General features: G+C 46.5%; 3 protein-coding genes across 6 annotated transcripts; all 3 read right to left on the bottom strand.

The window, feature by feature from the left end:
- Positions 1-6404: 6404 nt before the first annotated feature.
- MLKL (mixed lineage kinase domain like pseudokinase) lies at positions 6405-25613 on the bottom strand. 3 transcript variants are annotated; one of them, XM_057713627.1, is made up of 11 exons: positions 25372-25613; positions 20754-21222; positions 17592-17666; positions 16573-16768; positions 15504-15601; positions 14279-14414; positions 12280-12364; positions 10026-10177; positions 9616-9665; positions 9218-9358; positions 6405-6685 (listed from the first exon to the last, which is right to left on the bottom strand). In XM_057713627.1, the coding sequence occupies exons 2-11, from the start codon at positions 21208-21210 to the stop codon at positions 6654-6656; spliced, it is 1422 nt and encodes a 473-aa protein (XP_057569610.1). In that variant the 5' UTR covers positions 21211-21222; positions 25372-25613; the 3' UTR covers positions 6405-6653. The 3 variants fall into 3 exon arrangements, with proteins under 3 accessions (XP_057569610.1, XP_057569612.1, XP_057569613.1); XM_057713629.1 differs by having other exon boundaries at positions 20754-21212; XM_057713630.1 differs by lacking the exons at positions 6405-6685; positions 9616-9665 and having other exon boundaries at positions 9228-9358.
- Positions 25614-32840: 7227 nt separating this feature from the next.
- LOC130839065 (60S ribosomal protein L6-like) lies at positions 32841-33575 on the bottom strand. The gene has a single exon (XM_057712894.1). It carries the CDS (start codon positions 33573-33575, stop codon positions 32841-32843), a length of 735 nt encoding a protein of 244 aa, XP_057568877.1.
- Positions 33576-36949: 3374 nt separating this feature from the next.
- Positions 36950-87537, bottom strand: FA2H (fatty acid 2-hydroxylase). 2 transcript variants are annotated; one of them, XM_057712229.1, is made up of 7 exons: positions 87209-87537; positions 59428-59520; positions 50325-50467; positions 49609-49715; positions 41377-41549; positions 39795-40047; positions 36950-38441 (listed from the first exon to the last, which is right to left on the bottom strand). In XM_057712229.1, exons 1-7 carry the CDS (start codon positions 87476-87478, stop codon positions 38362-38364), a joined length of 1119 nt encoding a protein of 372 aa, XP_057568212.1. In that variant the 5' UTR covers positions 87479-87537; the 3' UTR covers positions 36950-38361. The 2 variants fall into 2 exon arrangements, with proteins under 2 accessions (XP_057568212.1, XP_057568211.1); XM_057712228.1 differs by lacking the exon at positions 59428-59520 and having other exon boundaries at positions 87209-87514.
- Positions 87538-105556: the final 18019 nt, after the last annotated feature.

The following is a 105556-nucleotide window of genomic DNA, read 5'->3' as shown; positions in this document are numbered from 1 at the left end:
CTGACCCGGGATCGAACCCTCACCCCCTGCAGTAGAAGGGTGGAGTCTTAATCACTGGACTCCCAGGGAAGTCCCTGGACAAAATATTTTTTAAAAAAACAACAAAACACAGCTACCTGGAGGCACCGAAAGCATCTTAAGGCAGGCAGAAACTAGAGGAGGAATCAATATGAAAGAGATGGCACTAGGTGAGTCTCCCCCCCCACCCCCTTTTTTTAATGGCTTTTAGCCTGAGGGTAGGACCCCATCAACACCATTTGCAGTGGCTAAAACTTGGAGAGAAACTCTCAGTCTAATTCCATTTAAAATCAGAGGATAAAGTTTGGAGCGACCATAGTAGTTAGAAAGTGAGAGGGAAAATCCAAGAAAGGAGAAAGCCAGAGAGGAGTAGCCCCAATCCTGTATATAATCTCTGCCCAAATCTCTATCTTACCTGCGAGTTAAGCATGTGTGGAGCCGACTTCAAGCAGCCGGCTAAGCCTAAAAGATTGAAAGAGATTTCAGATATAGCCAAGTAAAGGGGAGATGGTCTGGAGTTTAGTCCAGCCAAATTAATTGCCTGTTAAAAAAAATACTCTCTGAAGAACTATGATAGAGTCTGTACTCTCTACAACTATCAATAAAGGGGACTTCCTTGGTGGCGCAGTGGTTAAGAATCTGCCTGCCAGTGTGGGGGACATGGGTTCGACCCCTGCGCCAGGAAGATCCCACATGCCACGGAGCAACTAAAGCCCCTGTGCCACAACTGCTGAGCCTCTGCTCTAGAGCCCACGAGCCACAACTACTGAGCCCTTGTGCCACAATTAATGAAGCTGGAGCGTCTACAGCCTGTGCTCCACAACAAGAGAAGCCACTGCACTGAGAAGCCCGTGCACGGCAATGAAGAGTAGCCCCTGCTTGCCACAACTAGAGAAAGCCCACTTGTAGCAATGAAGACCCAACACAGCATAGCCAAAACAAACAAACAAACAAAAACCCAAAAAGCAGAACTTGTTAAAAAAAAAAAATCAATGAAATTATGAATTAAAATGTCCAAGAAAAATCCCAAATTGCTGGAGATATGAAGAAACATGAAACATGATCCATAATCAAGAGAAAAGTCAATCAGTGGGGACTAAAGGTTGGATTTAGCAGACAAGGGTTTTAAAGCAGCAATTGCAACCACTGTCAAGGATATAAAAGAAAATATGCTTATAACAAAGGAACACAAATGAAATCTCAGCAGAGAAATAGAAATAATAAAAATAGGGCCTAATGGAAATTCCAGAACTTGAAAATACATCTCATTTGAAAATTCACTGGATGAGCTTAATGGAAAGTTGGAGAGAAAGAAGAAAGAGTTGATTAACCTGAAGATACTACAACAGAAGTTACTCAGTCTGAAGAACAGAGATGAAAAAAGCAAAAGAAAGAACAGACCCTCAGGGATCTGTGTGACAACATCTAAAAATCTAACATTTATGTAATTGGTATCAAAGAAGGAGAGGAGACAGAATAGGGAAGAAAAAATAATTGAAGACATAATAATCCACACCTTGCCCCCAATACAAAAATTAACTCAAAATTGATCACAGACTTAAGTGTAAATTGTAAAACTATAAAACGTATAGAAGAAAGCAGGAGAAAACCTTCATGACCTTGAGTTAGGCAGAGATTCATTAGATAACTCCCAAAGCATGATTCACTAAACAAAAATTGACAAGTTGGGCTTCAAAATTAAAAATGTATGCTCTTCAAAATATGCTGTTAAAGTGAACTGAATCCTGATAGAAAATATTTGCAGGTCTTCCCTGGCGGCCCAGTGGTTAAGACTCTGCACTTCCACTGCAGGGAGCTGCAGGGTTCATTCCCTGGTCAGGGAACTAAGATCCTGCATGCCTTGCAGCATGCCCCCACCCCTCCCCCCCCAATAAAAAGAAGAAAATATTTGCAAATCATTTATCTGATAAAAGGCTTATATCCAGGATACTGTATACAGAGAACTCTCAAAACTCAATAATTAGTAAAACAAAATAACAGCCCAACTATAGGCAAAAGATTTGAAAAGGCACTTCACCAAAGAAGATATATAGATGGCAAATTAAATGAAAGGTGATCAACAAATGAAAGGATGGTCAATATCATTAGTCACTAAGGAAAGGCAAACTAAAGACTCATTATATACCTATTAGGATCACCAAAATTAAAAAGGCTAACCATACCAAATGTTAGCAAGGATACAGAGGAACTCTATATACTACTAGTGGAATTGAAAATAGCACAACCACTCTGGAAAAGTTTGACAGTTTCTTAAAAAGTTAAAGGTACACCTACCATATGATCTAGCTGTTCATTTCTAGGTATTTACTCAAGAGAAATAAAAGCTTCCTGAAGATTTCAAACAGACTTGTAGATGAAAATCCACACAGCCTTATTTGTAATAGCCAAAAATTATAAACAGCTCAAGTGTTCATCAACAGATAAATGGATAAATATACGATTATACTCATACATTGCAGTAGTTTTCAATAGTAAAAAAGGAGAGAATAAGTGAAGTTTGTGTTTGCTATTACCTGGCTTTTCCTACTCTTTTCCGGCTTCTTTAGCATTCTTCTTTTCTCTTATGTTACTCCCATTTCTCCCATTATGTAAGAAAATGGCCTCATGAAAGTACATTTCCTCTTGAGTATTCACATTTTAAAAAAGAATCCTAGAGATAGGATCAAGATGGTGGAGTAGGAGGACGTGCGCTCACTCCCTCTTGCAAGAGCACCAGAATTACAACTAACTGCTGAACAATCATTCACAGAAAGACACTGGAACTCACCAAAAAAGACACCTCACATCCAGAGACAAAGGAGAAGCTGCAATGAGATGGTAGGAGGGGCGCAATTGCGTTAAAATCAAATCCCATAAATGCTGGGTGGGTGACTCACAAACTGGAAAACAGTTATACTGCAGAAGTCCACCCACTACAGTGAGGGTTCTGAGCCCCACGTTAGGCTTCCCAACCTGGGAGTCCAGCAATGGGAGGAGGAATCCCCAGAGAATCAGACTTTGAAAGCCAGCGGGATTTGATTGCAGGACCTCCACAGGACTGGGGGAAACAGAGACTCCACTCTTGGAGGGCACACAAAAAGTGTGCTCACCAGGACCCAGGGGGAAGGAACAGTGACCCCATAGGAGACTGAACCAGACCTACCTGCTGGTGTTGGGGGGTTGCCTGTGGAGGTGGGGGGTGACTGTGGCTCACCAAGAAGAAGGGGGCACTGGAAGCAGGGGTTCTGGGAAGTGCTCATTGGCGTGAGCCCTCCCAGAGTCCACTATTAGCCCCACCAAAGAGCCTGCGGGCTCCAGTGCTAGGTGGCCTCAGGCCAAACGATCAACAAGGTGGAAACACAGCCCCACCCATTGGCAGACAAGCAGATTAAAGTGTCACTGAGCTATGCCCACCAAATTGGATTAAAGTTTTACTGAGCTCCACCCACCCAGCCCTACCCACCATCAGTCCCTCCCATCAGGAAGCACCCACCAACCTCCTAGATAGCTTCCTCCACAAGAGGGCAGACAACAGTATCAAGCAGTATCAGCAGTATTTCATCTTGTGGAACTGAAAACCACAGCCACAGAAAGACACAGAAAATGAAAAAGCAGAGAACTTTGTACCAGATGAAGGGACAGGATAAAACCCCAGAAAAACAACTAAATGAAGAGGAGATAGGCACCCTCCCAGAAAAAGAATTCAGAATGATGATGGTGAAGATGATCCAGGACTTTGAAAAAAGACTGGATGCATAGATCAAAAAGTTTACCAAAGACCTAGGAGAATTAAAAAGCAAACAAACAGAGATATGCAACACAATAACGGAAATGAAAAATACACTAGAAGGAACCAATAGCAGATTACCTGAGGCAGAAGACGAATAAGTGACCTGGAAGACAGAATGGTGATCATCACTGATGCAGAAAAGAACAAGGAAAAAAGAATGAAAAGAACTGAAGACAGCCTAAGAGACCTCTGGGGCAATGTTAAACGCAACAACATTCGCATTATAGGGGTCCCAGAAGGAGAAGAGAGAGACAAAGGACCCGAGAAAATACTGGAAGAGATTGTAGTTGAAAACTTCCCTAACATGGGAAAGGAAACAGCTACCCATGTCCAGGAAGCGCAGAGAGTCCCAGGCAGGAGAAACCCAAGGAGAAACACACCAAGACATATGGTAGTCAAATGGACAAAAATTAAAGACAGAGAAAAGCTATTAAAAGCAACAAGGGAAAAACGACAAACAACATACAAGGGAACTCCCATCAGGTTAACAGCTGATTTCTCAGCAGAAACTCTGCAAGCCAGAAGGGAGTGGCATGATATATTTCAAGTGATGACAGGGAAGAACCTACAACCAAGAATACTCTACCCAGCAAGGATCTCATTCAGATTCCATGGAGAAATCAAAAGCTTTACAGACAAGCAACAGCTGAGAGAATTCAGCACCACCAAACCAGCCCTACAACAAATGCTAAAGGAACGTTTCTAAGTAGGAAACAGAAGCGAAGAAAAGGACCTACAAAAACAACAACAAAACAATTAAGAAAATCGTAACAGGAACATACACCTCGAGAATTACCTTGAATGTTAATGGACTAAAGGCACCAACCAAAAGACACAGACTGGCTGAATGGATACAAAAACAAGACCCATATATATGCTGTCTACAAGAGACTCACTTCAGACCTAGGGACACATACAGACTGAAAGTGAGGGGATGGAAAAAGATATTCCATGCAAATGGAAATCAAAAGAAAGCTGGAGTAGCAATACTCATATCAGATCAAATAGACTTTAAAATAAAAAATGTTACAAGAGACAAGAAAGGACATTACATAAAGATCAAGGGATCCATCCAAGAAGAGGAGATAACAGTTATAAATATATATGCACCCAACATAGGAGCCCCTCAATATATAAGGCAAATGCTAACAACTATGAAAGAGGAAATGCAAGGCAGAAACAGAGACACAGATGTAGAGAACAAACATATGGACACCAAGTGGGGAAAGTGGGGAGGGTTGGGGGGGGAATGAACTGGGAGATTGGGATAACAAATTGTATACTCTAAATATATGCTGTTTATTGTCTGTTAACTGTATCTCAATAAAAGTTCTTAAAAAAAAAAAAAAAGAATCCTAGGGACTTCCTAGGTGGCACAGTGGTTAAGAATCCACCTGCCAATGCAGGGGACACGGGTTCAATCCCTGCTCCAGGAAGATATCACATGACAAAAAAAAATAGTGAAAAAGGAATAAATTATCAATACGTGCAATTACATGGATGAATCTCAAAATAATTATACTGAGAGAAAGAAGGCAAACGTATCACACACCATGTGATTTCATTTACATAAAACTTTAAAATGCAAACTAATCTATGGTGACAGAAAACAAATCAATGGTTGCCAAGGCAAACAGTGGGGGGATCATGGAAGGGAGTGATTATAAAGAAGCATGAAGAAGCTTTAGGAGTTGATGGGCATGTTCATTATCTCGATTGTGGTGGTGTATACATATGTCAAAACATCAAACTGCACATGTTAAATATGTGTAGTTTATTGCATGACAATTATACCTCAAAAATGCTGTTTAAATCAGAACTGTGGGGCAGGAGTGAGGAGAGGGATTGATTGTATGGGCATAATGGAACTTTCTGGCATGACAGTAATGTTCATCATCTTGATGAGGTTTGGATCAATCATGCGTATGAATTTCTCAAACTCAACGAATGGTATATTTAGGATTTGTGCATTTCACAATATGGAAGTACCCCCCCCCAAAAAAACCCTGTAAACAAATATTGAACTGCAGTTAATTCTATAAATGCTGAAGTGTTTAGGAATGAACTGTGTTGATGTCTGAAATTTTCTTCTAAATGTATAAAAAATAAAGATGGTTCAATGGATGGGAAGAGGAATAGGTGGACTGATACACATGTGATAAAATATAGTGAATTGTTAGGTATAGAATCTAGGTGGTGACTATACAGATGTTCAGAGTATAATTCTATTGGACTTTTCTGTGTGTTTGAAAATATTTATATTTATAAATGTTGAGGCAAAAATTAGGTACCAGACTTTGGAAGATGTCTTGTGTGAGTGAGGAGCCCTGAAGATTAAGCTTTACCAGTTTCACAGTAAATCCACCTCTGGGTCTGCTAGAGCATGTATAATTAATCTGTAAGGGAGCATGTTCACTGCAGCTCCTACAGCAAAGAGAACAAAAGATTTTAAAGACAAAGATAATATTACCTGAAGATAAGCTCCAGAAAAGACTCAGTTTCAATGTTCAACCTGTCCACGTTTATTCTTGTACCCTTTTTTTTTATTATTTAAAAAATGTTCTAGGTTAAAAAAATCAAGAATTGCCAAGAGGTGTGGATCCAGAGAGAGATACATTTTTGTAAAACATCTATCAGAGTTACTATCAGAGGTGTATTTTTGACAATATCATTTGGAGTAGGATGGGCTCTGTATTACTGGAGTTGTCTTTTGTTTGTAACAGAGAAGTGCTGCCTCCCTGCTCCCACAAATAATTCCATGCTGAAGTATATGAGGGAGAAAGATGCCCAGCTGTGCTCTTCCAGCTTCTTCTTCAGGGACTCAGTTTCAGTTTCAATACTTGGCTTAACAAAAGGTAGACAGTCTCTCTAAGATTTCTGTGAATGAATGAACAGAGAGTCAGACACGGGCAGGAACTGAGGGCCACATCAGAAACACAAAGACATTTTCCACAGTGCACAATAGTGTAGAAACTGCACTCCCCTTGGCCTGGCTGGAACCTAAGCCACCACTGGCATTCACACCTTTGTGATATGATGATCCCTCTTCCTTGGTCAACTTTTAAAATACAACTAGCTTGTGGGTGGGGTAAGCTCACATCTTAGTGTGAATTAGTCTCAGGTATTAGATTCTCTAATACCAGGAGGACCCACGGTTTAAGGGAGCCTGGAAAGAGGAAGAAGAAGACAAAGAAGAAGCTGAAGAAAAGGAAGGTGCTATAGAAAATACTGTCAGCTTCTCATCCACCCTGAAGGCTAATTCTTAAGGAAGTACCACTGAGTCTGTTCTTCTGCGCTACAGTGGCAAAGAGAAAGTTTCAGGTAGAAGCTAGGCCATGGTTTTGATTTTTCACCCCAAAAGGTAGGGACGGGGATGAAGGAAGGGGAGGGATGAGAAACCCTGTAACATGACTGTTAGCGTGGGTCCAGATGGACTACAAATGAGAAGGCCTTAAAGGATAGTTCTTGTGCCAGAAACTCCTGTAATTCTCGGCTCTGTCCTTGGGGGACTGCTTCCAAAGCCTGGATGTCTGTCTCTTTAGTTCTTCTCTCAAGGCATTTCATCTTCAATTATCCATGCACTCAACCTCCAGGTCTCTAACTCAAGATAACTTTCACATGTGTGCCTCAGGAAACATGCACAAGAATGTTTAAGGGCGTGGTTCCTAAGGACAACTAAAACATCCATCATTAGTGGAAAGGGTAAGTAAGGTGTATGGTTATCTAGTAGCCTACTGTACAGTACAGTGAAATCGAATGAGTTGAAACCATCACATTAGCATGGATGAATTTCAAATCATTTGCTCATACTAACTGACCAAATAAGCAAGTTATGGTAGGATACAGCATGATATCCTTTTTTAAAAAAAAAAAAATGTATTTATTTATTGGCTGAGTTGGGTCTTCGATGCTGTGCTCGGGCTCTCTCTAGTTTTGGTGCTCAGGCTTCTCATTGCAGCGGCTTCTCTTGTTGCAGAGCATGGGCTCTAGGTGCTCGAGCTTCAGTACTTGTGGCTCTCGGGCTCTAGAGCTCAGGCTCAGTAGTTGTGGCGCACGAGCTTAGTTGCTCTGTGGCATGTGGAATCTTCCCGGACCGGGGCTCAAATCCCTGCCCCCTGCATTGGCAGGCGGATTCTTAACCACTGCGCCACCAGGGAAGTCCCCAGCATGATATCCTTTACAAAAAGTCCTCATACATAAGAAACCATATAATGTAGTGTACCTAGGTTGTAAAACTATACACAAATTTTTACCAAAAAGGACAGTGGCTACTCCTGGAGGAGGGGAGAGGAACGTGAAAACAAGGGACTCATAGGTGGTTTCTGAGTTAGTGGCAATGTTCTAGTCTTTACCCAGGGTGGATATGTGATGTTCTTTTCCTCTGACTTAAAAAAATGCACATATATGTTTTATACACTGCTGTACTATGACACATAACACAATAAAGATAAGAAAAACATTTTGTATCTTTGAACTCTGCAGCAACTTCAGTGGAAACACTTCCCCAATCCAGGGATACTGCATGTGAATCATATTCTCTTGTGTCTGGAGCTTTGTGGAAAGTCTGAGAGATTTGGATCTAGAGTGGGAGAGGGAGACATTTCCAGGGAGGGAGATGGTGTAAGAAAACTATGGAGGAGCAGCTGATAACATGGTGAAATAAAAGTCTGAGTAGAGGGACTTCCCTGGTGGCACAGTGGTTAAGAATCCACCTGCCAATGCAGAGGACATGGGTTTGATCCCTGGTCCGGGAAGATCCCACATGCCGTGGAGCAACTAAGCCCATGCACCACAAGCACTGAGCCTGCGCTCTAGAGCCTGTAAGCCACAACTACTGAGCCTACGCACCTCAACGACTGAAGCCTAGAGCCTGTGATCCACAACAAGAGAAGCCACTGCACTAAGAAGTCCACACACCACAACGAAGTAGCCCCTGCTCGCCGCAACAAGAGAAAGCCCGTGTGTAGCACCAAAGACCCAACGCAGCCAAAAAAAAAAAAGTCTGCGTAGAGGAAATTACCCCCAGGATCTTGATAAAAGAAAAGGAAGGAAGGAAGGGAGAGAAAAAATAGAGGCTGGAGTAATCTGTCTTCCCAACCCACTTTAGACTAAACAATGCCCTGAGGGCAGGGTTTCTGAACGCCTGTGCTATTGCTATCCGGGCTGGATAATCTTTGCTGTAGGGGGTTGTCCTGTGCATCGTAGGATGTTGAGTAGCTTCTATCCACTAGATGCCAGTGGCATGTCCACCCCACTCACCTCCCCTGAGTTGTGACAGCAAAAATGTCTTTAGACATTGTTAAATGGCCCCTGAAGGGCAAAACCAGCCCTGGTTGTGATACATAAGGAAAATCTTTCACAAATGTTAAGTAATGTGGCCCATGCTTTTTAGACCAGAAAGAGCCCTGCCTTTAACAGAGGGCCTCCTGGAGGGCTCATATGCACGGCAATCATCAATGATCTCCTGCAACTCTGAAGGGCAGTCTTCATCCACTGGCTCCTGGTGCCGGTCCACAGCTACCAGCTCGCAGATCTTCTTGGAATCACAGCCTGGCATGGAAATGATAAGAAGGGAGGCTTAAAAATTGCTCTGGCACCCACACATCTCTCTGGATTCTGATGGCTGGCATCAGAACTAGAGACGTTGAGAAGTGAAGAGACAGGAGCTTCCAATGACCCCACTGACCAGCGCAGGCAGTGCCTACACTGAAGAACAAAGCGCCCAGGACAGCACTGATGGGAATCTCTAGTCTCTTGGAAGGCGACCCAATCCCAGCACCATCTGAGCCAACTTTCACACTGGTTACCTTCAAATGGGCTTTTCCCAGTGGCGATTTCCCAGAGGACGATTCCAAAGCTAAAAGAGAACCAAGAAACTGAATAACTGTAACAAGTTTCCCTGTTCCCATGCTCCTCTAGCTATTTCCAGAAAACACAGTGAATTTTCTTTTTCTTTCTCTCTCTCTTTTTTGTTTTCTCCAGCCGAGCTGCACAGCTTTTGGGATCTCAGTTCCCCAACCAGGGACTGAAACCGGGCCACGGCAGTGAAAGCGTGGAGTCCTAACCACTGGACCACAGGGGACTCCCCACAGTGAATTTTCTGATTTCCACCCAATTCCATTCAACAGAGTTAAGATGCTCCTCCCCAGGGGCATTTGACGTGGACTTTCTTGTCCTGTTCATTTGAGTTAGAATCTGCACGAGAACACAAACATACCTGTATATTTCAGCTTTTATGTCATATTTATTATACACATTTTCCAGTCTCTGAGGTGAGATGTATGCGGCAGAACCAAGTCTCTCTGCTTCTTTCCCTTTAGTTGGTCGGCTGATGGAAGTCTGTGTTTTGCTCAACTCAAATCCTGCAAGCTAGACAGAGAGGTGACTGAGGCAGAAAGAAACAGCACCATCTCGGTTGGGGGATAGAGGGTAGGGGTTGGTGCTAGTCAGGGGATGGTCTTTTTCCTTTGGGATCTATTTCCAGTGGTGTCATCTGGCTGTGTAGCTACTCTCCTGGCTGGCATCCTGGGTTCAATTTATTATGGTGTATCAACCAAGAGAAACACAAAGTGGTTTCTTCTCTATAAAATGGGGCAATGAGGATTGCTTGAGACCATGGTTAAGACCTGGTATGTTGCAGTTGTTCTAGTATTACTATGACAGGGGTGCCTGGAGCCACCAATGGCTCATTTTCTCTCAGAAACAGACAAAAAACAAACAAAAAACACAGCAGTATCCTCTCTGTTGTGTCTGACCCTATAGGCAGTCTGTTACCCCACTGACCCTGCTTGGCCAATGCCATGTGCTTAAAGAAGCCGCAGCACAAGTCATGGGAGTGTGTGTTCTCCTGGGTCCATGCACACCTGTCATCAGCACCATCCGTGTGCAGAGGGCTGCCAGCCCCAAACGCAGCCAGGGTCCAAGTCAAGGGGCAAGGTCAGGAAAAGGATTAGATGCTTAGGTGGCTCCTCCCCCTTTCATTCAAAGGTTCAGTGAGCACTGACATCCTCTGACATCTGGCTCCACGCTAGCCACCAGGGGTGAAAGGCTGAGTAGCACGTTACAGTCAGGTGTGAGGAGGACCAGGAGAGCGGTGTATACACCGTGCTTTGGGAGCACTTATATTACACCAATGACGGGGAAAGACATCTGAAAGGCATAAAAGACCCGTCTTCTGTTATTCAGAGAAGGCTATCTACAGGTGACAAAGAAACTATTCTTTTAGCACCGGGGAACTGTGGACATCGAGTTAACAAAACCCTTTCCTCTTCCAGAGGAGAATCTGGATTTCAGTGAATTTTTTAGCTCTATTCCCCTGGGAACCTGACAAAAGCCAACTGTTACCTATGCTCTTAAGTAATGTCGCTGCTGACTAAAAAATGACCGGTGATTAGTAAATCATTTATGGACAAGAGGTCAGGGGGATGGGGACTATAAAGAGCTTGGGGATGCTGGGCTTCGTGGTGACTCTTATAGCTGGCATGCCCCTTGTGGGGATACTTGAAGGCATGCCTTCAGGGTTGTTATAAAAGAATATTGTGACTTCCCTGGTGGTGCAGTGGTTAAGAATTCACCTGCCAATGCAGGGGACACAGGTTCAATCCCTGGTCCAGGAAGATCCCACATGTCACGGAGCAACTAAGCCCGTGCGCCACAACTACTGAGCCTGAGTTCTAGAGCCCGTGAGCCACACCTATTGAGCCCATGTGCCACAACTAGCGAAGCCCTTGCGCCTAGAGCCTGTGCTCTGCAACAAGAGAAGCCACTGCACTGCAACGGAGAGTAGCCCCCACTTGCCGCAACTAGAGACAGCCCGTGCAGCAACAAAAGACCCAATAGAGTCAGTAAATAAATAACAATAATAAATAAATGATCTTTTGAAAAAGAGAGAATATTGATTCCTGTGAGTCCTGAGGCTTCTTAGCCTAGATGGCCTCGCACCCACTGGAGACGAGCCTCTTTCTGTCACCCCTGGGTTGAGGGCAAGGAGAATATCTCCTGGAGGATTGTGGGGACAGGCATGGGGGCTCCCACTGGAGAGAAGGATTTGCTGCTGCCCTGCTGGCAAGCTGGGTTGCCTGCATGATACTCTTCTAATTGCCTCCAGGTGCCAAGTGCGGGCTGTGGCCAGCCTGTGAGTCCGAATGCCTAGTTAGATCTAAGACGATCCCCTCATGGGTGCTGCAGGGACACAGAAGTAGTGTCCAGGCATCTAAGGGGAAATGCCTCTTAGCCCGTCCCTGCTGAGTGGGCAGTGGGGGAAGACGGGCATCAGAAGAGCAGGCAGGACTGAGTCTGTCCTGTGGCGGGCACATGGGAAGCTGTCCAGGCAGGGGAAGAGTTGAGCTCAGTTCTAAGGTGAAGGCAGAGAAACGAGCAGGCATAGGCTTTCTGGGAAACGTGCGTCCCTCTCCCAGCACCAAACAGTCACACAGCTCGAACTCAAAGGGCCCCTGGAGGGCCACGCTCACCTTCACGTTGTAGTCTTTAGTTACCAGGAAGCTTGTGCTGCTGATGTTTCTGTGGAGTTTTGCCGGTGTTTCCGAATGATGCAGCCTGACATGACCAAAGGCAGGGAACATTAGTGACCTTCGCACAGACTTTCTTGAAAGGTGTGACAGTCATTACCGGGATAACGAGGTGGTCAGTACCAAGCCTTCCTCTTGGGTAGGTATCCATGGGTAGGTGGGAAAACCAGGATGCAGAGGTGAGATTTGACAATGGTGCGCTGTACACCTCTGTGGTGTTCTGCCCGGGAAGTGCTGAGCAAAGCGAAGGGCTCAGAGACATGGCTGGATGGTTGGAAGTAAGCCTGCGTGCCACAACTACTGAACCCTGTGCACTTAGAGCCCATGCTCCACAACAAGAGAAGCCACCGCAATGAGAAGCCTGCACACTGCAATGAAGAGTAGCCCCTGCTCACCACAACTAGAGAAAGACCACGTGCAGCAATGAAGACCCAACGTAGCCAAAAACAGAACAAAACAAAACAAAACAAAACAAACAAACAAAAAACCGAAAACCCACTAGAGTGGGGAGTTAAAAAGGAATAAACTTTATGATTTCCAAGAAAGAGCTAAGGCAATATTTCCAAAAGTATGGGATAAGTTGGTGTGATAACATAGTGAGACAATTATTCTTTTAATTCCAGTCTTTCTGATTATGTCAAGAAGAAAGTCTCAGTTTGGTGTTGGACGTCCTAACACCTCTCTAAATCTGCTGACATCTCCTTTGCACAAAGAGAATGCCGGTCTGACTTGCAGACCTTTTGGCAGGCGGCATCATCTAGCCGGAATTTAATAACATTGTTTTGGTTTTATTTGTGGTCACCTATTTGTGGTAAGTGATTCTGGTCTCCAATTTATGGAAGTAATAGAAAGTATCCCTTTTTTTTTTTTAATTTATTTAGGTTTTTTTAAAGCGAGCTAATTGAAATGAAAATATAAAGTAAATAATACTGGCATTATTGTGAATACGGTAATAACCAGGTAAGTGGTCTGTGAGTGACTGACCTTTGGGCTAAAGGAACTGTAGACTACATTTGAGAGTAGGTAGAGCTTCCAGATAAAATACCAGATACCCAGCTGATTTTTAATTTTGGAAAATCAAAACATTAAAGAAAAAAACTACTAGTGAAGTTATGGCTTATATGAAATTCTGTATATCTGAAATTTTAGTAAAAATATGCCTCATGTAATATTTGGGACGTACTTATACTAAAAAATTGTTTGTTACACTACTTACACGTATAAGCACTATGTACCGATACTAAAAACTTGGATTTCATAACTGAAATTCAAATTTAACTGGACATCTTGTATTTTTATTTGCTAAATCTGGTAACCTTAAGACTGAGGCCTGTCCAACTCCACAAGAGCATCCTGGATGTTAAATTCAGCCCTCAGTTCTGGGAGCTGGTACTCACCGGATTAAGCTGCATTTTCCTCTTCTGTCTAAGGTGCTATAGTTAGGGTAAGTAGTAAAACAACTTATGGAAGGGAAGGCTACCTGGGACTTCCGGCCTCTTCTCTCCTTCTCTCTGGGGCTATCAGTAAGGAAGACAGACTTGGGACTTCCTTGGTGGCACAGTGGTTAAGAATCCACCTGCCAATGCAGGGGACACAGGTTTGAGCCCTGGTCCAGGAAGATCCCACATGCCACGGAGCAACGAAGCCCATGGGCCACAACTACTGAGCCCGCATGCTGCAACTACTGAAGCCTGTGTGCCCTAGAGCCCACGCTCTGTAACAAGAGAAGCCACCACAATGAGAAGCCCACGCACCACAACAAAGAGTAGCCCCCACTTGCCCCAACTAGAGAAAGCCTGCATCCAGCAATGAAGACCTAACACAGCCAGAATAAATAAATAAATAAATAAATATTTTTTTTAAAGCTTATTAACAAAAAGAGAAAAAAAAAGGAAGACAGACTCACTCCGTTCTTTCTGGTGCCCTCTCCCCCACCTGGTACCTGTACAAGCCTCTGGCTGCCCCCAGGACCAGGATGATGCGCTTGGCGAGGGTGAGGTCCTTTTGCTGATCCAGCAGTTCCCTCAGGGTCCCAAACTCACAGTACTCCATGACGATGGATAACTGAGCTGGGTTCACTGATGGAAAGGAGCCAAACACTGTGAAGATCCAGCCCTGCTCAGAGGGCCTACTCTCTGCAGCCCACTCCCATCTCTCTACAGAGACACTCGGCTCTGCTGTGTTTCTCCATCCCCATCTCGTGCAGTTTGACTCCTTGAATGGGTCCAATACCCACAGAGTCCCTGTACCTCTTCTCTGAGGTGTTTGGCATATCAGAATCCTACACGTCCCTTAGTTATCTGAGTAATGTGCCCCCAACTCAACCGTACATCCCAGGAGGGCAGGGTCTGCTTTGTCCATACAGTGCTCACGGGGAACTGAATAAACACGTGTGGAAGGAAGAAATGAGGCTGGGACTGCAGGGGCTGGTGAGGGGAGCTCAGACAGGAAGTCAAGGCCTCAGGGCAGGGGCCTGAGATGCAAGAACCGACACACACAGAGTGAGTCAGTCACCTTGGCCATCACCCAGGAAGATACACATCACTGGAAGTTTTCCTTTAGACTGGGATTCTATGCTCCAAAGTCAGGTCACTTGAGGCTGTGGAGAAACTTCCAGAGGGGATAAGACGAGAGTTGCTCTGTCCTCTCTGTAGGCAAAGAGCAGCAAAACATAACCAGTGGGAGAGGCCATGCTGTGTGGGAAAATGTAGCTACATTAAAAACATTAAAATTAAAATGAACCTGAAGAGTGAGGTTCTTGGTAAAGGGGCAGGTTAATTTAGCTTTTAGATTCGCTCTATACTAGTGAACAAGGTTAGGTTCCTAGGTAGGGTCAGTCAGCTTTATAACGTTTTCTTGCAACAAAACACACCCATCGTCCAGGTCAGCATCTGAACAAGCATCTCCTTGGTTCCCAGTGAACCAGCAGGAGGAGATATGGTTGCATTAGCGCAAACCAGCCCTCTGGCTGAAGCCAACTTCAAGCCCTCTTCTCCTGAAAGAAGATGGGGATCTGCATCTTGGGATGTGAAAAAATTAATGTTGATAATAAAAGCACTGTGTAGATGCCACCCTCTGAGCTGTTCTTTAAAAATGCAATGCAGTAAAACACAGAAGATATATGCCAGACCACGAAAAGCATACCCAATCCTAGAAGCAGCCCTTACCTGATTCATCAATGCAAATCCCAAACATACGCAGGATGTTGGGGGAATCAAATTTCTTCATGGTTCTGATTTCATTATTGAAAGTATGCCTCACTATTCTATGAGAATAAAAGGGGAAATTAGGATTTCAGGATTGGGAGGTCCTTCAGAGACCATTCAGTGCAGTGACCATCTGTGTATATGAGGGGTGTGAGGAATCCTCAGCATCTCCCAGGGGTGAGCATAGGCATATACAACCTGTTCTGGAGAGTTACCTGGTAATTCTTAGTCGACTTCATATACGCATACCCTATGATCTATCAATTCCTCTCCTGGCAATATAGCCCAAAGAAATTCCCATACAGGTCCATAAGGGGATATTGATGGCAGCATTATTTTTGATGGGGGAAAGTTAGAAACAGGTTGTGTTCCATCACTGGAAAAAGAGGCAAAACGTGCACCTCCACCATGGACATCAGTCAGAAGGCAAGGACTGCAACTACAGTGCAAGTTCCAGGATGCTGAGTGAGAATGGTAAGAAAAGTAGGCAGCAGACAAATAACACTACCATTTGTGAACATTTAAAATGCAAAAACACATATAGTGACAACATATGTGTTCTTCCAACATATTTTGCAAGAGCACATATAAACAAAACACTTCATTGTCTGTGGAAGGAATGGAAAACTAAGAAACAAGAATAAAAGGGAATACACCTTGTTTTTTTTTTCCTTCCTGGCTGAGCCTTGCGGCTTTTGGAATCTTATCAGTTCTTTGACCAGGGATTGAATACGGGTCCCAGAAGTGAACGTGCCAAGTCCTAACCACTGGACCACCAGGGAATTCCCCAGAATACATCTTTTAAAATATCTAAATACATTGAATAAATAAGAGAAGTTTCCAGAGTTGATGTTGGAAAACATGCCTTTAAGTCTTGACTCTGCTTCTTAATAAGAGAGTCAGTCATTTAACCCTTTGGGGCCTGGGTTCCCCATATCTAAAAATGGAGACAATATGCCTCTCTCCTTGGGGAGTTATAGAGAGGAAGTAACTTAGGGAGTTACAGAGTGAATGATACAAAACAACTTACCCAACATCTCTGCCCCGGGGGTTGTTGAATACTTTTACGGCCACTGGAGATTTGTGATATCTTCCTTCATAAAGTGTGCTGAATTCATTTTTCTTCAGCAGCATCCAATCAGCTTTTGGAAGCTCCTCCTGCTTAATCTCCTTGATTTGATCTTCTGGGAGCAGCTTCGTGGGTTTCTGTGAGACTGACCTCATCCCTAGGAGAGAAGATAATAAAGAGTCAATAAGCTGAGGAGCGTGTGGTAAGGGAAGAGGCATCTTAGCAACATGTGAGTGGGAAGCCCTACACCATGAACCAAAGCTAGCCCTGCCTGGAGCTTCTGATTGACTCATCCCGGGAGCGAGGTCCCAGCACCTCTGAGGGACTGCTAGAGACACAGCTGGATGGTTAACAGAAATGTCTCGTACTTCCTCTCCCTCCTCTTCAGATTCTGCCCATCTCCAGCCTACACCCCCATCTCAACCCACCTCTCTCATCTACTCCCAGGCACCTGAGCATCTGGCATCTTGTCTAGTGATTTTAGTTCTAATAAGTAGATACATGGCTCAAGCTCAGTAACCCCACTGCATGTCTCTCTTTCCTCTCCCTTCCTCTATGCCATAGCTGGGAGATCCTGGAAGGCAGTGTCTTTCTCTGCATCTTAGTTTCCTCTGTGCACAGGCTCTGGCATAAAGCAGAGAGTCACAGATGTGTAGCATGGATGAGCATTTTAAATTTGATTTGAATTTCTTCTTGGAAACTCAGCAAATGTATTGCAGCTTTGAGGCTATCTAGAGGAAGTTGTTAGCACTTGGACAGGTGCTAGAAGATGTCTTGCTGGTCAAGAAATTCCCTTCAAACACTACTCCAGGGACAGAAGCCTGGGCCAGCCATGAGCACATCCCCAAACCTGTGGACTGCGTCCAGCCATTCAGCCCAGAAAATGGACCAGGGTTGGGGAGGGTGAGGCTGGAGTTCCTAGCAAACTAATGACTTGTAGTTTGGGGCAGTCAGAAGCAGCAGGGCACGCGATAACTCACAGCTCCTCACGGTTTCAATGGTTGCCTTCGTGTTGTTTTCCCATTGCCTCAATAAAACTTCTATAAATTCATTTTCTGCAAGAAAAAGAGCAGCAAATACTCAAAAACAGAAATGCTCCTTAAAAGCTCATCAAGATACCCCTTTGCATCTATCACAGTCATTGCAGTAGGAATACCGCTCACGAATATTCCGCTCTCCACTTCTGAGCACACAGGAAGTGCCCTGAGGCATGGCTGTGTGCTTTAGCAAAGAAGTGAAGTGAAAGAGATTTCAAGGAAGTTTGTGTCCATGTGGAAGTGCCACAATATTGAATCATCCCGGAAGGAGGACAGCTACTTTGGAGAGTCTCCTGGAAGCTCCCTGAATGAGAAATAGACATTTCTTTCTTTAAGACACTGAGTTGCTGTTTTTTTGAACCATACTATAATCTAACCTATCCTGATGTATATATTCAGAAATTTGTTAAAAAAAAATTGATCATACACTACATACGGTGGCCAACCTTCCCAGTTTTCTCAGGACTGAGGATTTCTGAGGAAATGGGACCTTCAGTGCTCAAATCAGGAAAATCTCAACAGACAACCTCATACATGGTATGCAGGAGTGATATCTCTATAACCTGCGTGGAGGGTAACCTGCCAACCTGTACCAAAATTTAAAATGTCCATACTCTTTGACCCAGCAGTTAGACCCAGTAACTCTACTTCTAGGAATTTTCCCTAAAGATATCCTGAAATGTATACAAAAATGCTCACTGCAGGACTATTTACAATAGTGAAAAACTGGACACACATGTCCAACAACAGGGAGATGCTTAAATACATCTGGTCCATGTTTACCAAGGAATATGAGACAACTCTGTGGGCATATATACGGAAGAATATTCAAGGTTATTTAATGAGAACAGCAAGAAGAACAGTGTGTTTAGCATGCTACTGATTGTACCACAGCAACAACATAAAACAAAATAGAAACTTAAATCTCCAGAAGGCTATTCAAGAAACTGGTAGGAAGGAGAGCGTGTGTCTGGGGCTGGAACCTTGCTGTTACCGGTGAGAGGCAGATTTATATCTCATGCTGGGTCCTTTATGTACCTTTTGAATTTTGTATTACCTAATAAAAAATGTTTTTTACAGAATTGCACGAAGTAAATCCTTTCCTCCAAGTTGATGACACCAATGTGCCTCCTTCCACCAGAAAGTGGACCAATGAACACTGAAGATTAGGAAGGCCAGGGACAAGTCCTGCCCTTAGGCTGGATCAGCCTCTCTTTTTCCCTTGGTGGAAGGTTCTTGGTTGGGGAATTAGAAAAGCCTCACTTTTCGTAATCCAGAAAAGAACCTGTTTTGCCCACAGGTCTCTTCCATATCTGGTTTGTCCTGTTTGAGTGTCTCCTGCTGACCTGATTGGGGATGGACCACCCACCACATCAGGGTGGCAGAACAGTTATCTCTCTGAGTTCCAGTGCCTGGAAGTTTCATCCGAATGTCCTCCACCCTCCCCTTAATTCCTCTCCATCCACCCACAATCCTAACAAGAGGGGAGGATTTCAAATTCATAACACCAGGATCTGCACATGTAAAGCGGTCACATTTGTTTCCATCCTTCCCTCGCTTCCCTCTCCTAGTGGTCCCTGGCTCCACTGTCATCCCCCATCCTAACCTACCCCGTATCTCATCCCCTTAGAGCCTTGTCCTCCGTGGAGTCCAATTCAGGCCACTCGAATTCAAGCCACTGTCATCTCTTAAGTAGCCTCTAAAGTGGTCTCCTAACTGGGCTCATATTTCCACCCTTGCCCCCCGGGGTTTACTGAATTATTGGTCCCAATTCTTCACTCCCACGTAGTAGAATTAGACACCCACTCTCTGGCCATCACTTCACAGTGGGCACCCCACCCCCCCTGTCCCTTCATGTTGGGCTTGGCCGTATGACTCGCTTTGGATGTTAATGGATGTGATACAAATAGAGTCTTGAAATGTGCTGGCACAGTTGAGCTTGCCTACTTGTAATTCTGCCTTGGAAAGGACATTCTCCAAGTACTCACTGCTGCTTCAGCCCTGGCTCCAGAATGAGACACATGGAACAGACCCAAATTGGACCTGGTGCCTAGAGCCCAGCCTGGCCATGCCTACACGAAATCAGGAGAACCCCTGCAGATCCACAGATCTGTGGGCAAGAGAATTAATGACTGTTGTTTTAAGCCTCTGAGTTCTGGTATGGTTTGTTACACAGCATTAGTGCAGCAGTGATTGACTAATACACATCCATTGGCCACATGGCAGCCTGGGTGATTTTCTTCTCATACAAATCAAATCATGACAGACCCACATGTAAGGATCTCCCTTCACTGACTTCTTAAGATTCTTAGGATAAAATCTAAAATTCTTATCATGCCTACAAGGCCCTGTATGACCTTGCTCCTGTACCTTCTGGCCTACCTCCCCATTTTAATCTAGTACCTCCCCCTCTCCTACCACACTAAAGCCATCCTGGCTTCTGGCTCTTCCTTACACATGCTGTATTTATTCATACCTCAGGGCCTTTGCATTCACTGTTTTCTCTGCCTTGAATGCACCTCTCCCTCACCTTCACATTGTCAAGGTGTCCACTGAAATGTCACCCTGACCACTCTCTTGGCACCACTGTCACTTTCCATCTCATTACCATGCGCATGATTTTCACAGCCTTTAGACAAAATAATTTACTTAGCCCTCTGTCTGCAGACTTTATGTTCCATGAAGGCAAAGATCTTGTGTATTTTGCTCTGTGCTGAATCTCCAACACTTAAAACAGTGCCTGGCACACAGTACTCAATTCACGTTTGTTTAGTTAATTAGTGAAGTTTTCTTCCTGGATGATTTACATATTAATTGAAGATCCTGGAAAAACTAAGGCTGGGAGGAATTAGCTTCTGGATTCACATCAAAGAGAATGGAAAGGCAAACATGACTCCTCAGTATCACCCCCCCGCCCCTGCCACTGGTGGCACACCCAAATTTCACCAGTCCCCATCATGTCTGGGCCCAGGGATGTCTGGAGTTCTCAGTGACATGAATAGACACCTGCTAAAACCTCCTCAGCCTTCCTGATTTTCTGGTAAACCAAAATGAGACTAATACACCCCCATTTGCAGTCCCCCCCTTCTAAAAAAAACTCCTTACCACTTCTCAGTCCTTGGATAACCTTCTTGTCTTCCTCTGCATCCTCTTGATCTTCCCGCTGCCATAATGCTCCTGGGCTGATGCCTGAAATACGCATCCGTTGATCCACCTGAAGCAGCAGAGAGAGCTCCTCCCAGACATCTCTCAGCCTCTTGTTCACTCCACTGAAGAGTATTCTGTTATTCCCTGCTGTTAGAAACTTCTGGATATTGGATTTTTTGCTGAACTTATCTATATGCTCCTTAGCTTCCTCTAGGGCAGCCTGGAAATGTTTCAGGGCATCGACTATCTGGGTGGTCAGGTTCCTCTCTCCTTGGTCATAGAGCATTTGCACAGGCTGCAGCAGGCCATGGACACGGTCCCTTAGACGCAAGCACTGTTTCTGGCAGTATTTCATCTCTTCACACTGCTTGTAGATAAGGCGGCCTAAGGAGATGATCTGCCTCAGTTGATCCATACCTAGAAGAAACTGATGGAATTTGTTTTAAGTCCCAGGAATCTCGTGAACATTTACTACTGGGCTAAGCGACCATCAAGGGTGTCTGTGATCTAAATGGCTGAAGAGGTCTCCCCATCAATTTCATATAAGTTAGAGATGGCTTGCTGTCCACCAAAATCTTCCAGTTTTAGCTGGAAAGTGTTGGCCCAGCTAGGACTACATCTCCCAGACTTCCTTGCAGCTCAATGTGGCGTGTGACTAGTTCTCACCAATGTGGTGTGAGCAATATAAGTGCTACTTTGGGATGAGTCAGATTTGTCTCCTTCACACACTGTCAGCTGGTTGCACCGGATCATGTAGCCCTAGGCATGATGGAGCCCAAGAAGGGAGAATCCTGGGTCCCTGAATCATCACTTGGAGGAGAGCTGCTCATAAACCTGGAACACCTGCCAGGGACTGTTAAGTGTGCAAGGAATAAACTTCTGTTGCATTTGAACCATTATATTTTGGGGTCTATTTGTTAAAGTGGTTTAGCCTATTCTAAATATGTCCTGCCAAAATATAGGGGTGACTATAGGACAGTGGGTTGAAAAGCTCAGGCCCTTTCTAAAGAAGGCAAGGATTACCTAGTAAGTCACCAACTGTTGCTCTTCAAGGATAAAGGGCCCAGTGGTAGAAGATCTAGTTTTTAAAGAGCAGTCAGAAATTTGGATTTTTATGTTAAATCTCTCAATTTAAAATCTTGCAACCAAGTCAAAAAAATGTTTTAAAAACTGTGCAGTCCAACACTGTATTGGTCAAATAAAATATGTTTGCCAATTGGATATTGCCCATGAAGCCTCAATTTACAACCCTGGTCACAGCCGACCGAGGATATTCAGGATTGTAACAGAAGTTGACTTCTGTCAATCTCAAATTTTCCTTTCTGTCTCTTTTTCCAATGCTTGAGCATCCCTGCCTCCCTAGTCCTCACCTCCATCCCTCTCCACTGTGTTTTTAACACTCTGTAAGTTTGCTCCAGCCTCCCCATTGGCCAATGTAACAATAAGACTTCATGTTATAAGTGCTGACCCCTCAGAGGCATTTGCACTGAAGACTAAGAGATTTTTCAGGCCCAGAGGAGTTGCGGTAGACATCTGTGTTGCCTACATAGCATCCATTTCTCTACTTCCTATTGCTGCCTATATTTTCTGTGACTATCTGCTCCTCCTCCAATCAGCAATCAGTTTGTGGTGAGCTGGCTGGCCCCATCCCTGGTTCTAGGAGTGAGACGATGTGTCTAAGCCAGTGGTTCTAAACTGAAGGTGACTTTGGCCCCCCGCCCCCCCCCGGGACTTTTGGCAACATCTGGAGACATATTTGGTTGCCACAACTGGGGGATGGGTGTTACTGACATCTAGCAGGAGAGGTCAGGGTACTACAGTGCACCCCCTCCCCCCGTCCCCGAGGCAACAAAGAATGATCCAGCCCAACATGTCAATAGTGTAGGGATTGAGAAACCTTGATCTAAGCCATCAGACAATCCTGAGTCGCTTATCACAGTGATTGGTTCAAAACTGGGTACCTGGGCTACTTTGCGGGAAACGTTCGCTGGGGAGCTTCCTGGCTACCCTGAGACAGCCCAGGAAGTCAGCTTCTAACTCTCAATCTCTCTCTGAATATGAATGAGAAGGCATGGAGCCCCAATTCTAAAGAAGTGGAATGAGGCTAACCTACAGATGGCAGAATGGAAAGAAAAGAATCTGAGTCTTCAATACAACTTTGAGCCACTGGTTTGAACTGACCCTGAAGTCTCTCCGATTCCTCAATTACAGGTTTCATGAACCAATAACCTTCCTTATTGTTTAAGCTCATTTGAATCATGTTTGCTTTACTTGCAACCAAAGACAACTGTGTTCAGTAATGAATGATGATAGTTAATGATGATTTCTACAGGCTAAGTGATTTGGAACCACAAGCTCACTGTGGTTATCTTCATTTCATAGATGAAGATCCTGAGGTAGGGAGAGGTTGCATTTAAGTAAGTACAAGGCCACGGAAACAAGTTTCCAAAGCACTTTTACTTTGGCAAGCCAGATCTTAGTTCCCCTGCAGTGAGAGTGTGGAGTCTTAACCACTGGACTGCCAGGGAAGTCCCCCTAAAGCACTTTTAAACAAAGTTAATCTCAACAGTTCAATGAAATAGGTAGGAACAGTATTACTATTTCAGAGAAGGTAATTGGCCTGGAACCCAAATCTGGCTTAAAAGCATGAGTGAGAAACTAGCACAAGGGACTTCCCTGGTGGCACAGTGGTTAAGAATCTGCCTGCCAATGCAGGGGGCACAGGTTTGAACCCTGGTCCGGGAAGATCGCACATGCCGTAGAGCATCTAAGCCTGTGCGTCACAACTACTGACCTGCGCTCTAGAGCCTGCAAGCCACAGCTACTGAGCCCACGTGCCGCAACTACAGAATCCTATGAGCCTCAGAGCCTGTGCTCCACAATAAGAGAAGCCATTGCAATGAGAAGTCTGCGTACGGCAACGAAGAGTAGCCCCTGCTCTCCGCAACTCCAGAAAGTCCACACACAGCAAGGAAGACCCAACGCAGCCAATAAAAATAAACAAATAAATAAACAAATTTATTTTTTAAAAAAGACTCAATGGGTCTCAGGCTACCCAGCTATTCCCAGTTGCTAAGCAGGTAGCTTCAAGGCCATTTCTTGGGACTCCTGTGGGAAATTAACTTTATACTTTTCTCTAGTCCACTGGAGACAGAAGCAGATGTGAAAGTGTTGTTCAAGGAACCTTGAGGATTTCAGCTTCATAGCTCCAAGCTTCAGTTATCTTCTTGCCAGCCTCATCAAAAAAGCTATATCTCAGAAATAACTAATCAAAAGATAATGGGAAAAATATCCCATTCATCAAGGCAACAATTTAAAATGACATATTTTGCAGGAAAAGTGATGACGTGGTATGAAGAAAACCACAGACAGCTTCAAGAAATGGAGAGGGACTTTCCTGGCGGTTAAGACTCCATGCTTCCACTGCTGGCAGCTCCCATGCCTCAAGGCACAGCCAAAAAAGAGAAAAAAGAAAAAAGAAATGGAGAGAACTGCTATTTTTCTGGCTGGGAAGATTAAAAATAACAAGCCTGGCAATCCTCCCCAAAGGTAAATCCAATTTAATTCAGTTCCAATAAAACTCTCAAGGTATGTGTTTTGGTACTGAAACTAAATCATCCTCAAGTTCATTTGAAAGAGGAAATTAGTAGGGATAACCAGGATTTTTGTAATAAAAAAGGGACTTATAAGATATTAAAATTATAATAACTAAAATTGTTTAGGGCTTATAAGTATAGGAGAAAGATACCAAAAGGATGAAAGGGAATGTATGCAGGTGAGTCAAAAATTATCTGCACTGTGGCTGTAGAATTTACAGAGGTTTTACTATAACCAGAGTGCAGATAATTTTTCACTCACCCTCATAAATACATATATACTTTGACTCAACAATGTGAACGTCTGGGAACCTGTGCTGTAGAAAAGCTCATATGTGTATAGATAGATGGATACTAAGTTTGTGCACTGAGGTGCTATTTGTGATGTATAAAACTGCCAACAACTCATAAAACAATGAGGGGTATAAGTCACTAATTTTAAAAGAGAAAAATCTTAAAACGGTAGTAACACTACAAATCCATAAAGAACTCTAACGCCATGTCCTCCTTCCCTCCGAAAAATGCCATCAAACATCCTTTCCTGATGAGATATTTTACAGAAGGTTACTACTCTCCTTGTGCCTAAAATGGGCCCTAAAAAAGGAAGAGGGCGTTAATCACCAACATCTAGAATCATCTCTCTTGGCAGTCTCCCCAGTGACAGTCTGGAGTTGTCTGTCTAGGGCTGCTTGGACAATTCTTCTGAGCCGGGTTCCCGGGGCTCCTCCACGACAACCCCCGCCAGGATCTCAACCCTCTGCTGCGCCTTCTTTAGTACAAAACAGAAACTCAAGCGGGCGGCTCCACCCTCAGAGCCGAGGAAAAGAAACCAACTCGATCCTGAGTTCCAGAAAACCAGGCTGTGGGTCACCCCCACCTCCCACCCCGGCTCTCCCCTCCCTGCCCAGGAATCAGGCTGCGCCCTTCAGCCCCGCCGCCTCTGGGGACCGCGCGCGCGCCGGGACGACTGCCAGACTCACCCTCGTGCCTCCTGAGGGCGTGCAGTCGGTCCCGCGCGCAGTTCCAGGAAGACACCTCGGTTTCTCGGACGGCTGCCTTCCTCTCGGGTGGGAGGTCTGCGAACGCGAGACCCCCGGGGAAGTGCCGAGGCCCCGCGCCTCGTGCGCTCGGTGCTGGCGTCGTGCGCTCTGCGCTCCGCTGGCGGAGCAGAACTCAACCGGACGCCAGTCGCAACCCAGCGGACTTTTCCCTTCGAAGTCCAGCTGCGTTCGGCTCTAGGCCCCTGAGGCCCGCCCCTACACGCGTGCCCCAATCAGCTTTGACGGGCGTCTGGTTTTGCCCGAGTCAGTTAAAGTGTGGGACTCGGGCAGGGAAGTCTGACACGCCTCCTCGGAGCTTCCACAGGGCTCTTGTACCCAACCTCCTGGCACAGGGCTCTTGTACCCAAACCCCTGGCACAGGGCTCTTGTACCCAACCAATCTCCTCGCACAGAGCTCTTGTACCCAAACCCCTGGCACAGGGCTCTTGTAGCCACCCCCCTGTCTCAGAGTGCCTTGGTTCCCTAGAACCTCTTTCCAGGTGGTTCAGAGCGAAAGGTCCTTCCTTCCTCCTGGTATTCTCCCCCTGCCCTTTCCCCACTCCCTCACCTTCCCAAAATGTCTCAGTAATTGTTTATAGAGTACTCCTGGTGCCAGGCCCTCTGCTTGGGGCTGGAGATTCAGAAAAGAATAAGGTCCCAGGAAACCAGTATGAGCAGGGAAGATGAGATGAGCAAAAAACAGAGCTAGAGAGAAGGTTCTTGTGTCTGCTTCTCGGTGCTTGAAAACATTGCGGTTGGGGGAAGGGAGTCAAGGAAGAGACACACTTAAAAGCGGTCAGGATGCAGCAGAAATCAACTTCCTCCTCTAAGGTCGTAGCAAAACTTTCTGTTTTGGTGTGAGTCATGTTTTACTACAGTTAGCTGTGTCCCCTAACACATTAACTTATCAGACTGTTTCCTCTAAAAGGGCAGAACTGGATTGCATGAGAAAACTTTAGGGAGGACCTGGGTGCAGGATGTCAGGGGTGTTTATTCACTTATTTTCTCCTGCTGTTGTTCTCCACCTACTGCACCTTCAGTTTTCTTCTTAAGTCAGGTTCCCTAGAAGTGGATTCCAAAAAAGGGAATCAGCTACATTGTGATTTAGTAAAGGAAGGCTCTCAGGATAGAGGGTAGGATAGGGTAGGGGGAGAAAATAGCTAAATACTGATGTGGTCTCAGTGGAGACTAGCTTCAGCCAGATTCCCTGGGGAGGTCTGCAGCAAGAAGCTCCGGAGCAAGAGACAGCTTCTGCTCTGGATAGATCAGAAGTTACAAAAAGTCTTAACAAATTGAAGAAAATTGAAATCATACCAACTATCTTTTCTGACCACAGTGGAATTAAACCAGAAATCAATAGAAGGAAAACTGGAAAATTCATAAATATGTGGAAATTAAACAACTTTTGAACAGCCATTCTGTCAAAAAAGAAATCAAAAGAAAATTAGAAATTACCTCGAAACAAATGAAAATGAAACACAACATACCAAAATGTCAGGGCTGCAACAAAAGCAGTACTAAGGGGGAAGTTCATAGCAATAAAAATCTACATAAAAAGAAGAAAGATCTCAAATAAACAACCAAACTTTACACCTCAAGGAACTAGAAAAAGGAAAAGAAACTAAGCCCAAGGTTAGCAGAAGGAAGAAAATAATAAATATTAGAGCAGAAATAAATGAAATAGAAAGTAGAAAAATAATAGAAAAAATTACGTGAAACAGAGTATTCTTTAAAGATAAACTCTACAAACTCTTAGCTACATAAGAAAAAAAGATAGAAAATTTAAATAAAAAGAATCATAAATAAAAGACATTACAACTGATGTCACAGAAATAAAAAGGATCAAAAGAGACTGTAATGGGGAATTCCCTGGTGGTCCAGTGGTTAGGATTCCAGGCTTTCAGTGCCAGGGGCCCAGGTTCGATCCCTGGTTGGGGAATTAAGATCTTGCAAGCCCGGCAGCATGCCCCACATCCAAAAAAGAGATTGTGAAGAACAATTATATGCCAACTAACTGGGTAACCTAGAAGAAACAGATAAATTCCTAGAAACATACAGCATACCAGGACTAAAGCATGAAGAAATAGAAAGTCTGAACAGACCTATAATTAGTAATGGAGATTGAATCAGTAATCAAAAACCTCCCAACAAAGAAAAGCCCAGGGCCAGATGGTGTCACTAGTGAATTCTACCAAGCATTTAAAAATGAATTAACACCAATCCTTCTTAAACTCTTTGCAAAAAATTGAAAAGAGAACACTTTGAAGCTCATTTTATAAGCTCAGCATTACCGTGATACCAAAGCCAGACAAAGATATAAGAAAAGTACAGGCCACAAAATACTAGCAAACAAATCCAACAACACATTAAAAGGATCATACACCATGACCAAGTGGGATTTATTCCTAGGATGGAAGAATGGTTCAACATATGAAAATTGATTAATGTGATACACCACAGTAACAGAATAAAGGATAAAAACATATGATCATCTCAATAGGTACAGGAAAAGCATTTCACAAAATTCAGCACTCTTTAATGATTAAAAACTCTCAGCAAATGAGGAATAGGAAGAAAATTTCTCAACAGAACATAAGGCCAAATATTACAAGCTCACAGCTAACATCATGCTCATTGGTGAAAAACTGAATGCTTTTCTTCCAAAATCAGGAACAAGGCAAGGATGTTAGCTCTCACAACTTGTATTCAATATAATAATGGAAGTCCTAGCCAGAGCAATTAGGCAAGAAAAAGAAAGAAAAGACATCAGAGTAGGAAAGAAAGAAGTAAAGGTGTTCCTGTTTGCAGATAACATGGTTTTATCTACAGAAAACTCTAAAGGGGCCATTTAAAAATCCACAAAACTGTTACAACTAATAAAGGAATTCAGTGAAGTTGCAGGATATGAAATGAACATACAAAAATCAGTTGTGTTTCTATAATAACAAATTATCTGAAAAGGAAATTAGGAAAGCAATGCCATTTCTGATAGCACCAAAAAGAATAAAATACTTAGAAATAAATCACCTAGGGAGATAAAAGACTTGTACACTGAAAACTACAAAATATTGATGAAGGAAATTAAACAATACACAAATAAATGGAAAGACATCCAGTGTTCATGGATTGGAAGACTCAATATTGTTAAAATCTTCTTACTACCCAATGTGATCTACAGATTCAATGCAATCCCTATCAAAATCCCAATGTCATTTTTTAGAGAACTATAAAAACAATTCTAATATTAATATGAAAACACAAAAGACTGTAAGTAGCCAAATTATTCTTGAGAAAGAAGAACAAAACTGGAAGTATCATACTTTCTGATTTCAAAATATACTACAAAGCTACAGTAATCAAAACATTACGGTACTGGTATAAACACTGACATATAGACCAATGGAACAGAATAGAGAACAAAGAAATAAATCCACATATATACAATCAACTAATCTTTGACAAGGGTGCTAAGAATACACAATGGGACAAGGATAGTCTGTTCAACAAATAGTGTTGGGAAAACTATATTCACATGCAAAGAAATTAAATTGAACACTTATTTTATATCACTCACAAAAACAAACTCAAAATGAATTAAAGACTCACACACTGAGACCTGAAACTGTAAAAATTCTAGAAGAAGACATAGGAGAAAAGCTTTGTGACATTGACCCTGGCAATGATTTCATGGGTACAGCACCAAGAGCACCGGTAACAAAAATAAGTAAAATTATATTAAACTAAAAAGCTTCTGCAAAGCAAAAGAAACAACAGAGAAAAAGCAACGTGTGGAATGGTAGAAAATATTTCGAGCCATATATTTGAAAAGTGGTTAATCTCCAAAATATATAAAGAACTCCTACAACTCAAGAGTAAAAAAAAAAAAATGAATAACCTGATTTAAAAAAAAATGGGATAAGGACTTGAACATACATTTCTCCAAAGAAGACTTACAAATGGCCAACTTGTATGTGAAAAAAAGCTCAACGTTACTAATCATTAGGGAAATGCAAATCAAAACCACAATGAGATATCATCTCACACCTGTCCAGATGGCTATTATAAAAGAGAAGAAGACAAAAAGTTTTCATGAGGATGTAGAGAAACCGAAATCCCTGCACACTGTTGGAGAGAAAATGGTGCGGTCATTATGGAAATCAGTATGGAGGTTCCTCACAAAGTTAAAAGTAGAACCACCATATGATCCAGTAATCCCACTTTGGGGTATTTAACCAAAATAGTTGAAATCAGGATTTCAAAGAAATAGCACACCCATGTTCACTGCAATACTATTCACAATAGCCGAGAAGTGAAAACGACCTAAATGTCCATCAACAGATGACTGGATAAAGTAAATGTGGTGTATACCTACAATGGAATAGAATTCAGCCTTAAAAAAGAAGGAAATTCTGCAATATGCAACAACATGGATGAACCTCGAGGACATTATAATAAGTGAAATAAGCTGATCACAGAAAGATAAATACTGCATGACAACTTATAAGAGGTATCTAACACAGTCAAATTCATAGAATCAAAAAGTGGAATGGTGGTTCCCAGGGGCTGAGGGAGGGGGAAATAGGGACTTACTAGTCATTAAGCATCAAGTTTCAGTCAAGAAAGATGAACAGGCTCCAGAGAACTGCATTGTACCAACAGTCAACAATAATATACTGTACACTTTAAACATTGTCAAGAGGGACTTCCCTGGTGGCACAGTGGTTAAGAATCCACCTGCCAATGCAGGGGACACGGGTTCGATCCCTGGTCCGGGAAGATCCCACATGCCACAGAGCACCTAAGCCCGCGTGCCACAACTACTGAAGCCTGCGTGCCTAGAGCCAGTGCTTCGCAAAAATAGAAGCCACCACACTGAGACGCCTGCACGCCACAATGAAGAGTAGCCCCTGCTAATGAAGAGTGACCTCTGCTCCCTGCAACTAGAGAAAGCCCACGCACAGTAACGAAGACCCAACACAGCCAATAAATAAATAAATTTATTTTAAAAAAAATTGTCAAGGGGGTAGATCTCCTAAGTGTTCTTTCCATAATAATAAAAAAAAAAGAAATAAAAGGACTGTAAGAGAATATATGAATAATTGTGCATCAACCAATTAGATAACCTAGATGAGACACACACAAATAACCCAAATGATTCAAGAAGAAATAGAAAAATCTGAACAGACATAACAAGGAAAGAGATTAAATCAGTAGTCAAAACCTTTCCCCCAAAATAAAAGTTCAGGCCAGATGGTTTCACTGGTGAATTCTACAAAACATTTAAAAATGAATTAACACTAATCCTTCTCAAACTCTTTCAAAAACATAAAAGGAGAGAACACTTCTTAACCCATTTTATGAGGCCAGCATTACCCTGATACCACAAGAAAGAAAACTACAAACCAATACTGATGATGAATATAGATGCAAAAATCCTCAACAAAACACTAGAAAACCGAATCCTAGAACATTGTAAAGGATTATACACCTTTATATGACCAAATGAGATTTATTCTAGGAATGCAAGGTGGTTCAACATATGAAATCAATATAATACACCATATTAATAGAACAAAGGAAAAAACCCCATATGATCATCTCGATGCAGAAACAAATTTTGGCAGAATTCAACACGCTTTCATGATGAAAACACTCAGCAAACCAGGAATAGAAGAGAACTTCCTTGATAAAGGACATTTATGAAAAACCCACAGCTAACATCATACCTGATGGTGAAAGACTGAAGGCTTTCTCCCTAAGATCAGGAATAAGAGAAGGATGCTCATTTTCACCAGTGCTGTTCAACATTGTACTGGAAGTTCTAGACAAAACAATTAGTCAGAAAAAAAATTAAGACATTCAAATTGGATAAGAAGTAAAACTATCTCTGTTCACTGATAACATTATCTTGTATGTAGAAAACAAAGTATCCAATAAAAATTTTACTAGAGTTAGTAAAGGAATTCAGCAGAGTTGCAGGATACAAGACTAACACAAAAATCAGTTGTGTGTCTATACACCAGCAATGAAAAATGCAAAAAGGAAATTAAGAAACCAATTCCAATTACAATAGCAGCCAAAAGAATAAATATAACGGGGACTTCCCCAGTGGCGCAGTGGTTAAGAATCCGCCTGCCAATGCAGGGGGCATGGATTCAAGCCCTGGTCCAGGAAGATTTCACATGCCTCGGAGCAACTAAACCCATGCACCACAACTACTGAGCCTGCGATCTAAAGCCTGAGAGCCACAACTACTAAAGCCTGCGTGCCCTAGAGCCCATGCTCCGCAACAAGAGAAGCCATCGCAATGAGAAGACCATGCACTGCAAAAGAGTAGTTGCTGCTCTCTGCAACTAGAGAAAGCCCACACACAACAGCAAAGAAGCAATGCAGCCAATAAATAAATAAATAAAATGAAATAAAATAAAATAAAAAGAATAAATATAACCAAGTAGGTTACATTTACCAAAATGTACTGAAAACTACAAATCATTGCTGATATAAAGAGTTGTAGGAATAAACACCAGGACCACCAATCTCTTGCCAGTGTCTGTATTTACAGAACAACTGGCAGCCAATAAGCAAAAGAACACACTGATGCAGTTCACACAGATCGGCCTCACAGGGTGCTGAAAGGGATGGGAAAGAAGGGGAGAGTGAATCTGGAGAGCAAATCACAAGTAACTAGCCCATCTCATAACTCCTATGTCTGATGTCTTTGTGGGTGTATTTGCTACATGTTGTTTCTTTTTGTTCTTTATAAATTTATTGAGAATTTCTCATTTAAAAAATTTTTTTATTTATTTTTGGCTGCGTAGGGTCTTCGTTGCTGCACGTAGGCTTTCTCTAGTTGCAGCAAGAGGGGGCTGCTCTTCGTTGCGGTGCGTGGGCTTCTCAGTGAGGTGGCTTCTCTCGTTGCAGAGCATGGGCTCTAGGTGTGCGGGCTTCAGTAGTTGCAGGACACAGGCTCAGTGGTTGTGGCTCGCCGGCTCTGGAGCACAGGCTCAGTAGTTGTGATGCGCGGGCTTAGTTGCTCCGTAACATGTGGGATCTTCCCAGACCAGGGATAGAACCCATGTCCCCTGAATTGGGAGGCAGATTCTCAACCGCTGGGCCACCAGGGAAGTCCCTGTTGCATGGTCTTTCTATCAGCATTTACTCATGGTGCCTTCTTTCCCTGTGTGTTTTGTTTTGTTTTTATTGTGAGCTTATAGTCCTTGGAATTTTATCTAGTGGGAATTTTCTTTTTTGGGGGGGACCAGAGTTATTTAATTAGGTTCTCTGTAAGAAGTTTAGAACACTACTTTGTGAGGATAAATTCCATTGGTAAGAGCAAACACAGAGCGGAGGTAGCCCTGGAGCTGAGGAACAGCTTTGATTCTTCGCAGAATCTGTGAGTCCACAGCCTTCTAATTAACCTTGCTCTGCTCTGTAATTTCGTATTTCTCTCTTTCTGTGTCGAAGATCTCACCTTCCTGGTGCCTGGGCTTATGCAGCTTCTTCTTCTTGAAGTAAGCATCAGTGAGATGTTCTGGGATTTTCACACCGTTGATATCAATTTTGGTGGAGGTGGCAACGACAAATTTCTGGTGTGTTCTACGCAGAGGAACTCGATTGAGGGACAGAGGCCCAGTCACAAGTAGCAAGCCGCTGCTCCGCTGCTTCAGGAAAATGACCCTCTTGCCTCTGTGGCGCCCAGTGAGGATGAGGAGAATGGTCCCAGGAGTGATGCTGGCGTGCAGTTTTCTCCCGTGCTTACTGAAGGGCTTTTTGCTGTGACTCAGCTTTCGAGGCACATCTTCAGTAGGATAATACCTAGGCATTTTGCGAAGCTTAACCACCCGGGTACTACCATTCTTGTCACCACCAACTGGTTTTGTGACAGTAGCAAGAACCTTCACCTTCTTTTTCTTTTCAACCTTGGATTTAGCTGCTGAGTATTTCCTCTTGTACAAGGCCTTCCTGGAATACATATCCGATCGGGAATATCTGCCAATTCCTCTCACCAGGACAGGGTTTCGGCTGCAGTGGGGCTCCCCCCTCTTAATCTGCTTCCCCTTTTTAACCTGGCCACCAGCATCAGCCTTCTTAGCTTCAGGTTTTTTCTCCTTAGTATCTGGCTTCTTGGCCTTTTCACCCGCCATCTTGCAAGATGGGAAAGAGAACTAAGGCCCCAGCTTCCGGTCTACCTAGTGGGAATTTTTTGAGGCCTGGATTGAAGTTTCATTTTTTCCACCAAAATTTATAACGGCTTCTCCTAAGAGCCTTGTGGCTCCACCAGCCAGGGATATTTTACACTAAATTTTTGACTTGAGGTGTTTCAAACAATTTTGCTCGGTTTGTGTGAATCCAGGCTTCAGACCTCCATGAAACCTATGCTTGTGGTTCTATATTCTCAAAAGAGCTTTTCTCCACTCCACGCAGGTAATTTCCTTGCAGTGCCCTAGGACGGTGGGTTTATTTCTGGTCCACTCCTCCATTGAGGGTACAGACTTTGGGGTCTGTAGCAGACGCATCGGCAGATCCCTGTTATACCCCTTCAGTCCACTTCTGGTCTTAGCCTCAGTTGTGGTGGAAGGTTCTGTGGGAACTCAGCCACAGTTCTGGTGGGTAGTTCCTAGCTAGCTCACACTCAGCTTGTACTGACTGCATCCCACTTCAAGTGCACCCATCTGTCTTTCTGCTTTTGTTCCAGGACCTTTGTCTGGTTGCGTTGCGTGCTGGGACAGCACATCAGTGAGAAGGGCGTTGACACCAAGGCTCAACCAATAGGAGAGGAAGTTGTGGACAAATGTTCCAGCCTCTTGTCCTTTAGGTGGACAATTCTGGCACGTATCCTGTCTGCTTCTCAAGATGCCCCTGTGGAATCTGTGTGAGAACCTCCCTTACTCATTCTTATTTGCTTCCCCCACTTTCTAATTTTTTCCAAGTCCTCACTGTTTATTTCTGCAATTGCCTCCCAAATAAACTACTTGCATCCCTGTTCTTGCTTTAGGTTGGCTTTTTTAGGGGACCTAAATGAAGACAGCCCTCTACCTTTATGCTTTTGCCAAAACGATATTTTTTCTTCTTTTTCTTATCACTCCTTCTTTTCCCCTGCTATAAGCTGATAAGGTGTGTGGGATGGAGTGCAGATGAGAGTCTTGGCATTTTCCAAATTTCACATTCATCCTGGGGCATCCGTAATAGATAACAGTTCTTTATTGTGCTGTTATTACCTCATTGTAAAGAAATCTCCATCTTTTTTTGCAGCCATCATATTTTTATAGAAAGAACTGGGAAGTTCATATGTATAGTTCCAGCTTCCACTCAAAAAGAGTAGATGAGACAAAACAGTAAGTTAAGAGGACAGGTAAGGGGGAAAGGTGATGCAATTTTACAATCACAGACATCTGATTTCCAGTCATAAGGGGGCAGAGCCTCATGCTGTCACCAGAGGGCAGCAGAGACCAGGGAACAGGTGGAAAACCAAAGTCCAAACAATGTAACCTGCCAGAGATCTGACAGAGACAAGACTGACATTTATCCGGGCCTGTTACAAGTCGGGCTTTGTGCTGGGTATGATTAGAAATAGTGCAAAGTTCAAAGGCAGAGATGGGAGGCCAGAGCCAATTGAGGAGTGGAACCAAGTCAAGTTAAGAGGGCAGTTCTTCAGGTCAGCTGAAGACAGCATGTCTGGAGGTAGAAGCACAATACCAGAAATAAAGATAATGGCTATGGGCCTGTCCTCTGCCAGGGCTGCTGGGCTGTTGTTAGAGAATCAGGTACATTGCTAGGATCATTGAGAGTCCGTCAACCTGCATATTTACTTTACACGGATCAGAATTTAAATGGCCCTTCGCCCGCGTAAATATTAAACTTTCTTGATGATTCTTCTGTCTTCTCCCACTACAGAAATAATCACATGCTCCAAGTTTCAGGCTTTCCTATCATGTTAGATGCGTTGGCATCTTGATAATGTCCCCTACTGGCTTTAGCATCTAATCTTTGACTCCTCCTTGGGTCTCTTGTGCTTAAAGATAAAATTCTATGACTCTAGCAGATGATCAGTAAGTAGGGACTGCACTGTGAGTGCCAAATGGCTTGAGGTTAAGGGCACTATCTATATTCTTCTCTTCTGTAGGGTGGGGCTCATTCTCTCTCTTCCAAAGGTCTTGCGGAAATTCCTAAGCCCCTGGAAGTTACAGCCGGCACAGCTGGAAGCTCTGGGGGAATCTGTCCAATATTCACTGAGTGGACCTTTTCATTAATAGATTGGCTTGTTTTTTTTTTCCCCCTAAATCTTCTCATTATCACGCTACAAACTCACATAGATTTTGGCATTTCTTACTAGCTCTGTTTTAATCTTTTTAAAGAAGTTTTTTTTTTTTTCCCAATTAAGTTTTTGCTCAAACTAGCTCATCTTAGACCCATCTCCGGTGGACTTGCATATTTACAGCTAGTTGATCTCTTCCTTTGCTCCTGCTTTTTGTTTCTTCCTTCCCCCCGGGGTGTGATGCTCCGTGGTTGGATTCCCAGCACCATCTAGGGGCCGGAGGTTGGATTTCTGTGGCTTGCCTGGCCCGATTCCTTCTAGAAGCTTGAGGGAGGAGTGGCTCAGACAGTTCACCCCTAACTTCAGACTGGGAGCTGCTCAATCTGGCAGCGAGAGGCAGCAGGAATGGGGCCTGAGTCTCACAAATAGCAGCTTGCCTCTGCTTTCATTTTTACCTCTGCATCCTTGGGCAGGCGAATCCAGAGCTCGCGTCTGCTGGACTCACTGAATTAGACTCTGAGTGTTGAGGACTTAGATGTGTGGTTTGGTAGGTTCTGCTGGTGGCTCTGATGTGATATCTGGGAAGACATCCCGGAAAACTGTCTCACCCAGACTGAGCTGGCCTGAAGTTCTAGTTGCTACATTGGGCATTTGTTGCTGGAGCCTTAGAAAAGTCAACTAGAATCTCAGCTGGGGTCTGATAAATTGCAGAAGAAATGCCTCTTCTGTGGTGTACCAAGGCAGTTGGCGGGAGTGACATCCCCTATGCCCCCCCCACCCCCACCCCCAGGTACAAGCAGTGAGGGGGAGCTGCTGTCTGCAGAGAATTTAAGAACAGTAACAAGGGAATTCCTTGGCAGTCCAGTGGTTATGGCCCCGTGATTTCACCGCCAAGGACGTGGGTTTGATCCCTGGTTAGGGAACTAAGATCCCATAAGCCCCAAGGCAGAGGCCAAACAAAACGAAACAGAACCCCCTCAAAACAGTAACAAAACTGAGTAAGAGGATAAGGGTTGGTCCACCTTTTTTTTTTTTCTTTTTTTTCTTTTTTTTTTTTTAATCTTCTAAGTATTTTTTTTTTTTTTATGGTCCACCTTTTATCATCACTCTACACCAGCAAGTCTACACAATCTGGTCAGTGATCTAATAAATACTCCTTCCTGCTGGACTGACCTCCCCCGCCCACCCTTCAGCACCTCCCCAGCCTCCACAAAGTCTGGCGAGTTGCTATCAATGAGTAGCACCTCATCTTTGTTGGCTTCTTTTCCAATATTTTTATTTTTCAAAATATACAATTTATTTACACCTTTATTTCACAATGGTAGTTTGTATATTCCAAAATCTTTAAATAACTCCACAGTAAACAGTACAAATCACAGGATCGGTCAAACTGCTTCCCTTCAGCCTTTACACACATCGAGTTTTTAAAAAGTTTCAAGTAGTAACGGTTTGTGGGTAAGAAGGGAACAAAAATAAGACAAAAAAGTTTTTACATAAGCTCGACATGTAGGATTAGAAAGGGCAATCTGAGCAGCTACTTGGTCTGGGGCCAGACTAAGGGTGCTTATATAGTTTATAAATAAGACCCTCTTATGAGCAGCCAGGGTTTTGGTTACGAGGAAGAAAGGGTGGGAACCTCTTCCGCTGGGGTGGGAGGGGCTGGGAGATAAGGCACCGCATCAAGGCTCCTTCTCGGCTTAAGAAGGCACTGGCTGGAAGGGTCCTGAGTGAGGCGGGCAGGGGCCCACCTATGCCAGGTGGAGGTCGAGAATGGCTGGGGATGGGATGGGGCTCCCACCCACGGAACGGTCTATTTAGCCTCCCTTGGGGAAGAGCTTTGTGATTCTGGAGGCCGGGAGAGATGGCTAGAGCAGCTGGTGATTCCTAAAGAAAGGGGCGTGGGCTCCCTCCAGCCTTGAGACCCACAACAGCTACCCTCGGCCCACCTGCACAGACAGGTGAGGGCCAGGCGTGTGGGTGCTGGATGTGTCACAGTCCGAGGCACCTGGGGAGACAGCTGGCATTTGTCACTGGCAGGGGACAAAGGTGCTGCCCCGGGATTGGGGGTGGCCTGTAGGAGGCTTCATGCTTCCTCTTCTTCTGAGAGCTCTTCATCCACCTCCACGTTCTCCAGTCCTCAGGCGAACAGCCAGAGCCACCACATCTTCCCCAGGAAGGGGAGGTGGGGAAGACGAGGGCCACGGCCCCGCAGACCCCGATCTTCGCTGTGAATACTGGCAGCTCCAGCGTGGGGAGGCAGCTCCTGGGGAGCCCAAGGTGCTAAGACACAGGTGGGACACAGGCCTGGTCCCAGGGGTCAGTTGCCTTCATTCCCCTCAGGAAAGTCCCCACCGGCCAGGTCCTGAAGCAGTCCTGTGGGCTAAGGCACTGGGCGGGGCTGCGGGTGGAGAGGCTGGGATGCTCCAGGAAAGAGCTAGTCCCTGAGGACCACTGGGCCACCAGGTGGACGCGACCCTCCTGTGCTGGGTCCGGCGGGCCGTCTCAGGCTCAGCCTTGGGCTTCAGGGTCTCCCCGGCACCCTCCACCAAGCCCAAGGGCCGGACAAAGCCCGCACTGCCTGGCCCAAGCAAACCTTCCTCGCGGGGTCTGGATGGGGGTGGACTGGGGTAGGGGCCACGGTGGGGCTGAGGGCAGGACGGCAGGGCTGGGAGTTGTCACTGCATCTTCGGGTGGGATTCTTCCGGAATAAGGGTGTGGAAAAAGTGATCCCAAAATTTAGTGCTGATGCCAAATCCTAGAGAGGGAGAGAAACAGGGAGAGGATGAGGCGTTCCTGAAGGAGCGGGGTCAATGTGTTCGGGCAGGGAGCCTCAGTGGGGCTAGTGCGTGGGGAAGATTTCAGCATCGGTCCCTGATGGCCTTCCCAACTCTCAGGGCCATCCTGGCAGAAGTCAAAAGCAGGGGACCAGTGTTTCTATAGACTCCCCAAGGATGCGGCTGGAATAACCCCAAATTTCTTATCTGGCCTGTCTTCCTGGGAGAGCCTGGGCACTGCCTGCCTCTTCCCCTCTCTCCCTCACACTCCAGCCGCCTTCTTTTCTTTGAAGATGCCAAGGTCATTCCTGCTTCAAGGCTTCGCACCTGTTGCTCCTGGGATGCTCTCTCTCTCTCTCCAGATATCGGATGCTGGCTTTTCCTAATTTAGGTCTCAGCTCTAATGTCGTCTCTGCAGTAACACCTTCCTGGGCCCAGTGAGCTGGCATTCTGCTATCCAGCCACTAACCCATGTGACTCCTGAGCACTGGAAATGTGGCCTGAGCCATGGAGGGACTAAATTCCCAATTCATTTCCTTTTAATTAACTTACAATGTAAAAACCTATACTCTGTTCAGTTACTGGAAAACTTTTAGGCACATTTGGAGCAACGCATGTGTGTGAATATACTTTTTTGACTGTAAATTTTATAAACTCTAAATATGGATCAAGTATCTCCAATACACATTTAGCCCTTGAAAGGTGACAGGCATGTAAGTGCAAGATACACATCAGAGATCAAAGACTTGACAGAAGGAAAGAATGTAAAATATCTCATTAACAATTTATTTTTTTGGCCACACCACAGGACTTGTGGGATCCCAGTTCCCCAAGCAGGGATCAAACCCGGGCCCACGGCCGTGAAAGCGTTGAGTCCTAACCACTGGACCTCCAGGGAATCCCCAACAATCTTTATATCGATCGCACGATATAAATGATACTACTTTGGTTGTATTTCACTTAACAAACTATATTATTAAAATTTGGTTTAATTTTCCTTGTTCATGTGGCTACTAGAAAATGTAAAATCCCATCTGTGACTCACATTGTGTTTTATTAGTGTGGGAGTCCTCCCCCACTGACATGGTCTCTCTAACATCAACTGGCTTTATTTTCTTTGTGGCACTAATCACTGCCTGAAATGATCGTTGCTATTTATTGGTTTCCTTGTTTGTCTGTCTCTGCACAGCCCCCTGCACCAGGGACTAGGATAGGCGTCCCAGGCTTGCCTTGCTGATTGTGTATCCCCAGAACTGCGCTGGCCCTTGCTAGAAGCTCAGTGGTAGCTGTCAAAAAAGACATAAAGGAGGGGGAAGGTGTCAGCGCGTCCTCACCTGACCGCTGATGTGCAAAGTGGTGCTTGACGTGGTGCGCCTTCAGGTTGTACAGGTAGGAGCCCTTGTGTGGGGAGCCGAAGTGCAGGTAATAGTGGATCATGTCGTAGATGACGTAGCCCAGGAGGCCCCCTGCAAACACAGTGCCCCCCACTGCCTCAGGCAGGATGAGCCGTAAGAACACGTAGAAGAAAGCTATCACCAGAGAGGCTGGCACAGGGGGGAAGACCAGGCGGGACTCGTCAAAGGGTGCCTGTGGATGGAGAGGCTCACATGTCAGGACACAGCCCGGGGCCCCAGGGCCTGCCTGTGGTCACACACAGCACTATGGCCCAGGGACGTTCCCACGGGGGATGGCAAAGAGCAGCCCAGACAGTACAGGGAGGGCGTAGGCTTGGCACCCTCGGTGGCTTTGGGGAGGGCGGGCCACCAAGCCTGAAAGCCCTGGAGCGTCTGTCCTGCCCCCAATTTCCAAGCCAGGATGGGACCTGGAAAATTGTCCAAGAAAACAGGAGTGGGTGTGATGTGGGACTCACAGATCAGAGTCCCTCTGTGCCCAAGAGGCTGCTTTGGCTCTGGAATTTTTTAGGTGCTAGAGAGGACCCCCCACCCCTACCCCAAGTACCAGGCGGGGCACCTAGATGAGGCCTGATGGTGATCCTGGAAGTGTTAACAGGCAGGTCTCCCCACCCCAGGTGGCCTTCTTTGTTCCAAGGGGGTGTTGTCACAGTGAACCAGACAACAGAAGAGCCTAGCCTTTGGCTCTAGAGCTTCACAAGCCAAGGGCCTGGCAGACAGGTAAGATTTTAGACTGTGTGAGTATTCTGAGAAGAGAGAGACCCTCTCTGGGCTGAAAGAGGAGAGAGAGAGAGAAATCAGGCGACAGAGAAAGAGTCATATACTGACGTGGGCCTCCCTCCCCTCTGAGCGGGAGCCACAGGACCTGTGGGGCTGTGTGCCAGAACAGCTCCTGGACAAAGAAGGAAGGAAGGCGACAGGGAGGACAGAGACCCTGGGACAGGCTGAGAACAGCACGGTGCATGGACAGAAAAGCAGCAGGGGGAAGCAGCTTCCTCTGGGTGGACCTGGCTTCCAACCCCAGCTGCTGGGACCATCGTGTTGCTCTTGGGGAGCCCCAGGGGGGTGGATGGCTGAGAGCACAGATTCTAGAGTCCAAAGGGCACAACATCTGGGTGTGACCTTGGGTGAATTCCTTACTTCCTTTATTTCCCAAGCCTCAGTCTGCCACTCTGTGGAATGGGGAGAACTGCAGCACCACCTTCAGAAGGAAGCTCCACAAGGGCAATGATTCTTGACTGTTTTGTTCAATGGTGTCTAGAACAGTACCCAGAGCACAGTGAGTGCTTAAGGGGGCATTTGTCGAATGAATGAATGAATGAGTTGTGAGGATTAAAGTTGGACACGCATGCTCACTCTGTCCACGCCTGGTGCAGGTTAGGACCCAGTCACACGTCCTTGATTTCCCCTTGATCTCAACCTGACTCCCAGCAAGATGGGCAGCTCCCGTGGGTGGATGACAGCCACAGGGCCCCCAGCGGGGTGGGGAACCTGCCCTGCTCACCTTGTGGTGCTGGCCGTGCAAGACGAAGTGCAGCATGATGAGGTAATAGCTGTCGCTGGGGGGCTTCATGTGGAACAGGAAGCGGTGGATGAGGTACTCTACGAGGCTCCAGAGGAGCATCCCCAGCACGAAGAGGCCCGGGAACGTGGACTCAGGCATGGCTACTGAGTACTCTGCAGGGGGACAGGAGAGAGCCGAGGTCAGGGCAGCTGGCCCCAGGCACAGTAGTGCCTCGTGGCTCCAGATGTCCTGCCTCCCGGCCCCGTCACCTTGGAAGCTGCTGCCCTCTGCCCAGCAGCCATGCGGTCCAGCCCCACTATTGGGGCCTCTGAATGAAAATGGGAAGGAGGCTGTGAGGGTCTGTGTTGGGCTCAGGAGGGGTCCTCACAGAGGACTATTAATGTGGTGCAGTATGTTGATTTCAGATGTTGAACCACCCTTGCATTCCTGGAGCAAATCCCATTTGGTCACAGTGTATACTCCTTTAATATGTTCTAGGATTCAGTTTTCTAGTATTTTGTTGAGGATTGTTGCATCTATATTCATCAGTGATATTGGTTTGTAGTTTTCTTTCTTGTGGTGTCTTTGTCTGGCTTTGGTATCAGGGTAAGATTTGGCTAGAGATCTGAGATCTTCCTTAAAGGGACTGTAAGAGGGACAGCTATGGCTAACGCTGGACCTTTACCTGGTGCTATGGTCTGAACCGTGTTCCCTCAAATCTATATGTTAAAACCTAACCCCCAAGGTGATAGGAGGCGATTAGGTCATGAGGTGAATAGGACTAATTCCCTTATAAAAGAGGCTCAAGAGAACTCTTCCTCTTTCTGTCATTCGAGGATACAATGAGTCTTTGACCTACAAGAGGGCCCTCACTTGGCCATGCTGAAACCCTGATCTCGAACTTCCCGCCTCCAGAATCATTAGCAATCGATTGCTGGTGTTTACAAGCCACTCTGTCTGTGACGTTTTGTTGTAGCAACCCGAGCAGACTAAGACACCAGAAGAGAGTGACCTTACCCCCAGTGGCGTGGCGGAGAGGGAGGGGAGCTCCTGAGGAAGCCAGCAGAGCTGGGGGGTTGTTGGTGGGAGCCATTAACAAGCAGGGGCCGGGGGGCCAGGAGGGCCCGGGAAACCCAAGGAGAGATACCCCAATGGACAATCCTAAAGACCATAGCACTTGAGGAAGACGTGAAAAACCCGAAGATGCTCAGCTCAGAGACCAGCAGACTGGAGAGCTGGAACTGTCATCACGTGTATGGTCCCCCATGCCCAGCCCTCAGAGGACCGCCTGCGGTCCTTCCGGCTCTCATGTCTCTTCTCCACTTCATCCATTCTTTTGATTTCATCCATTCCGCGACTTCGGCTCTCATCACTGTTTTCTTCAGGTTTATCTTTACCTTCTTAGTTTTACTTCTTTTCTCCACAAGCTATTGCTTTGGCTATACTTTCTTTTGTAAGAAGTAGCAGCTTTATTGAAATGTAACTCACATACCTTACAATTCACACATTTAAAGTGTACAACTCCATTGTTTTTAGTATACTCAAAGTTGTACAACATTACCACAATTTTAGAACATTTTTTCACTCAGAAGGAAACCCTTTACCCATTATCAGTCACTCCCCATTTCCTTCAACCCCTACCATTTCTCAGAGTCAGGAAACCCCTAATCTACTTTCTGTCTATTGCATCTGCCTATTCTGGATATTTCAAATCAATGGAATCATATAATATGTGGTCTTTTATGACTGGCTTTTTTTTTTTTTTTTAATTGGCTGCGTTGGGTTTTCGTTGCTGCACACGGGCTTTCTCTAGTTGTTGTGAGCGGGGGCTACTCTTCATTGTGGTGCACAGGCTCCTCATTGTAGTGGCTTCTCTTGTTGTAGAGACCAGACCTAGGCACATGGGCTTCAATAGTTCTGGCACATGGGCTCGATAGTTGTGGCTCATGGGCTCTAGAGCACAGGTTCAATAGTTGTGGCGCACGGGCTTAGTCGCTCTGTGGCATGTGGAATCTTCCCAGAGCAGGGCTTGAACCTGTGTCCCCTGCATTGGCAGGCAGATTCTTAACCACTGTGCTATCTAGGAAGTCCCTATGACTGGCTTCTTTACTTACAATATTTTCAAGGTTCATCTGTGTTGTAGCATGTATCAGAACTTCATTCCTTTTTAAGACTGAATAATATTCCTTATTAATATGGGTGTACCACATTTGTTTATCCACTCATCAGCTGATGGACAGCTGGGTTGTTTCCACTTTTTGGCTATTATGAAGAATGCTGCTGTGAACATTCATGTGCACGTTTTTATGTGGACATATGTTTTCAGTTGTCTTGGGTATATGCCTAAGGGTGGAATTGGGGGAACCTACTGCAACTATGTTTAACTTTGGGGGGAACCACCAAACTGTTTTCTAAAGCTAGCCATTCTCTTTTGACCTCAGCTGCCCCCATGACCTCCCAAGCCTCGATCAGCATAAGAACCTGTCTCTCCACTCCACACCCAAGCTGCTGAACTTGGAGGAGACGTGTGTAGCCATGGGTCTGGGTGCCTTCAACCTCATCAGGACCTCAAACACTTCCTGGCGATCCTTCTATGTCTCCAGGTTCGGCTCCCTCCCCACTGCCCTCAAACATCCCCCGATCCTTCCACCCAGCCTCTTACTTCACAGAGAAAAGATGCCTTGGGGTGGAAGAGAGGAAGGGGGAGAACAGCTCCTTCACCCCCCACCTTCAACCACACCTGATTGTGCTCCAACCCTGAAACTTCGTTCTTGCTCCTCAGAGAAGTGTGCACCCAGGTACCTGGGCACTGGATGATGGTGGTAATAATAATAATAGTAGTAGTAGCAGCAGCAGATGTGTCTTGATCAGTCCCTATGTGCCACATGCTGTTCAAGTGCTTTACATGGATTACTTCATATCTCACCTCGCTCCAAACTTGCGAGGGAAGCACTGGCATTGCCCAAGTGAGTGAGGATGTGGAAGTACAGACAACTTACATCACTAGTCCAGCTCACCCCACTAGGCAGTGCACAGCCCTCAGTCTGCCTCCCCTCTAGCCCCTCCATCCCAACCAAGCACACTGAGCATCTTTAACTTCTCCACTGGCTCTTCTGCTCATCTTTAAGACTTTTCCATCATAGACAGTCCCTTCATATTTAAGCCTGCTGAAAAGGTTGGCTAGGCTCAAGTCTACTTCACTTCTTCCCATTCGCTCAAGCCCCTAAAGTCTGTCTTCCACAAAGAACTGCGAAGGCCATTCGTGATGTGTTTCCCGCCAGATTGAAGTGATTTTTTTTCAGTTCATCTCTAACTTGGCTGTGGCATATGACATTGGTGACCACTCTATTTATTTATTTATTTATTTGGCTGTGTTGGGTCTTTTTTCGTTGTGCACAGGCTTTCTTTAGTTGTGGCGAGCGGGGGCTACTCTTCGTTGTGGTGTGCGGGCTCCTCATTGCCGTGGCTTCTCCCGTTGCGGAGCACAGGCTCCAGGTGCATGAGCTTCAGTAGTTGCAGCACATGGGCTCAACAGCTGTGGCTCACGGGCTCTAAAGCACAGGCTCAATAGTAGTGGCACACGGGCCTTGTTGCTCCGTGGCATGTGGGATCTTCCTGGAGCAGGGATCGAACCCATGTCCCCTACATTGGCAGGCGGATTCTCAACCACTGCGCCACCTAGGAAGCCCACCACTCTATTTTTGAATCTGTAACTGCATAAGTTCCCAACCTGAGGTTTATGAACACCCAGGGAGTCCTCAGTTGGATTTCAGAGTGAACCTGCTGACACGGTATCCCAAATGATGCGTCTGTGTGCATCTTTCCGGGGAGCGAGTCCACAAATTTTCAGATTCTCAAAGGAACTGGGACCAACAAGGTTTGAACACACAGCTCCACTCCCTGCCTGCTGGGACACTTGGCTTTTCTCCTCTTCTCTAGATGCCCTTTTCAGGTTCCATCGTGGAAACTGCCTGTCCCCAGGGTCAAAACCTTGACCCTCCCCTCTTCACATGCTCTCTGCTTGATCTAGGATGTCAGCCACACCCACCAGCTGTCAACCCCCTAGATCTATGCCTCCAGTCCAGCCATGGATGGCCACTTGCTACTGGGCATCTCCATACAGCTGTCTAGAGCCCCGCCTCCAAGGTCAGCAGCTTCCAAATGAAGCCAATCATCTTCCTCTTCCTCCCTGCCCACCCCATCACTCCAGGCTGCACCTCAGTGACTTCCATGCATTATCTAAGGCTCGACTTACTCCTCTCTCCCATGTCCAACCTACCACCAAGCTCTGTCAGCTCCCTCTCCTTAATATCTCTTGGCAAAGTACAAAAAACAGCCAGACACAAAAGATCACATATTGTAGGAGTCCATGTATGTGGCATGTCCAGAACAGGCAAATGTGTAGAGACAGAAGTAGACTGGTGTTTGCCTGGGGCTGGAGGAGGGGGGAAGCGGAACAGCTGCTCAGTGGTGGATGGGGTATCCTTTCGGGGTGATGAGCACATTTTGGATCTAGACAGAAGTGGTGGTTGCCCGACATGGTGAAGGTACTAAATGCCACTGAATTGTTCACTTCAAAATGGTTAATTTTATGTTATATGTATCTCACCTCAGTCAAAAAAAAAGTCTCTTGGGTCAGTTCACTGGTCTGACTCCCCCGCTGCCTTGTCGCCCAGGGACCGTGTCAGCTTGCTACTCCAGCTCTCTGCCCTTACATGCTGTTAAAACCCTCCTCTGGTGCCTCGGTTCTCCTCAGGCAACGTCCAAATCCCCAGCCTGGCACTCGAGGTGCCTTGAGACCCAGCCCTGCCAGCTATATCCCTGCCTCACCCTGTACCGGGGCCAGGCCGAACCACTCAGGTGCCCCACGTTCCCCACCCCCGCATGTCGTTTCCTTCATTGGAATTCCCTCCCTCCCTTCCTCACCCCACGTGTCTCCTCCTATGAGAAGCCTCTGCAGGTGCCCTTTGCCCTGACCTGGGCTGGGTTCAAGGCCCTCCACATCATCCTTTATCGTGCTGCACTGTGGCTGCTGCTTCACTCATTCGTCCCCACCAGCTTATGAGCTTTCTATGGGCAGAGTGGTTATGTTGTTCTCCGTCTCCTGTGCTTAACACAGCAGGTGCTCAGACACTTGTGGGAGATTCACGGGCAAACCCAAGGCTCTCTGGAAGGCTGGACACGGGTGAGATTTGACCCGTGCTCTTCCAAGGGCAGAGTAGAGGCAGCCCCTGGTTCTGTTTAAGGAAGCACTTCTCAAGGGCTGTGCCCAGTGTGAATGACCACAGGGAACTCCTGAGGAAGGAGAGAGCCCAGGAAGGTGGGGAGGAGAGGTGGCCTTCCTGCTCTTTGGACCAGATTCCAGGCCCAGGGCCATTCGGATAGATGGTTCCAAATGAGTCTCTAAGCTAAGGAAGGATTTTTCATGCCTCACCTGGAAACTAACACGCAATGCAGCTAAGATTCAGTCCCCAAAGGGCCCGGCTCTCTTGAATCAGGTGTTCAGCTGGTCTGACATCTCTCATCAGTGGGGCCTGCTGTGTCCACAGCTGGCACAAGACACTTGCCTGACAGCCTTGCCTGCGAGTGGCCATCTGGCCTTGGCTGGGCTGATCTGGTTGGCCAGGGCCCACTTTGAGGGAAGGCTGGGCACCTCTGGCGTCCTTCAGGACACTCTGGTGAAGAACAGGGAGCATGGGCTTTGGATTTGCAGACCTGGGTTCAGATCCTGGCTCTGTACCATCTACATGGTTTCTCAACAGTAATGTAAAATATCCTACCAATCGTGAAGGGCTGTTGCTAGGACAGAGGGAATATACCCTGATTATGTGATAAGTATATATCTTATATATAAGAATAATATATTGTATATTAACACTTATCATAATAATATAATGCTCCTCATAAATAATAAGCAGCTACTATAATTTTTAAATATAATGAGTCAAAGTATATCTAAATTCCACCCACAGTCCTCCTTGTACTGCGTTTTCTTGGTTCTCCTTGCAGGGCTCTGGAGAGTCCCTGGTGGGGAGTGAAGGAGTCTCTCAGCTCCCCTGGCCCCCCACCCGAGAGTGCAGGAGCCCTTCCTCGCTGTCTAACTCTCCTGCCGGTAGGGAAAGGACTGGACATACAGAAGCATTCCCTGGCCACAGACTGTGGTCCTGACCTTTGCTGGGGCTCCCACCACATTTCCATTAGAGGCCTGAATCCTTGTCTAGGACGCTGCTCTGCGCTCACTCTAATGTGCCTCCGGGAACTGCACTGGGGGCCAGCCTAGATGTGCAGAGCCCTCTGCTTTCCAAAGCATTTTCACACACGCACCTAGGAATTTCAGCCTTGCCCTGGGGTCTCCGTGCAGCTTCCACTGCTCCTTGGCACCCTGAGTCTTCTGCATTTACTCCAGTGCACCCTTTGTCCAGCAGCTGCGCTGGGACCCTGCTGAGTCTCCACTTGCTTTGCTTTGTGGCTCTGTTTCTTTCTGCCTGTGGCCTGTGCCTTGCCTGACGAGCTGGGGGTGAGAGAGGCGTGTGTGGCTCTCATGCCACCGTCGCTGGCAGCATGGTCACAGGCCCACTAACCCCCTACACTAGACCTTTATTAGACAGCACACTTCTGCTCTCTGTAGAGGCCTGTGGTTCTGACCAAGCCGTCAAATCGCTCTCCCCGCCTCGCAGAAGAGTCCCCTCCTATAGGTCAAGTCTCCGCCCGCCCCCTCACCCCAGCATCACCCCTGTCGGCCCATCAGGCCGGAGCTGGTACCGAGTGGCATCTCTGGAGGAATCCTGCAGAGGGACCTGAGCCAAAGCTCTGGCATCCCCTTCCCCCTCCGGCTCCAGCCCTGGCGGCCCTGCCACTGTTGGTGATTGTTAGGCGAGCGCCCGGCAGACAGTGGGCGATTCAGTGAGCAGGCCGTCTGAGCAACAAGCCCTGTGCTGTGCCTGAGCTATTCAGCGTGGGCAGAAAAGGGTAACCTTGGCTTGCGGGGTGCACACATTAACCCTTGGGGACCGGGAGCAACCTGGGCTCTGGGGGACTTCCTGCAGCTGGCTCAGCCCTGCCCCATCCTGGACCAGGTGGGAAAACTGGGGCTCCCGGCGCTGTGGCCATGGCCCCTCTCATCTAAACCATTCAGTCCTCAGCTTATCCTCCTGGGGAAGGCGGGAAGGAGAGAGCCTCGGAGAGTGGAGAGAAGGAGGCTGAGTCTGGCAGAGTGGGGGTTCAGAGGCCAGAGGCTCACAGTTGGACACGCGATGTGATCAGGAGAGGAAAGCCCACCTGAGCTATTCCCAGCACCCCTCTCCCACCTGTCCCCCCAACTGACCTCCATCTGAGCCACTCGGCATGAGCTAGCACTTCCTCAAGGCAGGCTCTGCCAGGATGGACAGACTACCTGGGCAGGTGGCATGCACCTGGAGGCCCTAAGTAGGCGATGAACTTGGGAGGCAGGCTGGTAGAGTAGGCCAGGCCCAAACCCATGGCTGCCCTGAGAGATTCAGCCTCACAGCCTCTTTGGAAGTCACCCCACGTCAGCCCTTCTCTCTGTCCCCTGCCCACCTGGGTGGCACCTGGCATGTACATTCTAGCCACGTGACCCTGACTTGCTCGCTTGACTTCCTGAGGTTCCATTTCCTTATCTCTAAAAGGGTGTAATGACAGTACCTTCTCGTGGGGCTATTGGGAGGGTTCAATGAGATGGTCCCTGGAAAGTGCCAGGCACGTGATAAGTGCTCAGCAGAGGTTAGTGGGGTTGCTACTCAGAGTCAGGGCTTCTGCCGATGGGCCTTTGTCCCAGGGGATACCCTAGGACACACTAGGATCTTTCTCTCGCAGGTTCTAATCTGTGTTCTGTGCGCAAACCATTCTGAGTTCAGCTCTCTGCTGTGCCACCTGGTGCAATGAGTTCAGTTTCCTGACAAACAATCCCAGGTCACACTTTTTCTGTCCTTCGATTCAGTGAGAAATGCCCTTCTTTATTGCTATACCACTTGATAAAATGATTTCATTTAGTGTCTGCTATTGTGTGGCTGGTTGTTTTTTAAAATCCATTTTGTGGAGGGTGGGAGGTCTGACATTTCTTTAGGAAGAATATTTCTACAGATAGAACTCATTTTAAAATGTCTGCAATGTGGTTTAAGGTCCTCTGTTCTCAGAAACTCAGGACGAGGGAAAGCACCAAGGTCTTCCGCCTCCAGGAACCATGGGAACAATTCAGGAAGGACCCGACATTACCTGTGGTGAAGGACGTGAAGAGTCGGACGTTGCCCTGGGCCAGGGCTCGGTAGTAGAACCAACTGAGGTACAGCATCAGGGGAACCCAGATGATGGGGACGCTGTACCTGCAGGAAGGCCATCAGGGTAAGAGAGAGATACATGCACAGAAGCTGGAGAGGGTCCAGCTTCCCTAGAGACACACCTCTCAACTAGAGGGAGGATGAAATGATACCAAAGCATGTGCAGAAAGCATATGGAGACCTGTGGTCAAAGGGACACTGCTGTGGTGGGTGGGGAGGGGAGGAGGAGAAAAGAAGAGAGAAGCTGTGAGTCTACCAGCCTCAGTCTCTGAGATGAGTTACTGGCAGGAAAAAAAAGAGTCCCTGTGGTTACTGACAGTGCAGCTGGATAGGTGCGGACCTCTTGTGGCAGAGGAGCTAATTACAGGCAAAGTAGTCTCCCACGGGCAGGGGAGGCTAGAAACTCCTCACAGGAGTCTGGAATAGAAGAGGAGTGACATTCAAAGTGGTTTCTGGCTGCATGTTGGGTTGTCACTCAGTGGACAAAACCATGCATAGGAATGGATTACGCCTATGGTATGTTCCACTATTGCCAAGAGCTTACAGTACAGCTCTGGGCTCCAGGGAGCGATGCAATTAGCCCTTCCCCTTTGCATTTGGCTGGCACCATCAGAAGAGGGGGAAAGCCCACCATGACCCCAGAGCAGGGCTCACCAGACAGTCTTGCTGAGGGCCTCGATGAGGTCTGAGTGGAAGAGGCGGATGGGCCTGGTCACTGGCTGGTGGACCCACTCATCGTACTTCTCTCCCAAGTGGCCTACCTGCCACAGTAGGGGCCTCCGCCAGTCTACCAGGTCCTGCAAGAGAAAGTCAAGTGGACACTTGAGATTCACATCTGTGCACATTCATTCTCCCATCTCCTGGTTACAGCATCCCAATCCCCAGCCCCACCTCAGCTGGTGCAATGAGCCATCAGACACCCTCTCCTCTTGCTGGGATTACTAGGTTGGCAGGGCATGACCCTGGAGTTGCCAGTGGAGCCTGCCTGAGGACTAAATCAACACAGAGGATAGCCAAGCCAGGAGCTGGAGACACTGAATCCTGGTGATGACATCTGAGTGCCCAGATTCAGCCATGCCTGAAGCTCGAAGTCTTAACTAGGATTCCTTAGGTACAGGATCCAATATATTCTGTGCTAGGAATCAAGTAGGCCCTATTTCCTCCACCAAGGGCTTTCTTCTTAGTGGTGGCCTGTGCAATTCATTCTTTCACCCATTCAAACAATCATTAATTCAGCACTTTGCTTGATATATATCCATATTTCTGTTAGTTGCTGGGAAGAATAAACAACAATGTAATAGACCACCTTTGCTTCACATTGCTTAGTGCTGAAGCAGAGTTCAGTCTCTAGAGTCAGGCTCTATCATTTACTGTGTGACCTTAGCAAAAATTACTTGACCTCAGTTTCCCTAGCTATGAAATGGAATAATAATGGTACTTGCATAAAGTACTCAACAAGGTGAGACATGCCAGGCAAGGTAATTTAATGGTGATGCAGGCAGGCTGAGGTAAGGAGTCAGAATGATTGGTACAAATGCCCAGGTCTGGGGTAGGAGAGGAGGGCCTTGCACAGAATCTGGGGTTTGGGTTGGAGCTCATACAATATGGAAGACTTGGGAAGGGGGAGAGGAGAAAGGAGGTGGGGAGGGAGTATGGGCATAGATGTGGAGTTGAGAACGACTGTGGCCCATTTGGTTCCTTGACATTGGTCTGTGGGGCAGTAGAAAGAAATTTGCTGAGGGCTTTAGATGACAGAACACCCAGCATCAGGCCCAGGAGTTGTCACTTCATCTTCCAGGCCAGCTGTCTCCAAGGTGGGGATGTATGTGAATCTCAGGGGTACTCACAGGCTGATCCCCAGAGGTGGGGAGAAAATATTAGAGACTATTTTTGATATATTTATTTCATATATAAAGTATATTTGAATATTTTCTAGTGCACATAATACAAGAGTACATTAGCTTATGCAAATAATTTGTAGATAATTAAAATGGACATATATTGGAAAATGAGCTCAAAATGTTTTACTTAATAGGGATGCAAAGTCAAAAAAGTTTGGAGGCTGCAGCTCTAGGCAATGGGAAGCCCTTGAAGATTTCTGATGAGTTGGTATATTGACGATTAATCTAGATCAAAATCAGTAAAGAAAAATGACCTTGGAGTTCGGCGAACACCTTCAAAGCCCGACTGCCATTTATCAGCCATGGCATCCTGGGCAAATGTCTTTCCCTCTCAGAGCCTCTCGCTCTCTTGCCCGTAAAGCCGGGTGTGCCTGGACCCACCACCCACAATAGGAGGGAGGGTGCAATGTGCACAGCGTCAGTGGGTGTCAGTGAATCTCCAATGCAGGGAGTTAGGCCACTGCAGGTGCAAGGGAGGCGGTGTCAGGAAAGGAATGGAGAGGAGCAAGAGATGCATGTGGAGGAAGAGCACTGAAGCCTGGGAGGAAGAATCAGTAGCGATTCAGAAACCCACCTGCCCTCAGCCCCGGCTGGACCCTCATCCCTGCACAGGCCTCCACGCCAAAGCTGGCTCGACCCCAGCAGGGCTCCCAGCCCCGCCAGAGGTGAAGTTAGCCTTGCCATTACAGCCTTGGCGCAGGAGGCTGGGGGTCACAGGGCCAGTGGGGAAGGTGACCGAGCCCTCTCTCTGTGCCAGCGACCAGAGGGAAAGGCCCAAAGATAGTTGCGGTTTCTGCCATGTGAACTTGGCAGGTCGCAGGTGCTGGCTGCCTTCAAGGTTCTCAGGCTGGAAGATGGCCCAGGTCAGCCCGGAGCCGTCCCAGCCAGCACCAGTTAAACCAGGCAGGCATCCAAACGCGGCCTGTTTGTTGTGCTCCTCCTGGCCCCGTCCCCGTGTCTCCTCGACAGCCTTTGGGTCTAGCAGCAAATGAATTACTGGGTGTGGGCCAGCTCATTCCTCTGCCTCAGGTCACCACACACACAGACAGACAGACAGACACACAGACAGACAGACAGACACAGACACACACACACACACAGACACACACAGACAGACAGACACACAGACACACACACACAGACATACACACACACACATTCTTGCACCACCAGGAAAGAGAACTGGAGGAAGAAGCTAGTGGCCTGTGTTTATATTTCATCTTGCAACAGCCTGCAGAGCCCCACCTCAGCCAGGATCACAGTGAGAGCCTGAGGCTTTGTCCCAGTTACAACAACACTGAGGGCTGAGAGTCACAGAGCACTGGGTTATGTGCTAGGCATGGTTGTAAACACTCTGCGTGAGTTAAATCCTTTAATCTCCACCATACCTCTAACTAGGCGGGTAGTGTTATTGTTGTCATTTGCAGATGCAGAAATGGAAGGTGAGTAACTTGCCCAGGGCTGCCCAGTTAAGACTTTCTGATAAATTGGCCCCTTCATCATTGGGAAATAGTCCCTGGTAATACTCCTTGTCCTTCCTTATGCCTAGTGTTTGCGTGGTCTTTCCCCACCCTTTTACTTTCACCCTGCACGTGTCTTTACATTTAAGTGCATCTCTTGCATACACTGTATAGTTGGGTCTTGCTTTTCTATCTAGTCAGACACTCTCTGCCTTTCAGTTGGAGTATTCAGTCCATTTACATTTAATGTTGTCTTGCTATTTGCTGTTTGTCTCCTCTGCTCTTCCCTTCTTGACTTGTTTGCATTAAAGAATTCTATATTATCTGCTCTACTGGTATTTTAGCTATGCCTTTTTGTATTTTTCTCAGTTGCTGCTCTAAGGATGATAATATGCTTCCTTAGCTTATCACCATCTATCTCAAGTGAAACCCCCGGTGTTTATATGTTCCACTTTTGCATGTTACACACAACACTTAATTCAGACTTAGGTACCTTAGACAAGGAATGTTTCCAGCTGTGGCACAGGGATGTGAACAGGTAGGCCTCTCTCTCAGCCAAGCAGTGGTTTGGGCAAATTTTTTGTGTTGATCCGTTTTGCCCTTATTTTGTAAAGCAAGCAGAAAACAGCATGGGATTTATAAGCTTAATTCAGTTGAGACCCAGGAAGAAATGTCTAGGTGAGCACCAAGCAGGGATTCCAGCCTGAATCTAACACCCTGTTGTGAAGGGAACAGAACAGAGACAGAGAATGTATGGAGAGCTGGAGCCAGATGGCTGAAGAGCTGCTTGTTTATAGGTGTGATGGAAACAGAGCCAGCCCCTCCCCCCAAACACAGCAGTCTTTCATCTGATGTCCTGTTGCCCGCTGTATCTTGGACATGACTTGGGTTCTTCCCTGGGTAGACCAGTGGGCACTGGCCACTGTACAAATGGCGGCCTTGCTGTCTTGAGTTGGTCCCAAGGGTCCTCTGACCTGCTTGCTGGGCCTGAAGGGCCTTGAACCTGGGCTCTGGGTCTAGGCCACCATGCATTTCTGCAAGGTAGCCCTCCTTGATGCCCAGGAAGGGCCTCTTCACCCTGAGGGCTGAAGGACCACCCTGGAGGAATCCCAAGAAGGCTCACTTTCCTCTCTGCAAACATCCCCCTCAGTCCTCAAAGGCTGAACCTGCACTCCCACTGCTGGCAGTCCTGCTATTCCAGGGGCAGTAGAGCGAGCCTTCCACATTAAGTGTAGAAAATTCAGGTTGGCTGACTTCCTCCCCACTCTGAGAAGGAGGACACTGAGGCCCAGAGGGGTTAGGTGACTCTTGAGATGGGGTTGGTTGGTCCTGTAGTGGGAGCCTCCCCTCCTGCCTCCCCCCAGCTCGTAGCATCCTCCACACAATTTCCCAGGAGCTGGGATGTTCACCGTGGGGTCCACCCTGGTTAGACAGTACATGCACGCACAGGGCGTCTCTTCTCAATTCTCTTCCCGTCCTGCTCCCTGATGAGAAAGTCTCAGGTGGGAACTAATACATTCAACACCTCTCACTCGCAGGTCATTCCCAATGTGGCAAGTGGCTGAGAAGGGAGGGTGGCAAGAGATGACAGCTTCCCAATGAGGTGGGAAGGGACTCAGGATAAATTTCACTTCCTACTCTACCGGGCCAGGACCCCTTGGCCCTTTAACCCTCCCACATAAATGGCTCTCTTCCTCCAAAGCTGGTGCCTGCTCCTGGCCCCTTGCCACCCCTACTTCCTAAGGCTCAGAGGACACAGGGAAGGCTTCAGCAAAGGTGTGCCGGCCTCGGAAGGAGGGAGGAACAGGCCATTAATCACGCCTCCAGTTCCCAGGCATCTGGGGGCTTCCGTTGCTACCCTCATAATAGCAGATCCTCCTTTTACAGCTGTGGAACCTGATGCTCAGAGAGGGCAAGTGATTCACTCAGGGTCACCCAGCTTTTAGCTAGACTGCATGGGTGAGGGTGAGGATGTGCCCAGAAACTGCTCTTGAGTGCACTTGTTGGGGTGTGGGGGTGGAGGGCGCTGGGGCTTGGGTGAACTCGAAGACCCAGAGCAACAGGCCAGGTCCCAGGAAGCACACGCACAAGGCGGGGCGAGTTGGGCCCAAGCACCTTGTGTCCCGTGCCCCTCCCCCACACAGCTCTACCCCGGCCCCAAAGGGAGGGCGGGGGAGGGAGTCTCCGGGCTATGCCAGGAATGCAGCTGGAGCAGGGCCGGCAGGGGAAAAGGGCAGCCTGCTGCCCAAAGGGTGGGTGGAAGGGCGCTGCCAGGGTGGGGAGGGGGCCCCGTTTCTTGCCTCGCGCCTCCTCCAGAGGCCCCGCCTCCTGCGCAGCACGGGGGAGGGGGGGGGCAGGTGGCTAGGGCAGCCCCAGCTCAGGAGGGGGCATCTGCTCGTCCCCGGATGGGGCGAGGGGCAGCGGCTGTGGGTCAGCAGCTCCTCCCACCACCGCGGCAATGAGCTGAGGCGATTGTTTCAAGAAATGTGCACCCAAACCCCGAGCTCACAGCTCCAGGGCCGCTTTCTGGGCCAGGGAGGCGGGGGATGGGCTTCCAACCAGCAGGAGCTTGGACGGGGCGGGGGGGGGGGGGGGGGGGGGGGAAGGGGAGGACAAGAATTCCGGCCACTCTTTCTGCATCCTCGTCACAGGCCCCTGGGCTCAGACTGCAGGTCCCTTATTCTTCGAAACCAGAATTTTGCGAGATGGAGCCTTTGATGAGCTCATTTGACAAGTGAGGAGTCAGGCTACACGCTCAGCTGCGGGGCGTGCGCCCGGGCCGCCCAGCTCCGGAGCCCGCGGTCCTAACCACGGGACCAGGAGGCCCGTTCTCAGCTGGCTCGGGACGCCCACAGCAGCGCATTCTCTGGCACAGTCTGGGAGGGACCCAGCAGTGGTGTCTAGTGCGGCGGTCCGTGGGGGCTCTTGGTGGCCTTGCAGGGGTGAGCGCGGGCCCATCCTGTGACGTCTAACTGGGGTCTCCCAGCTGGAGGGCCTGTCCTGCCTCCTCCGCCCGTGCCCTATTACCTCCGCGCACCCAGGGGAGGTGGCCTCAGGCTCCCCACTGCGAGGGTCCAGGAGATGAGAGTGACAGGGAGCAGGGGGCGAAGGGGCCGAGGCCCAGGGAGAGAGGAAGGATGCTGTGCTGTGCAGAAAGCTGGCACCACGGCAGTCCTGCCCCGGCGCCCAGCCCAAGGCCAGGCCGGGTGGTCTTTCACTGGCAGCTTGCTTTCTGATACCCATTTGTAGGTCCTCCCAGACCCTCCCGATAACCCCACACCGTCCGGGGCAGGAGTAATTAAGAGTAATTTCCTCCTACTTGTTGAGAGAGAAACAGACTGGAACTGCCTGTGGTCACCCGGTAGCACCTCCTGCCCCCCAGCCTGCCTGTCCACTGCCCCCGCAGGGACAAGGAGGGCAGTGCCCAGCATGCCTGCCTGGTGTCTCCCCAGAGGGTATTTCTTGAGCACAGCTGAGCTCTTCAGAAGAGGGGCCCAGAGCTCCAGGCAAGGGGACGAGCAGGGAGGAAACTCGAGGGGCTGTGGGCCAGGAGGACAGTCCTAGGGACGCCCCCATGGGTCCCTCTGCAGCCAGACCCTCTGGACCCCTACTCTGGGGCAGGCCAAGGGGGAGAAAAGAGGCTCAAGGGGGCCCCAGGTGACCGGGAGGTAGAGTCCTGGGAAGGAAGCCGGCACCCATGGTGTCGAGGCCGGCTCTGCCCAGGGGCAGCTGCCCGAGGGGCCCTCATTCTGATCCAGGTGCTACTTGCCCAAGTTCTCAGTGACTTATCTGGGGGTCGTGGCCAATATCAACATCTTTGCCAGGCAGCCCCTGATGCCAAGGGGTGTGTGTGTGTGTGTGTGTGTGTGTGTGTGTGTGTGTGTGTGTCGGGGGCAGGGAGGTTGGGGAGCTGCATTTTGCTTTGTGACACGCCTGGCTGGACAACTCTGTCTCTTAGAGGAAGAGAGTGGCCCACACCTGCTGCAGCCTCCAGGAGCCTGAGGGAAGCACGTTCTTCTGGAGTCTGGCTTAGCCTGGGGCTGGGTGGGGAGAGGAGGTGGCCAAGCTTTGAAGACACCTCCCTGAGTATCTGCTCAGCCTCTTCCCTTCCTTCTGCCACCCCCTCTCCCAGTCACAGGCCTCAGGGTCTTATTCTTGGCCAGCCACCAGGGTGGAAGGGTTCCAGGACACATGGTGGGGGGGCACGGCAGGAGGCTCAGCTGTAAGCCCCCTAAGCTAACGAGCAGAGTGACTTTGACCTTGGGCTGAAGCGCTTCCTCATTAGTTTAATCAGGATCATTATCTCCTTATGTTGTTGATAAAAGATATCATTAATGTGCTTAGCCTAAAGCTCTTAAACACAGGGTAAGAGCTCAATAAAAGAAGAGTTAATTCAGTGCTAAATCCGTTGTCCAGGGAGATCTGGCGGGGGGGGGGGGGGGGGGGGGGTTCTGTAAACCCCTCAAATCACACTAGTTCAGTCTGGTTCCCCAGAGGCTGGCCCCCCAATGGAAAACCCTGCCAAGGACACAGTGAAGCAGCAAAAGAGGCAGTGGGACAGGTGTGCCCAGAAGCCAGGAGCAGGGGGCACTCCAGCTACCTCTGCTGGGGTAGGCTCCGCGCTGGCTTCCAGGAAACAGGGAGAGACAGGTAGGGCATAGTGTGGGGTAAGGAGCGACAACCTGGTTTCTTGTCCCACAAGGAAACTTGGGTCCTGCCCAACAGGTGATGGAAGGTATGATTCAGAAATTGTTCCAATAAAATCCCATGCAGAGCTCAAAAGTCATACGATGCTGCCCCTGTGAGTAGAGCACGGCCCCCCCAGGGTTACTTCCTGGCCCTTTCTACCGTCTTTTCAGAACCTTCTGCCCTCTGCCCCAGCAACCCCATCCCACTTTCCCCTCACTCTTCCCAGCATGGCCGACTCTGTCTCCCAGCTTCTAGGGCCAGGAAGACTGGGCCATGGGAGCCAAGACTCCCTTCCTTAGCAGCACCTACAGGGGCTTCCCGAGACTGCAAAACATGAAGGGTTAACTTTGGCAGGTCCACCCCAGGTCCAGGTACCCCCAGCTGAGACAAAGCTGCTGCCCTCTTGGCCTCTCTAGAGCTCCTCAAGGTCAAGACCCTGGCCTGGGTCATAAACAGATGGGGGTCTCCCAGTCTCCCCAAAGGGACTGGGATTGGCTACGTGGTAGATGAATAAAAAAGGGGGGGAAAAAAAAGCAAGGAAAGCACTGCTCTCTCCCTGGGAAGCGAGCTCCTCGTGCCAGGTCTTCTCAGGGCCTTGGGGAGGCACGAAGCTGACCCCCTGTTGCTAGTGGGTTTCCACACCCTCTCTTGGGCCAGCCCTTGCCGTCCTCTCTCAGCCCAGGGACACAGGAAGAGGGAGAGGAGGAGGAGAGAAAATGTGTGTGAAGAAGAGAATGACAGAGGTGGGGAAGGTGAGTCAGGTGTGACCTGGATGTGCTGGCAAGGAGCCTGGGAGAGGAGGGGGAGGGGAGGCCTCTCTTCCCCTTGGGTGGGGGCAGGGGGATGGCGGAACAGGCCTGGGGGGCCTGATCCCTCTGTCTTGTGCTGAGGGCAGCCCAGGAAAACTGGGAGGACCCCTCCTCAGAGCAGGGGTGGTGATCTGCCCGTCCCCACCAGGCTCATGTGACAGTCCCCTCCCTTCTAGGACAATTCTTTCTTGCCACCCCACCCCAGGCCTGCTCAGCTCTCTGTATTTTCTTTCCAACATTGAGAAAGTCCCCTGACCCAGAGTGGAGGGAAATGACACCCAGGTCTGGTTCCCTCCAGAGCCCCCAGGGAATGCTACCCCTCCCCTTCTCGGCTCCACTGACACCTGTGACCACCCAGCTCCTCCAGGACTGCCCTAACCAGCAAATGGGTGGGCTTAATCACAGCAAGATGCTGGTCTCCGAGCACCAAGAGAGGTTTGTCGTCAGGCTTTGCAGCCACACGCTACACATAGGTCCTTGGGGCCAGCCCTGTCCCTGTCCCTGCCAGCCTCAGTAGGCTCCCACACCGGTGACTCCTGTGAGTGGTTGCTGGCACCTGGGGCAGCTCTGCCTTGTGCACTGGTCAAGCTGGGCGTGTCTGGGCCTCCTGACCCTGTCATCATGCCCTTGTCAGCTTCTGGAGTCCCCGTGGGAGACCTCCCTCTGGGGTCTTTGGAGCTTGGCTCTGCACAGATCTCGTGGGTCGTTTTCCGGGACCCACCACAACCTTGCCCCTGGTTTGCTGCCCCAGGTCATGCCTGTGAGCTGTGGGCACCTGCTCCGCAGTCCTCATCTTCCCCGGGCAAACATCATGAGTAATCACAGCCTGTGGCTCCTCACACCCTCTCCTCGGCCCCAGCAGCCCTGCCATCACCCCACCCTGTCCTGTGCCCGCTACCTTGTCCCAGTCCACCGCTTTGAGCTTTGGCTCCATCGCAGGGTCTGTCTTCTGAGTGTTTGCAGAGGCCACAGCCCCATTCTCCACAGAACCCTGGGGAGAGAAGACACAAGGGGATTACCCACAGCGGGCGAGGGAAGAGAGCCCCCAGCCGCCCCACGATGAGGCAGCCAGGAGCGGTGGGAGCACCGTGGCGGGGCAGGTGGCTGCAAATCAAGGGCACTGGGTGCACTCAAAAATGGGTAGACACTGATGTAGGTGGTCTTATTCTCTGCACTTTTCTTCTCCCTTAAAAAAAAAAAATACCCATAAAAACAAGAGGCAGAAAGATCTGGGGGAGAAAAGAAGGTGGTAGAGAGACTAGAGGGAAATGAGAGCAGCAAGTGGGAATGCCCTGGATCAGGAGATCCCTGCCAGCCTCTGGGCAGGTGTCAGGCAAAGAGTCACAGGGTGGCGCCCAGGGGACCTGGCAGGCTCACTGGGTCACGCCCGATGACTACACCACCTGCCTCTCTCTCTGGTAACTCTGCAGAGCTTGTGGGCCACAGGCTGGGCATCTGGGCCCACGTGCCTACAAGAAAGAAAGGCAGCAGAGCGTGAGGGAGCCCTTCAGGAACTCCCAGGTGTGGGTCAGTGGCCACACGTGGGGCGGCACTGGCAGAGGAGAGCCCACATGGGCTCAAGGTCAAATGGAAGGAGGAAAGAGGCAAAGGCAGCAGGAAATGGAACGTACCGGGAAAATCACACGGCCCCGGCTGGCTCTGACGTCACGTGGGGTGAGGCCCGAGAGGCCAGGCCCGCACGTAGATCGAATGCACGCTTGCCTCCCGGAAGAGTGGGGAGAGCAGTTACCAAAAGGGGGAGGCCTGTCTCTGAGTCCCTGTGACTAAAGGAAGCTGTGGTGCTGGTGGCCATGGAGGAGGGGCACTTGGAAGCTGGGTATTGGCAAGAACCTAAGAAGACTGAGCAGCCAGTTGGAGTTTCTGTTGTCATGATTCTTACATTTTTGCTTCCAAATGAACCAAGAGAACCAGATGGTGACAGTGATGCTGTCATTTTCTGGGAAAACCCATATGTAGCCCAAGTAAAAGCAAACTTTCATGGTCCTGTCTTGGTCTGGGTATCTCAGTACTTTTAGTCTGTCACCATGCTAATATCTGAATTCTTTTAAAAAGCATCTCTGATGATCCTCGAGGATTTTATAGTACTTCATACAACAAAACTCCCTAAGTCTCCAATATAAATGTCATCTAATAATCTTCTCCCTTCTAATTCTGTTCTACCCTCAAAATACCCCCGAGCGCCTCCAATCACCAACCTATTGGTTCTCCCTCCCTCCTGGATAGTTCTTTTCCCCTGGTCACCCCAGGTCCTTTCTTAAATAGAGTGATCTAATCCTTCCCTGCACCCCCAACCCCACTCACTCACTACAAGTCCATCTGTCTCTCTCCACAAAAGCCTTGTCTTGGGGTCCGCCCATCCCAAGCAGGGAAGGGGTCATCACTCGAATTAGGATTTGATGTTTTTGTCTGCACTACACTTTTCAGACATCCCTGAATGGCAGACACAGGTTTGTTTGGGGCACATGCATCTAAAAAACCACCGGAAGCAGAAGAAAGAGTCATCGCTTCTCAGCTCTGGGCACAGAGCACTCAACTACCCAGCATGTGCTTCTGCTTAATCAAGGCTGGGCTGTTTTGTGAGAGCTCGAGTCCTTGGGAAAGTCTCCCTTCTGCTCAGCTGGCTGCCACAGTTTCCAGTGACCATTCCTGGCTCTTCCCCTCTAGGACTGTAGCAGCTCTTTTTCACCTGGCAGCTTATACATATACGAGGACAGACCACTGCCATCTGCTTTTCCCCAAGACCCCCTTATGACATAACAGGGTCTCTAAGCATAATGACTGGTTCCTGCTCCTCTTCCAAGGTGGGTGTGATGGGACCAGGGCAGAACCCAGCAGGGCTCGTGCCTCCCCCGCACAGAACATCCTATTTCAGGCCATGGGAACTGAGCTCCCATTGGCGCTCTGACCTGCATCTGTGACTCAGTCACTTAGCGAACGGCCACCCGAAGGTTTTTTCATGGACCGCCGCCGCTGGCATGGTGTGCAAAGCTTGTGTGGCCCAGGAGGTGATCTGGACTTGCAGACCCACTGGGATGAAGACTGGGACGCCTGGAATAGTGATGAACGGAGGGCAGAAGGCAATGGAAACCAGGGAAACCCTAAGAAATGGGATCATCAAGGGGAGTTTGCAGGGATGGAAGCCCTGGCTCCACACCCGCCTCTTCTTCAGGGGCTGGTGGTCTCAGTGAAGTATCCCGTGGTCCCCTTCTTCTTCCCTCAATTCTTCCCTCCTACAAGGGTCTCATCCACACCCACTGCTGTCACCCACTCATCCACAGACATACGTGTTTGAACATCTGCAACATGCCAAGCACGCATCAGCTCAGAAGACCCTGCAACATCTCTAACACTGGTCCTGCTCCTCACTCCGGGAGTATGTTTCCAACAGCTGACATTAGAGTCTGACGCTCTGACCACATGCCTAAGAGTGAACGTACCATCATCCTCTGCAGGTCGGCTTATCCTTGACATCCCTGTACTTAACATCCTTCCCCTGTATTTCCAAGCTCTTCTCCTGTTATGCATTTGAATTAACCCTAATTCTTCCCTCTCGCCAGCGGGGACGACTTGCCCTCTTCTAAACGTGCCTTGCATTTTTCTTCTCAAATGTCATCCTCTCCAGCATGACGGCAACGGTTAATATGCATGAAGGCTTACCATGTGCCCAGCCCTTTCATCTTCATAAACCGTATGAAGGTGGCATGGTTATTATTCCCACTTGATGAATGAAGGACCAAGGCATGAAGCAGCCCCACAGCTAAGGAGAGGCAGAGCCAGCAGCTGGGGTCTGGAATATTCTCTTGACCACCATGCACTGCTTCCCTAACCATTCTAGCCAGAAATGAGCTCCTTAGTTTCCAACTTAAAAAAAAAAAATCACACTTCCCACATATCCCACTGCCTCAGTTGGTATTTACAATTTCCTGCCTCTTGTTTTTGTATGTTTAGGCCATGATCTCGTTTGTCCAATGGTGTTATAGAGTCCAACAGGGCAGGAAACTACCTTTTCCCTCTTTTCAGGGTATCTAGGATGGGCTCTTGAAAATATTACATGCTCCACTCATGTTTCTGGAGTGGACCATGTTTCAGTGTTGGCTCTTTGCAACCCAGTCACGATCCCCTGAGACGCAGCAGGAATCTCAGGGAATCCTGGCTGCGTTGTTTGGGGTGGAGCCCTGAAACTCTGCAGGGCTCCTGCTCCTCGGAAATGTAAAACGAATGACGTGAGCACATCTGCTTGGAAGACAGAGGTGACCCAGGATACTGAACACACCATCTTAGAATGCCACCCTGGGCTGGGTGGAATGGTGCCCGGATATAAGGGTCAAATTCCAATAATCCGGGCCATATATTCTCAGTGCCCTTTAGCCAAGTCCCAGGATAGGCATGAGCAGAACTGAAAGTACATGAGTCTGATATGAAATTACCAGCATCTTATTTTGCCAAATAAAAATACTAAAAAAAAAACTATCATCAGCAGCATTTCATAAATGAAAGAAACAGGTAGGAAACACAAGCTTGCAAAATAAAAGGCAGTTCTTCCCAAGGAATGGCATTTGGCCACGTTACAGGGGGATTTAAAAAAAAAAAAAAAGGTTCCATTTCAAAATATTTATTAATGCAGAAAAGTTACAACCTAAAATTTTGTTTAGCGAGCACTGATTGCACGTCATTGTTCTCTTGGTTCATAGTGGTCGGTGTAGGGCTCTAATCTCTGTGTAATAGGAAGTGGATCAAATGCTCTCTTTGTTCCAGTTCCAAGGTTTTCTTAACAAATTGCTAAAAATCCAGTTTCACAGAGAGATGTTGGCTGAAAATGAGAACAGAACTTTCAAGGGTTTTTGTTGTTGTTGTTGTCGTTCAGATGGAAATATTCCGGGTGAAATGAGGGTGATGGAGGGCAGATCCCTGTGGCTTTCTGCCTCTCTCCTGGCAGCCAGGAGGAAGGCGAGCAGCTCCTGCCCAGCGCCCGGCTCACCAGCTTGCCCGCCCGGCCCTGAGCAGTCAGGGACTCTCCCAAGACACTGCCCTTGAGTCCTGCACCAGCGCCTGTCTGAGGGCTGGCGCGGGCGGTGCACTGCCATGGAGGGTGGGGAAAGGACAGGAGGAAGGGACAGGAGAAGTCTGTTTCCTCCTGTCCTCCTCCTGCCACCCCACTTAATCGCAATTTGAGGGTCCTGGAACCACAGGCAGTCATGTGCTGGATGATATGCTTTTGGCCAATAGATCCCAGACTGACAATATAAGCAAGGTGCTTTCTGAGTGGTGTCATGGGGACCACACCCCTCTGTGGCAGGAAGCCAGGTTTATTAACCACAAGAGTGTACACAGCTCCAACACAGGAGGAGATTTCAAGGAGAACCAGAGCAAGCAGGACAGGGGCACCACCAGGAGCAGAAATGCCCTCAGGTACAAGGAAGTGTCCTCTAGTGCGTCTTTCATTGACTCTTTTTCTAGAGTCTGGTTGTGAGTTTTCAAAAGGTCTCCTATTTCCACTTGGGGGCTGCTCCCATCTGAACCGGGGTGGGGGGTGGGGGTGGAACCGAGTCCTGCTGGGAGCCGCCACACCACGCACGCTGATCTGGGCCATGGTTTCCAGACTTCCCTGCCCCCCCGTGTTTATTTTATGGTTGAGCTGGGCTCACCCTTGAATTCCACAGGCAAACACCATCCATGAATCAGAAGTGTGTAAAGGTCATTCCTAGGGACTAGGGTACAGCTCAGACTCTAAATGACTTTTTTAAAAAAGTTTCTTGGAAACTTCCACAATGCATTATTTAAAAGACTGTCCTGATCCTGGAAGCAAGCCCTAAAGCCAAAAAGCTTTAAAAACCAAAAAGCATCAGCAAATGAAGAATGCATGTACTCTTCTCCAGGTCTTGGAAATTATTCTGGGTCCTGCCTTCAGACTGCATAGGACTTTGGGGAAGGGAAGTGAGTAATTCTGTAGTCAGAGTCACAACGACTTTCCCAAGAACGATTGGCCCAAGTGTTGATGGGTGTGGCTTGATAAGCAGTGTCTAACCCACCAGTGTCAGATGACAGTTATCCTAGAGGATCTACCCAAGGGACACAAGACTGTCCCTGGGTAGCAAGAATGGAGCCAAAGACCAACCCCTCCCCCTGAGCCCTCCTGACCTTTCCATCCTGGGAAGACAGGCAAGATACCTGGCTAGAAGCACATTTATGGTCAGTCTCGAAGCTGCTTGGGAGGAGCTGGGGAGCCTAGCAAAGTAGTTCAGGGGCTGAAAGCATCTTGCTTGCCTATGCATTTCCCTGTGATTGCCTCCCAAGCCAGAATGCAAGCTCCCTGAGGGCAGAGACCCTGCTGCCTTGTTCATTGCTATGTCCCTGGCAGCTGGCATGGGGTCAGCTCTCGAATATGTGCTGAACGGTACATTATGAGTAGATGGTAGCCTGTTCAGGCTCTGGGGGCCCAGGCAGGCAGGATGCCTACTTGGGGGGAGAAGGTCAATGTGCCCTGCTAAGGAAACTGGGCAGGCAGGCACTGCCCACCCTGGGCTAGGAAGACTGGACGTGCTGGGCAGTATTGGGGAGGGGGTGAGGAGGGCATTTTCGTCTCCTTCGATCCTCCCAGCCACAGTCCAAGGCCGCAGAGAAGGAAGCTAGTGAGAGAGCAGCGCCAGCTCTATTTTCTCCCAGTACAGACAGTGCCCATTCCTGGCTGCTCCCGAAGCCTGACGTCCTCTCAGGTCAGCCCAAGCCACTGCTCTCGTCTTATGGGGATGGTCCTGCTGACACCACTGCCCCCTCTCCTGGGCTCCCTCCTCTGCCGCGTCGTCTCTCACACTGCGGTCAGCGCCCTTGGACCCGAACTCACAGACGACCCAGGAGTTGTTCCCTGCCAGCTCCCTGAGGTTCCAGCCAGTTCCCCCAACGTGCCTGTCTCTCAGGGAGGCAGCCCTCAGGGGGGAGAATCCATGGCCGGCCACCTATTTTCGACCCTGCAGATTCAGGTTTTTTTTTCTTTTTTAATAAATTTATTTATTTATTAATTATTTTATTGTCTGTGTTGGGTCTTTTTTTGTTGTGCGCGGGCTTTCTTTTTAGTTGCGGTGAGTGGGGCTACTCTTCGTTGTGGTGCGCGGGCTCCTCGTTGCCATGGCTTCTCTTGTCACGGAGCTCGGGCTCTAGGTACATGGCCTTCAGTAGTTGCAGCACATGGGCTCAATAGTTGTGGCTCATGGGCTCTAAAGCGCAGGCTCAATAGTTGTGGCGCACGGGCTTAGTTGCTCCACAGCATGTGGGATCTTCCTGGAGCAGGGATCAAACCTGTGTCCCCTGCATTGGCAGGCGGATTCTCAACCACTACGCCACCTAGGAAGCCCCCCCTGCAGATTCAGTTTTAATGAAGAGACAAAGTTCTAGACCAGCCTCCCTCATCAACTTGCTTTGTGACCTGAGGATCTTCCTCTTGGAACAAGAAGTGCTTCTCTCTGGCAAGGGCACCCCGAGTTCCTGCTCTGTTCTCAGAAGCTGGGCAGGTGCCACCAACGAGTGAAGCAGGCAGCATGTGGTGCATACTACAAACTCATTCTGTTTGCGGACTAAGCACGTAGGAATACCCTGCACTTGTACAGGGAAAGATGCTCACTCTCCTTTTTCTTAAAACATGAGGCATCAAGAAACAAAAAACAAGCAAAACCACGAGGAACCCTTTTGCTAGAGACAGCAGTACAGAGTTAAAAAAAAAAAAAATGAAATGTAACACGTGCTGTAATCAATGGTCATGGTCACGTGGTCTTGGTATGGGGGAGGCAGTAGGGAATGGAGGGGACTGCAGCAAACAGGAGGGGTCGCACCCCAGTGAAAGGGGGCAGCCCCAACTCAGATCCAGGTCCGGTGAGGATGGGGCCCAGCGCCGTCAGACCTTCCGATTTCTAAGAAAAACTGGAAAACTAGATTTCTCTGTGAAATCTCCAGGCTAAAATCTGACTCACATTTAAAACGCACAAACGATGTGGGCTGAACCAACCTATCTGAACACAAACCCCGCCCTCGGTCCACCAGCCTGAAACAGCTGGGTGAGCGGCAGCCCTCCTGCCCTCGGGACAGCGGCAGAGAGAGACGGGCATGGGTGGGCACGAGCAAAGGTTTTGTCCTCCTGTTCCCACAACAGGGGATCCACGGGGAGCCCAGGTGCACCCACACAGCGGCCCCGAGGCCCTGAGTGAGCTGGCGACAGGCTGGCAGCACTGGGAGGGCCAGAGCCCCAGCAAGGCTCAGTGAAGGGCAACCCGGGCCTCTTCCTCCCTCCAGGCTAGCCGAGAGGACTGGTTTCAAGGGGCTGCAGGGGCTCAGGGAGCAGAAGCGGGTGGTGGATGCTGATTTTTACCGGCGCTCTTCCCCCTCATGGTGTCTGGAAAGCAGACAAATCCGTGAGGGTGAGGGAAGCGCAGTGGAGGTGCAGCTGTGCACCAAGGGTGTTCCCTCCAGGGTCTCCCTTCCCCGTCAGAGGCCTGCTGAAGGTTGACTCCATCCTCTCGGTGCCCACCCCACGTCCAAATTCCTGTGTTGACGTCCTAACCCTGAGTCCATCACGATGTGACCTTATTTGGAATGAGGGTCGCTGCAGATGTGATTAGTTAGAATGAAGTGATCAGGGTGGGCCCTCATCCAATGTGGCTTGTGCCCCTATGAAAAGTTGAAATTTGGAAACAGACACACACTGGAAAACACCACGTGATGAGGAAGGCAGAGGTCAGGGGGAAGCATCTGCAAGTGCCAAGCCACCAAAGGTTGCCTACGAAGCACCAGAAGCCAGGCAGAGGCCTGGGACGGACTCTCGCCCACAGCCCTCTCCAGGAACCAAGCCTGCCATACCTTGGTCTTGGACTTCTGATCTCCAGAACTGTGCCATGTAAATTTCTGTTGCCTAAGCCACCCAGTCTGTGGGACTTTGTTTCGGCAGCGCAAGAAAACAAACCCAAGGCCTGAACTAGTTTCCCCCCGAGTTTGCATCAGGGCCACAGAAGAAGAAGGAATCTGACCAGGAACAAGGACAAATGAGGGAGGCGTCCAAGGAGATGTGGAAACGAGATCTGAGGAGCAGCAGAAACAAGGGTCTTACAATCAGCAAAGGCTTCCTGCCAGGCCCTTGGTGGCAGTTCACGCAGACAGTGCTGGGAGGGGCAGGCATTCGCGTACTGCTCATCCCCTACACACGAATCTTCAAGTTGAGAACTTTCAAAGATGCGAACGTGCGTTGTGTGAGTGAAGTTGCAGCCTGCCCTCCGTCTCCTGTTGCTGACCATCCTTCAGCTCTACCAACTCCCACCTCCTCTCCCTCCTCCAGGCGGTAACTCTTCTTACTCCCTCGATGCCAGCCTCTATATACGCCGGCTGGTGTACTGCACTACTGTACTTTTCAAGGTACTGCACTGTAAGATTAAAAATGTGTTCTTTATTTTTTGTTTGTTTTTTTAGGTATTATTTGTGTGAAAAGTACTATAAACCTACTACAGGACAGTATCATATAGCCGATTGTGTGTGTTGGGCTCCTAGGCTAACTTTGTTGGACGCGTGAACAAAGTGGACTTATGAACGCCCTCTCGGAACGGAACTCGTTCGTATGCAGGGGCCGTACTGTACCTCCCTCCCCAGCCCCCTGTCCCCTGTCTAGCAGCCAGGGGTGGCCTTGTCCCCCTTCCTCAGGGCCTGAGAAGTCCCTCCCCAGCATGTGCAAGCACTGTGTTCGGGAGGCAGGCTGAACTGGGGGGGCCCGTGGACTGTGACCCTCTTTAACGCAAACCTCGGCCTACTTGGTGATCCCCACCCCCAACCCAGCCATGCGGCTCCCGGGACAGCTGTGCCACCTCCACAGTGAGGGCCATGACCACCTGCATGTGTGGCCAGCACCTCGTTGGTATCCACACAATTCTCCCTGAGGATGTGTTCCCTGGATGAGGGAAACAGAGGCACAGAGGGACCAAGCCACTGACTCAAGGACTCGTGAATGGTTGCTGGGAGAGCCAGCCAGGAACCCACTGCCAGGGCTGACCCCACAGGGGTTCTTCTGTCCCCTCTGGGAGGACTCACCGGGATGCTCCAAGTCCCTGCCATGAGCCCCCCGCCCCTCTCCAGTGCCCCAGACCGTCCCCAGAGAGGGTTGCTTGGAGGGTGCATGAGGGGGCGAGAAAAGAGAAGAACAACAAAAAGCCTGCACTCTGTGCGACAAACAAACAAGCCGACCACAGAGGCGGTGAAAGGAGGCTGTGTGCGGCTGGGGCGGGGGCTGCAGGAGGCGGGGGAGCCAGCATAAAGGAATGTTGTTCGGGAAAGCCGGGGCTGGGCACTGAGGGACGGACAGATGGCCTTTTATCCCGCAGCCTGGGTTTGGCCTGAAAACCTTTTTCTGAAATGAGATGGTGCCCCGGGCCCCGTGTCCAGCTGCTCCCACCCCGCGAAGGTCCAGAGGTAGGTGGGGGTCCAGGTGTCTCAGGATACCTGGGTCGCGGATGGCCCGGGCAGGCCCCGGGAGCAGGAGGACCATAACTGCACCAAGAGCCTTCCTCGGGGAGGAGCCTGTGTTAACAAGCCCACCCTGGGGGCCTCCAGGGAGCAGGCTCCCCAGAGCTGGCTGTTTTCCACAGCCAGAAACTTGAGGCAAAAATGAAGGCAGCAGGACCTGCTCACTTCCATCCCCAGTAAGCTGCTGTGGGATGAGGTCCCAATCAGAAGGCAGGCCCAGCCAGGTCCTGTGGCCTATCCTAGCCTTAAAACATTTACAATAAACCCTTGACGTGCAAAAAACCCAAACCAAAACAGAAATCAGGTCTGGCAAGTGACAAGGCACAGAACCCCCAGAGCACATCCATGTCCCGCCCACCCAGTCACTGAAAGAGGACTAGCTCTGCCAGCCACTCTCCCTGTGTTCATGGTAGGGAGACGAAAGGAAAGGAGAAAATGAGTAGGCATAGGAGACTTGTACCTGAAGTGTGCCCGCCGCCTCCTGCTCAGAAGATGTGGGGATGAGGACAAGACAGTCCCAGCCTCCTGGGTCCCTGACATTGGTTTGCTGTGGACCCAGCATTGCTCTTACCCATGAAAAGGGCCCCCGTGGGAGACCTCCAGCAACCTTGTCACCAGAAGCAGGAGCCAGGATGGGTGGGCATTCCAAGACAGCAGAAAAGGGGACCAGTGGACTGAAAATTCAAAATTACCACTCGAAACTTGCCTTAGCGCCCCACAAGTTTTTAGGCTACTAACTTGACTCTCTACATGGACCATCTGCATCCAGGCAGATCCCTTCTGCTCTAACCTCTAGCCTTAGATGAGGGTACCAATTTCAGGAAGTCATCAAGAGTCAAGGGGACACAGTTTTTTTCCGATGAAAGCTGAACTTAGGGATTTGAAACAGCCCGAGGGGAGCATTCCAGCTGGGAGCCTGGGCTGTGGGGTTGACCTGGGCGTGGTCAGGGTGGACCAGGGGAGCTCCGTGAGGCTGACTTTCTCAGCCCTGCCTCGCGTGCAGTGGTAGGATGGGTGGGACCAGAGCTTCAACTCTAACAAGCAGCATCAGCAATGGCAGGAAATGAGCTCCTCAAAGTTTAGCCTTTTGCAGACGCAACAGGACATTTCTAGATGGTGGTCTCTCAAGTCTTAGATCCCAAGGCACCTCAGGTAGGCTTGCAGAATGTGCTGTGCACAGGGAAGACACAGGAAAGCCATCTAAAATATATTTCCTCACCGACCCAACTTCTATAACAAAATCAATTTCCGATGTAACACTCTGCTCTGTAAGGATTAATCTCAAAATACTATTTTGCTGTATTTTACTTTATTAAAGGAGAGACAAGACCATTGATTTACAAATAACCTCATATATCACTATTCCAGAAACAAGATTCCTAAATATGCCTTTTATAATCTAATAATTTAAGAAAGAAAAATACTGTTGTTCTCCTTTGTTTAAAAAATGGCAAATGATTATAGTGCCAGAAACAATAAAAGTCACTGAACTGGGAGGCAGATACAGAGAATGGACTGGAGAACTCGAGGTTTGGGAGGGGGCGGGGGGTGAAGGGGAAGCTGAGACGAAGCGAGAGAGTAGCACAGACATATATATGCTACCAACTGTAAAATAGATAGTCCGTGGGAAGTTGTTGTATAACAAAGGGAGTCCAACTCGAGGATGGAAGATGCCTTAGAGGACTGGGGCGGGGAGGGTGGGGGGGACTCGAGGCGGGGGGAGTCAACGAAGGGAGGGAATACGGGGATGTGTGTATAAAAACAGATGATTGAACTTGGTGTACCCCCCCCCCAAAAAAAAAAAGTCACTGAACTGTTTTGTAAGCAAAACAATAAAAACAACAACAAAACAACCTGTCTTATACCCACGACCTCTTTTTACTGATTCAAGCAATTCTCCTTCTCCCTGCCCGGACACGGAATCTTCTCCCATTTATAGTTGAGGACATTGATGTTCAGAGAGTTTGACTGGCTTATCTCCAGTGATATGGCTAGTTCAAGAACACAAGACTATTGAACCCTAAATGTCTTCTTTTCCACCCTCATTTAGCCTGACAACTACCAAATCCACTGCACGTTTCTTAAACGTGCCAAGTCTACACTGTGAGCCCTGGAGTTGGTACCTCCTCATGAGTCACAGCCTACACTCCACGTTTTATGCTCATTAAACACCGGCTTTATACTCATCACTCCAACGGCGCTCAGCCCCAGGGGACGATGTCCTTGAACAGCCCCAGGGCCACATGTCCTTCTGGGTGCCCAGTGCCTCTCCGACATGCCACATGTCAGGGACATCATTGAATACACAATCTAGTGTGATTAAGCAGAGAGAGAGCAAGAAGGAGCCATTTGTGAAGGATGCAGGAACACCAGCTTCCTGGACTAGAATCACAGATTAGGATGCCACTGTCCTAGAGAGAAATGCCTTGTGACCTTGGCTCACAGCTCCAGACCAATGCTGCCTAAGAGAACTTTCAGCAATGATGAAAATGTTCTAGATTTGTCCTGTCCAATATAGTAGCTACTAGCCACATATATCTACTGAGCACTTGAAATGTAGCTGCTGTGACTGAGGAACTGAAATTTTTATTTGTTTAATTTAAAATTAAATTGCCACATGTACCTAGTGGCTACCATACTGGACAGCAGAGTTCTGGACTCATATATTCAACTAATGTTTGAAATCTCTACCTGGGTGTTTCCTGGGCATCTCAAACCTAATAGGGCCCTGGGACTTCCCTGATGGTGCAGTGATTAAGAATCTGCCTGCCAATGCAGGGGACACAGGTTCGATCCCTGGTCCAGGAAGATCCCACATGCCGTGGAGCAACTAAGCCCGTGTGCCACAACTACTGAGCCTGAGTTCTAGAGCCTGTGAGCCACAACTATTGAGCCTACGTGTGACAACTACTGAAGCCCACGCGCCTAGAGCCCGTGCTCCCCAAGAGAAGCCCCCACACTGAGAAACCCGCACACTACAAGGAAGAGTAGCCCTCACTCGCTGAAACTAGAGAAAGCCTACTCACAGCAACAAAGGCCCATGCATTCATAAATAAATGAATTAAAAACAACAACAACTAATAGGGCCCTAGTGAACTTTAACTGCCCCACCCCAAACCTGAACCCCCATCCCAGTATTCATCATTTCCACACATTAAACTACCTGACTGCTCAGGTCAAAACCTTGACGTCACCCTCACCTCCTCTCTTTCCCTGACTCCCAACATTTAATCCCCCGGCAAGTTCTAGTGGTTCTACCTCCAGGACATTTCCAATTTCTATCTACTTCTTTCTGTCCCAGTGACCTCCCAGTCCAGGCCACCTCTTTTTGTCATCTGGACAACACTGATGGCCTCTTAGCTCTCTTCCTGTCTCCACTCTTGACGCCCTTCAAGCTACCATCCACATGGCAGCCAGAATGTTCTAATAAACTACAGACCGACTTTGTCAGTCTTCCGCTTAAAGTCCTCCAGCCCGCTGTTCTCAGAACCACATCTAAGCCCCTCACAACGACCCGTGAGCCTCACCCGCTTACTGCCCACCTCAGCCCACACCACACTCCCCCTGGCCCGCCATGCTCCAGCAACACCAGAGCCACCTTTTGGATTCCTGATGTCACCAATCCTGCCATAACCCAGGACCTTTGTACTTGCTGTTCCTCTGCCTACAATGCTATTTTACCCAGTTCTTCTTATGAAAGCTCCTTTTCACTCACCAGATATCAGCTCCCCAGAGAAGCCTTCTCTGACCACCCCCATCAGAAGATGCAGCTGTCACTGTCATAGCCGCCAATCTAAAATATTTTTCCTTCCTTTCCTTTCCTTTCCTTTCTCTCTCCCTTCCTTTCCTTCCCTTCCCTTCCTTCCTTCCTTCCATCCTTCTATGTATGTACGTATGTATCTATCTATCTAAAATATATTCTGTTACAGCTCTTGCCACCACCTGTAACTGTCCTATCTCCCTCCCTCCACTGGCAGGGACTCCCCATGAGGGCAGGGACCAGATGTCTTTTTTCCCCAGCATCACGCTTGGTCTGGGCATGAGGAGACTATGTCTACTGTGCTTGCAGTTGAATAAAGGAAGGAATGGTGGGGAAAGGAGGCAGCCCTGCAAGGCCCTGGGACCACTAGGATAGTCGCCAGCCTTAGTTTTAGAGACCACCTGTCCCTGACCAGGGTGCGTGTCCCTGGTCCAGAACTGTACTTGTCCAGGTGAAGACAAAATGAAGCAGCAGGTTGGTGCAGACTCCTCATGCCCTAGCTGTGGGGAGGGGTAACTCTGAGAGAATGTCACTACTTTCCAGCTCCTCCAGGGGTAAGTGGCCTGACCCAAGAGAGTCTGAGCACATAGCAACTCCATCCTTCACCACCTAACAGGAATCTGCCTTTTCTTAACAGAAGCTGGAGCTAAAGGGGCTCGTCATCATCCTATTTCAGTGTAATCTGCATGTTCTGTTTTGACAGAGTTCACATGATGTCACTGTAGCCACACAATATCCTGTAGCGATGCAAGGAATAAGGAAATCAAGGCTGGGGGAGGTTTACTGACTCGTGATATCACGTAGCCAGTGAGACCCAGAGCTAGACCCAGAGCTGCATATCGTGGCGCCTCCTCTCTCCTGGAGGGGAACCACACAATTGCTCTGCACTAAGCGCCACATGGGGAGTTTGCGGATGCTGATCCTTTAGTAAAATTCCAAGAGATCTGCCCACCGAGCCACTTTCAGTGACTCCAGCTTTTCCATTCCCATTTTCCCTCTGCCCTTAGCCTTTCAGGACAGCGCAGCAAACTTTATGTTGCTTCTGAGGCACACAGAGTACTTGTTCAAAGTACAGGTTTCTGGGGTCTTGCCTCCAGAGGTTCTGATTTTGTAGATTTGGGGAATGGCCCAAGAATATGAAATATATATATCCTTATGGTAATTAATTCTCTAATTTACTTATATGTGTATTCTTTCACCCCAATGAAACATCAAACGTTTCACATGCGTCTTAAATGTTAGAATCTCTGTTGCTACTAAAGCCATTTTTCTGGAACATAACACAGTTCTCCAGTGCCTATCATATTCACTTCCATCTAGGTTATCTGAGTGGCAGAAGCTGTTTAATGATATCTGTATTGGGGGGAAGAGGATCTCTCTGCACCCCACCCCTGCCAAATTCATGCTCACCCAGAACCTTCTGAATGTGACCTTTATTTGGAAATAGTGCCTTTGTACTGATCACGTTACAATGAGGTCATACTGGGTTAGGGTGGGCTCTGAGTCCAATATGACTGGTGTCCTGGTAAGAAGAGGGGAAATTTGGAGACAGATGCAGAGACACAGGAAAGAATGCCTTCGTGCAGAAGGTGGCAGAAACTGGAATGATGTATGGACAAGCCGAGGAACACCAAGGGTTGCCAGCCCCACCAGAAGCTAGGACAGAGGCAAGGAACAGAATTTCCCTAAGCGCCTCTAGAAGAAACCAACCGGGCCGACGCCTTGATTTCAGACTTCTAGCCTCTAGATCAGAGAGAATAAATTTCTGTTGTGTTAAGTACCCAGTGCTTGGTATTTTGTTACAGCTGCTCTAGGAAACTAATACAATATCACTGGAAATGTGATACCTTGTTGCATGTAACCATTCACCTGCTGTTACCTTGTTTTAGTTTCCCACTAATCCTTTAAGAACATATTTGGGAGTGATGTCCATGATATAACTACCTAGTATTTTTCCAATATTTTATTATAAAACACTTCAAACATGCCACCAAGGTGAAAGAACCTCACTGCGAATACCTGTATCTCTACTACCTAGAGCCTACCATTCACATTCTATTTGTTTTTAAAAGCATTTTTGGTACAAACCTTAATTAAAAAATACTTTACTGCTAAAAAATGCTAACCTTCACCTGAGCCTTCAGTGAGTTATTATCTTTTTGCTGTAAGAGGGTTTGAAGTATTGCAAGAATCACCAAAATGTGACACAGACACAAAGTGAGCAAGTGCTGTTGGAAAAATGGTGCCAACAGACATACTTGATGCAGGGTTGCCACAAACCTTCAATTAAAGAAAGACAAAAAACAAAAACACCCCACAGTACCTGCGAAATACAACAAAGTGAAGTGCAATAAGACAAGGTCTGCCTGTACGTACTGTGTGATTCCATGGCTACAGTATTCTGTGTATGTCTGAGAGAGGAAGAAGATCAGAAGACAAAGAAGTGCCTCATAGTATGTGGACAGATCTAAGTAAAATGTTGACCCTTGCACCTCCTTACTGGCTAGTCTCACTGCCCTCGCCCCAGGCTCTTGCAAACCCAGTCCCTATGTCACAGTATGCTCCTGCACCCACACCACACCACACCGGGACCTCCCTGCTTCTCAGTCTTTTTAAAAATCATCTCATCACAAAATACAAACCAGCATTCCCTCAGTGTGCTCCAATTCTGCCGAGTTCTAGCGGGAAAAAAACCCTGACTTATGTGATTAACATTAAGATCTGAATGGCCAGAGACAACCCCTTAACCTGTCAGAGTTTTCATGCTTTTAGTTGAGCTAAGATTTCTTTTTTTTTAAAGATTAAAAAAAAATGTACACCATTTTTAAAGTCTTTATTGAATTTGTTACACTATGCTTCTGTTTTACAGGGATTTTTTTGGCCACGAGGCATGTGGGATCTTCACTCAATAAACAGGGATTGAACCTGCACCCCCTGCACTAGAAGGCAAAGTCTTAACCACTGGACCACCAGGGAAGTCCCTAACTGAGCTAGGATTTCTAATCTCTAGTTGATAGACCTTCAGACAATACTACTAACTGTTAAAATGATGAAAGAAAAAAAAAGCCATTTTTAAAGGCTGGTGTATACCAATCTAACACTTGCAATCATGAGGTCATATCTTTAGAAGCAATTACTAAATATGTTAATTTGCCTCCTTTAAAAAAACTGGGTATAAACTTCATATAGTAAAAAATTACCAGTCTTAAGTGTATCATTTGATATGTTTTGACAATTATATGCCCCCTGTAGCCAATGCCCATATCAAGATGGAGAACATTTGCATCGTCCCAGAAAGTCCCAGGAATCTATTTTTAATAAGGCCTCATTTGATTTTGATGAAAGGAAGGTGGAGGGGGTAAGTATTCAGTTCCCTTGACCAGAGGGACAAGAAGCTTTAGGGCTTTACAAGAGAGGTGCCAGGTTCCCTGATACGGCTCCTTCCCAGCTCTCCTAGCCTCCCCTGTTCACACACACACACACACACACACACACACACACACACACACACACACATGGAACTTGACTTGTAGGCCCCTCCTCCAACCACAGGCTGTGGACACAAAGCAGGAAAGGCACACAGGACCCGCCCCCATGCTGAGTTCCCATGGCAAGGCTGCCTCCAGACACCCTCTCCACACCCCTCCCCATCCCTGCATTCCCTCCTGAAATCACTACCATTCCACAACCAATGCACACCCACTGTGCACATCCCCTTCCCATGGGCTTGCTGACTGTGGCCACAGCCTGTGTGGGCTTCCCTGAGCCGCTTCCTCCTGCTCTGGCCATATGACCTCAGGGTCAGGGTGTGCTGGGCAGCTATAGCTCCTGAAAGTCAGACTTGACTGTATTTCCCCAAGGCTGGCAACGTGCCCCAGCATTGATGCTCAGCTCTTGCCCTGCCCTTTGTTTTTTCTAGTGGAGCAGATGGGGGCAGGCTGGAATGGAGAGAAGGAAGAAAGGGGGAAAAAAAACCCTAATGGCTAAAACCTAACAAAAAATGAGTGGTTTCATTAGTATAGAGTCCAAGACTAGACCAAAATATTTCTGTGAATGTTTGATGTGTGATAAAGGTTTTGTTTTTATTTTTTAATCAGTGAGAAAAGATAGATTATTCCAGAAATCTACTGGGATAACTAGCTGGTCATTTGGAAAACTATAAACATAAAATAATCTCTATTTTGTTCTTTACACCAAAAAAAAAAATCTAGGTAGATACATTTAAGCAAAAACAAACAACAACAGAATCATTAAGGATAAAACTATGAGCAGGATGCAAAATATATTTTGCTTTTATACATAAAATCATAAAGTAGAGGTGGTCTTTCTAAGAATGATAAGATGATAGCTTTTACTACATGAAAAACTGAAAGATTCAAATGGAGATAAAAAAGCCATTAAACAAGCCAAAAGACAAATGGGAGCTAGAAGACAAGTAGTAATATGTATGATGAAAAATAGGCTAATATTCTTTATATATAAAGAGTGATATAAATCAGTACGAAAAAGATCAACTGTCCAATACAGATGGACAAAGGACCTGAAACAGGCAGTTTACCAAAAAGGTGCAAATAATTTAGAAATGTATAAAAAGATATTCACTCTCTCTTAATTCATATAAATACAAATTTGAACAGGGAGCAATTTTTTTCACCCATTGACAAAGAATAAAAATACTGGTAATACACAGCACTGGTGAGGTGTGAAGGAACAGGCATTCTTGTATGCTTTTGGAGGGAGCTTAAATTGTTAAAACCTTTTTAGAGGGCAATTTGGCAATATCCATCAAAATACAAAATAGATATTTTGATCCAGGAATTTCAAGTCTAGGACTCTATATTACAAATTTATTTGCATATGTGTGCAAAATGATTATGTAAGGATGCTTTTTGTAGCATTGATATAATAGGGAAAACATCAATAGGGACAGCTATTAGAAAGAATGTTGACAACCTAGAAGAAATGGACAACTTTTTAGAAACAAACAGCCCACCAAAACTGAATCAAGAAGAAATAGATAATTTGAACAGACTGATCACTAGAAGTGAAATAGAATCTGTAGTAAAAAAAAAAAAACAAACTCCCTACAAAAAAAGTCCAGGACCAGATGACTTCACAGGCAAATTCTACCAAACATACAAAGAACTTATTCCGATTCTTCTCAAACTCTTCCAAGATTAAAGAGGGAACACTTCCAAAGACATTCTCTGAAGCCACCATCACACTGATACCAAAACCAGAAAAGATACCACCAAAAAAGAAAATTACAGATGAATATCTTTGATGAATATAGATGCAAAAATTCTAAAAAAAAAAAAAAAAATACTAGCAAACTGAATCCAACAATACATAAAAAAGATCATATACCACAACCTAGTGGGATTCATCCCAAGTTCACAAGGATGGTTCAACACATGCAAATCAATGTAATACACCACATAAACAGAAGAAAAGTCAAAAACCACATGACCACCTCAATAGATGCAAAGGAAACACTTAACAAAACTCAACATCCATTTAAGATAAAAACTCTCACCGAAGTGGGTATAGAGGGAACATAGCTCAACACAATAAAAGCCATTTATGATAAACCCACAGCCAATATAATACTTAATAGGGAAAAGCTGAAAACCTTCCTGCTAAAATCTGGAACAAGACAAGGATGCCCACTCTGACCACTTCTATTCAACATAGTATTGGAAGTCCCAGCCACAGCAGTCAGACAAGAAAAAGAAATAAAAGGTATCCAAATTGGAAGGGAAGAGGTAAAATTGTCACTACGTGCAGATGCCATGATATTATATATAGAAAACCCTAAGCACTCCACAAAAACTACTGGATCTAATAAGTGAATTCAGCAAAGTAGCAGGAAACAAGATTAACATTCAGAAATAAGTTGCATTGTTTTACACTAACAATGAAATATCAGAAAGGGAATGTAAAAAAAAACCACAAAAAACAAAAAACAAAAACAAAACAAAAAAAACACAAACTTTTAAAATCAAACCAAAAGACAAAAAACAAACAAAAACCCCCTAGGAATAAACTGGGCCAAGGAGGTGAAAGACTTACATGTTGAGAACCGTAAAACATTAATAAAGGAAATCAAAGGATTCAAAGAAATGGAAAGATATCCCATGCTCTTGGACTGGAAGAAAGAATGAAGAAAATCTTTATTGCTGATGTGGAAGGAAGCACAAAACGTTATTAGGTGAAAACAGCAGCAAGTTGCCAAGCAGCCTTACCATACAACTCCTTTACCTGGGAAATAGAATAATATGTTTCTCTGAGGCCACATAAGAAATTGTTGATAGTGTTTACACTGGGACTAGGTTGGGAGGGGCACTCAGTTTTTTCTTTTTTTTGCACATTCCTCTTAATGATTTAAATTTTTGTATGAACTATGTTCATGGGTAATTATGATGATAGAGAAAAGGAGGGACAAACTAATGGCTGGGGTTACTACCATCTGACAATCACAATGTAACAAAATGCAAACTGACTGCAAAGTAAAAATTCAAAATCAATGCAGAAACTTAGAAAATTTCATGAAGTCAATGAAAGGGAGCGAAAACTGTTTTAGTTACAATTCCACTGCCAAATAAGGATCTGGCAAAGTTAGGCTGTTTAACACTGAAACACAAGCAATCAACAAAGGATGAAGCCCTTCAAAAGAGGACTTGTTTATCGAAGTATCAAAAGAGATCCTTAGCCCTTAAATACGCCTTATGCTAAAACGACCCTCTCAATGACCATGCTGTGAACAGCCAATGCATAGTTTAGTAGATCGTCACACTGTGCTTTCATACATTTTGTCAGAAAAACCACACATGTGCAAAACAACACTGATTCATTATTTGCACCCAAGCTGATCTTAATTTTACTGTCAGATTTCTGCCCACCCCCACCCCCCTACCCCCCCCACCAAGAGGCTTGTGAGATCTTAGTATCCTGACCAGGGATCAAACCCATGCCCCCTGCAGTGAAAACCCAGAGTCCTAACCACTGAACCGCCAGGGAATTCTCTTGCTGTCAGATTAAAACAAACTAAAACAAACAAACAAAAAACAAAAAATCCCACAACTTTTCAGTTTCATTTTTAAAGATAATCAATTTCCAATTTCCTTCTCCCAACCTCTTGGTCCATTTTCTATGAAATTTTGGTCTTTATTTAAAGTAGATTCACATTAAGTGACCTTTAATCCTAGGAGTCAAGGACTTTCCTACTCAGGGTCAAGGAACTGAATTTTTTTTTTTTTTTTTAAACAACTGAATTCTCCAACCTGCATAAGCTGTTACACTCGGCCCTCCAAAGGGTCTTGCCTGGGATACAGGGAAGCAACCACTAAATCGGGTGGGTCTGCCCTGGTTCCTAACTTGGGATCATGGAAGCTGTATTTATTAAAAATGTAACTGTCCCTTATTCCTCCGTGGCAGCCAGTCTCAAAGTGTGGGCCTTAACTTGATTTAGAAACATGAGGTCTTTCTTTGGTCTTTGTGGGTAAATGATGCTTGTTTCATAGACATTCATTACCACATAAGACTAGGGGCTATTTATTAGCAACTAAGTGGGTTATTATGGGCTATTAACATTTGGAATTTATCAAACAAAGCTAGCCATCACTAGAGATCCCTAAAATCTCCAATTCCATATTCCAGTGGGAAACGTAAGCATAATGTAATGCTAAGCAATGTCAAAAAGTTCTGCTGGGCATAGAAGAATGTACAGAACTAGAACTCTACTCCCTTTAAATTCTATTTGTTTTAAAGGAGAAACTGTGACTAATTCACTTAGGTAATGATCAACCATGTTTGTTGTAGATTGCACGGTTCACTCTAAGTGTGTAGTCACATGTACTTCCATCAAAGGAATTTTTGGCTACCAGCTTTCCTCTAACAGGAACTTAAGACATTTTATATGCATCGTAGTTCAAATGTGTTAAAACAAATCCCCCCAAATCTGCTTATCTGGTACTGCTATTTTAACACCTTGCAATATACTATTGAAGAAAACAATAATTATGAATAATTTGAATAATTATCTTTTAGGGCAATGCTTCACAACAACAAATCCTGAGCCTGGGGCTTCTATTTCTCGGTGATAACTTTATGGCTATTGCCGGTATTAAGTTTACGGTTCTCCAATCTTATTATTATGACTGAGCTTGTTTTCCATTGAAGGGCAAGAGCAGGTGGGGAGAGCGGTCGTTAGAGTCTTCTGCCCACCTTAGATGAGTGGCAATTAGAGAAGATTGAGAATCACCATTCAGAGATGACACGCTTTAGAGAATTTTACAAGAAAAGACACTGGAAAGAGTCATAAGAACTGGAAACCTAGGAACCTGGGTCCTGCCTATGCACTTCACCTGGACACTTACAGGCACTTGGGGACGGGTCACAGCCCTGCGAGCAAGAGGGCTCGCAATTGGCACTTTCTATGGTTAATTTCACTTCCACCCTTGCAGGGGACTCACGGGCAGGGGTGAACTAGTATGGAAGAAGTAGCAGGGGCAGTAGCCTGGTATGGAAGATGTTTTGCCAACTCTTTCTGGCTGTGAAAAACCGAGGGCAAAGGCAGAAATGAGCGACTCACTTGATAGCCCTCCATCCTTCTCATCAACTCCCAACCCTTTTAGCTGACAAAGAAGAAACCGGAAAGAGGTTTGTTTCTGTTTTTTTTTTTTTAACATCTTACTACTTGAAGGATCTTGTGTGTGCTAATATCACCACTTTCCTTTTCAATCTGGTGCACATCTCAGTTTTCCAAGCAGCTCATTCATTCATTTATTCAGACATTTATGACTTCTCATTGTCAGGCACCAGTGTGCTAGTGTCTCCTAGGGTAACCCAGATGAATCAGGCATTTCCAGTCTTCAGAGAGTTTACAGTTTAGTAGAGAAGATAAGACACATAGTAAAAACAGTGAATGAGGAAGAACGTTTTGAATGCTGTAAAGTAGGGAGAGGCCAAGGGCTATGAGAGTTTGGGAGAAGGAAAAACCTAGTTCTAGGTGGGAAGGTAAGGAGAATCTCTGTGGAAGAAACAGTTTGAGCCAGCCTTAAAGGATGTAGCAATTGGGAACCATCGAAGATTTAGGAATAGTGCTGTAACACAACCACATGCTGTTTGGAAAGCTTTACAGGCAATGGGCTGCAGGAAGTATTGGCAGGGAGAGACCTGCCCAGGAGACGGCTGCACAGTCCCTTACACAGCACAGAGGACTTTGCAGATGTGATTAAATTAGAGACTCTGATGAGGAGATGATCCTGGCTTATCCGGTGTGTGGCGGGGAGGGAGGAGCACAGTGTAACCACAAGGTTCCTTATAAGTGAAAGATGGAAGCAGGAGAATCAGCGTTCGAGAACGAGAAGTGACAGAGCAGAGGTCAGAGCAACGCGGCTGCTGGCTGAAGGCCAGGAGCCAGGGAACACACGCAGCTTCTAAAAGCTGGAAAAGGTGAGGAAACAGATTCTCCCCTAGGGCCTCCAGAGGGAAGGCTGCCCCGTCAATTCATTTCTGATTTCTGACCGCCAGGACCGTAAGAGAACACGAGTGTTGCTTTAAGTCACAGAATATGTGGTAATTTGTTACAGCAGCAATAGAAAACGAATGCAGGTGGAAAACCAAAGGGGTGAGGCATTCAGAAGCCAGGCGAGGACAGTGTATTAAGGAGGGGGTAGTGACTGCCATGTTGAGAGGTGCTGCCAGGCCAGGTGAGAACTGACCACCAGGTTTAGCCAGGTGAAGGCCCCAATTACCCTGGCAAGGTCACTTTCAGTGCCGTGGTGGGTTTCAAAGAGAACGGGACGCTTGTTATCTGTCTGTGTAAATGCACGAAGGCAACATGTGGACCAATGGCAAGTGTGTGTCTTAAGATAAACAAACAAACAAATAAATAACAGGGAAGATGATGGATGCTGCTCAGGCATCAATTTGGGTTCTTTGCTGGGAATGTTTCCAGACATGATTACTCTCAGGTGTTTCTGAGATTCCTGTCTTTCTCTTTTTATTTCCCCCATAGAGTCCTAATTTCCAACCTTCTCCCTAATCTGGGTCTCGAAGCCCCTTCAATCACTGAATTCTGGGGTGACACCAGGGAGCACTCCTGGAGCCTGTGTTTACTCCATGTCACACGGAGCCACAGTGACCTGGGTCCTTGGCACTCTCCCAGCTGACGCTAGCTTCACCTTCCAGGTAAGTAGCAAGTCCCTGGCAGGTAGCAAAGGATGGTGGCTGCTGATTGGCCAGGCAGGCCCAGTTAGGAGGCCCTCCTGCAGGCTAAGCAGATCTCAACCCCCTTCAGTTAGCAGACTTCTCATGTCCACTCCGCTCTGCAGGCAGGGGCAGTTTGGCAAGTTTCCCAAGCATCAGCTTTTATCTGAATTCTCAGCTCAGAAGGGCGTTCCAAGCTGGGCTGTGCTCAAGCTGTTCTAGAGCCGGGGGTGGGGTGGGAACTCTGAGTCTTCCTGCACTTAGATCTCCTCCCTATTGTTCATCCCCATTTAATCACTCAAGCTCTGAAGCTATGAATGGCTGGACCCCGAAAGCCTGGCAGAACCACATGTGGCAGAATCTGTGGATTTCTCAGCCACTCAGAGATAGATACGTTTTGTGGGATTAGGACACTACACCCAGAGACATTCAGACAGCAGGGTTAACCCAACAGCAGGGGCTGGGGCGTCAGGGTTTGCCTTCCTCTAGGGTCTCCTGAAACAGAGGGCTTTTCTCCAGGGGCATGGTCACAGGAGGCCTTCTCAAGGTCTGGGTGTGTGAGATGGGAGGGGTGTGAGATGGGAGGGGTGTGTGATCCACCCTTTCACAGTTATTTTCCTCTTGGTGGCAGGTCTGGAGTAAGGGAAGGATTCCTGTTGGACTGTGATGAAAGCTGCAGCTCTCTCCCCAGAAAAATGCACAACTATGCATTTTTTACATGCAATTTCATCTCTTTCATCAATCCCGCAAAATGATCCACAGCACATCAGGTTAAGAAGCTCTGCTCTGTGTGTCTTCCGAAGTGTGATACTTATTCCACTAATGGTGCTCAGGATTTTAGGGGATGGGAGGAAAAGCGCTTATTTTAATAGCTCTGTTTTCAAAGTGCAGGTAAAACCTATAATTTCCCTGGTAATATTGCCTAGGGTGAGTAAATGGTAAAATAAAAAGTGAGGCTACTTTAAGGTAAATATTAAATAGTTCAAGTCATATGTCAATTTGGAAAAAAACTGGGACAGTGATTCATGGATGACTTAAGTCTGGGAAACACAGCATCTATGGCCTTGGGAGGTTTGGACCTGACGTTCTTTTCTTTCCTATTTCTTTAAAAAAAATTGCCAGTTGCAACTGAATCGATGGACTTCATGTCCCGCTAACAACGTGAGCCGCCCTAACCTAAGCTTGGAGTGAGGAGCACTGAGCGCCCAGTCGAGAAGAGGGCCTGGCTTCCCTGCTCAGCCATCACTGATTCACTTCCTCAAGTCCAAGGCTACAACAGACCTTGTCTCAACTCCACGGCATGTTGGCTCAAACAAGTTCAACTTGTTTCATGTGTGTGTGCTTTCCTGCACGTGTGAATGTGTGTGTAAGTGTGTATACAGAAGGGGTGTGGCAAAGTGGGGAACAGGGGAAACCAACGGGCTGAGCCTTGTCCCTGGAATTTCACGGCAGAGCTCCAGCAGGCTCCCTGCCGAGGACTATACTTGGGAAGAAGAACTCCGAGGAGGAGCACATTCAGAAATGAGCCCCAAAAAACAGAGCTGGTTCATGACACTCCCCTTCGTCAACGCCCCTCCTGGTCCTCACACTACAGGAGCCAGATTCTAGCCTCAACAGGTGTCAGCATCCCTGGTCCAGGAGGAGGAGAGCAGAGAGGTAGAGAAGGCAGCACGGGGCGTTGCCAGAAGGGCTCAATAACCAGAGAGAAGAACGGAAATGTCTTCTCTCCATTCAGCCCTTACGAAGAGGGCCTCTCTCTGAAAAGATATCTTCTCCAGATTTCTCCTTTAATTACCTCTCTTCCTCAATATAAAGACAACCCTACACTAGTTTCCAGAATAGAAATCTGTAGACAGAAGCTGACAAGCAACTGGCGTATTGGGTGACTATGGCCATGGGTTTGTAAGTGTGGTGTTAGGTTTTTCTCCCCCTACATCCTCAGGTAGGGGCCCAGATATAAGGATGCCTGAAATATGGCCACGGTGGGACGCTTGGGGTACCAGGTGAGTTCAGGGGTAGGAAACAAATTTAGACTCAGTATTCTCTGAAGGTCAGGTAAAGCCAAGCAAAACAAAGCCAAATCAAACCATGGTGCTGCGCGGCTAGCAGAGCTGGGAGGCGGAGCCATGGAGGGCAGCTGGCCAGGAGAGATGCTCTGGATGGTGCTGGGAGGAGAGGCCACACCCTAAGGCTCCTGTTTATAGAACACAGTTACAATACAGGATGGCTTCCATGAGCCATCATGAGCCTGGAAGTCTCTAGTATTCTGGCCCCCATCTCTCATTTCCTGCACTCAGCTTCAGTTATATCTACGGCTAAACCTTCTGCCCCTTCAGCATGACCTGAGACTGAACATCAGCTTCCAAGATTAAACTGGGCCCCCACTGCAGAATGCTGAGTCCTGCTATTTTACCTGTGAAATCTCCCAAATTCAACCTCCTCCTTCACTTGGTCATAATCACCGTTACCTCTCACCCGGGCTACGGGGTAGTCTCCTGCCTGGTCTCCTCACACCCATGTAGGTTCCCTCCTCCCTCCTTCTAGGCATTGTAGCCAGGATACTCCTCCAAAGATGCAAATCTGACCCTGCCACAGCCCTGCCTGAATCCATTCCCTGGCTTTCCATTGTCCTTAGAACCAAGTCCCAAATCCTCACCACAGCGGCCCTGGCTAATCTCCGGCCTCCTTCCACTTCCCTCTCCTTGCCCACCAGCCTCTGGTCACATTGGTTTTATTTCTGTCCCTGACTCTGCCAAGCCCTTACCCTTCAGAGCCTTCACACCTTCTGTTCCTTCTGTCTGGAATGTTCTCACCACGATTCACCTAGCTAAAACCCTATCCACTGATTAGCTCCCAGGGTAAATATCACTTTCTCCAGAAAGCTCTCCCCGATTCATACTCTAACAGCACCAGGTAACTGAAGAATTACTGTAGCATTAGTATGTTCCCTCGTCAGCCTGTTAGGTCCAGGAAGACCCTATTGCTTTTGTCCACTGACACCTCCTCAGTGCTGCCAATCATTAACGGACCAAGTGAATGAGTGAACAAATGGTTAAAGAATTAGGCAAGATGTCCCAGTGAACAGCCACCTGGAACAGTGAGAGCCAGGCCCTTTCATCCAAAGCTCTAAAAGCACTTGCTGGGGCCATTTTGAACGCAAGAACTAGAAGCAGGGAACAACTGTTGGTTTATGTCCAAGCATGATGGCCCCACTGTCACCAGCCCTACAGCTGGACCTGGGGAAGGCCTGAAGAGTCAGTTTGCCTCTGGCCCAAGCCAACCTAAAGCCCAATGGATAGGATCATCTCCCACGCCCAAGGATCCTTGGGATGAAGAAAGCATTGATTTTGGAATCAGACCCACTTGGCTTTCCCACTAACTAGCTCAGATTACCTCAGACTGACCTCAAATTACAGCGCCTCCTTGAGCCTCATAAATGGGGATAACAAAACCCACCCCAGGATCAGTCAGAGGCTTGAATACCATCCTGAATACTAGCATGCAGTTCAGAGTGCTACTCCCTTCTCCCCAGCAAAACTGGCTTACCCCTGTCATGTCACTCTGCTGGACACCCAAGCCAGCATGCAAGACAAGGAATAAAGGGAGGCCTGAGGGCTGGAAGGACACAGGCCACCCAACATTGCCCCAACCTCTCCACCCAACCAGGGAAGGCCTAGTGTAAGGCTAAGGTGGCACCAGGAAATCCAAGCTAGCTGAGAAGGGTGACAGGTCCGTGGCTTTTGGATGCAGGAGTAGGGTGAGATGGGGAGGGGAGGTCAGGTGAGCTTGGAAGCTACTATTCAAACAGAAATGAAGCGCAGTTGCAAAGAGGGAGAGTCTGATAAGGGAACAGGAAGGAAAGACTGGGTGTGTGAGGGGCTGGGAAGGAAAAGGTGATTCAAGTTGTCAGATGTCAGAGGCTGCCGCAGGAACAAGTAGGAAGGAGGAGGTATCTTTGGAGGTGGGAGAAGTAGCAGCGTCAGGGGAAATGTTGGAGAGGAAGGGCAAATTCCTGGTTGCGGGGTGGAGGGTGGAAGGTAGTGCCCTGTTACCTGGAGGGAGGAGAGGTGAGGACCGAGGCCGTCACCTTGGGTCCTCCTGGAGGGCAGGTGAACGTGGCTTGCCGGGGAGTGGAGCGTTGCGGGCAGGGGGCAGGAGGGGAGGAGGGGGTGTGTGGCCCCGGGCCCGGCTGTACCTGAGGGTCTCCTTGCAGGTCGCCCACGTAGTACTGCTCGAGCCAGCGGCGCGCGTTGGCCGAGTGCCGGTGCGGCGGGCCGTCCAGGTCGGCGCTCACATCCTGGCCAGCCCGTGCCCGCAGCAGCTGCTCGCCCCCTGGGTGGTGCCGCACGAAGTCGGTGAGGTCGTAGAGGCGGGCCCCGCAGCGGACCCAGCAGGCGCCGGCCGCCAGGCGCCGCTGGACCTCGGCGGGGGAGAAGGAGGCGGCGGGGGGCGGAGCGGGGGCCATGGCGGGAGACCGGGGCACGCAGCTCGAAGCCCGGGCGTCTGCTCGGCGGCCGCCCAGCGCGCCTCTAGCATCCCCTGAGCGGCGGCCGCCTTGACCGGCCGGCCGCCACCGCACCTGCTCATTTGCATGCCGCGCTCCCATTGGCCGCTCCGACGGACGCTGCCAGTGTCCGGAGGGGCGCCTTCTCCATTGGCGGGCAGCACGCCCGGCAGACTCGAGCGGGGCGGGCCGGGCGATGCCCGCACTCCTCCAGGTGGCCCTGGGCAGGTAGGGGGAGCGCCCGCCAGGTGTGTCTCATTGCAAGAGAGCAAAGGCGGCGGGCGGAGGTGTGGAGGTGGAGCGAGTCTTCGTGTTGCCCGCGGCTGTGTGGACGCGCGGCCTCGATGGCCTGATCGCGACTGGAATAACTCTTCTGCTGCTGCCTTATGGGAGAAACAGGCAGTTTTCCATCCTCAGGCTCCAGGAGTGGGTGAAGAGTGGGGGAGGCAGAGTGAGGGCTAGAGTAAGTCAAGTGAGACACTGGCCCCTGGCACCCCCAAACTCAGTAATCACAATATATAATATTTTAAAGTAGTATTTTTAAAAATTCATGTCGTGCACAGAACAATGTTAATGTGCTTAATGCCACTGAACTGTACATTTTAAAATGGTTAAAATGGTAAATTTTATATTATGTATATTTTACCACAATAAAATATATATAATAAAGAATTTTAAAAAATAGGAAGATGGGCAAACCACAGCCAGTGGGCTGGCCACCTGCTTTTGTATATAAAGTTTTAGTGGAACCAGGACTAGTGAGAGGAGGCAGGTTGGTGAAAGTGAAGGGTTGGATCTTGTCTTTAACACTTTAGGTTTTGGTATTTTGCTCATCATGGATTTTTTTTTTGCATTCGTTTTGAATTTTTAAAATACTGCATTAAAATATTTCTTTTTCTTTTTTTTGGCTGCGCCTCTTGGCATGTGGGATCTCAGTTCCTGCACCAGGGATCGAACTCCTGCCTGCTGCAGTGGACGCATGGAGTCCTAACCACTGGTCCACCAAGGAATTCCCCAAAGTATTCTTTCTCTTGATTACTGAGCTTTTTGGCATACCCTTAAATTTTGCCCACAGAGTGACTTGCCTCAGTTGCCTCACTCAAGTCTTAGCTTCTGGGGAGATTCCTGCTGCCATTAAGGGAGGGGAAATAGAGACCTAAAGAAGCAAAGCCTGATGGTCATGCTGGATGGAAAGGAAGACCGAGGGTGCTCAGTCCAGTTTTGCTTATAACAGGGAAGAACTGCACACAACTTTAACTGCCCAGTAACTGGTGATCTCACTTGAACTCATGATTTGTAATAAAAGGATCCCGGTACTGAGCCTGCCCCATTCAACTGGCCTTGGTCTCTCTCAGAAAAAGGTATTTTCAGGGTCACCCCTGTTTATGCTCTTCTGGGGTTGGGCCTCTATGCTGGGCCAGAGCTGCGGGGAAAGCCTAGCTCAGATGCTCTGGGGGCCACCCCAACTACAGACATGTCCAAGGTCAGGAGAGTTGTTCCTTCCTTCTCTCCCTCCCAAGCCTTGCCTGGCTCACCCTCAGGGCAAAGGCAAGAGTTTGGCTGAGAATATGGGTCAGCTGCTGTCCAACAGGCCTGGAGGGAGGACTTGGGTCACTAAAGCTGCTTTTCTCAAGTGGTGAATACATGAATAGTCACTCCCATCCCACTTCCACACCTACCCTGCTCCAAATACCCTGCATGTGCAAAAGCATTCAAATACTCATGGGTGTCCTCAGGTACTTCCTGATGATATCTTTAGGACACCCACATTTGGATTTTTCACCATTGCCTTAAACTCGTATTGTCTGAAGTTGAACAAGCAATTTAGTCACCTATTCAGAGTTTAACATGTTTCTTACCATACTAATTCCACTTCTAGAAATTTGATCTTTCAGATTACTGTATAGAGATGTAGGGGAGGAAAACTAATTTTCCTTCTACTCTTCTACGTTCTGGACTGAGATACCCCCTGTAATAAAACAGAGATTAACAGAAGGAAAACAAATTTAATTTCATATGTACGGGGGCCCCAAAGCTATGAGACCCAAAGAAGTGACGAGGACAGGCAATTTTTATACCTTTTAGACAAAGATACAATAAATTTGTGAAGAACTGATAAGACAAAGAAGTTTGGGCTTGGGGTAGTAAATTAGTAAAGCCGTAACAAGGTTTGTTTATATAGCTTTCTCAGCCCTGAATTCTCTATTTCTGCTGATAAAGATGTCTCTCTACCTCCTGTTATAGGAAGGGCACCTTTCACATGGGAGATTTATTTCCTCCTCTTAAGGTGATGAAGGAGGATCAGAGTGTTCTTCTTTCTTTCTTTCTTTTTTAAATTAATTTATTATTGCTGCATTGGGTCTTTGTTGCTGCACGCAGGCTTTCTCTAGTTGCCGCGAGCAGGGTCTACTCTTCATTGAGGTGCGCAGGCTTCTCATTGAGGTGGCTTCTCTTGTTGCGGAACATGGGCACTAGGTGAGCAGGCTTCAGTAGTTGTGGCACATGGGCTCTAAAGCGTAGGCTCAGTAGTTGTGCACACAGGCTTAGTTGCTCCACGGCATGCAGGATTTTCCTGGACCAGGGTTCAAACCCCTGTCCCCTGCATTGGCAGGCAATTCTTAACCACTGAGCCACCAGCGAAATCCCAGAATGTTTTTCTTATACCAGCTGTTTCTTAAGTAAAATTAACTCAAAATAATCAATATGCCAAAGAGGCATGTTTTGGGGTGGCCTTCCCCAAACCCCATCAGTTCCCTCCTCTGAAATGTCCCTGGAAATTTCACAGTTTGGAAGCTGAGTTGGTAGATTGTTCCATATCTCACTGAACCAGTCGCTTGGTCCAGAGAATAGGTAAGTCTAGTTAAATAGTCATGTCCAATTTCAGGAGCTATTCTTGTAGGTTGGCTCCCCAAATTAGGCCTATGTGGTACAACAAATCAGGTATTTAATAAGAGGCAGTTCTATGGAAACAAAAGAAAAACAAAGGTTAATGGTTGGGGCAGATTATAAATCTAGCCTGACTCTTGAGAGAAAACAGGTCAAAGATTTCTAGATGTTGGACTCAAAGCATCTTCAGATGGAATAAACGCAGGCAGTGGCAATCTGACAGATTTTCCTGGTTTGCAGTTTGAATGTTTCACGGAGTGGTCTTTCTGAGTGGCCCCATAGCAACAGGCATGAAGATTGTCCAGTTGTTGTGGTGATGTCTCTGAAGTCTGTTTCAAGTTGTTCAACTTTAGCTTACATGACTTTAGAAAAAGGGCAGTTTTAGTTCTCAAGGATTCCAAGTAAGAAGGGTGGGAGAAAAATTGGAAATGTTAGTTTGGAGAGTTATAGCCAAATATTACAGGAAACTAGAAGAATTCAGTATCCAGTCCAGTTTATATAAGGAAAACAAAACCTCAAAGATAATTAACAGCACTAAAATATAATATCCATAAGGGGATATTACTGAATGATAATTTTTTTCTCTATAATTATCCCCATTCTTATCAAAGATAAACATAGCAAGACTAATTTGTTTGCAAATTAAGCCTAGTTTCAATAAACTTGGCTTGATTACTTACATAAGCACAGCAAGAACAGTAATTAACCATATAAATTCTTTCAAAGTTTGCTTTGTTGGAACTTTCCTAAGGAATCTCAGGTTGAACTCATAAAAGCTTCCCAAGGATTCACCATCAGACTTTGCCTGTAATAGATATAAATTTGGGTAAATTCCTCTTCCTGAGGTCCCTAAAATAGTCTGAGGTTCTTTAGCCTGCCAAGAAGTGACCTTTCTTACTCACCTGGGTGAAGCTGCTGGGAACTCTGTAAGTAAGGTACCAGGCCAACATTTCCAAGGGGCTTTATTGGCTCCATAAAGTCAACTTTAGTTCCTTAAAGCTGTCTGGTCATATCTGAATCTATGTACATCTCTCAAATATGACATTCCAGTCAAAGCCTTGGTAACATAACCAATGTTTCCAATTGTGTCCTATTACAAGGAGAAGAGATTCTTATTGAATTTATTCAAATAACTATATTACCATGAAAATAAGAACTCATTAAGAGTTTCTGAATTCTGGAGGGATCAGGTAGGAAGAAAAAAATAAATGTTTCAATTCTGCTTACAAAGGGATAATTTACCAAATTGCTGTAAGTCATAATTATCTTCAGAGGAAAGGTCTTTTTTATATTCAGTTCAGTTTGATGATCTAAGTTATCAGAAACCTGTGTTCTAGAGTACTTGTCAGAATCCTTTTCACGAATCTCCCTGAAGATGAAACCCTTACCCAGGAACATTTTTGTAAAAACATCAAAGTAAAATAATAACAGTCCTTAAATGATAAAAGACTTAAAAATGGCATGGTAAAGATCTGACTAGAGTTTATGCAGTTACAATGCAATTGACAAGGAAATTTTATTTCTGTGACATACAACATTTTAAGATAATAACCAGAATTATAATTGATAACATTATAATAGGACATCAGAATTTTATACAATTTCTAGAACACCTGTATTAATAACATGCACCAATACAACCTAAGAAGTTTTATCATCATTTGTTTGACAATGTTTCCCACGTAATTTAACATATCAAATAAGCCTGTAACATCACTTTTTCTCCTTCTCCTTCTTCTTCTTCTATTTATAAGGAGAAAGAACAAATCTTTTGAGATGTTACAGGGCACCTATGGACAATCCCAAAACTAATTCAATGTCAAAACGACTTTATTTAAATTTTGAAAAGTTTGCAAAAATATAAAAATATTTGGACACGACTAAATAGGATAACAGAACTTATCAAACAAAACTTTATTATCTATTAACCAAGGTGACGATAAAAGATTTCAAAGGTAATCACTGTCCTGACTTTTGGGCTTCTCTTTCCTTCGCTTTTTATTTTTTAATACTTTTTAAATACTTTTATCACTTCTATATAAATGCTTAAACAACATTATCTTGTTTCTAAATTTTATGAAAATCACATGATACTGTATTTTGATTTATGTAGCCTTGCATATTTTACTTGATATTGTTTTAGGGTTCATCCATGTTCTTGAGGGTCATTGTAGGTCATCAATTTTCACTGTATATTTCACTGTCATATTCCATTATACAAATTTCTTTGCCCATTTTCCTTTACTTATAGATATGAATTTGAGTTTTTCTTTTTCTTTTTTTTTCTATTATGAGCATCCTTGTACATATGGGTAATTCAACTATACATCAATAAAAAAAGTTCTATTTCAAATAATAAAACTCAGAATACTCACAATGCATTTTTTAAAAAAGAAACAAAAGGTATAAAGAGCAGAGGTAAGGCTTAAAAATCTATTTGTAGGGACTTCCCTAGTGGCTCAGTCGCTGAGAATCTGCCTGCCAATGCAGGGGACACGGGTTTGAGCCCTGGTCCGAGAAGATCTCACATGCCGCGGCGCAACTAAGCCCGTGCACCACGACTACTGAGCCTGCACTCTAGAGCCCAAGAGCCATAACTACTGAGTGCCGCAACTACTGAAGCCTGTGCACCTAGAGCCGGTGTTCCACAACAAGAGAAGCCACTGCAATGAGCAGTCTGCGTACCACAACAAAAAGTAGCCCCACTCACTGCAACTAGAGAAAGCCTGCGCAGCAACAAAGCCCCAATGCAGCCAATCAATTAATGAATTAATGTTAGAAAATCTATTTGTAGATAACGTGATTGTTTACAGAAAACATCAATTAATTTGCAAAGCAACAAGAACTAATAAGTGAATTTAGCAAGTTCACAGGATCCAGGGTCAAAATACAAAATCAATTATGTGTTAACTACTATCAGTAAACAATTGAAAAATAAAAAATTTTATTTAATTAATTAATTATTTTTGGCCACAGCACATGGCTTGCGGGATCTCAGCTCCCTGATCAGGGATTAAATGCAGGCCACAGCATTGAAAGCCCATAATCCTAACCACTAGGCCACCATGGAACTCCCGAAAAATAACAATTTAAAATTCCATTTATAATAATGTCATAAAGCATGAATTATGTGAGAACTTTGACAAAAAAAATCCAAGACCTCAAACTAAAAACTACATAATACTGCTGAGAGAAATTAAAGATTATCTAAATAAATGGAGTTCATGGATATAATAAGTTGCAAGTTCTCGACTAGAAGGCTCAATGTTAAGATCTCAAATCCTCCAATTGATCTAATGATTCAACCCAATCCCAATCATAATTCCACTAGGTTTTTTTTTTTTAAGAAATTGATAAACAATTATATAATTGAAATTTGCTAAGAGGGTAGTACTTAAATGTTCTCACCAAAAGAAAGGAAGGAAGGAAGGAAGGAAGGAAGGGAGGGAGGGAGGGAGGGAGGGAGAGAGAGAGAGAGAGAGAGAGAGAGAAAGAAAGAAAAAAGAAAGAAAGAAAGAAAGAAAGAAAGAAAGAAAGAAAGAAAGAAAGAAAGAAAAAGAAAAAGAAAAAGAAAGAAAGAGAGAGAAAAAGAAAAAAGAAAAAGAAAGAGAAAGAAAGGAAAGAAAGAAAGAAAGAAAGAAAGAAAGAAAGAAAGAAAGAAAGAAAGAAAAAGAAAAAGAAAGAAAGAAAGAAAAAGAAAGAAAAGAAAGAAAGAAAAAGAAAGAAAAAAGAAAAAGGACTTCCCTGGTGGTCCAGTGGTTAAGACTCCTCACTTCCAATGCAAGGGGCGCAGGTTTGATCCCTTGTCAGATCCCTCATGCTGTACAGTGCAGCCAAAAAACTAAAAATAAAAAAAAAATTGGAAGAAGAAAAGAAAAAAAATTGACGAACTGCTTCTAAAATGTATATGGAAATGTAAAGGACCAAAGCAATATTGAAAAAGAACAAAGTTGCAGGACTTACACTTTCTGACTTCAAGACTTAAAACTTCATATTCAAAACAATTTAGTACTCTCACAAGAACCAATAAATAGATCAATGGAGCAAAAGAGAGTTCAGAAACAGACCCAAACATATAAGGCCATTTTGTTATTTTATTGAGATATAATTTACATTAGTAAAATCTGACCTTTTAATGCACAGTTGTCCTTGGTATTGGTGGAGGATTGGTTCTAGGACTCCCTGCAGATATCAAACTCTGCAGATGCTCAAGTCCCTTATGTAAAATGGCACAGTGTTTGCATATAACCTATGTACCTCCTCCTGTATACTTTAAATCAACTCTAGATTACTTATAATACCTAGTACAATGTAAATGCGATATAAATAGTTGCTGATGCATGGCAAATTCAAGTTTTGCTTTTCAGAACTTTCCTGAAATTTTTTCCCAAGTATTTGTGATCTGCAGTTAGTTGAATCCGCAGATGTGGAACCCATGGATACGGAGAGCCAACTACACAGTTCTGTGAGTTTGAGGCATCTTTTATACTGTATAAAGATCGTTTGTCTCTCCTTTTGCCAACACTACATTGTCTGTTTTATTATAGCTTTATAATAAGTCTTGATATCTGGTAAGTCTACTGCTCACATCCTGTTCTCCTTTAGAGTGTCTTTGTTTATATTTGGATTTTTCTTTTTTCATATAAACTTTAGAATCATTTTGTCAATGTCCACGAAAAAGCCTGTTTGGAATATTAACCCTTTAATTGCCTGAATCTATAGATTAATTTGGAAAGGATTAATATATTTGCAATACCAAGTCCTCCTATTTATGAACTTGAGCTATATCTCTGGTCATATGTAATTTTGTTCCATGAAGTTTAAAATTTTCTGCATATAGGACTTGCACATATATGTTAAATTAATTTATAAGTATACCTCATAGGGTTTTGTTTTGTTTTTGCTATTGTAAATGGCTTCTCTTTTTAAAAAGTTTTTTTTATTGAAGTATGACATCCATAGAGAAAAGTACACAAAATCATAAGTGTACAGTTCAATGAATTTTCACAAAATGAACATATCCTTACCAGAAGGCAGAACACTAGCAGTCCCACAGAAATCTCCCTCATGCCCTTTTCACAGATAATATTTCCTTTCTTCTGCAAAGAAAATCGCCACATTGCTTTCAAAAACTGTAGATCAGTTTTGTCTGCTTTTGAACTTTATATTAGTGGAATCATATAAGGTGTGCTCTTTTGTAGCTACCTTCTATCGCTCAAATTATGTTCGTGAAATTCACCCATGTTTTGAGGTGTAGTCATCATTGGTACATTCCTGTGGCTGCATAGCATTTCACTAAATGAAAAGGCCACACTTATTTATTCATTCTATCATTGATAGCTATTAGAGTTGCTTCCAGCTTGGGACTATTAAGAATAGAGTTGCTGCAAACACTCTTGTACATGTGTACATGTCTTTTTTTTTTTAAGTATAATTGACCTACAACAATATGTTAGTTCCAAGTGTATAACATAGTAATTCAATATTTCTATACATTAGAAAATGGTCACAAGTCTACTTACCATCTGTCACCAAACAATTTTTTCCAATATTATTGACTATATTCTCCATGCTGTATACTTCATCCTTGTGACTCATTTATTTTGTATCTGGAAATTTGTATCTCTTAATCTCCCTCACTTATCTCACTCATCCCCCTTCTCTCCTCTGGCAACCACCTGTTCTCTGCATCTATAAGCCTGTTTCTGTTTTTTGTGTTTGTTCATTTGTTTTGTTTTTTTGAGTCCACATATAAGTGAATTCATATGATGTTTGTCTTTCTCTGTCTAGCTTATTCCTTTGAGCGTAATACCTTCTAGGTGATCTGTGTTGTTGAAACAGGAGGGAAGGGGGCAGGGCACAACCTTTGAAAGAATGACAGAGCCCAAGGACGTGACATAAACTGATTAGAACCAAATGGGTCCAAGATGGCGGACAAGTCGACTTCCACTAGACCCTGAGCCTCAGTACACGCTCACTGTAACACATCAGCAAGCTAAATGACACTTCTATTGGCACCAAGACAGTTCCAAGGCCGACCATAAGGATCAAAAAGTGGGCAGTGGCCCAATTCCTGGGAATCCCCGCCCCTTCCTGAAATAGCTGGAATACTCCTCCCACTCATTAGCCTATGAAATTACCCACCCCTATAAAAACTGACAACCCCATACCCTGGTGCCTTTCTCACCTTCTGAGATGGCCTATTGTCTGTGGAGTGTGTTTCTCTCTAAATAAATCCACTTCTTACCTATCACTTTGTCTCTCACTGAATTCTTTCCGCGATGAGACATCAAGAACCCAAGCTTCATTAAGTCCTGAAACCAGGTGTGTGACCTCAGTTGGAAGACCTTGGGTTTTGGCTGGGTTCAAGCCCCAGCCACATGGGTTCAAGTCCCAATCTGAGGTGGACGGTTTCATTGTCACAAATATCAAGATTTCATTCTTTCTATGATTAAGTAATATTCCACCATATATATATGGAATATATATATAAGAAGATGTGGTATACCACATCTTCTTTATCTGTTCGTCTATTGATGGGCACTTAGTTTGCTTCCAAACCTTGGCTATTGTAAATAATGTAAACAATGCTGCAGTGAACATAAGGATGTATATATCTTTTTGCATTAGTGTTTTTGTTTTCTTTATAAAAATCTCCAGAAGTGGAATTGCTGGATCACATGGTTGTTCTCTTTTTAATTTTTTTAAGGAAGCCCTATACTGTTTTCCATAGTGGCTGTACCAATTTACATTCCTACCAACAGTGCACAAAGGTTCCCTTTTCTCCACATCCTCACCAACACTTGTTATTTGTTGTCTTTTTAAATTATAGCCATTCAAACAAATGTGAGGGGGGTACCTCGTTGTGGTTCTGATTTGCATCTCCCTGATGGTTTGTGATGTTAAGCATCTTTTCCTGTGCCTGTTGGCCATCAGTATATCTTCTCTGGAAAAATGCTCATTTTAAAATCAGACTGTTTATTTGATGTTGAGTTGTATGAGTTCTTTGTATATTTTGGCTATTTAAAGCCTTATCAGGTATATCGTTTGCTGATGTTTTTTCCCATTCAATAGGCAGCCTTTTCATTTTGTTGATAGTTTTCTTTGCTATGCAAAGGCTTTTTAGTTTGATGTAGTGCCATTTGTTTATTTTTGCTTTTGTTTCCCTTGCCCGAGGAGACAGATCCAAAAAAAATACTGCTGAGACCCATGTCAAAGAGTGTACTGCCTGTGTTTTCTTCTAGGAATTTTATGGTTTCAGGTCTTAAAGGCTTTTTCTTAAGTCAGTAGCCTCTTCTAGATTGCCTTATTTCTGTCTTTAATACCATAACTCACCTAGCCCTGACATGCAAAACCTTAGAATCACCCAAGACCTATACCACAGGCTTCTTTAAAATGTATCTTCTGTAACCTATATTTTCTTTTCATCGAAAAAAGGACAGGATTAAAAGTGACCCAAGAGAAGGAATATAGTTCAATTTTATCATTTGATAGATGAGGAAGATTAGACCTGAGACCACAGAACTAGTGAGGAATACAGCTGAGAGCCAAGTTTAACTTCAAATTTAATGCTAATTCTTCTATTGCCACTAGACGTGAGCAACTCAAGGGGAGGGGCCATTTTGCCTCCATCATTGCTGTTTTGCTTCTTACAGAGTTTCAGACACTTAGTAGTTGCTTAATAAATGTGTTGAAATTGAACTCCACACTCTTAATTCAGATGTTCCCCTGATGCTCAGACTAATGCAATAGCCTAATAGCCTCTTTTCCTTCAAGCTCCACTTCTTCCAATTAATCTGCAACACCACCGAAGAAGTGCAAATTAACTACGAACAAGTCATCACCCTGCTCAGAAACTGTCAGAGGCTCCCTCTTACAAAAATGATGCAGTCTGAATTCAAGCTGGGGGTGCTTCCCTGGTGGCACAGTGATTAAGACTCCGTGCTCCCAAAGCAGGGGGCCCAGGTTTGATCCCTGGTCAGGGAACTAGATCCCACATGCTGCAACTAAGAGTTTGCATGCCACAACTAAGAAGCCCTCAGGCTGCAACTAAGACCCAGGAAACCAAATAAATGAATAAACATTTAAAAAACCAACACAACAAAACAAACAAACAAAAAACAAATTCAAGCTGGGATGCAAGTCCTACTCACTTCCTCAGGCTTGCCTCCTTCAAATGGAAAGATCCTCTATCTCTCTGCCTGGCAGGCCTGACTCCTAGATTCAAGGGCCACCTCTCCCAAGAATCTTCTCTGATTCCTTTACTGTCTGTCCCACTGATATTGCCCTCGCCATATAGCGTCCTGTACTGTTACCCTCACTCCCTAACTAGACTGAAAGTGCTTGAGGGCAGGGTATGGGATGATTCCCACCTTAGTTTGAATCTCCAGCCCTTAGCACACAGTAGAAAACCAACAAATATTTCCTTATAATTACGCCACTAAGTATAAACACAAGTTTGTCTCAAGCAAACACGCACACATTTCAAGCACTCTTTTTGAACACTAAGCATTTTGCTCGTATTAGGAAATCCGAAGGTAATATCTTTTTCTTCCACATGTTATTGACTATGTACCTCATTCATTGTGGGACAAACCCTAGGTTTTTTGTTTATTTATTTTTGGTGGGCTTTTTGTTTGTTGGTTGGTTGTCTAGCTGGTTGGTTGATTTGCTAAAAGGCAGCATCATGTGTGACGAAGCACTGGGTTTGGGGGTTTGTTTTTTCCATCTTATTGAGATATAACTGACATACAGCTCTGCGCGAGTTTAAGGTGTCCGAGGATCTCACTTCTGTGTGGAATCCAAAACAAAACAAAAATCATAGAAAATAGATAATAGATCATGTATGTGGTTACCAGCAGTGAAGCACTGGTGTTTGAGTCTGAAGCCCTGAACCTACTGGAGGTCCTAACACTGACCCTGGTGACGTTACTTGGCTTCTTATGCTAGGGAACACTGGTTTCTTTTTCCTTTTTCTTTTTTTAAAAATTGAGTTAAAGTTCACATAACATAAAATTAATCACTGTAACCATTTTATCATGTACAATTCAGTGGCATTTAGGACATTCACAATGTTGTGCAAACATCACCTCTACCAAAACATTTTCATCAGCCCAGAAGGAAACCTCATCCCCTTAAGCAGTCACCCCCCATTCCCTTCTGCCCTCCCCCCAACATCTGCTCTCTGTCTCCACAGACTGGCCTATTCTGGGTATTTAATATAAATGGAATCATACAATTCATGACCTTTTGTATCTGTGTTGTTTTACTTAGCCTAACTTTTTCGAGGCTCCTCCATGTTGTCCTACGTATCTATATCTCATTCCTTCTTAAAGCTGAAAATAGTCCATTGAATGGATAGACCACATTTTGTTTATCCGTTCATCAGTTGATAGATATTTGACTTGTTTCTACCTTTCGACTCTTGTGAAGAGCACTGCTATAAATATTTGGCTTTTTTCTGTTTAAAATAGGGATTAAAAAAAAAAAAATCCCTGGCCTGGCTGTCTCAAGGACTGTTGTGAAACCAAAATGAAAGCATGTAAAAGAGCACCTCGTCAGCTGCCCGGCCGCATGCATATGTGCTGTGGGACTTGCTGCTGGTGGAATATTAAGGTTATAGTTACAGTCATGCACAGGATCGTCTGTTCTGGCCTCAGGGAGAGACAGGTGGCCCTCCCTCTATGCCAACTTGTCATCCAATGCCCAGTGCTGGGTCTGGCAGAGACCAGCTGCTCACCATTGAATCTAGACATCCACACAAGGCCATTTGAGATAAAGTAATCAGGGCAGAGGGGCCAATTATGTACGAGGACAATAACTTGCTTTAAGGTTTTGAGTCATACTTTGGCCTGAGTTATTCATAGGTGAGTGGAGTAACATCTAAGCAAATCTTCTGGGGGCGGGGGTGGGGGGGCATCTAGACAGGTAGGCATGATTGCAGTTGTTAAGAAACTCCTTAGTGCTCTACGCTAGTGCACTGCAGACGGCGACGTTCACTTCCCCCATCTTGGCCAAGTGCCCACTCTCTCCTGAGCTGGGGACACCAAGGAAAGGGAAGAAAATCATCCATATGCCCCCAGACGGGGGAAAAGAGAAGCCACCTCAATGAGAAGCCTGCGTACCACAACAAAGAGCAGCCCCCGCTCGCTGCAACTAGAGAAAGCCCGCGCGCAGCAACAAAGACCCAACACAGCCAAAAAAATAAATAAAAATTTAAAAAAATTCTACCTCTGAGATCTCTCTCATCTTCACCCCATCTTCACCCCACCTTCACCATCCATTATGGATCCTTCCATCACTCACTGGACCACAGGCTCTCACGTTATTTCATTTAGTAAAGGGTGTTGGGATAACCCGCTAATTACTAGGGCAAATTAAAGTATGTGAGTCAATTTGAAGCAAACATATTAGAGAAGTGTGGTAGAGCTGCCTATTTGAGAAAGCTGGAAGACTATGTGCCAAGACGTCACTGGAAGTTACCTTCCTTTTCTGTATTATATTTCCTGCTTTTCTCCCCCCTGAAATGAGCACAGGCAGATAATGGGATAAGGAAGGATTCATGGATTTTATATGTGCAGGTGTTACACAAATGTGTTATTAGTGTATAAAATTTCTACAAGGGACAAAAATCAGATCAAGGGCTGGTGGAGAGGGAGAGGACTGACTACAAAGGGGCATGAGGGACCTTTTTTGGGGTGATGGAAATATCCTATATCTTGATTTTAGTGGTGGTAACATAACTGTATGTATTTGTCAAAACTCATAGAAGTGTATACCCAATGGGGTGAATTTTACTGTCTATATACTTCAATAAATCTGACTTTAAAGGCAAGCGTTATATAAAATAGAATTTTCTAGAGTGAGTCAGGCAAGCCCTCTTTCAGTCGTCATGCCCCCAGTCCAATCTCCCCAGTTCTACTTCCTGACAAGAGATAACCATCGTTCACAGTGTGACACCTTTCCTTCTTGTTATCTTCCCACCCCACTTCTGCCCACATATACTTTTTTCTTTTTTAATTGAGATATAATTGCCATATTACACTGTGTTAGTTTTAAGGATATGACATAATGATTTGATAAAAATATATACTGTGAAATGATTACCACAATAAGTTTAGTTAGCAGCTATGACCATACACAGTTATCATTTTTTTCCCTGTCATGAGAACTTTCAAGATCCATTCTCGTAGCAACTTTCAAATACACGATACGGTATTGTTAGCTCTAGTCACCATGCTGTACATTACATCCCCAGGGCTTATTTATCTTATAAGTGGAAATCTGAACCTTTTGACTACTTTTACCTGTATTACCCACTGCCCTACTCCCATTCCCTATCTCTGGCAACCACTCAGTTTTTCTCTGTATCTATGAGTTTCTTCTGTTTGTTTTAGATTCCACACATAAGTGAGATCATACAATATTTGTCTTTCTCTTTTTCACTTAGCATAATACCTTCAAGGTCCATTCATATTGTTACAAATGGTAGGATTTCCTTCTTTTTTTTATGACTGAATAACATTCCATCATTATTATATATATTATATATACCATATATATCTATATATAGATAGATATAGATACATATCAGATTTTCTCTATCCATTTTTCTGTGATGGACACTTAGGTTGTTTCCATGTCTATACCTTTCTTTTTCTAGTTAACAATACAGCTTAGAAATCACTCCATATTGGGACTTCCCTGGCAGTCCAGCGGTTAAAAGACTCTGAACTTCCAATGCAGGGGGCGAGGGTTCGATCCCTGGTCAGGGAACTAAGATCTCACATGCCGTGCGGGGGGTGGGGCAAAAAAAAAGGAAAAGAAATCACTCCATGTCAATTCATAGAGACATTCCTTATTTTCTTGTACAGGTTCACAGGGTTCCACTGTGTGGATATAACATAGGTTTTTAAACTAATCTCCTTCCTGTATATGTACATTTAGATTATTACCAGTCTTTTGAAATTAGAAATTATTCCAGAATGTTCTCAGGCAGACATTTTTTGGAAGGCGGGGTGGGGAGGCGCATTTGGGTCATCCTAGGGACATGGCCTTATGCTGCTAGAGGCCATGCTACAGCTTGGACAGAGTCCTATGTGCCGAAAGTCCTGCAGTTCTCAACACACACACACACCCACACCATGTATACTCACCCCACCCCTACACACTCATTCTCATTCAGTACCTTAGTCCATCCCAGCTCTATCAGACCCATATTCAAATTCTTTCTCTTCTTTGGAAATCCTGTGGGTAAGTCTTGAATGGAGCAATGTTTAGCTCTGAGGGCCGACTCCTGGCACAAACCCCATGGAAGGAGCCAGCCAAGGAAGGATATTGGCCACACGGTGAACTTGCGGGAAGGAGGCCCAACAAAGTCCCTCCTGCTGCAACCACACCCTTTTTTGCTGTTTCCCAGGCCAAGCACACATCTACAAATGCATCAAGTGTCTTCCCAGCGTCAGTCTGCAAAACAGACTTGAGGTCTATGTGGGGGAAAGGAGAAGCCCTCCAAACTGCCCATCAATTGTAGCACCTATAAATAACCCATCTCTCCAGCACTCAAAGCACCCAGTCCAGGATCTGGTTTGCATGGCCAGTCCCTCTGGGTGCTGGTGCTGAGATGCCACCAGCTGCTCTGCCTGGCCTCCCTCCATGTTCCCCCAAGTGGGGGATGATCTTACTGTAATAACACTGAACGCCACAGTAAGAAAGTCATTCTCTTGTCAATTTTCCCCCCAGTCCTTCTGGTTATGTCAAAGAGAATGCCTCTGTTTGATGCTCCTAAATCTTTAACACCTTGCTGAAGCTTAGCGTCTTTGGCTCAACCAAAGCCTAGGTAGAATTTATGAACAATAATGTCATTCATTTGTGTTTATTGTATTTGTCTTTATAGTTACCTTATATTTTTGGCAAGTGATATTGGGTTTACCATTTGCAATACTGGTATAAAGTTTTCTTTTCATATGCATTTATTTCAGTTAGAAAAAAAAAGAGTACTTTAATGGCTGTACATCACGGCAAGAGGAAGCAGAAAGAAAAATGGAGGAACAGACTGAACCGGTGAATACATCTCCCAGAACAGCCTTTGCCTTCTTTCTAGCCATGGAGCCAGGGAAGCAACTTCCGCTTCCGATATTACAAAGAATTTTCATATATCCTTTGCTCAGATTCACCAATTATTATTTGTTTTATTTTCTTTCTCCTTCTTTGTATGTGAGTATAATTGTATTATATATTGAATACAAAAATGCACAAATTTGTATCTAGGTACATGTACACACATATTTTTCCAAAACTATATGAAAGTATATTAGAGACATCATATTCCTTTATCCCTAAACACTTTAGTGTGTCTTTCCTAAAAGCAAGGACATCTTACATGATACAACTACCAAAATCAAGAAATTTAACATTGATACAACCCTATTTTTTAATCTATTAAATTCCATATTCAATCTATTCAAATCCATATTCAAATTTCACCAATTTCCAATAAGGTCCTTTTTTTTAATTAATTTATTTATTGGCTGAGTTGGGTCTTCATTGCTGTGCATAGGCTTTCTCTAGTTGTGGTGAGTGGGGGCTACTCTTTGTTGAAGTGCACAGGTTTCTCATTGCGGTGGCTTCTCTTGTGGAGCATGGGCTCTAGGCACGCAGGCTTCAGTAGTTGTGGCACGTGGATTCAACAGTTGTGACTCATGGGCTGTAGAGCATAGGGGCAGTAGTTGTTGTGCACGGGCTTAGTTGCTCTGTGGGATGTGGGAACTTCCCAGCCCAGGGATCGAACCCGTGTCCCCTGCATTGGCAGGTGGATTCTTAACCACTGCGCCACAATGGAAGTCCTCCAATAAGGTCATATACAGCACTTTTTTTTCCTGGTCCAGGATCCCATCCATTGCATTTAGTCACTTCTTCCACCTGCAGTGGTTTCTTAGACTTCCTTTCTCTTTTATGATCTTGATATTTTTGAAAAATTCAGACCATTTATTTTGAGACTGTCCCTCAATTTGGGTTTTGGTCCCCCATATTTTTGATCCTCTCATGGAGGATGACATCAACCGCAAACCCCCACAAATGGACCTAAACAAAACTTATAAGTTCAGAAAAAAAGTAGAGGAAGGCAGGAAGTGGTGTGAGGAGGTGGAAGAGAGGAAGATAAAGGCGAGAAGCCTCCACCCGGGCGTGAGGAGGACAGCCCTACCGTTCTGTGCTTGGGAGACTCACACTTGACGGCTAAGTTCTTCCTGGCTGCTGCTTTGCGCCTGCCAGAAATGGCCGGAGAAGTCAAAGATTTCGACAGGAGGAAACATTCTGGCTAGGGGTCAGGTCCTAGGTTCATTCCCAGGGGCTCCCCTCAACCCAGGTCTGTAGAAATGGGGAGAAGCTGGTCTGCCTCCGGGAGCTCTGCTGGCAAAGCAGCCTTGCATCTGCAGGTAAAGCACCTGGGATCAGACTTCCAGGAGCCCCACCGACACCAGAGCAGGTGAGTGGCGCTGTTTACGTCAGGGGACCTGTGGGAAGAGGCTGTCTCATTCCTATTCTATTTCTCAGGGTTTCTTTGGAGAATGGAAAGGAACTTTGGGGGTCAGTTAATCAATATTTGGGGGCTCTTACAGGGCACCTGAACACTGCACCTCTGTGCCCAGCATCCTTTGCAGCAGGTTGCAGTGATGATTTGCTGGTTCTGTGCGCTGCCCTGCAGAATGCATCTACTCCAGGAAAGCCAGGGCAGCCACATCCTCACCAGCCTGCCACGCCCACTTGGGCCCCTCAACCCCTCCCCTGCCGGACCTGGAGCTGGCCCTGCACCAGAAGAGCTACTTCATCTGAGCCCTGAAGCAGCTGAGGTCTGGGGAGTCCCCAGAGGGCCTGGGCCTGAGCCCCCAAGGGGAGCTGAGGGTACAGGGGGAGGGTCCTCGTGAACTTGTTTAGGGGATGCAGAGAAAAAGGGGACAGAGGCCATTGTCTGGTGCTCTCTTTGAGGACAGCTGGACAAGGGCTAAACATTAAAAACTGGCAACTCCTCCTTGATCTGGATGCCTCCCCCACCCCAAGCTGACTGCACATCCTCTCGCCTTCTCTGCCAGCTGGGGCCACACCACCAGCAGCCCCCACATCACACCACCCTGAGAACTCCAAACAGTACTGCTC

This window comes from Hippopotamus amphibius, chromosome 16, assembly GCF_030028045.1.
Source record: "Hippopotamus amphibius kiboko isolate mHipAmp2 chromosome 16, mHipAmp2.hap2, whole genome shotgun sequence".
Lineage (NCBI taxonomy): Eukaryota > Metazoa > Chordata > Mammalia > Artiodactyla > Hippopotamidae > Hippopotamus > Hippopotamus amphibius.
This window is presented reverse-complemented; position numbering and strand designations above follow the sequence as displayed.

Excerpts from the sequence above, each read along its gene's own strand:
- LOC130839065 (XM_057712894.1), bottom strand. The coding sequence starts at position 33,575 with ATGGCGGGTGAAAAGGCCAAGAAGCCAGATACTAAGGAGAAAAAACCT.
- MLKL (XM_057713627.1), bottom strand. The coding sequence starts at position 21,210 with ATGGATCAACTGAGGCAGATCATCTCCTTAGGCCGCCTTATCTACAAG. Across the intron at positions 16,769-17,591 it reads CATTGAAACCGTGAGGAGCT|GGATGAGGTCAGTCTCACAG; the intron begins GTGAGTTATCGC and ends CTTCTCTCCTAG. Across the intron at positions 9,666-10,025 it reads ATAAAAGCTGAAATATACAG|CTTTGGAATCGTCCTCTGGG; the intron begins GTATGTTTGTGT and ends GTTCTCTTTTAG.
- FA2H (XM_057712229.1), bottom strand. The coding sequence starts at position 87,478 with ATGGCCCCCGCTCCGCCCCCCGCCGCCTCCTTCTCCCCCGCCGAGGTC. Across the intron at positions 59,521-87,208 it reads ACCTGCAAGGAGACCCTCAG|GGTTCTGTGGAGAATGGGGC; the intron begins GTACAGCCGGGC and ends TTCTCTCCCCAG. Across the intron at positions 50,468-59,427 it reads AAGCGGTGGACTGGGACAAG|GACCTGGTAGACTGGCGGAG; the intron begins GTAGCGGGCACA and ends TTTCTCTTGCAG.